This window comes from Megachile rotundata, chromosome 9 (genome assembly GCF_050947335.1).
Source record: "Megachile rotundata isolate GNS110a chromosome 9, iyMegRotu1, whole genome shotgun sequence".
Lineage (NCBI taxonomy): Eukaryota > Metazoa > Arthropoda > Insecta > Hymenoptera > Megachilidae > Megachile > Megachile rotundata.
In genome coordinates this window covers 14,168,253-14,290,148 of record NC_134991.1, presented here as the reverse complement: position 1 = coordinate 14,290,148, position 121,896 = coordinate 14,168,253, and the positions used below count along the sequence as shown (strand labels likewise).

Genomic DNA, 121,896 nt, shown 5'->3' with positions numbered 1-121,896 from the left:
AAATAAACAGAAACTTCTAGTAACAAAAGAAATAATATTAATTGAGCGAGCGAGCGCATATAAGGAAAATTTAAAAATGAATATTTCGGCACTTTGGCGACGTAGTATGGTTCCCGAGGCATTTAGAAACAAATTTCTATTAGGGTTTGATGCGTTTTGATGCCTAATAAAGGCAGAAAATCAATTTTTGTCGGATTCGGTCCAAAACGGTACAGGTGGCGCCATCTAGCGACGAGCGGCGGAACTATTAAAACTAAAATTTTGATTTTCTCGAAAACTAGGCACTTTTCCGAAATTCTGAGATATACAAATTTTTCCTTGTCGCCGACGGAATCGAACGAATCTAATTATAGCCTGCTAGGACTATTGTTAAAGAAAATAGAAAAATAGCCCATTTCATGGACTAAGAAATTGCCGTCCATCTAGCGGTGAAAGTTGGAACTACAAAAATATAAAAATGCGATTTTCTCGAAAATTAGCGAACTTTGAGTACTTCTGAGGCTCAGAAAGTGTTATGTGATCGCATTAGAAGCAAAATAATGCAATAAAAGCTTCCTAAACGCTTTAATAAAGAAAATTTAAAAAATGCCATTTTATGGAGAAAATTTGTGGCGCCATCTAGCGGCGAAACTGCGAACTAAACCGAAAAAACGTATGTCCGAACACGCGTTAAGGGGTCAAATAAAAATTGATTTTCTGGGCTTAATAGGCAAAAAAATGTATAACTTATTGAACAAAAATTGCTTTGAAATGTCTAAAGAAGCATACTGCGTCGTCAAAGTTGCGAAATATTACTTTTTATATTTTTCCTTAACGCGTGTTCGGACATACGTTTTTTCAGTTTAGTTCGCAGTTTCGCCGCTAGATGGCGCCACAAATTTTCCCCATAAAATGACATTTTTTTTATTTTCTTTATTAAAGCCTTTAGAAAGCTTTTATTGCATTATTTTGCTTCTAATGCGATCACATAACACTTTCTGAGCCTCAGAAGTACTCAAAGTTCGCTAATTTTCGAGAAAATCGCATTTTTATATTTTTGTAGTTCCAACTTTCACCGCTAGATGGACGCCAATTTTTTAGTCCATGAAATGGGCTATTTTTCTATTTTCTTTAATAATGATCCTAGCAGGCTATAATTAGATTCGTTCGATTCCGTAGGCGACAAGGAACAATTAGTATATCTCAGAATTTCGGAAAAGTTCTTAGTTTTCGAGAAAATGGAAATTTTAGTTTTTCGTAGTTCCGCCGCTCGTCGCTAGATGGCGCCACCTGTACTGTTTTGGACCGAATCCGACAAAAATTGATTTTCTGCCTTTATTAGGCATCAAAACGCATCAAACCCTAATAGAAATTTGTTTCTAAATGCCTTAGGAACCATACTACGTCGCCAAAGTGCCGAAATATTGCACTTTGCATGCGCAGTAGAATTGACACAGGTGACTCATGTACGTATCGGACACAATGCTGACACAAAATAATTAATTACTCGTTATCCGAACATTATTTATGAACTTTTCTGATCGAACCATGTAAATAATGCATTGCTGACCATCCTTCAATCATAAAACTTCTACATTGTTAGGTTAGGCGCAGAGCGCCTCAATCAAACAGACCTAGTAGTCTTATTTTTACTTAAGTATAATAATCTTCAGTTATCATTAAAAAGGAATAAAATTGTCTTTATTAAACATTAAACATGCAAATATTACAATAATTCTGTTTGGACAACCCAAATAGATTTTCTTTTCTGTAATATATTATTTTATAATGAAATTTAATCATGTACTTTCCATTTGTAAACGGTTTCGTTCAATACTGTTTGATACTGATGAGAAATTCTTGGTTAACGTGAATTTCACATAGACTTTGATAAAAATCTAGATAAAGAATAAAGAATACAATTATTTGACAGTCAAAATGATTGATGATTTGTTAATTTGTATATATTATTTACCCATTATTCTTTGTCTGCTTCGAGTTGGTAATGATAACGACGTAGAGCAGCTAAGCGTAATCTTTCAGTCTCTAAAGCCTGTTCCAGTTCTAATACGCGAACTTGAGCCTCCATTTCTAGCCGTTTAGCTTGATGAAGACTCAATCCAGAAATATCTAAATCATCTATGAAATATTAAAAATATAATGTAGTTAATTTTTGTCTCACTCAAAATTTATTATTGAATCCAATTATTTCTTCATTAAAACGACAGTCATAGTTACCATTTTCTTCAACAAGTTGACTACAATTTTTAGCAGTTGCAACAACACTTCCTGTTGCTTGCGTCACGTCCCTCGATGCTTCAGAAAGTGCAGCTAAATTAGTGCTATTCCTGTTTGCTTTTACTCTGCTCGCGACTACCAGCTGCGCTGTGGTCGCAGCAATTCCCTGTGATGCTACCATTAATTGTTCAAATTTACCATTTCCGGAAACAACTTTATCTGCTGCTTCCCTATAAGCATAAACGAGTATTTATTCCATAACAGCGAAACATGTTTATGTTTCCACTCGTTAATAAAAATATTGACTAAAACATTGACCACTGATATTATATTCGCCATAAATGTTTAAAACTACTGTCTCGACAAGTAGCCTACTTACAATAGAAGATTAGCACCCATCGCAACCGCCTTTGCTGCTGATATCAGCCCTTCGGACCATTGATGATTACGTTTATAGAATTCAGTAGCAGTAGCTGTACCCTACAATTTAATATGTATTACGTTTATATTTAACAAATAATAACTAATAAGAATAATAACAATAATCAAAGATATAAGTTACCTTTCCTTGATCAACAATTTCTGCTTGTAGTAGGCGCGATTTTTTGACCAACTTTCTGATACATTTCATTAATTCTGTACATGAATCTAAAATCTTCTCATTTACTTCTAATTTCAGTCCTGAATCCGCCGCACGAGATTTTTCTAACATATCCTAATGAATTGTATGAAAACATTAAATACACAGAAAAGTATTGTACGTCAATTATCAGAATATAATATAAAAGATAATCACCCGTATTCTATTAGCAGCTTCCTCTATTGCTTTATCCATACTTAACAGTTCTTGTTCCACCAAATTCCCTATAACTTCAACATTACCCTGGGCATTGGACAATGTTGCGGCAAGTTCGCATATTTTTTTAAATTGTTGCTTCACTTCGTTGATTTGACCCACGGTCGTAGGCGACTTTTCTTTCACATGGTTAAACATCGTTAACGATTGTGTTCCTAACTGTTTGCACTCGTCAGTCAATTCTACGATACAGTAAAATTATAAATAGTACAGATATTGGTTTTATCCCTTTTAATAATCCTTGACTCTTTAAATTATAGTCACAACTTACTATCGCCCAATGCAATATCGATAGAGGTATTCGATGTAGACCTTGCATGGATTACATAGAGACCTAACATGTATGCAACCTGTATTGCACTTGTGATAAGCGCTTTTCCTTTTGTTGTATCGCATACGAAGCCAGTGTACGCTACATCCAAAGCATCCAGCGATTTCAACGTTGGTTCCTCCAGTCTTTCCAGATACTGAGGTGTACAAGCTAAATCTGACATTGCTGGATTATCAATGGCTTGCAACGAATACTGCATGATATATCCCGCTTCGCTAATACAGTTTACTGAAACAGACGTTTCATTTCATTCTTCATGTCAATGCGACTAATTGTGCTATTTTCAAATCTATATTCTGAAGGTCGTGCATTATCCTTATTAAATAAGCGGACGCATGTCATCTCATATTATATTGTCAATTTAATTGGAACACTTACGCAACAATTCATGCAATACGGTGTCAGCATGAGTATTCATTTCATTGCGACATCGCTCGGTTTCAACTTCTAATTTTTCAATTTTCAAATCCAATTCTTCCTTCTGTGCTAATAAGTCATGCAGATCTCCTTCCAATGCTGTTTTCTCGGATGTTATAAAGTCATTTTTAGCAACCAACGCCTGAAGCATTACATAGTTACCAGAACAAAATAGCAGCAAATAGTACAAATATATCAGAAAAGAAAAGAAATATTAACCAAGTTTTCAGTTTTCACGTCGTTGAGTTGCCGTTTGATATCATCCAAATCTTGCTGAGCCTCAACAGCTTTCTTCGCTTCCTGCTGGGTTATAGCTTGGCCTTGCAACAACTCGTCAAGACGACGTTCAGCTTCCACCGTTCGTCGTTCAGATTGTTCATGAGACATTTTTAATAATCCAAGTTGTTTGTCAACTTCGGCTTTCTGTTATACAAAACGAATTTCAATTGTCGAGTATTTCTAATTTATATATTTAGAATCTTAGGTCGACCCCACCTTTCTAATTAAACTGATATGCTCTTCTCTCAATTTCGCGTAGACATCTTTCAATTTGTGGAACTTTTCCTCCAAGATCTTATATTTTTCTAATAACAAAAATCAAATGGTAGTAATTCATTTCTTAACAAATAGTATCTAATAGAAATAATAACAGGCGCTAACCATCGCTTTCATGGACCTTCACCATCATTTCCGCTTTTTGTTTAACTGAATCCTGATTGATTTGCTTCTCTTGTTCAATTTCATGACACTGCAGGAAATAAGTTTATGTTAATAATATTTCCAATCAATCTCTTTACAGATTTTTTTTTAAGCAGGACTTTCAAATCATTCTCACTTTAGAAAGTAAATCTGATTCAAGTTGCGCGACACGACTGTGAAGCTCCTCCACAATTTGTTGATGATCAGTTAGAACACGATGTAATTCTTGCCTCTGACGATTGTTCTCTTGTTGTAAATGATCGATAAGACTTTCCCTGAAACACAGATGATTATATTATTACAAATTCCTCCTTGGAATCACTTTTATACTCACCTTTCCGCGATTGCGTCAGGTGAAATCGAGCCATTTCGCGTGGAATCAAGTTGATCGCCCGGCAATGAACTTGTATCAGAAGTGTCGATTAAACTATCGACTACGGTTTCAGAATCTTGGAAAGATTCTTCTGGCGGTAATACCACTATCGGCGTAACGTAAGTTCGTAGTTCGGATTGTATCAAAAAATTTGGTGGATTCTGAAACACAAATTTAATTTTGATCTGAGTTTGTGTACAATGACTCGCATATTCTTCAGTTTTCAAAGAAAATTAATTATCAGATTTAAGTATGTGAATGAATACTTACCTCAGGTAACGCAGGTATGGTTATAAGATGCTTAAAATACTGTCTCTGTTTAACGGTATTATAGAATTTCTTCAGTTCTTGAAACTGTTTCGAAAATCTATCGCGGTGACCGGCTAAAGTGTCCGCCGGAAGAGCACTATGGAGTTTGAAGAGAATTTTTACACAATAATCATACAGCTGTGATGCATCTAGAACGCACGGGATTAACGGAGCCAGTCGACACTGTCCACTGACAGTCATAGAGTTGGAAGGTGTGTTCTTCAAAGAAGCGGTAACTGAAACGTTTCAAGATCAGTTAACAGAATTATACATCTACAAACAGATTCCAAAATGAATGACAACTGTAGGAAGAACCGCTTGCCTTTAATTTTAGAAGACCTAAATATCTTCAAACTCTAATTTCCAAATTTTTGATTAAATAGCAATTCATTCCGTACCTACCTACACGTTGCAATACCAAAATATCGTCCATGTAATCGAACATCTCGACCGACATTTGGAAACTGAAAAAAGCAATGATAAATTCTTATAAGAATAGGACATCTTTAAAGTATCAAATTCTAAAGAAGTTAATTTAATTACGCAGAGTAGGGCACACCCCGCTTCAATGACCTTAACACACGTTATAAAGATCAGTGCTCTGAATAGTTTCTTGTATGCACACTCACAGTTGTGGTCTTATACGCATACATACAAAGTAACAGGGTGATTACGTGCAATTTAATGGCCCTCAAATTTAAATACAGTAGATTCAGTTATATTGCCATTAATGAGTAAGATTGGATAAAAAGTTCTGTGCTTTGATTATGGCTTTTGAGAGTTTATGTGGACCTCCATATGCTATATAATTCGTGGCAATAGTAGTTAGTTTGAAACTTCTATCCTAGTTTCATTGCATTGCAATGACTCAGTGTTGAAGGTGAACGGTTGAAGGTAGAAATTCTTAACATATTCTGCAGAACAATGTACATAATATATCTTTCTGATTTGCAACTAAGGCCAGTTGAAAATAATTAAATTCACCATTGCAGTGTTATTCTAAATGTAAAGTAAACTTCACATGGCATATTTGATACATATGATTCTATACAATCATAAACAAACTCGCTTCGTACCATCTATCGATTATTTCAAGCGGCAGAAATATATGTATACATATCCTATGTTAAGATCATTGAAGTCGCTATAATCAGTCAACTCCCAAGTCAGGTAATTAACCAGGCCTAACTTACTAAACATTGATATCGTTTTCGCCGATGGATTTCAATTCCTCCGGCGTTACTTGAAGATTCCCCGGTATCCGTGGATTTCGCTGATGAAAATCTAATTTGGTGATCAGTAGCTTTATGTACAATTGAATCAGTTGACCGTAACCGTCTCGAAGGTGCAGCCATAATTTCCTAAGGTCCTCCAATTTGCCGCGATAGCGTTGAGAATCTGGAATTACCTTCGGGTGACCCTCTCGCAAAATTTTATGCAGAACGTGACAAAATTTCCATGCTACGATTTGATTCTCTTGAAGAGGCTGCCTCAACATGTACATCCAAAAGATCATTCCACTCTTCTCCTGATATGTTCCTATAATCGCACCTATATTTCTGTAAGGTTCATACATAACACTTTGCAGAATTCAATTCACGGATTGTGAATAACCGGAACGTTTTGAATTCTGAGGTAAAAGGATACTCCGCACATGTTTCTCTTTCACCGGTGTCTCCGTAGGGTTCACAGCTTTCCCGATACTGATACTCTAGAAAAATAAGCAGTCATACAATTGTAATTCTATTCTACTTCTTTTTTACGTTACACAACAATGAGCAATAAAGACTAGAAAGTGTGACATAGTTTCTTGGAAAGCAACCGACGATTTACAATCGAGAAAGGCGAAAAAAATAGAAACGTATCAAGAAAACTGATTCATTTACCAGCTGGTGGAGTTGTTTATCGGTGAGTGGAACGACACTCATTATGATAAAGTCGTGCAACAGCTGCAGTGGAAATCGAAACAAGTATAAATAGAAATCCTAGCGGTCAGTACGTGTGAAAAATCATCCTCGTTCGCAAATTCATCAATTTCCCTGAGATGTGTTAAACGAACGTGGCCGGCATCGTTGCTGCTGTGTTGTTCCGCATCGCCTGAAATGTTGACCGGTGAAATCGTTTTGCGAAAAAAATGAAACGTTTCGGTTTTCAAGTTTCACTTGAAAAATTTCATTTGTACATTTCTAGTTATTAAGTTCGCAAATTTATAAATTCAATAAATTTACAAATTCAATATTCAAATTCCAACATTTACAAATCTCTGAATTCCTACTTTTTAAATGGACAAATTTTGAAAAATCAAAATACTCTAATTTCCAAATTTTCAACTTTTAAGTTTTCAAATTTTCAAGTATTCAAACACCTACATGTCCAAATTCCCAAACCACTAAATTTCAAAATTTTTAATTCCCAAATTCCCCAAATTCCTAGGAGTCCCTAGATTTCCCAGAGTCCCCAGATCCCCTAGATTCTCCATATTCTCTAGATTACCCAAATTCCCTAGATCCCCCGATTCCCTCGATTTCTCAAATTCCCTAAATTCCCCAGATTCCCTAGATCCCCCAAATTCCCCCAAATCACCAAATCCCCTAGATTCTCTAGATTCCCCAAATTCCCTAGATTTCCAAATTCCTCAGATTCCCCCAAACCACCAGATTCCCTAGATTCCCCAAATTCCCCCAAATCACCAAGTCCCCTAAATTCCCTAGATTCTCTAGATTTTCAAATTTTTAATTCCCTAAATTTCCAAAAGCCTAATTTTCCATATCCCAAAATAACTAAATTTCCAAATACCAAAAATTCCCCAAGCTTCCAAATATAAAAATTTCCGAAAATTTTTAAATCTAAAAAATTGAATCGCAGTGCATCTGCACCTCAAAGTGCATGCACCGTGCACAGCAATGCCTGTTGAGTTCTTCAGGGGGTACTTCATGTGCATATCACTGTTATATTCCAATCTAGCTTTGTTTCTCTGCACTTCGTTATACGCACTTCTTACACTACTACAGATACAATAAACGTGTTACAATGTACACGAAACACGAATGTGAATTTGTAAAGCTCAATACAGTCTGAGAGTTAAAGGGGTAACAACAACAACTGGAGACTTCCGCGGTAAAAATCGAGAAATTTATTTTGGAAAAAATGAAAGAATTAATGCATATAACAAATGTGCAATCTCGGAAGTCCAAATGATGGGTCTTTTATGTTCATTAACCCTCCCAAGTGGTGTCAGCGCACCAGGACGGTTAACGATGCCTGTGCCAGAAAGAGTGCCGCTATACGGTTACGTTCATTCAGAAAGTATTCCACTGGTTGCACTCGCGTATGGATGAATAGGCAAGATGTAGTTCATTATAGTATGAGTCAAAGACCTGTATATATCCAGCTACAACGAAAACAAAGATAACTACTAAAATAGAAAGACACCACGAGTCTGGAATCCGGTATTTTACACAATCGACTCAGATATTAACAATCAATTATCGATAACTTGTTTTACAACTTTGATAAGGCGCGAAAATTAAATAAAAAAATTATCTGCGAAAAGATAAGAGTTCAGTATTTTAAGAAGATAATAATAGTTTGGATAAGAATTTTAAAGAAAACGATATAAGTTCTGTTGATCAATGAATTATCAGAGCTGAAGTATTGTTATCGAATGTTTTTATCAATTTGACAACACAATTAAATTTTGAGTTGAAAGCACATATTAGCATTTATATCATTAAGTAAATTTTTTTTCGGTTTATTTCTTCGCAGTATTTGTGTACTTAATGATAGACGAAATTATTTATAATTACGAACTAATTAATTATTTTTCATTTCTAAACTTATTTTTATTAAAAAATAATAAGCAATAAATGATAAATAGTTATGGAATAATTTATAATAAAATATAACACGGTTATGAAAATAGAACAAAATAAAAAGCGTTTATCTTACATTTGTAATGTAAATGAAATTAATAACATATAAATAATATTAAACTGCGCATGAAAATTTATAATCGTTTTAATTACTCTTATGATTATATTCATTCGAAAGTATCGAATAATAAAGTAAAAATTAAAATGTGTAAACATTACCTAAATGTTCACGATAAAGAAAATTACATTCACTTCGAACAAATTATCATTTTCTTTTACAAACGATCCCTATAAGAATCAGTGCATGCGATCAGATACACATACGCACTTACACGTAAAAGAAACAAGGTTTCCTGTTAGGTGATGTCAGATTTTCTTAGAAGCACGAATACTATGAATAATTTTCACTTTAAACGGGAATGATACGATTAAAGGCCATCGGTAAATGGAAATTCGATAAACTTTCAACATTATGCAGCACTGTCAACAATTCAACGTATCAAAAATGTTCAATACAATAATAAACACATTTCCTAACCTGTACAAGGTATCTGAACGATGTATTAGGTCAAAACGAGGTCAAGGATCGCATTTTCATCGTACACGTTTAAGCATAATAGTTCAAAATGTGTTTATAATCGTTGTGTACTTTTACGAGTACTTGTATACTTCGAGTACCGAGAAAGAATATAACCTTACGATCGTCTAGGAGATATCTAGACGTTCAAAGAGTTATTCCGTGGGTGGAACGCATAGTTGAATATTAAAATTTGTATTACATACCTGAAGTTCTTCCAACTGTTTACACAAGAAAACCAGATTAACGCATTGTTCGTTAAAAAATACGCGATCGCGTTAAATTCATTCCTCCGTCAATACACGAATTGTTTCAGAAGATTACGTAGCATAGATCCGGCTATCGTTGACGGAAACTTTATAAATGCGCACTACTGTTCCTTTTTAAATATTCACACGTTTGACTTGATAGAAAGTGCGGCAAATGACAGATGGATTATTTCGGAGGGATCGGCTTTTAATTAAAAAACGATATTAAAAACTATTCCGATACGTATAACTGTACGAATTCGACGATACGATATCAGATACGTCAAGTAAACGTCGAAGATAATGATAAGGAAATCGAGTAACGACAGATAAGCGTTGTTAATACACAAATCAAAATTTCGTACCAAATACGAAATAAATACGTGCTTCCTGTCCGCGCGTGCAACGGAATACAGCGAAACGCTTGGAATATAGCGATAGAAGTAGCGTATACATTCAGTATCAAACCGCTATTTCGAGCGCTCTTCCAATGGCGTAGCCGACTTATGAAACTTGCTGGCGCGTAAACTTGCTTTTAAAGAGACACGAACTTTTAACATTCTCACATTTGTTCTCATATGTGAACATCATTGCTTTTATTGTTTTATTTTACTTTCTCTAGCAAATCTTCAAATAACCAAAATCCTAAGTTTCCAAATCCACAAATTTTTAAATTCCCAAATTTAAATATTGTTACATTTTCAAATTCTTAAAATTCCTAAATTTCTAAATACTCAAATCCCAAAGAAATGTTCAATCTTCCAAATTTTCAAATTCCGAGATCTCTCAACTACTGTAATTATCATCTCATTATTCCTGCATTACTTATCTTCTTCCGGTATAACGCCCCTAATCTTTCTGAGTTTTTAATAAAATAATTTGCTCATTCTGAATAAAGAAACCATAAATAAATTTATATTTACTTTGAACAGAATTGAATAATAATTGTTTAAAACTCCATATATTGCTTAAAGAAATTTCTATAAATAATTCAAAATCTTGTGATCGTAATTCAACTTCTCGCGAAAAATCAAAATTTATCGAACAAATAAATTACTGAATTAAATTTAAATTTACATAGAAAATGTAATGGTGGATTCAATAAATATTATTTATGTCACTGTATATATTATTAATGACAATAATTTAATTAATCAAAATAAATGTATTTCATTGCTATAAATTTTCACACTAAAAAATAATTTGAAACAAAACAAAAGTTTTGGAAATACATTTGAAAATAAATGAGACAAATCATGTGCACGTATATATTTCAATTAAAAAGGTATATCATATTTATGTACAGATAGAAAGTAAACCACACATTTTTAAAGCTTGACAGTAACAATTAATAAATTGTAATTTATCGCATTTCTTTGCAAACCAAATTATACCTATTGTTACAATAAAACAGCACGCTAAGTGCAGTGTCATTTGAATGTAAAAATTAACGTGTATCGTATATCTGCCCTACTTCGCATTTATTCGGGAACAAATAGTTGAAATGTTTTAATTTTTACATCCACTTGACATTGTATTAATATGCATCTTAATCTTCGCTATGTTGTAATTGCGATAAGTACAAAATTAATTTATATTAACTAAACAAATTTGATCTTTTATTTCCCTTTATAAAATATCATTTAGGTTGATATATAATTGTTCGTCAACTATCACTTCCATAAATATGCCGAAATACACTACTTTGATAGCATACTTTTTACGTTTAATCAGATCCTTTTATACTAAACAAATTGAAAAATATTAAACTTATTATAAAACTAAAAAATATACATGTGGATGAGTTTTGTTTAAATTGAAGTTTACATAATACAGGTAGTATTAATATTTTCTATATTTTTGATTGGTATTACCACTATTGGCTACGAATATAAAATTTAATAAATTTTCTTTCCCTTTTTAAAACAAAAATGATAAAAATTCATTTTGATAAATATCTTGATAAAGACATCTTTGTAATGTAGGATACCAGATATAACAATACCAACCACACAATTAAGTAATTACGATTATTTGGTTAAATAGGCCTTAGGATAAAATTGATTTATATGTATTATATATTCATAATTTCATACATTGATACATTCATATACATGGTGTCGCCTTGGGTAGTCAAGAGTAAATCATATCTTTGACAAATGACTTTGATTCATATGTTAGTAACTATGATTTAGTATTAAATTAAATCAAATTTGAAAGATCAGTGCACAATACATACAATATACAATGTGAACAAATACAAAACATCGAATACAACTGCCTATCCTTTACCGCTTGATCAGTATCCAATATGTAATTAATTTTTCATTCTTACTTTTAATGTATTGAAATAGAAATTCAATGATTTTAAATATAAATTAATGGAAGTTAAATGTAGTGCTGAGTTAATAACGTAACTTCTATTTCCTTTTACTACATATGTAAAAATAAAATTGATTATATATATATATATGTATGTATATATTAAAAGACTGAACTATTTTTATGGATCTAATAAAATCAGCTAATGTTATTAAGTTGCAGAAGAATTAAATATACAAAAGATACAACAAACATTATTTAAAAATAATAAAATTACATCACTGACAATCTGTAAATTAAAACTTTATTAGATTTCATGATTTAAGCAATATATAACATTTTACCTTATAATATTCCTATTCAGTACGTGTATATGTCTTTTTTAAATAATAAATACACCAATAATCACTTGTTACCTTGCAATGCGGCATGCGCAGAAAATATACAAAGTAACTGATTCAGAATAAAATGAAGAGCAGGAGTAGAAAGATTAATTTAAATTGGAGAAGGATGAAGCGGTGGACAGGCAACCCCCAGCCCCTAGCAGCACCCACCACCTTGCGTGTTTCCTTGACCACCAGTACCTGCTAAACCACCAGGACTTGTAGGTGAATGTTGTGGTCCAATCTTGATACCATTTGCCTAAAAATATTTTAGTTTGTTTATTAATAATTGCTTTTAAAAGAGGTATAACATCATAATTCTTTCTTAATTCATGTAACTTTCATTTTACCTCATTGTTTATATCAAATACACCTTCTTGAATTTTTTCATAAATTACTTTTGCTGTATTGATAAATGCTTCCTCTACATTGGCTGCTGTTTTTGCACTGGTTTCCATAAAAACTAGCCCATGTTCCCTCGCAAAAGTTTCACCTTCTTCTCTTTTCACTTCCCTTCTATTATCCAAATCACTTTTATTACCAATTAACATGATCACCATATTAGAATTTGAATGCTGTCTCGCATCTTCTAACCAAGTTGTCAAATGATTGAACGTTTCCCTACGTGTGATATCATATACTAATAGAGCTCCTGCTGCTCCACGATAATATGATCTTGTTATAGAACGGAATGCCTCTTGACCTGCCTATGAATTTAATATAATTATGGTTATTGTTTTAAATATTTTATTGTTTAGTGTTTATAATCCAAAAATAAATAATTACAGTATCCCAAATTTGAAGCTTGATTTGTTTTCCATCAATTGTAATCATACGAGCACCAAACTCTACCCCTATAGTTAAATCATGAACAGGCTGGAATCTTTTATCCGTAAATTGGAGAAGAAGACAAGATTTCCCAACCCCTATTTTAACAGATAATTATTTTTGCAATAGTTAATAATTACTATGCAATTACATTAGAGTCAAACATGTTTACAAATAACAAATAATTTACATTTAAATAATACTTAATTCTGAATTATACAATAAAAAAATGTTACATGCTATTTCTAAAGAAATCGTAGCTTGATGTTAAACAAAATCTTCTAAAATATGTTGCACTAACATGTACTGTCAAATAAAAAAAGAAGGATATTGCAATAATATTTGTATAAAAGATTCACAATAGCATGCCTAATAACTCAATTCATATTTATATTGTGCTCATTCTATAAAAAATAACAAACAAAGAAATTTACAAACTTGCTGTAAAATCTGTCTTTAACGTAAATAAACGAAGACGACATCCTCCGAATTGATAAAAATATGATATAAAGAAAGGTGTACATAATTGAAACATTCGGAAATATTAAAAAGACAATAAAAAACGCCACTGAAATATGTGCGCATTATAGTCTTCAGAATAACATTAAGATTTACGAATCAAAAATATTATCATGCAAAAGAACGAAAACAATGGGTTCTGTCACGGTCGACGTAGTGTAGAATGTAAGAATCATCTATTCACTTTTTAAGGAACATCACGTAATTACCTGTATCCCCAATGATGATGTACTTAAACAGGTATGCGTACGACATTTTCAAAATCACGTAGAGAACAAAGGTACCTACAAGAGTTGCGAATATATTAGAAAACAGAACTTCACTTTTTTGACTTTCTTATCTCTTCTGCTTCAGCATGACGTCACTAAATCGCTTCGGTAGCTTTCGGGATTTCTCGTACTATTCGTAAGAAGTTCGGATTTCCGATATCGCGCTGCCGTCGCTTCAGTCATCGACGTATTTCGTAAGGGTTGGCTGCGTTCCAAAACCATGGCATTTTCAACTTGTATTAAATCATATATAAATTATAAATAAACTTATAATAATGTACTTAATTACCTAATTGTCAATAAACATTTAACTTTATTGCGTCATTATTATCCTAAAATCATCTTACAGCTCTCAGTTGCAGCAATATGCTAAAGTTACTAACAGATACTACCAAGTTTTACAGATAGTTTTTTTTAGAAATTCATGATTTAACGATTGCGAAGGTAATGAAGGAATATTAATATTACAAAATCTATTATTTGATAAATTATAGGAAATTAAAGTATATTGTATTTCACGAGAGAATGGTAATGTCGGATGACGAATTTTCGTTCATTCTGCGCACATCTGTTTTGAATGGCTCTTCGCACTCTTGTAATCACGGGTAATGCGCAAGCGTATTAATGACATTCATGACGCTGAATATGTATACCTTGTGATCTTTTATTTAGGATACTTTCATACATTACCACTTTCTTCTCATGAGGTTATAAATACACAATAGGAATAGAACATATTCACGATAGAATGAAGCCATAACAAGAGGAATGAAGGGATAAGCTGATATATAACTGAAACTTCAATTTGAAAACACTTTATTCATATATCTTTAGATCCATTGTCTCAGCTAGTTTCATATTTTTGATCACCGTGTATATGGCCACGAAATAATAAGCAGGCATGTAGACTGACAGTACACCAGTAACAAAAAGCTTTCTAGAGATGCGCGAATTATTTTGCTTCTATTGCTCTACTCATATGCATTGCAATTATATGCAGAAGATTGCTTTTTCCCTACTGACAAACAACAATATTTGCAGTTAAGCAAAATAAAGGAAACAAACAATAAAAATGACATAATATGTACAATATTATCAGTCGATAAAGCTATTGACCAATGAAATATTTATTCAAAAAGTTGATTGTCCAATGAGGAAATAGCAATGAGTTTGGTGGTAAGTAAAAGTAGTAAACAGTACGGTACGAATCGAGCTATCGTCGACGTCGAAACTGTCAAACATGGCGAGAATGTCGATCTTGAGTGGTGGTCAAAAATGTGAATAGAAGGTTCGCGTTGCGGCGAGATTCGTGAATCTCAGGTATTCTCGTCGTCGGCAGAGGCCGGCGAGAGATGCGATCGGGTGTTAGACTGTCAGGCCGAAAGTGAATGTGCCGAGTGAACGGCCCCGGCAATTTTGCGGCCGGGATTAATCTAAGGGCATGCCAATTCAGGAACTATGGGTGCTCAACAGACTAAGGAAAGAATTGTTCCTGCCGGCTCTACTGCGCGACAGACTCGCAAACAGCCAAGGAACCTCAAGGAGTCTCGTCTTGTTGGTTCCAATATATTTACAGAACACAGCGGTAATTTCCTTCTCTTATTTTCCTACTCTTTCCCTTTTTATCTTCTATTTCTTTCTTACTTCCGCCCCTTTTTTCAATCCTCTCCCTCGCACTTTCCTTCCCTCTCTTGCAATTCCTTTCTTGCAATCATATACGATTTGTTTTTCCTGAAGCAGATTTCAAATATAAATGTTTATGAAAAAAAAGAATTACAAGGAATGACATGCACAAAATACTAAATTAAAAGCAATACTTTGGTTATATAATTAGAGCATTTATGTACATGCATGTATGTGTGTTTATAGTACTTCTTTATTAAACTAATGAATGGTAATTAACTTTCAGTTATAACATTGTTAATGAAATAAATCAGTTATACAACTATTGCAAAATTGCCAGATTAAAGATATTGGCTTAAAATATTTAATCGGTTAATGACACAGAATATGAATCAGTTTTTATATCTTATAAATAATTTGTATGATTAATATAATATTAACATTACCTGTTACTAGTTAAAACAAAATAAGTAAAGATTGGAAAAAATATTAATCATAAAATATTGAAATACTGGCATTAACTTTTTTATATGAATTTGTAGTCATATATATGCAGTAGTATTATGATATTGTGCAGAAGCTCTCTTACAAAGCAGACCGCTACCTCACATTCCGGCATTACCAGATGGCGATCCTCCTAGTGGCTCTGCTATCCAACCAATTTCACAACAAGTGAATATTCAACAACATGCTGGTGTTTCATCTACAGGGCTTTTGGAAGCTGCAAACAGGTTAATTTTCATTGTATTTATATCATTCACAATTTTTCTGTTTATATGTTTATAAGAAAGAGAATGATATGTGACAAACCTAATTTGTTTAAAGCTTAGTTATTGATAAACCCACAGTTCTGAGTTATTAATATTATTCTTAAACTCAAACATAAATTATAAAACATTGTCAATATTTTGTAATTTATTATGTAAAATCTTACAATGAAAAGTGCAGGAATAGATTTCAAATGCAAACAATTCATTCAACCTGCAATTTAAAATATTTAAATGCATGTAGGTGGACAAGTAAAGAAAACTTATTAGCACAGGAGGAAGATGATCCACAACTATTTGTGGCTCTATATGATTTTCAAGCAGGTGGAGAAAACCAACTTAGTCTTAAAAAGGGTAACTGCTTTTACATAATGACATATATGAGACTTCTATGTCTATATAGACATAGAATTATGAAATATATTGTAAATAATTTGAATGTAGGAGAGCAAGTTCGTATTCTAAGTTATAATAAAAGTGGAGAATGGTGTGAAGCTCATTCAAGTACTGGTCAAGTGGGGTGGGTTCCTTCAAATTATGTCACCCCTGTAAATTCTTTGGAAAAACATTCTTGGTATCATGGAAGGATATCCAGAAATGCTGCTGAATATCTCCTAAGTTCTGGTATAAATGGTAGCTTTCTGGTTCGTGAATCAGAAAGCAGTCCAGGTCAACGCAGTATTTCTTTGAGATATGAGGGTAGAGTCTATCATTATAGGATTAATGAGGATAGTGAAGGAAAGGTATAGTATACCTGTACATATGTTAATGGTAATATAATAAAGTGTAATTATATAATTAAAAATATTTAATATTTTAGATGTTTGTCACAACAGAAAGCAAATTTAATACTCTGGCAGAATTGGTACATCATCATTCTATGCTTGCTGATGGTTTAATCACACAGCTACTTTATCCTGCACCAAAGCATAACAAACCAACTGTTTTTCCACTTAGTCCAGGTATGTAATAGACTTATATAGTATTCAATGAACTTTAAAGTTATGATCATATTTTATGCTAACATGATAATGTGTTGCAGAACCAGATGAATGGGAGATTAATAGGACAGATATAGTTATGAGGCATAAGTTAGGTGGAGGACAATATGGGGATGTCTATGAAGCAGTATGGAAAAGATATAACATGACTGTGGCTGTAAAAACATTAAAAGTCAGTTCTTTTTCTAAATATGAATGAAAGTCGTTAATTATTTTATATTGTAAAAATTATATATTTTATAGGAAGACACAATGGCCCTAAAGGACTTTTTGGAGGAAGCTGCAATCATGAAGGAGATGAAGCATAGGAATTTAGTTCAGCTACTGGGTGTATGTACTCGAGAACCACCTTTCTACATCATTACAGAGTTTATGAGCAAAGGAAATCTGCTAGACTATTTACGGAACGAGAGTAAACATCAAATCAATGCTGTCGTTTTGATGCACATGGCCACACAGATTGCTAGTGGAATGAGTTATTTGGAGAGTAGAAATTTTATACACAGGTACGAATTCTAAAAGTTAAAAAAGTTGAAGTATGTAAAATGTACGTTAATATCGCGACTTTCAAAACAGAGATCTAGCAGCTCGAAACTGCCTAGTGGGTGAAAACCATCTGGTAAAGGTCGCAGACTTTGGCTTGGCCCGGTTGATGAGAGATGATACGTATACGGCTCACGCTGGAGCAAAGTTTCCAATAAAATGGACTGCTCCAGAAGGATTAGCTTACAATAAATTCTCTACGAAGGTAATGTAACATTTATGCTATACTCTAGGTTATTGGATATCTTTTGATCTTTAAAATTTTCAGAGTCTCATGTACCTAGTGCAATAGACCTAGATCTCTACACTTTCAAATCCTTAGCTCCCTAGATCTACTTATCCCTAAATGAACTTAATTTTGTTACATTATATTCACAGTCTGATGTGTGGGCATTTGGAATTTTACTTTGGGAGATAGCAACCTATGGCATGTCCCCATACCCTGGTGTTGATTTGACGGATGTGTATCACATGTTGGAGAAAGGCTACCGAATGGAATGTCCACCTGGATGTCCACCGAAGGTATATGAACTGATGCGTCAATGCTGGCAGTGGGCTGCTGCTGACCGGCCTACCTTCAAAGAGATTCATCATTCTCTTGAAAATATGTTCCAAGAATCCAGTATTACCGAGGGTAAAATAAACATCCAGTGTTCTCATAATAAGCTATGCAGTCTTGTACAATGTAAACAATCATATAAAAATTTATTATTATAGAAGTTGAAAAACAACTGCAAGGTGGCGGCGATATCCCTTTACTTTCATATAAAAAATCTCAAACTGGTAGTACTGGAAACATACATGGGCTTGTTCTAGTCTCCGAGCCATTACCCTCTTCAGGTACACATGTAGGGAATTTGTAGAATATTATTATTAATTTATAGCTATAACTTTCACACACGAAGAAACATCGTCAACCGTCATTATTAAATTTAAATTTTGATAATGAAAATAATATTCCTTTGATCGATTTGCCGTAGAAACTACTAGCTCGGTAACAAAACTGAGTACGTTTACGGGTGGTCTATCGAGTAAAAATAACAGCAATATCGTCCAAATGAGGCGTTCTACGAATAAGAAAGGAAAACAAGCTCCGGCACCTCCAAAGAGAACGAGGTATGTCTTTCTACCGTCGGTGCAGCGAAACCTCGATTACCATATCTATTATATATATTTTTCTTTGATTATTAAATTGCCTTCCCGTAATCGAGGTTTCAAATTGTTCAAGCACCGATAAATATTGCTCATAGAGTAATATGATAACATAACAATTGGGTAACAGCCTGCTGTCGTCGTGCAGTTCGTTTCGCGATTCTGCCTACCAAGAGCAAGATACCCAAAATACTGAAACAAACACCATGACTCTCGACGATGCCACGGATCTAAATGGTATTGATAAGATTCTCGAAGGTATTTTCATTCTACATTAATCGAGCGTACTGATACGTGCACGTACTGCTTCAGTTTCCTTACCGTAAGCTCTGTATACGGCTTTTTATGCTCGATTCTTTCTGCATCTAAGCCTGTCTTCTTTCAGTTATTTGAAAGATTAAATAATTGTATAAATTCTAATGTAAATTTATTTTGATATTTTAAGTTCTTAATTTTCACGTTAATTTACGTTTATTAATTGAATGAATACATTTAAGATTCACAATGTACTAACGTAACAAAATTCATTGTTCTTCTTTCCTTTTCTTCAATTTAATGTCGTAGCGTATACGAACATCTAGTTTTAATTTTTCAAAATATGTTGTTTGTATTTCGTTATTTGAGCTTACGGAACTTGTTCGCTCTCAGCGAAGGGACTCTAAGCAGAAAGAGAATATGTACCGGTACGGTTTGTTGTTAAATGGGAACTCAGGTATTGCGCGAGATCTCGCGACGATGGCTCAAGGAACGATTGCTGCAGGAGGCTGCGAAGTCGAGGAGGATGGAGAGGGTTCTCAAGGTACGGCGGAACCAAATTTTATCCCTCAACCTTCGACGTCCCCGGAGCCTATACCTGGACTAGTAGCCTGTTCTCAGAAACAAATCAAACCACGACCTTATCCATCAAAGGAACCGTTACCACAGAAGGTACTTTTTATAGAACATTTACATATTTCAAGAGTGGAAATAAAAAACACTCATAAACTTTAACGTATTCTAGCTGGTACAAGTGGGAGCATTAGAAGTACAGAACGTAAAAAGAGCCATTAATCGTTATGGCACACTACCAAAAGGTGCTAGGATCGGAGCATACCTAGAATCTTTGCGTCAAAGTGGTATGCCATCGAATCAAGAATCTACAACGGTGGTTTCTTCCATTGCACCTAGTTCAGTAGAACAACATGAGACTTCTATGGACAATTCGCAACATAGATCTCTCTCTCCTCGTCAAAGCAATCTACGAAATCAACCGCAAATGACTCGCAGTAATTCCTCGAGCGGTGTTGTCAATACCTACCAACCTCCGAATTCCCCTCGTGGCCGAGTAGTTACTGTAAGAAAGAACAATCAGTCTGATGGTGTTGGTCTGAGAACATTTCGAGTTTCAAGTAACTCGAACTTCAGAACTGCAAGTCCATCAAGATCCGTTCAACCATCTTTAGCGGATCTAGAGTTTCCGCCCCCACCCGCAGATTTACCTCCTCCCCCTGACGAAACTTTCTCTGGTCAAGAACAAGCTGAACTTCCGCCTCCCGTTTCTTGTACCGAGCTATCTCAGATAAGAAATTCTCCTCTTTCTATAAGAAAAGCAAAGAGCACGGATTGGCGCACGAAAGAAGAAGATAATGAACAGGAAGACAGGAACGACGTTAGTAACATAGAGCCTTCCGTCAAAGAAGCTTGTTCGAGGTTTGGAGTTAATTTAAGGCGCAGAGAAACTCAAGATAATTCTTGTAGAAACTCTGATAATAAAAGAACGGGATTTAAATCCAGAATGGAGACAGTAGAGCCTGCTGCACCGCCAGAGGAAGCACCACCTCCCCCACCGCCACCTCCGCCGCCACTTTCTACGAATACACCCCCCGATAGCTTCGAACGTAAACCAGGCATGAAAGAAATGTTAGAATTAAAATTGATCAATGAAATTAAACAGAGCGCGGAAACAAAACATGGTACGACTACGAAAAAAACTGGAGCGACAAGCAATACTCCATCCGCACCTTTAGATCCAGCGTCGCAGCTACTCTCGGAACTTTGTGCTAGTTTTAATATGGAGTCTGGACAGAGGTACTTGAAGTTAATCAATTCTATTTTATATTATATTTTATTATTGACTTTTTATTAAGTTAATGAATTTTATATGTACATTTGTAGATTATATATTAATTATTAGATTTGAGTCTTTCTGTTAATATAATTTATTTTCTGATTCTACTTTGTAATGAGTTTGTGTGTATCATACGCTTTTCTGACTGCATTAGACACGCCCAAAACGAGTACGCTGTATCAACTTTAAAAACCAATGACGTAAATCAAGAACAACAACAGCAACAAAGTCATAACGCTCATAAGGATTCGTCGGTGTCCTCTCCAGTGACCGAGTCTCTCCTGTCCAGTGGAAATGTTGGATTCAAGCTGAAAAGAGTTGACAAGCGGAATAATCCGCAAAAAGAAGAAACATCCGATGGACAAATAATTGATTTTAAAGCGAGACTTCGAAAAGTTGAGAACGCAGAAAAAGAAAAATCCTTGGAAGAGAAAAGTACCGTCACTGAACAGTCTTCAGAATCAGAAGAGCAACAAGATGACAAACGTAGAAGCACTGGTAGTATCAGTAGTTTAAAGAAGCTTTGGGAGAACAAAGAATCTTGTGACAGTCAGCCTCATAGTCCAAAACTCAATGTCAGAGGAAGTGGTGGTAAACAAGAGATGATAGACCAGACAGAAGACTCACCGGAGGATCATAGTGGAGCTTCGACACGTAGTCAGAGGTGAATAATACCAATCTTCGTTCTATTTTGTTATATTCTATTCCAAAGTCCCAAAATTTACAATTTCCCGTTTCAAAATTATGAAGTCTTAGAATCCGTCTAAAGGTTAATACTTAAATTTTGTATCGTAAGAGATGTATACTGTAAAAGATGAATAATGATTACTAATTATAGATTCGTGTTTGTAGTTCCGGTAGCAAAAGTGACGCTAGACTATGGCCACCGCCCGAACCTGAAAAACCGGCAGTTCCAGCAAAGCCATTAAAACCACTATGTTCATCAACGAAGCACTTTGGTTCTTCGATTTACGCAACGCCAAACTGTACGAAATCTCAGCACGCTGAGGACGACCTAAACAAACAGAATACAGATTCAAAGACTGCGAAACAGGCAGTATTGGAGCTTTCGACGTTGATTGAGAGCAGCATATTAAACTTGAAAAGTAGTCCAACAATCGTAATGACAAGTTGGCTTCAGCTCTCTGACAAGGTAGGGCTACTACACGGAATGTGCACGAATCTCGCAGACAGTGGTATCGCACCACATGCGCGGTTTCAATTTCGCGAACTTCTTGCAAGATTAGAACTTCAGGCACGGCAGCTTCGTGCAGCCGGTATTCGGAACGTTGCAGAGAATACAAGGCTTCTCACTGATCTTCAAAACACGATAAAGGATGTTGTTAATGCTGTGCAAAGATAAACTAAAAAGATCATTTTCTTCATCTTTACCCTTGTTCTCGTCCTCATTTTCATCTGACAATTCATCAAACTCGTCTGTACACTCGGTCGAATATATTTTGAACTTCTTCGAACAACATTTTTAAATCCTTTGTTAGACTTATTCATTTTAATTTCTCTTTTGCGTACTGAACAACGTTATAGTTTTTCCCCTGTTGCATTTGGGATTCTTTTAGAATATTCGTCTTCGTAACGAATTTTTAATAATTCTGCTGCTATATTTTCTCTGAAGGTGACTCTGATGATAAATTTCGCTTATGGAGAATACGTGAAACCAAGAGTGTTTGAAAATTAGGCCTCAAACCGAGCACGGCCTCAATTAATATCGGTTTGATGGGAAAATAATAATGAAGTCTAAAAAGTAAGATACTAAATTAAAGGATAAAAATATATTTCGATTTCCATTGATATATTTCTTATCATAGACTGCGATTAGCTATTTTCGTTCGGATTTAGGGGATATCGTTATACTAAAAGTATTATTCTTTTGATATGGAGAAAAAAGACCATATAGCGCGTAATTCACTTATATTTTTTATCAATTGAGTTTTACAAAAAAAGAAGAAAAAAAGAACTATTAAGTCTCAAAAGCAAGATGAGTCTAGAAGTATGATAAGTAACTAAGGATTAAATATACTGGTTCCTTAAATTTTTTGAATGATAGTTTTAAACTGGGTAGAGAAGGGGACGAGTAATCGCAATTTATCAAAACAACAAATTCTATATATATACATGTATACATATACTGCAAATGATAGTTTTTGTACACTAAACGTTTGGTTTTTTAAATTAATTATCGTTAATTTTACGTCGATCCACTATGTATCCTGTATAAGTAAAGTTATACGTGAATTATACTCGTCCGCTATACGATAAATGTGGTGATTATAGTTGTCGAGATAAAATGTTTCGGTGTTCTTTCATCGAACCTTTTTGCGCCGTGCTTCGTAATATTGTACGCAGTCTTAGGCTAGAATATACATCATAAGTGCGAAACTTTTATGCGAATACGCCATTTTAATGCGTGAGAGAATGTAACAATTTTTGTATTTGTATAGAATAAGTCGAATAACAGGTATGCTTAATGGTACAGTAGAACTTTGATTGCAAAAATTAATACTCTAATTGATCGACTTTTCGATTAATCAAACTTAATTATCTTATTTATACCGCAACAATTTATTGTCTTCTTCATAATGTTCTCTTTTTAATATTTATCATCATTTGCTACTTGATACAGGAATTAACACTAAGGTACATACTTAAATTTTTCTTTTATTTTCCAAAATCATTATTTATAGAGTCCACTATAATTGGGTGATGTTTTTGGCACATTCTGTGTGCTAAAAGTCATGTGATTAGTCATGTGTTTGTATCTGATCAATCGAAAGTTTGATCATATATTTCAATAATCAAAAGCCAGATTTATACATGGTTTAAGAGTATCAAAGTTTTACTGTACTATTTATGTAAATCAGCGGGTGTAATTAATCAAATTCTGAAGCGTTTTGTTCAGTCCGTGAAATCACGCGGATGTTCTTCCACAAAACGCTAATAGAAGACACAGGACTCCGGATACTTCTTAATAAACAAAGAAAAAACGATAGAAATTATGGATCGTAAAATTATTATTAATGTGGTGAATTAGTAATTTATTTTGCTTTTTATTTATCAATACTGTATTATAGTACGATTGCATTTTAATTCGTCGATCATGAATGAGTTGAAGTCTACATTACGATTCAAAGAATGAACGAGAAATAAATAATCGAATTTAAATTGCATTTATCATTGTAAAGAATTTGTTTTTAGGTTATCATTTAATTTATTAAACCTTAATTGAATATAATGTTATAATTTTATTCTTTTAATTTGCAAATTTTTAATAACGATGCTAGTTTAAGAATATTACCTTTGCTTTTTTTTTAAGTAGTCTTCCGTGCAAAGTTTCCGGAGTTCTACATGATTTTTTTTTTCTTTTTTTATTCAATGACTTAAAACTTAGAAAATGTGCAACGAGAATGGAAATGTCACACAATTCATCAGTCAAGCAATTTTTCCTTGTAACACTGCCTATGTTATGGCTACTAGAATACATCGATCAACACACTAGTTACGCGAACCGGAATTTCTCTCTTTTCGGTCCGATCACCTAATTTCTTTTTGCATCGTTTGTACCTGTGATACACCGATCGACTTATCTTTTATCTTCAAAGAAAAAGAGAGGAAGAGAGAGAGAGAAATAGAACGGCTGGGAGGGAAACAAAGACATGAGCGATCGTACGAACGAATTTTCGCGAGAAGCACTAGATGTACAGATTTTTGACTGAAGTTTTAACGAATTCCTAGTTTAAGTCAAATATTCAACAACAAAATATTGTCTGTAAATACGTGATCATTTTCAAGGAATTATATATAACATTATAGTATCAATTTCTTTTATAACTTTTTAAGGGTTTTCTTAGCCTAATTATATGTATATCATTTTAACTACTTCAGATTCTTATTATAGTGAGTTCATACATTATAAAGACTGTTTTATCTAACTATAAATAGAGAATTCTTAATAATCTATAATTGCATGTTATATTTAAATATAAAATCTTGTTTTATTTTAGGTTTTATATCTATCTGTTAGGATGAAATAGAATACAGGTGAATGTATATAGAAAAATGTTATATACAATTCCTTCAAAAGTTTAGGTAATTATAGATAATATTTGCCGAACTTTATTAAGATAACTGCGAACTACAAATTGACAAATATTTCATTCAAAAACTTGTATATGTAGAACTTCTCATAATTTTATTAATCAGTGAGTGTTTCAGTTGATGAACCGTTAAAGGATATAAAATCGATGTTTTATACGATATGTATCATAGTAACATTTATGTCTAAGTATTTATATCTATATTTATTTTTAGTTTTTTCTCGTGTAAAGTTACTCCTAAATGATCGACCAACGTACTGATTCACTAATACGAAAATTTTAATATCGCTTTATACATTGATATAAGACCGACGATAGAAATAAAAAGGAATATTGAATCAAAAAGATTTTGTGAATATTTTATAAAACAAATTTATTATTCTATATTTTAATTTACGTTTTCTAATACTTCTTGTACCCGGAAACAGTCGCTTACAATCTTCCACTTATCTCCCATTGCTGCTATCAAGAAACTCTGGTTAAATGGCTTTGATGTTTTATCATCGTATTTTACTTGTCCACCAACTTTAACCAGAAATGTCAGTTGATCAGTCATGTCAGGACCTAAAAACATACATATTAAAAGATTATGTGACTAAGGTAAATTGTATTAATTTTGACACTACCATAATCATTACCACACCTAGATTTAGTTAAAAATTTGGAAGAATTACATGTTTGATATCATGGTCAATTATGATTTATTTACCTGTTATTGGTTGAGCATCTAATGTATAAACATTATGGACAGAAACTGGTAAATCTGTCCAAAATTTCTGTATATTATCTTTGCCTTCAATGCCATTACCATTCCATATTAAAGTTGCAGTATCCAAGTATAATCTCGATATAAGCTACAAGTAGTTAACAATTATCAAAAATTTTTAAGTACTGACTTTTGTTGATTAATTAATTATTATATTACTTACATATCTTCGTTTATCTACACTTTCATAATAAAGTTTTGTAAATTCTTCAGCTGTACGACAAGCTTGATCAATTTTTGTTTTTAAGTCCTGTAAATATAAAGTCATATAATACATTACACTGTAAAATTTTAGTTATGGAAGAACAAAATATTTTTTTAAAGTACCTGTTCCATCTTTTGTAATCATCCATTAAAGACCAACTTCTAGAAAATTTACCGTTTTTGTTGTTTCAAACTAATGATATATTTATGATGCAATACAAATAGAAAATATAAATATAACCTCTATAACGTAAGTAAATTACTTCACGCAAATTTTTTCCTATCAGTATATTATTTAAAATAGGCAGATTTAATTAAAAACAAATATTTTTATATCTTCAAAATACAATAAAGGAAACATTGCACCTTTTATTGAAAGAAAGCACTATTGTTATTGTTATAATAGTGCATTTATATATTATTGTCCTTTTGAACGCGGGAGAAGATGAAAAATACTCAATACAATTTTTTACTATCCTATTTATGTAATATAGGTGTTGCTATAACCTATGCAATAGTACACAAGTGATTCTAAAATGAAAATCATTATTATTTTAGGTTCTAGATCTTCATGACAATGTAATAAAAATAAATAAAAGTTTCATAAGTATTTAAAAAAAATCAAAACTGCAGTAGTACTATATTTCAATGTTTATATACAATGTTTTGCGAATTATATCTGCATTGAGACAATAAGATTCCATAAAACAAATGTGATAGCTATTAAAAAGTTCAATATTTTTTTTAATAAAACATGTATTATTTATTTACATTTCATAAAATACGAGTACAAATAAAATTAAATTTTTGAGGTTCGTAGTTTTACTAGTTACTTCGTGATTGTACTGTTGTAATTTCTAGTTTGTTAATAAAAGTACTAGGTTACAATTTGTATTTTTAAAAATTATATATAAAACAAGAAATATCAAATAATTAATAAATTTCTTAAAAAATGCTACACTTTGAAGATACTACAGTTTCTTATTTTGTTCCATGGATCTAGAAATATAGGGACAAAGAATGTCTTTGACGGGGAAGTCCATTGCAAGCGAAATCAATGCCTAGGTTTAATTGGTTGTTATTTAGTGCAACATCAAATTTAAAACTTCACATTTCTGAATATGAAATTTTTAAATGACGAAAGTAGAAAATTTGAAGTGTCTGAATTTCTAAGTTTGAAAATTAAAAAAATGTACAATTGGTGTTTTAGTTTCATAAATGGTGGTACAACATGCGCAGAGACATAACCAATCAGTTTTTAGCATAATCTGTTAGGGTCCTCTCATGTTGACTTTGCTTTTTCACTAGCAATCCAACCTTACACTCCATCCCTATATTTCTAGTTCCATGTTCTGCTCTGTTCCCAGAGCCTCTCGTGGCCTATGGATAAAAGCAATCTTGAGATCTCACCGTGTCGCGGGGTCACGTGACTCCGCGCTCAGACAGTTATTTTTTTAGGCATGATGGCGCCAAACAGCAGTATCCACATTAATGTAAATATAATATCGATTTGGTGCACCGCGCGAGGAAGAAAGCCTGTGGGTGTCCTTACGGAGGCTATTTGAGGGCGTCGAGCAAGCTCGACAGGAGCCCTCGGCCTACGAAGTGAGTAAAATCAAGGTGGTCGCGGTTGCGACTCGAATTGCTAATGAGGACATCTTGGTTAGGCTGCCGTGACAGAGGCGTACTCGGACTACTGCCATCTCGGAGCTACCGATCGAAGAATAATTCGATCCTTCACGATCAGACGTACCGGCTATTATTCGTCACGTGCATCATCGCGCGCGAAATCACCCTCTCCGTCGATAGATCAATAATAAGGCATTTACTGCCTTCCGACCATCTCTATCTTTTTCTCTCTCTTTCGTTCGTCTTCTCTCTTGTGCGCGCGTGCGTGTTCATGTCCGCGTGTGCGTGTCGAACTTGTGCTCGCGTGTTCGTATCCGTATCGTGTGCGTTTACATTCACGTCCGTGCATACCCGTGCGTTCACGTCGCGTGTGCGTATTTACTTACGATCGTGTGCATGTGTGCTCGAATTCGGCTGCGTGTGCGTACCGATGTGTATACGTGTGCGTCGAGATCCGTGTGCGAGTCGAGCCTGTCGCCATCTGTATTGTCAATGTTGTCGGCCAGCAGGAGCACCACCAGCCCAATGGACCCGTGAGCATTTTCGACTCTCCGCCCGATCTTCTTCTAGACGTCTATTCTCGACCGCGAGCCTCGACTTCCTCGTGTCGAGTCATCGAAAGTCTTACGGCGATTCTTCACGGTCGAGCCTCGGCGCCGCTCGAGCGTCGCCGCGGAGTAACTCCGTCGCAATGTTTACATGCCACCCGCCACGGCGACCAGTTTCTCGAGGATCCTTGTGCTTTTGCAACTACTCAGGGCCCTATTGCGTTACGGGAAAACGATTTCGTTTCGATTATAACTCTTCCTGCTGGACTGCCCCATTTATAACCTCTCCGCGGCGGCCATCGAGGATCAACGGCCGCAGACCCCCTGCAATACAATCGGTCTATACCATCAGTCCTTTTGTCCGATTTTTCTGCTCTCAAACGTGTTTGCGTCGTTTACCATTCTTATATGAACTTGTTAGTGTGAGCTAGTTAGTAGAATTGTGAATTTGTGTTACCAAATACTTCTTACACTCGAGTGCTACTTTTGGAAGTTCAGTTCGTGGAGGGATGCTTTGTGCCTTGCGCTTGTGATCTCTGTGTAATACTAGTTGCTTACGTTTATTTTATGGTTTCTTTCCTGTTATAGTACTTGCTATTAATCTTACAAGTATTGTTATAGCGTGCATCACGTGATATGTGACTGAATAGTTGCATCCACCTGTTTTTTTTTTCACACGTTTAATGTTATACATTGCCATTATGTTTACATATATTTTCTATTGATTAGAATGATTTCTTCTTACTGTTTCTTTGATAAACAACCATTATTCTTCATTTGTCTGATATAACGCGTAATTTATTGAATTTATACATTGTTTTATTCTCAATTTGGTTCCGTGTATACCAAATATTGTATAATAGCATGAAAGCTTTATTTTGTGTAACATTTTTATTAAAATAATATAATATTGGTACAAATCTTTCTTTGTTTATAATGAACTATCAGTTTTGCACCAGGGATCATTTATAGTGCCAAGATGAAGTTAATACTTGTTGAAACATACTTTTTAATTGAATTTCCTTGTTTTTATTTGAAATTAGATAGTACCTTAACTGTATTTTTTCTGTTACAGCTCCGAGAGGAATCCACTTTCTAGATAATAAATACATGGACGACTATGTAGTGAGTAATTGAATACAAATTTTTTTTTATTTCTTTTAAAATTGTTTATATAATTTAAACAATAAAATTTTACAGGGTGTGCGCGGCTCACCTGCACGTGCCACGTACCGCTAGCTCATTTGGTATAGTAGAATGGCACAGCGAGGCAAACGAATAAATAGAAACGACAATGATTTGGCGTCTTGCCCAGGCGCAATCAAAAGGCGCAAATGTAGGCTGGGTCCAGCGACGGGTACGACGTCGCTGGCAGCTACCATGGGCCCCTCAGAAGAGGAGGAGACGATGGCGTCGTCCAGTCAAGGAGGGGCATCCTGGACCCCCAGACCTCTTAGTGACATCAAAATCTCTAGTATATACAATCGCTCCTCTGCTGAGGCTCCCGCAGAATTATTTCGTAAGGATTTGATCAGCGCAATGAAATTACCTGACAGTGAACCATTAAGTCCCAATGAATATTGGGTCATTACTGATCAATGGAAGCAAGAATGGGAGAGAGGTGTTCAAGTACCTGTCAACCCAGACTCCCTTCCTGAACCAACAGTCACTATCACTCAAGCAACACCTGTAAAGCAGCACAGTGAATTCAAACTGTAAGTTACATTCAGATATTTTATTTGTAATTTAATTCAATCAGAATTTGTTTCAATATTTAAAAGAATGTTGAATGAGTCTCAAATAACTTTTTGTGTTCATAGACTTATTGCAGTATGAACTATAAATTGTAAAATTATATTAGCAGTAATTGTTATACAAGTCTGACATACTTTGAGATTGTACAAAAGTTACTATCATTTGATTAATTTGTAAAATTGTTTTAGTAATTTCCTTTGGTAACAATATTTTTATAGACCTAAAAAATTCGTAAGGATATCTCGTGATGATTATTTCAACCCTGAAGATCATCATTTAAGCACAACACCTGCACGAGCAGAAAAAGCTTGTGCTTATGATCTTGATGATACTGATATTGCGTGGTTGGATGTATTAAATGGCGAACGTGCACAGGTATATTTATTTTGTATTTTTATTGTTTATTATCATAAGACGAGATTAAAAATCGATCTGTTAGTAACCACGGCACGTTGTTATTAAAGTTAATATAATTACGATTATTAACTTAAAGTATAAAAATAAATGTTTCTTCGTAATTAAAAAAATATCCAACTTTGTAATTTTAGGCTGGTCAGTTACCTATCACAGAATCACAATTAGAACGCGTGATAGAAGAATTGGAAGTTCGTTGTTGGGAAAGAATACAAACCATTGTAAAGAATGAAGAGGGTCTTGGTATTGAATATGACGAGAACGTAATCTGTGATGTTTGTAGATCTGTAAGTGTTTTTCCAGTAAATTTATAAATAGAATTATTAACTTTGAAATACATTAAAAATTAGAACGTTTATTTTCTTTAAAGTAAATTCTTTCATTTTAATATATAAACAAATTTTGTTGTTAGCCTGACTCTGAGGAAGGAAATGAAATGGTATTTTGTGACTGCTGCAACATATGTGTACATCAAGCATGTTATGGAATTACTTCGATACCGGATGGTTCATGGTTATGCAGAACTTGTTCTCTAAGTCAACGACCAGATTGTGTTCTTTGTCCTAATAAAGGTGGTGCTATGAAATGTACTCGTAGTGGCCAAAAGTGGGCTCATGTTTCTTGTGCTTTATGGATCCCAGAAGTCAGCATTGGCTGTGTTGAAAGAATGGAACCTATTACTAAGATATCCAGTATTCCGGTACATACATTACATTTAATTTATAATCATCGAAAAAAAAAACTAATTTATAAATTAAAGTTCATGTAACAAATTTTTCATTACAGCAAAGTCGATGGGCTCTAATATGTGTACTATGTCGAGAAAGGGTCGGTGCTTGTATCCAATGCAGCATAAAGACGTGTAAGACAGCTTATCACGTGACGTGTGCCTTCAAATATGGTTTGGAGATGAAGGCAATTATTGAGGATGAAATGGCTGACGACGGAGTAAAGTTAAGGGTATTTATCAAATGAATTATTACTTTAATCGTTACAGGAAAAAGATAAATTATTTCTTAACATGCGTATGAAAAATAGCAGAATGCATTCACTAAACCAAAGGAATGAAATAACACTGAATTATGATTGAAAGAAAAAATAATTGGTATATTTATGAAATTTGTTTACAGTCCTACTGCCAGAAACATAGTAGAACAAACACAAAAGATAAAGTTCAAGGCACTGGAGGCAGTATAGGAAGTGGAGCTGACAAAGCAGGATCTGATTCTGAAGATGCAGAATCTAGGAGACGTAAGAGAAAGGATATGACTTCTGAAGAAAAAAATCAAGCACGTGCTGCAAAGTATGTTTATTCTTTATTATTTACTTTTATATAATTTTTGTTGTATTAAACGAAACGTTTCTTTTGTTATCAGATTACAAGAAATTGAAGCAGAATTCGACAAACATGTGAGTTTGAAGGATATTGCTTCACAGCAATTGGATGTAGATCCCGAAGGCATAGTTTACATATATAATTATTGGAAACTTAAAAGAAGAGTAAGTATTGTTTAGGAAAATAAAATTATTTGGTTATTTTTTATTAGTAAATTATATTTCTATTTATTTAATTTTATAGGCTGGCCATAACAAACCGCTGTTAGCACCACGTTGTGGAGAGTTGTCTGGTAGTGGCTCACGCAATCAAGGACAGGCAGCCGATCTTGAAAAGATGCGGACGTTCGTTCAACTTCGCCAAGACTTAGAAAGAGTCAGAAACTTGTGTTACATGGTTGGTAGAAGAGAAAAACTCTGTCGGTCTTTTCTCAGGCTACGAGAACAAACTTTCCACAAACAAGCTTTAGTAATGTCCGGACCACCTTTACCACCGGAAGCTGCCGCTGCCGTGATGGAAGCTAATCATGGACCTTCGATTTATGACCGCCTCTATTCTCATCCAGACTCAGAGGACCACACTCATGATTTCGACACTATCGTTGCCCGAATCGCTGGTATAGATTCTCCAACTAGTGACGAGAAGAAGACGCAACAACAACAGCAGCAACAACAACAACAGCAGCAGGACTTCAATGGTGCCTCTAGTAAAAAATTATATTTCAACGGCTCCGTCCGAAGAAAGAATCTGTACGGCAGTGATTTATCGTCTGTTAGTAGCAGTGAAACGGACGCAACGAAAGCGAAAACATCCGAGAAATCGAAGAATCTGAAGCTTGAGAGTGACTCGAGTACCGAAGAAGAAACCACCAGTGTTCCGTCGAAAAAGTTATCGCGTAGAAAAGCGAAAAAGACTGTTCGTTCAACAGATAAGTTACATTCGACGCTTAAAGAAAACAGTGAAAATGAAAAACTCGTGAATAGTAGATCACACACGCTTGAACATATGGAAAAAGAATTAGGAAGTGCTTCTGGCAGTGAAAGCGATGAACTGTTGACGTTAAACGCCGGAACGACCAAGCATCTCGCTGCTTCGGCAATTTATTCAGATACAGACTCGGATTCCCAAGAACACACCTCTCATTCAGCAGTGTTAATCACGAAAGCAGCTGTCAAGGAATTTTCCGCGGCAAATTTATCGAAAAATTCACAAAAAGGCTTCGGTAAAGACTCTAGGCATTCTGAATCCACGTACCACAATACGGGGACGAAAAATAAAGAGAATCAAACTAAAGTCAGTACTAAAAAGAAAGAATATATACCTTCTGCACTGATTGTACCGCAAAGGCAGGCAGCGAAGAAGGCTTCAGAAATCATGCAGCGCACACAACAGAGCAAAAAAGAAAACCCAGTGCCTGAGTCTAACCCAGAAGTGGTTAAGTCTCCTGTCGAGGAACTTTCAAAGTGCTCCTCTTCGAAGCAATCAAAAGACAAAAGTCCTCCTAAGAAACAAAGAGAAAACAAACCATCGAAGGAGATTAAAAATAACGATGTGTACGATTTCGATAAAGATTTCGGAGATGGAACGGAAATTTTAGCGTACGTGCCGCAAAGACAAGCTGCGAAGAAGGCTGCGGAGCACATAAAAAGCGGCATGGGCAATAAACCTACTCAACCAGTTGAGCCGGAAACGTTAGACGGTAGATCGAAAAAGGAATCCCCGGAGACTGGAAAGAAAAAAGAAGCTCGAAAGGACGATCCATCCTCCAGAAAGGAAGAACTTCCTGCGAGGAAAGAAGAAACATCGTCATCGTCGTCGTCATCCTCATCCTCTTCTTCGTCTTCATCGTCGTCATCCTCTTCTTCGTCGTCGTCCTCCTTATCCTCCAGAAAGGAAGAAGCTTCTAGAAAAGAAGAATTGTCCACGAAAAAGGACGAGTCTTCTTCGAGAAAGGAAGAGGTCCTCACAAAGGACAATCATCCTAGAAGACCCAGAAAACCGAGCGAACGAAAGTCGTCGGTACTTTCAAGTAACAGTGATAGTAGCAGCAGTAGCAATAGTTACAGTAGTTCCACGGAAAGCAGTAGTGACTCTGAGAACCCTGGACGTAGAAAACTTTCTGACGATTCGATAGATGGTTCCTCTTCCAGTACTTCATGCGAAAGTGATAGTGGTAATCGAACGAAGAGCAAAACGGCCGCGACAGCTGCAACAGCCATGGCGAATAAAAAGCAACAACAATCTAAAACATCGCCTGAACAACAGGAGGCCGAGAGGAAATCAGTTACAGGGCGGAAACTCAAGAAGCTGCCCGAGAAGAAGCTTAAAACTTCCGACGGGCGGCGGGGACCAGAGTTTCAGCCGCCTACTGAGAGAGAGGAACCTCGTAGAATCGCCAAGGAACAGCAACCGCAACAACAACAACCAACACCACCATCCCAGCAACAACAACAACAACCATGTCAGCAACAAGAAACAAGTACAAGTGTCAAAAAGCAAGATCAAAGAGATAGCAAGAAACAACCAGCCACCGGAACGGAGGTTGATGAGGATCTGCTCGTTGGGTCTGGAGATCATGATGGGGCAAGAAGTGTTTCTGGGTCCAGACCTGCCAAAAAGTCGGTTCAAGCCGGTAAGCAGCAGTCTGTGCCAAGAAAAGAAGAAAAGAAAGCTAAATCCGAAGGCAGAAAGCGAAAACAGAACGAGTCTGTTGCGAAAGATGAAAAGACCGGGAAAGAGGCGGTTAAAAAGCCGGAAAAGCGGATGAACGAGAAGCAGTCTGTCAAGGAGAGCGAAAAGAAGGACGAGGAGGAGGTTAAGAAGGATGAACCAGCGGTCGTAGAGCAAGGAAAGACCAGTGAACCGGAGAGTTGTTCGAAAACCGACGAGAAGAAAGTTAAGAAGTTTGGCGGCAAGGATGCGATCAATACTTTGGAAGAGGAAATGAAACAACGTAGAGCGGAGAGAGACAGCCCGAAGAAATCGTTGAGGGGTTTGGATAAACTTTTGGAAAAACGCGAGCACCACGATAAGATGTCGAGGAGTAAACATTCGGAGGTGAAGTTGGAAAAAACTGTTTGCGACGAAGAGAAGGAAATTAAAGAACCGATAGATGAAAGTAAGCACATGAAAGACAGTGTGAAGAACGAGGACCACAAGAATCACGTCAACGAGAATGAGGCTGCTGTCGAAAAGACGAAATCGGAAGAACAGTTGGAGGAGGAGCAAATAAAGAAGGATATCGTTGATGTGCCGCAGATCGAGAAACTTGCAGTCGGAAAGAAGAAAACGGAGAGAAATCTGGAGAACGCAATTGAACCACCCAATGTTGAGTTACAAAACATACCAGTTGAGGAGAACGTTCCTAAAGAGAACAACGAGGAAGAGAATGTTAAATCCGTTTCGGAGAGAGTTGACAATTTGGAGAAAGAACATCAAAAGAGGCGAAAATCGGCTAACCGATCGATCTTCTCGCCGCAGCATGGGAAAGATGCGAGTGTCTCGGAATTGTTTGATTTCGATCAAGATATGCTGACGGAGGAGATGGTGAACGAGGACGGATTTGGTATATCTAGGGACGTGGAAGAACGGGGCGTACCGTTGAGTTTCTCCTTCAACAACGAACTGTGGTTCAAGGAAGATTCGAAGGAAGATAGCGCTAGAGAAACGCTCCATCTCGTCGAGAAATTGCGTATGGAACTCTCGAAGAAATCAAATTCTAGTCAGTTTGAATTAGAGACAGTACCTGTAGACGGCGAAATCAAAAAAGAGGAACCACCGATAGAGAAGACGTTCGAGCAACAACAACCGCAGCAGCAGCAACAGCCACAATCGCAATTACAGCATCAACAAGTGCCGCAACTTCAACAACAGCCGCAACACGAGCAACCACAAGAAAAGGAGGTGAAAATCCTAGAGTCCATAGAGCCAGTTATGAACGTGAAGAATAACGTTGAAATTCCTGAAGAAGAAATCATCACTAACGAAGCACATCCCAGTAGCTGTAAAAATACAATAGAAGAGAAACGGAAAACGTGTTACTCGAGCGGTAACGATAGATACGCGGCCTACGAAGAGGATCGTGAGGCGAACAAAGTCAGTTTGGTGGAGCGGGCGAAGCTCGATCGAGCGGAGACCGACGAGAGGTGGGTTCCGCCGAGCATCAACAGTTTCGAACCCAGCGACGTGCAACACCTTAATGCTTTGATGGAAACTCAGAATCATCGATACGGCAACCACCAGTTTCCCAATGAAACCATTCAAGATCCCGAAACGATCGCACGCACTCATTTGAACGCGCCGAGTATACAGGAACAATATCTTTTACAGCAATCGCACTCCATGCTTCATGGTCAACAAGAACCTCATGAAAGAACGATGCTCAATCAACAGATACCCGAGGAGAACCCTATGGAAATGGTGAATAGACATCTAATCGGATTGCCAGCATCGGAGGACGATCAGGCCGCCGAGATGATGGACAGAGTACTCGAGAAAGAGGAAGACGTCGTCAGGCATCAAGAATACGATCACAATTCACCATACAATGACTTGAACGGTCGTCCAGATACCCGATGGGCAGAGAGTCAGGTGTTACCGTCTCGAAGGTCTACGTCTTCTTCGATCACCTCCGCTTCGTCCGCAGAGGATCATTCCATTCCACCGTACAAAAACGTAGCGGGCATTCCTTTTCCACCGTGCTCGATCGAAGCAACGTATTACGCGGACTCGAGCTACGGTACCGGCCCGGTAAGTCTCTTTCCGCCGCAGTCGTGCGCGGCGCCGTTACCGTATCCTTCACCCGGGCCAGCCCTTTTTCCACCGGCATTCGGCGCAGCTTTCCCAGCAGCACAGTCGTTGTTGCCGCACGTGAAACCACTGGAGGACTCGTTAAATCTACAGGCTTCACCATGTACTGCAGCGTTCACGTCTTCCTCGCACAACATGGCGCTCACCGCAGCCATGGTATCGCCTACCAAAATAGCCACACCGCCACCGCCACCACCTCCACCACCACCGCAAGTTACCGCCCCACCTGCCGAAACCATCGAGAGGACACAGCAACAATTGCAAACTCAGGTCACCGAATCACCTTCCTTGCCCATGAATTTCTTGAACACCGTAGCACCAGAGAGTCACGTCAGCGACACCGTCGTCGAGAATCTGCAGGAAGTTTTGCCGGACGGAAAGAGTCAGCACTCCGGGAAGAAATCACCTTCGAAGCCTACTAGGACCTCGGCCCGAGTTACGTCTCTGCAAGGGAAGTCTCCAGGGAAGTCCCCGAGACAGGAAGCTCAGAAGAGCGTTCCTGGGGCACGAGGACGCGGTAGAGGCGCTAAGAATTCATCGCAACACTCCGGTTACAGGGGACGCGGTCGAGGCCGAGGTAGGGGACGAGGTAGAAGCGGTCAAAACGCAGGACTGGTCTCTGGTGTTAGTATCAGCCAGCACGATGATTCCATTCAGAACAAACTAGTCGGCACGGTGTACGATTTCGACTCCGACGAGGATTCGACCAGCGAGGCGAACATCGCCGACCTGCGTACCATGAGGGAACGCAAGAAGTCGACGGACGCCGCGGCAGCGGGCATCGAGAGAAGGGACTCCGCTGTCCTGGCTTCCGGAGAGAGCATTCAATCGAGACTTTCCAGTCCTGGAGGTACCAGAAAGTACTTGGAGGACAGGAGACTCTCTTGTTCCCCTGGTCACGACGACTCCACCGTTGTCGAGAGTCAGTCAAACGTTGGACAGAGCTTCGATACCGTCCTACCGGTTATTCCTGGTCCCGTCGACATGAGAACTTACAATTCTACCCTCGACGCTTCAAGTTCTTCCACACTACATGGTCAGACGTACGAGAATCATTTCTTGGGATCTTTCGCTGGTGTTTCGGCGAGCGATCCTGCTCTTCCGGACATCGAGGAGGACCTCGAGAAGGAGTTAAGATCCGCGCTGATCGGTAAACAGAGTCAAGAAGACTGCTCGAAGCCGAACTTCGACGCGAGCATCGACGCGTCGTCTTCCGGCTTTGTGGACGCCAACAAGGTCTCTTTGACGGACTCGAGAAATCAACTGAAGGTGAAGATCAAAGGTCCGTTCCTCGATGCGAACTATGTTCCTGCCTCATCGGTACCACCGCTTGCTCAACAAGCACCCGTGATAATTGCTCCGGCTGCCACCAGTGCTTCCGTCGCTTCCGGAACCTCGAACCTCAGGCGAATGCGGAAGAAGGAGCTGCTTAGACAGTATTGCTCTCAGGACATGAATATGGACGAGCCAGGTTGCGGAAATCTTGCCACGTCCGCGCCGATCATCATGCCACCCATCAACCGTACGGTGATCACCATACCGAAAGCTGTCGCCTCGATGACTAGTATACCTACCAGAGAGGATTACAAGGCGGTCGTCGACGCGAACATGGAGAAGAAGAGAAGAAAAGAACGGCCTGCCGGCTTCTTAGACGCCAACGAGGAGGAGGGAGGCGTCGAAAGGAGACGAAGCAGCGCAGCGAACGGTGCTGGTTCCAGCGGTAACGCCGCGATCGGTAACACGGATCGCAGGAGAGGAAGGCAGAGTAGTGGCGGCAGGTCGACGACGACCACGACCACGACTACCACCTCGAACAGTGGTCCGCCGAAATTGAAAATAAAGATCGGCAATAGCATTATCGGTGGCCAGGAGAGCGGCCAGGACGACAGGACCAGAATCAGACCGCCGAAGAAACGGCTGAGCAGCATTCCTAGCAGTACACCGAGCATCGAGGAGTTGCGCAGAGAAAGTATGAAGTTTAGACGCATGATCATGGCTGGTTTCGACAACGACGAGAAACTTAGAGCAAAGAGTAAGAAGGATAAGAACGGTAAGAGAAAGAAACGTCAATCGAGCAGAAAGGAAGCCAGGGTGCGTATCCTCGAAGGTGGTGCTGCCCCACCAAAGCTGATCATCACGCTGGGCAAAGGCAACGACTCTCCCGACGACTTGCCGATCTTGCTCACGGACGAAGAAGAGGAAGAGGAAGAGGAACGACATCCGACTGACAGTAGAGTAGGTCCTCCGCCTCCGGAACCAGCCAAGGACGAGCCTGTCTATCCCGCAGTAGCTGCCAACATGGAAGAGAAACAGCCTACCGACCCCGACACCGGTGGCAGCGCGCCTAGGAACGTTCGTTCGGCCAAGGTCACGCCGATCAGGTTAAAATTGACGCGTTGCCAGGAGGGTTACGAGCTTAAGGGCTCGCCGATCCATGGCGAGGAGCCATTAACTACGGAGAAACCGCGAAGTTCCGAAGTTTCGAACGAAGAGACGAGAGATCCACCGATGAAAAGCCAGGAGGAAGAGTCCTCCAGGGAAGAGGAAGAGGAAGAAGAGGAGGAGAACAATAGTTCCGTGCAAAGAGACTCCTCCGCGTGTCCTGCCGCGACAAGTATACCACAAGGATGCCAAGTTAGGTGATAATTAATGATACTCGTGGAGTAACGGAGCAGAGGACACAACACGGTGCTCGTACGATGTTTACAGTCGATTGAGAAACGGACTCGATACACGCTTGTTTCCGGTTGCTAGCTGTGAAAGCACGTTGCCGTTATAAGGTGAAAAAACCGTTCCGCAATTTGTACAGCTCCAAAATGACCGAGGTACTGCCTTATTCTTAAAAAGACAATTTTATCATCTGTTGGATCTAGGAATGTGTGGGTCATCGAACGTGGAGGGTACCTGAGCTGTCGGGGTGGGTCGGAAGAAGTCAGACGAGATCGGACGAGGACCTAAAACATATGGATTCTTGGGTAGCAATCTCATTTTCAAATTTGGACTTGAAATTTTTGGGTTTGGACCTTTTCACATTTGGGACATAGAGACTTAGGAATTTTGTAAACTTAGGAAATTAAAGACTCGATAAAGTGCAAATTCGAGGACTTGGGAATTTAAAATTTTACAATTTAGAAATCTCTAAATTTATATATTTGAAAAATTGTTACTTTCAAAATGAATCGTAAGTATGAAGTATATGATACAACTTATAGAAGGGTATTTGAACAATATAAATATTTTGACTTTGTCTCTACCCGAGTCCGTATGTCGCATACTCTTCTGAACCCGTTTGACTTCACCAACTCGACTCGAACCCAAAATGTCGGATACCCGCACATTCCTAGTTAGTTCGTATCGTTGGCTTAGTGGACCAAACCGTGAACCAACACGTTTTAAAATATATCATGGTTTTAAACCAAACTGTTTTTTTAGTTTTTTCTTTATTTTGTTAATGAAAATTATCTATAATAAAACATTATTTTACTCGAATAACTTAGTAAGTATAGATTTTATAGAGTCATGCTCAATGAATAAATGAATTATAGATATAAATAAATAGTTCCCGCTAGACCTACGATACGCAAAAGTCATTTGATATAGAATTTTTTTTATGATTTCCCGCAAGATTTTACAAAGTTGTATATATAAAATAGAGAAAGATACTTGCGCTCTGTTGATAATATTTATAAATTATGTTTTTATTTTTTATTATTATTATCACGTTATATTATACATATATATATATTATATATACATACAAGTTCGTTATTCTTTATTCACCATTAATTAATGAATTTATTTTAATAAACTTCACCTTCTTACGGCAACAGAAACGCAAAACGAAAACGGTGATTTTGGCAAGAGAGGGAACAAGGTGGTAGCAACTTCTAAGATATACTCGTATCGGACTCGCTTCAAAGGACATTCTCCGACGTTAAAAGGAAGAAAGAACCTATGCTCCTCGAGAACATTCGGTTTTATTCTTAAAACGCTAAACAATACTCGAGAGACGAAAAAATGGGCGTGCCATTTCGCGGCGGCGACGAGATGTCTATGTTTTTTTTCCTTAAGGAAAAATCTGATCGAAGAAACACGGATCGGAGCCGTTCACGAAGATCACGAAACTCTCCGATATCTTATAAAATATTTAATTTAATTCTCGTTCGCAAATTTTTCGAACATCGATGTACGCGCGCACGTGTAACGTATTTAGCGTACAAAAGGATAAACGAGACAGGACAAGAATTCTCGCGATAACTTCGTGAACGGCCTCGCCATTAATTTCGCAGTAAGAACTAGTTAATTGTACATACTTGTAATTTACGATTGTATTTAGTTTAAGTCGAGGAGAGAGTTGTGTGCGTGAGTGTGTATGCCAGGCGAGAATAAGAGAAAGAGTTATTGTGCGAGAATGGGCGTGAAAGATTTTATAATCAGTGCGAAGCTTACGTGATGGCTGTGTTTTACCACGCGGTCCGATCTTCCAGGCAAATTAAATCCTGGGCCGCGCAGAAACGTTCAGTATCCCCCCAAAACCGTTGGATTGCTCGAGTCTCTCCCTCCCTCTTTCCCCTTTAAAACGAGGCCGTTGGTTGAATATTACGATAGAGAGATAGTATATAAACAAACAAAAAAAAAAAATAGTAGACGTTCGGGCGGAGAAATCCGAAAAAATGTAATTTATCGTATACGAGGACAATCCTGCTGCGCAGCAGCAGCTTCTTCGATGAAATTAGACGAATTAATCGTATAGTCTCTTTGTCGCAATAATTCGAATCTGTCCACGATTATGCAGTCGTCTTGTATCATGTTTTAACGGGAGATCTTGTTTAATAGTTACGTATTTAGATCGTCGTAGTATTATCAAAGCAAATTCGTAAAAACTATCAATACGCATTTTCTCATCGTTTTTATCCATTCATTTTGATATTATATATTATAAATATATATATATATGTATGAAGTATATTTTACACAAAGTACAATGTTAATAATTTATTCTTTAGTGTAAATAAGTTCTATACAGAATTGAGGTACGTTTTTATACGGTAGTATATAGTTTATAACACGATATAGTTCGTCGTTCGTTCGCTCCTTATTTTTTTGTTTTTACGTTTTTACTTTGATCGATATAAAGTAATCTCATCGAACGTTGACATGCGCGTGTCTTACAAGATGACTGCGTAACGTGGACACGAGAATGTCCTTTTGGATGTTCTTTGAAGAACTATACCGAGAAACATACACTGGCGAGCATTGTTGGCTTCTGTAGGAAAAGCGTCGATATCGAAGACGGTCACTCTTCACTTTTCGTTAATTTCCAAATTTTCAAATCTACTGCAGAAATTTGAGAATTTGAAACTTTTGATAATTGGGCTTTCAAAATTGAAGAATTCGAGAATTTAAAAATATTTGTATCAGAAAATTTAGAGATTTGGAAATTTTTAAATTCACGCGAATTTAAAAATTTGTCTATTTAACAATTGGAGAATTTGAAAATTTTGGATTTAGTAAATTAGTGAAATTTGAAAATTTATTTCTCCCAAAAGCGAAAATAGAGGTAGTGTGCTGCCTGTGTACCGTCCTTATCCGAAGGAAGCCTACGTTGCATCCAAGTGCATAATAAGCGTAAATATCGTTCGTGCTCGATTCAGAGTGTGCAGTGTGTTGAAAAAGAAAAAAAAGAATTTGTCCTCGTTGGACCCTCCGCCATGGCGCCAGTGACAGAGGAAGGATCTTCCTCCTTTTGGTGGAGATAACGTACTTGTTTCTGCTTCCTCCTTCGCTGTGTTGACGAAGGGAAACGTAATTTCTACGCTCGGAATCCGGGGTACGGAATTTCTCTGCGCGGACCGGTATATAAGTAACTTTGACCCTAGATCCAGTCAGATCAAATCATACTTTTTCCTTACATACTTACTATTTTGAACAACAGGAACTATTTGTTCAAGTTAACTTGGATTTGAGTATCGTATACTACATCCAAAAATAAACAATGTGGATGCGAGTTGATTTAGCCATAGTTTTCATGTATTTTTTTATATATCTATACCGTTTTTATGCGTACAAGAGAGTTCCTCTATTTAGAAGTACCGTATCCAACAAGCGAGAGATTCCTGAGCTAAATGATTGTTCTTTTTCTTTTTTTAAATCAGTATTTAACGTTTTAAATTATTGACGATCCATGTATATGTACATACGTGTACATATATGTACATCGATTTTAGAAAGATGAAATCTGTATGATGGAATTTAGAATTACAAAAACAGCATTCTAACTGTACTTGTTGTGAAATTAATTTGAATGTGACAGGTTTTTGTGACAATGTACGCAGTGAAACTCTAATAGCGTTTTTAATAAGATATAATTATTATAAATAACGGTGCAATACGCTAGAAATACATAGACTAATACTTGAGCGTCTAATCTGATAATAATTTAGAACACTGCAATCACTTAGAAGTACTTTTAGCTCAAGGATCTCTGCAATGTAACACACAATTTTTATTGTACGATTTATTATAAAGGATATAGGAATTACGTTTGTACGTGGATCATTGTATTTCTAAATATTGCTACACAGTAAAAATACAGGAAGTCGTCCACGTTTTTTATACAAGTACATTTTTGTTGTTTGTATAATTTTACAATTGATGCAGCTATAAATAAGTTCGTTTATGGAATTGTAAATAACAGAAAATAAGATTAACTTGAATTGTTTTAAAAATTGAAGATCGACTGGTTCTAGGATCAAATAGAAAAATGTTAATTGATTAGAGTCGTAAATTCTGAGAAGAGGAATAACATTGTACGCCCTGGAAGCCGGAGAGAACTTGTCGGCGATAAGCGGAGCCTATTGCGTTGTACAGAGGAAGGAGAGCCAAGCGGAATCGTTATAATTTCGACTCGTTTCTTACTTACGCTAAGCATAAAAAACCGATAACAATGAATTTCTCATAACTCGTTGTACGTATCCACGTTGCAGAATAAAAATAAAAAACAGGAAAGGAAATGTGGATGCTTACAACGATTCAGGACACATACGTGCATATATAAATATATAAATATATAAATAGTTTTATTATATTGCAAAGTGAAATAATACAATATTTAGCTACTGTATATAATGTAAAAGAAAAGCTGGTCTTGTAAGATACGGATTAAGGTGTTTTAATGTGCACATAGCCGCGTCATTGTCAATAATCATATTATTACGATTAATAATAATTACAGTTTTTTAAAAAAAATCGATGAAAATTGTTGAATTGCATCATGTTTAACCCTCGACCCTTTTATTGCAACGATGAAATATGTTTAATCGAGAATATTACATAAAATATCTTTATTAAATTTATTTTTCTTGTGTAATCTTGAATAACGTCGCAATTATTGATAACAGTTTTGTTAAAGAATTCAAATTTCGTGGTTTTTTGTATGTGGTGCCATTTACGCTAGATGGCAGTGCTAGCAATTTTCGATTTCGAGATAACGAGTCATGACACTGTGTTACTTGCTAATATAAGGTTATTGTGTCAAAATAGAAACAATCGTCTAGTTTAAATTATTTACGGAGTGTTTATTTAGTTAAAATTGATAACGAAATGAAACCCACACTTGTAGCTGATGAAATGTTTCCGGACGGCGCCGGATCTTACATTGAATTAGAGGAGGTAATTGTATTACCATGCTGAGGTTATGTTTATATTGACAGTTGAGTTCGTTTCATCTTATGTTTTAAATAATTTATAAACAAAAACTGTTTTAGGTCGGTGGCAGTCGCTTATTAGTCGATCTTACTGCAAGTGAAAAAGCAGTACATGCAGACTTTTTTAATGGTACTTAATTAATATTTATCTGCCATTTAATTATTGCTGATAATATAATGTTTATGAGTACTAATTAATTTTGTTTTTAGATTTTGATGATCTATATGATGACGATGACCTTGAATAAAAATGTGTGAACTATTAGATTATCAATAACTATCATGGCCATAAGTTACATTCAATTAAAACGTATTTCTTGTTACAAATTTGTAGTAAGTGATGATAATAGAACATATGAATCATATTAATGTCTATAAGTTGCCAGTATTAATCTATCATCTTTTATTTAAAATGATAAGATAACAGTAACAGAGTTGCAATTAATATTAATACGTATAATATATAGACCCATACAAATACTTATAAAAAGATTAAAGTTAAAATAATATTTAATATTGTAATTATGTACTTATAATATTTTATTATAATTGTGAACCTAAAACAAGCAAAAATTTTATCGAATGAGAAATAATTAAACATATAAAGGAAAAGAAATTGATATACACAATGCATTAACATTATTACAATTTATTATTTTTAGTTCGAAATTGAATCAGACGTGCGCCCGCATTCCAGAATACCATTTATCTTGGTACATTAGTTTGGGCGATATTAATTATAAACGTGCCATAAGAAAATGAGTACTGGTCATAATGTCTCGTACACATTAATATCGATATCATTGCAAAGATTATAATTTACAATACATAGATGCTAGTCATATAAACCTGTTAAGATGATGCACAATTAAAATAGCACCCCGGGTTTCAGTCGCGCCGCATAATCATGGATCCTGTCGATCGTCATGCATCGATAGTCCCCTTTTTTAAACGAGACGTTCTGAAGCTTTTTGAGTTTTATCCCTACGCGATTTGTTTCTTGCATTTTTTGTGTTTCTCCTTGGCCCCAATCGACATTTAATTCATTTTTTGACCATCCTCATTTCACATTAACAGACTTTTATCAACGGTGGTAATGAGGCTCCACTTTCACGAGATCCTCGATTACCGGTACTCGTCCGCATCTTGATTGCGTACGAGAATGATGTTCTTGAGAGCGATATCGATGACGACCATGTCGAGTACGCTGCTAACAGTGACGAGTATCCTATAATAAAAATGGTATTTAGCTCGATGAACATTAATGGTACATCTACAATAATTATCCTCTATCAAATTACTAAAAAATAATTATTTATATTAGGGCGCGTTTACACCAACCAGACGGATGTTCACTCTTGCAACTACAAATTAACACGTTTCAATTCACCGCACTAAACATTCGAACTCTTCGTTTAAACTTTATAAATTTTCACATGTATTTCGTAGTTCGATATGACTGAACAATTCACTCGATGTGCCGTTTACACTAAACGAACATGAACGAATGTTCTCGTTCAGTCTAAACGTACCCTTAGATAAACATATATGTACCCTGAGTCCAGCCCCGAGAAAATCGTTCGGAGTGCTAGTTAACTTCGAGATCACTATCGGCTTGGTCATCCTGATCACTTTCTTCCTCTTCGTCTTCTTCCTCGGAATAATACTGCGAGGGTGGCGATAGAACATCCTCTGAAAGTGAAGTGTGAGAAGATGAAGGAGGTCGAGAACCTTCCAACTTCGTGTCCAGGTCTTCCATTGAAGTACTTGGTCCAGGAATGGTCACTGGGATGAATTTTTCCAAATCACCAGATGCCAGCTCTAATATAAAATAATAAAAATTATGAGCTTGATAACTACCCAAAACTTCATTGAACACCTTGATATCTCGTTTTATAATTTATAAATAATACATACGTTCCACATATTTTTCCAAAGATTTTGGAACCATTAATTTAGCTTTTCGTAAATTTTCTTCAGTGCACTCGCCTTTTTCTAAACCTAATTAAAAATTATTATTTCTGATTAGTTAAATGTTATCAAAGGTTTATTAAAATATCAGACAAATTTTTTACCGAAAGCTAAACCCATTTGTTTTAAAACTTCAATATCGTCATGAATTTCGAACTTATCGTTAAAATTGAACAGGTACTCGGTTCTAAAACAGACACATTAGTATTATTTCCACTTAAAATTAAATATTAAGAACGATAAAATCATAGCTTGTTAATATTAAGTATCATACTTGTCATTCGAAATGCTGCAATCTATTACAGTCTTTTTGCTAGTATTCACAATCAGGAATGGCAGCTGTATGGCAGAATTTGGTTTTGGTGGGCCACGCAGACTCTCATTGGCACGATTACGTTCCACCAAGTTTTTAAAGGAGATATGCGAAAGGATCAATTGGTGCAATTGTTGCGTTTTCGCTTTGATTCTCTCGATCTTTTTCTTTTTATCTTTTTCAAGTGCCAAACATTCCTGAAGAGAATTAGTTGGCAAACCTAACCACCTAATTTCTTTTTTCTCTTTTGAAATGATATTCATCGCCATTAAAACGTTCAGAGCATCGTAAACACGTCTTCTAATGTTCTTTTGATCATATTGCTATAAGTAAAATATAATAAATCATACTATCAAGTCATGTTTTTGTTATGAAAGAATGAAAAGAAAAGTGTACCTGATCTGTTAAAGAATTTATATGAGCAGGATTAGTGAATTCTCCAACAAGTTCATCTGCAACTTCGTTGTACGACGTTGTTCCCTTCTTTTTAACTTTTTCACAAACTTTCATTGAAAAATGACGTAATCCTTTGCCTACTTTCTCTGTTTTTCTTCGTTTACTATAAAGAAATAAATTTATACATTTAATCATATAAGTTCTTTTTTATCTATAAAAAGTCGTATAATAAAAATAAGTTATTACTCTGGTACAAAATCGCCACCCTCAACATCCTGCCTTTTCCTGGAACCACTGTGATCCAATATTGGACTGATATATGTTTTTCCACTTGCATCCTTTACAAGTTGTTGATTACCAGATTGTTGCTGTTGCTGTTGCTGAGACACTATTGCCTGTTTTATATCGCTCTGAGAAAATAAAGTGAAGAAAAGAAACAATGTAATAATACTTCGTTTTCAACTTTAAAATATGAATAAAGAAAAAATATTTTCATACAAGTTTTACCATTTGTGCGGATGTCAACTGAATGGTCTTGGTCAATACAGGTTCACCAGCTTTTGTTGTTGCTAACTTTGTATTCTGTAATGGTATTGTAACCAATCCTAGAAAAATAAAAAAAATTTTTTTTTTGTTTACTTCTAATGGTTACATATAAACATATAATAGATGCATAAAAACTTATAACAAACATGGGTCTATTTATTTATTAAAGTACTTACTTTGGCCAGGAGTTGAAGGACTCTGCAAACTGATAGTTTTAAGAACTTGTGCGTTAGATGACAAAACCTAAAGGCAAAGATGTATTAGACTTATTGTTAAAGCATAGAATTATATCTATTTATGAATCAACTAGTTGTAGAAAGAATTAATGAAATGGCAGATCAAATTATTAAATTTTACCTGAGATTCTTGGCTCGGAGTCTTAAAGACCTTAAGGCCACCTGCATTTGTTGTACTGACAATACCACCCAATGCCTTATTGGCTGTACTTTGCACTACCTTTATTACTTGTGGGTGACCTAAAACATGTATAAGTTTTCTATTATTGTTAAGTTTGACATTAAAAAAAAAGCACAAAATACATTAGTTTCTTCCAAATTAGTTATAAAAAGATATGAATAACTGTTACAAATTAACATAAAATAATTCATTGGAATTTCATATCATGAAAGTTCTTTAGATTACTTTTACTATCAATTGACTAATGAAGTAAACATGGGCATTTGCACAACATCAAAAACTTATCAGTTTCCAGTGCATTAAACAAATTGATCCTATTGAATCTTTATAATTCAATTGAATTCAAATATTAATTTAAATAGGATCTCTGTATTCAAATAAAGCATAAGGAAGTGAGAGTGATCCATTCGGCTGAGCAATCAAGAGAAACAAGTAATATATACCTATTCCAAGGTAAATAGAGCTGCATAGTTTGAAAAGAAGTTAGATTGATTCATCCCATAATTGGAGGGAAAGTAAAAACTTATCATCTTAAAAGCAATACAAATATTTTCTAGAAAAACATGATATAAGACCATATATGAATATAAGAAAAGAAAAGAACTAACAGGAACTCATAATTGAAAGGAATCAGTCAGAAAATAACAGGAAAGTGAGCATGAATTAAGGAGAGAAATAACAATAGTGGAACCAAGCGATCTCCAATGGAAATGAAAGAAAATTGAGACTATCATCGAAGCGAGGCATGCTGATAATTGGCGCGCACTCGGCATACTCACCGTTCGCGTCATGTATGAGAAAGTTCATCGTTTTGTTTTGTTGCGTCATCCTCGAGGTTAGAATTCCGTCCCGGCGTCACCGACGATCACGACGATCGACCGAATGCCGAGTGAAAATAAAAAGATCATAGGTACACTCGCTAATCTTGGCTCGGTCTATCACCAAAATGGCGACTATGATATAGAACCATTTAAGATCAGAATTTGACGATACACGGATTAAAGAACGTTCTAATGCACGCGTGAAAGTAAAAGTCAGCTGTTTCTTTATCGTACCGAAACGAGCATTTTAAGGAAATACTTGTCTGCATGCAAAAATATCGCACGAAAATCTAGCTTCCGCGTGCACAGTACAGAATAGAGACGAGCTTGGCGGCACGACAAAGTTAAACAGCTGATTGGTTACTTTCCCAGTCACGTGGCTCCTCCTGTTCCACGTTTATGGGCACAGTATCTGCACGAAAAACCTGTCTCTAGTGATACAAAATGATGGATATTGTTATAGGGATTTTTCTTTGCAGTTGGTACAATTTGTTCTAACTTCAGCTAATAATCATACTCCACTTCCGCTCCTTCTGCGCATACTACCTCTGTTCCATTCTGCATACTTTGCAATTTATGGTAATGCACATGCGCTTCTATAATGATCGTGACGCCAAAGAATGTACCCAACAGAACAGGAATTTTATAGATTTCTAAAAGATGCTCAATGAGAGATAATTCCATTAACCCAAAATGTTCTTTTCGCCTATATTCATATATTGTACGAATGTATTAGAAAAATTGAGTACAACATTTCTTTCGTCTTATATATTTATCATACCAATACCGATTCTTGCTGTCCATTTACTTTTACACACCATGTATATAATCATGAACGTAGAAACATGCTATAGAGGAGCATCATGATTTTACTTAAAATTCCCTAGACTTTTTAGCTGCACGAATATAATTTGTTTTCAAGAATAAACGAATAAAGAGAAATATTGTATTATAAATAACTTTAATGAATAAAAGGTTCATTCGCCATTTTCTAATTTTATATATCTTTTCCTAAGGGATGTTCTCAAATAACGAGTTTATTTTCCACTAAGTTTAAAAAAAGATCATAAATTTAACACTAATTTGTTAAGCGGGAACTAAATAACTATTTTCTATATTCAATTACAATTTATTCGACATTAAAATCGTAATTATAGTGTTGTACTTTATGTAAAACAAATATTGTAGAACCCATTATACATTTTCGCGCCATAATTCAATATATGATATATTGGTTGCACAATATAACATGAAGGATATTCTTGATGTTTTTAGGCATTCAGAATAACATTAGACAAGACAATTTAAAAAATTTCAGTGTATGCATTTTATCAATTCAGTTCTTAAAGCAAGATCAATTAAATTCAAATACAAAGTAAAAGGAATAAAAATTACTTCATTCAAATTGTAGCGAATTACATTTTAATAAGCGAATTGAAATACGATTTTATTTTCAACGCAATCCAATTGGTTGAAAGAAAAGTTTCTAGATAGTTAAGACCAATAATGTTTTTGCAGATTCTGCGTTAGTCGTGAAAGAATTTTGATAAGAGACGTCACAGAATCGTACAATTAGTCAAAAGTTTTTAAAGATAAATAATTAATTGGTAGGGTTCATTAAAAAAAAACTATATCGCATTGCGTAGAATCGGTATCTGTTATTGACAGAAGTGTCATAATCGCATAAATTGTGTTTTTGATACGAAATACTGAATTGAAAAGTAGTTGCCTTATATGTGCGCTTTTAAAAGAATAGCATAGGATACTTCGAACCGAGGCTGAGGGTTCGTTCAGGGTCTGGCTGAATGGTAAGATTATTTTAAGGCTCCCGAGGTGATTGAAAGGCACAGGTTAAAAGTTTACTATCGTGTTCGACAAAGTCGCATTACCGCAAGTCGCAACTTGACCTCCTCTTACTTCTTTAAATCGTTCAATTTTTATTTTGTATTATTTATTTCCCCTATAAAAACGTATGAATCGTGTCGCTTTGTTGATTTCTTTTTTTTCCACCTGAATCTCTGTATCGTCATTATATCGTTGATCAACTTGATACACGACCTCCATTTTTGTTGCAACTATTTCATTCGGCATATTTTTCGCAGTATTGCTTGATTCATTTATTTTTTTCTTTTTTTACTATTTATCAATCTCTCGATTATAACTGTACGAGAAGTACAATTTTTAGGTTAAATTAAATTATGTACTTTCTAAGGGAAAAAGAATGAATGCAAATTAATGTATATATAAAATCATGTTTGATGATAGTAGGTCGTAGCCTGCAACAAATTTGACATTTACGTCTACAGATATAACCTGAAGGAACTTGTTAGCATCATCGACTGCAGACCTTTAATATATGAAAAATTTGAATATATTGAATAACGAATCTATTAAATATTTTAAAAATAGAAAGTTTTTAAAATAATGGCTTTTAATTGAGAATTTAGAGTATTTATCGTTACGAATTAAATCATTTATCATTTATAGATTTAGTATAACTTTTTAATTTATTTCATACTTTGTTATTACTTAACTTAATATCGCTAAATACATTTATAAACTATATTCAAGTAGATTTATTAGATTTTTGCGCATAAAATTTATGCAATAATGTACAGTTATATATAATGATATGTATATAGCTATTTGTGGAATTTCATTGTCCTATATAGTTCATGCGTTTGTAAACAACTTGAATCAGACAAGAAATATATCTAACGTATTTTTATTGTTTTTATATATTCTACAAGGTCTGTACATTGTGAAAAACATGCCTCTGTTCGGAAAGTCTCAAAAGAGTCCGGCGGAGGTGGTAAAAGCTCTTAAGGAAGCAGTAAATGCATTGGAGCGTGGTGATAAGAAGGTAGAAAAGGTATGTTGTGAAACCATATTTCGGTTTCTATGACGCAGTACATTGATTTTTAGGCTCAAGAGGATGTCAGTAAAAATTTGGTACATATAAAAAATATGCTGTATGGTACAGCAGAGACAGAGCCTCAAGCAGATATCGTTGTTGCCCAATTGGCGCAAGAATTGTATAATAGTAATTTGTTGCTTCTACTCGTGCAAAATCTTAGTCGCATAGATTTTGAGGTATGTTTAAAAATATTAATTTTAAATACTATCATAAATTATAAATTCTTTAACAGTTCTCTAATAGCAGTAGTACAACAATACAAGCAGGTACAAATACAGAATTACTAATATAAAATTGTTTAATTTATGGTGATCTATTTCAGCACTAATAAAATATGTTTTAAAATATGATTAATCATATGATCATTTGCTATTTGTCAATAGGGAAAGAAAGATGTCGCTCAAGTATTTAATAATATATTACGAAGACAAATCGGAACTAGATCTCCAACAGTAGAATATATATGTACCAAACCAGAAATATTATTTACTCTTATGTCTGGGTAAGTCTTATAATTGTTACATTCGTGTATTTTAAATTTTATGTTCATATTATTTCATTCTATTTATTTGTAACTATCATTTGTTACAAATATTGTTACCATCATTGTTAAAATGTTTGTAATTGAAAGTATATGCATCCTTAAATTTTTAATTCATGTATATAATTACAGGTATGAACACCAAGACATCGCTTTAAATTGTGGCACTATGTTAAGAGAATGTGCAAGATATGAGGCCTTGGCAAAAATAATGATTTACTCGGACGACTTTTACAATTTTTTCAGATATGTTGAAGTGTCAACATTCGACATAGCTTCCGACGCGTTTTCTACGTTCAAAGTAAGCGATGATAAGCGCATGATATATCGTACTTAAAGTAAACCATACTCTTGGTGCATTCGGTACGTTGGTTTTTAGGAATTACTTACCAGGCATAAAATACTGAGTGCTGAGTTTTTAGAAATTAATTACGATAAAGTTTTCTCTCATTATCAAAGGTTATTGAATTCTGAAAACTATGTTACGCGACGGCAGAGTTTGAAACTGCTAGGAGAACTTTTACTCGATAGACATAATTTTACCGTATGTATAACTATAAATACTTGTTTAAAAATAGACATCGATATATATGTCCACATATTTTTTGTGAGATATATTGATTTAATAATTTACAAATTTCAGGTAATGACACGATATATCTCGAATCCTGATAATCTAAAATTGATGATGAACATGCTCAAAGAAAAATCGCGTAATATACAGTTTGAGGCGTTTCATGTTTTTAAGGTATATTTTGTAATATAAAAATCTCTAAGATTTTTGAAAGTAGTAAAAGTAATTTGAACAAATGCTTGTAAGATTTTGAGAACCGTTTATCATTTTTAGGTATTCGTGGCAAATCCAAATAAACCAAAACCGATCTTAGATATATTATTGCGCAATCAGGAAAAATTAATTGAATTCCTAACGCGCTTCCATACTGATCGTTCCGAAGACGAACAGTTCAACGACGAGAAGGCGTACCTTATTAAGCAGATAAAAGAACTTAAATCTGTACATGAGAATTAAGTCCAAAATACAAGTTATTGCTACAGCTATCGTTAACTACTACTATTGAAGTCTATTCAGCTGCTGTTGCTACTGTTACACCATCACAGTCACTAATGTAGCCAATTACCATTATTTTCTTCCTCTCTTTCAGTCTTTACTCTCCCTTTCTTTCTCTTGTTATAGTTATCGTTGATCGATTCATAATGATTCGATTATTATTATTATTATTAATATTATTATTATTATTATTAATTATTATCGCTATTACTTTTATTTGCGAGTAGTTCTGTAAATAAAGTTTTCGTTTAATTATGTATTATTGTATATTTACATGAAGATGGTTGATATATTTCCACCTCATATCCATTAAAATGAATAGCATCAAAAGCAGAGAAAGTATTCCTTTTTAAAGTTGACGGTAATTTTTAAATACAATTATACTACCTTGTAGGTACTATTATATTTTACGTTACAAAATGATAAGAAATTTTGATGTTAATACCGTACTTTAGTTTAAAATTTATACCAGTACGAATACTTATGGAGACCTTGGATAATCAATATTAATATGTATACATACTGCCAATATTTTAGGATTCTCAATATTTATTGATGATACATAAATAATGATAATATAATATTGACAATATATATTGAAAATCCTGAAATGTTGACGGTATATATTGGTCATACGAGGTCTGAATTAATCATATTATTTTTCCAGTAAGAAGGAACGAAATTTCAATTGTAAACAGCGAGTGGTAGGGAGTGTCACGTGGTTTTCAACGACAGCAATATGATGGCGGTCAGCTTAGGCTAGTCAATAACGATCAGTATTGGTCGGAAATTTTGACATTAGCATCAATGTTACAACATTGTTTAGTGAAACGAGTCGAATTTTGTCTTGTAAACGTATACTGATTTGGTGTTTCAGTGCAATCGTCCGATAAAAAGATATGACTTTAGATGGAATTCATAAAAATTGAATCATATTTGTATCATGTAAATTTAATGGAGAACGAAATCACATGAGATTGTTCAGCTTTGTGATGATAGGTGATATCTTTGCCAGTCAAGAGTATGGAATAAAAGAAAATGTTCGTAAAAGACCCCTGTGGCATCGTGTGTATTATAGTTACGTACATCGCTGTCTTTTATGCAGATTATGTCGTCGTACGCTGGGTTATCTTGCATAGTTTACAAGACAGGTGCATTTAACAACTTTTTTGTATCTTATGATCATGTTTCTTCGTAGTTTTATATTTACTTTGTATAAAATTAATTATGCATAAATTTATAATCATAACAGTACAAAGCTGTGTATTTCAATTTCTAAATAGCTTTTACACACACCAATTTATTAAATACCTTTCAAGCTGGAAATCCATCAAGGAGCTAAATTAAGTAATGCTATGTTATATTACAGTATGTTGCATGTATAAGGAATTGTGGAATAATGTTGCGCTCACGATCAGTTAGTGGAAAGATATGAGATAGAGAACATAGCATACGATTTCTTCACAAACAATCTTTCTAGAACATTGCGTATAATACCTTTCTCTTTTAATACTGTATTAATTATCTATACTCACATACATGGCTTAGCGTAATTTTCTAGTAGCTCCTAGGATTAAGCACAGCATAATGGATTTTAACTTTTTAAGCTTCCTTGGTGGATCTTTGTCTTAATAGAATATTTCATTCTTAATCATTCACATTATTGCACTTTTACAGTGAGTAAAAACACCAAACTAAAAAAATAATATTTATATTATCTACATAGTAATTTGCAATTAACATCTTTTTATATATTATTATGTACAGTTTATGGGGTCCCTTTCATGTAGTGGCTTTCAATATTGTAGTATTATTATTGATAATGTCACATTTGAAGGCGGTCTGCAGTGATCCTGGTGTTGTGCCACTACCGCAAAGTCGAATGGATTTTTCTGATATTTATACAGATAATCCAGAAGCAAAACTTGAATGTGATGAGAGAGATAATTGGACTGTTTGTACTGGATGCGAAACCTATAGGCCACCTAAAGCACATCATTGTAGAATTTGTAAAAGATGTGTTAGGAGGATGGATCATCATTGTCCATGGTATGCTATAATTTATAAAAATATGAAAAATGTTTCCACTTTTGTAATTTCATCAAATTAAATGAAAGTGAGAATTATGTATTTATTATTGATGATATTATGATCATTTTTACTTATTTTGACCTTCTTTAAGTTTTAGACCTTGCAATTTATTTTAGTTTAATAAAACATATTTTGCAATGTAAATCTTGTTTTACATCTGAAAAACATTCATCATATTCTATCATGTATTCATTGATATTCTAAATATATTGTACATTTTACATGAAGTAATTTTTTTGCTCATCCATGTATAATGTATTTTTTATAATAACAAGTATATTTGTAATGCTGCTGAAAGGATAAACAACTGTGTTGGGGAAAGAAATCAAAAGTACTTTATTCAGTTTCTGGTGTATGTTGGAATATTGGCCGTTTATGCACTAGGTTTGGTGATAACATCATGGATTGTAGAATGTTCCAGATGCAGTAATGACATAGCTGTTAAACAAAGTCGAATGTATGTGTATTTCATGTACTTAAGTATTATATTTTATTAATTCCTGATTTAAATATTTGCATTCAAATTGTCGAATTTTCATATCTTTCTAAAAAGAATTATTTTACTACGAAAACAAAAGCTTTCTGCTTTGAAAAGAGATTAATCAAGAAGTTTTTTCTACAGCTTACACTGTGTTATATTGGTTTTGGAATCAGCACTATTTGGCATGTTTGTCATCGCAATACTGGTAGACCAATTTCAAGGTATCCTGGGAGAAGAAAACACAGTGGAACGCATGCAAAATAACCACCATTATAAAAGAAACAGTTCGCGTACTTTGATATTACTTTCTCAAGTTTTTGGTAAAAGCCATCCAATGCTGTGGATGCTACCTTGCCAAAATACTCCACGTTATACTTTTAGAAAAGATGCATACTTAATTGATCATGAAGTCTAAGTGCATAAATTATTATACACTATTATATTTTGAGAAGCAATTACTTCTTTTATCATAAAAGATTAAAATATTATTTTGTGGTGTAAGGTTTTGGAAAGCAGGAGATTTATACATGTAATAATTATTATTAAAAATATTAACACTAGAACAATCAATATTAAATGTACACTTACTTTGAAATTAAAAGTAAATTGGAAAAACAGAAAATGGTTTGATTGCTCTAGTGTTAAATTTTCTTATTTAAAACTAGACAATTTCCAGCATTTTATTGCTAATTTTTTTATAAAACCATATTTTTCTTAAAAATAACATTGTATAAAATTATTTAAGTACAAAAAGAAGAATGATGTAAGAAAAATTATCTTAAAGTGCAAATCGATATGTTATTACCATTCAATTTTATCTTTTTGTTATAATATACGATATTCTTATAACGCAAGATAAAAAATTAACACGTCGTTTGTTACTTGATAAATCATTCCATAAGATTAAGTACTCTCAGTTTAAATGTGCTTTTGAACTTAATGCTCATATAATTAAACCAAGTATTAGCAATTATATCGAATATAATATCGTACGAATATTTAATTAAATTTTAGTAATGCTTGTAAGAATGTGCATGTACTAACAAATTATTGAATATATCTTCCATAAAATTCCGTAATGTTCGAAACACTTGACAAATTTTAGTGTGTAGATTTGAATACTAGTCGTAAATAACTTTCAAAGATATTGAACAGGTTTATTTGTATTAAAATTATGTAAACGAAAGTTGTAGATATTATGTTGTTATTATGTTATATATGTATATTGTGTTAACTTTTTGCATTATTTATATGCCAAATTAATATATACAAAGGAGGTTTTTTATATTATAGGCAGGGAATAAAGTTCATGGAACTAAAATGTTTTATTTAAGATAATAAAAATAAAATAATTTAAGTTTTTTATTTTGTTTATAAAAAGATTATTGAAAATTAGTTACACTTTGTATAATGTTTAAAGACAAGCAGCCATTAAACCAGCAACATTTTCAAAATCAATTTTCTCTGTAATATTTTTAGTTTTAATATTCTCATCCTGATTGGCTATAAAAATTATAGATTTACCTTCTTCTTTCCATCCATATTTTTTTACCCAATGTTTCAGGGTGGTATCTGAAATAAATGTAATTATTACATTTTGTGTTTATACTGATTATTTTGTTAAGTTACAAATTCCATGTCAATTACCATCAACACCACCAAGAAGTTGTGCTAAAAGGCTTTTGTCTATTGTCTGGAAAGTGATTCCTACTACGTGACAAACAAATTTCCTTATAGAATCTTGAAATCCAACAATTCTATCACAAACATCAGACATAGCCCGAATTTTGTTCCACGAATGTTGAAAATCACACTGTTCTAAAATATCTCCTAAGTACATAATGTGGCTAATTGGTGTTTCCACCATCTGTAAAAGCACCATGCAGTTCATTCATTATTACTATCTTGTAAATAAACATAGTAAATATTTATTGTATTATAAAGAATGGATTAATAAATGAATAACTTACAATTCTCTCATTCAGGAGACATTTACACAAAACAAAATCAGTGTGTGGAAGATTAGTTAAAGCCTTCAACAATATCTGGCATGTAATATCCATGTTAAATCTATGTGGATTTAACTGGTATAATTTTAAAACTGCCAAGTTTGCCTCTAAATCATATGCATTTTCCCTTGATTGTATTTCCACATATTTTTCAAGTGTTGCTAAATGATCAGGATTATATCTGCACATAAATTTATTTTAATTAAATAACTTGTCAAAATTTGGTTATATACTTGACATATTAAAAGTAATATATACCTTTCAATACCTTTCAGCATACCAGCCACTGTTTGACGCATTGCTTCAGCCATTATGTTAAAAAAAGTGTGCTTTCTTTGATTATTTGTAAAGAATAAAGTGAATTACTTGTTTAGTTTACGAAAAACAATTCCTTTTAGGTTAGAAAATGCAAGAATTCCATTCACGTGGTGACAACTCTCGCAAGGCTACCAAATTTTAGAAAATACAATATCAATGCCAATCTCTGAAACCATTATTTTTTAGAGAAACAGACTTTAGTGACATCTATATTAGTGATGTTTGACACTGGACATGAACAGGATATGAAATGAAATCCGAAAAATTTTGTACCTTTCAGAACTTAATAAATTGCATGTTTAAATAAACGGTATTGGTAAACTTGTTAATTATTGTATATACAACGAAAGTTACAATCACACATGCATACAGTTCACTGTTTAAAAACTATTGAAACTCCATAACAGGTAACATTCCATCGATATTTCAAAAGTTATGAACTGGGACAGTTTGATAGTAATATATTAGGCGAAGTCACTTGGCGCCACTTCATAATGTTTTGATAGAAGAGCGGTTTACTCTACATAGTTTACTCTACACACTTCTGTTGTAGCACTAAATATAATAATTTCATTACATTTGTATAATATAGAATATACATTTTTCTCTTGTATTATCTGCAGTAAGTTTATTAACAGCTTCATTTTTTCAACCATATCATTCGAAGACTATTTCTATGGAATAATAACGGAAATATAAATGAAAAGCAACCATTTTTTTTTTACAGAGGTTTCACTTGCGCCGGCCATTTATAGATTTTTTTTAACAGAATATTGAAGTAATAATAATAAATATGAAAGGTAAAGGTGGAAAAACGAATCGTAATTAAGATAATAAACCATGAAACGAAGATGAAGGATTTTAAGTAATTCCCCCGAAATCAAAGGTAGCTTGACTCGTAAAAAAAGATTTGACCCGCAAAGTAATTCTTAATGCGGTTCCCGCGCCACTTCCCGCACATCCTCTAGTCATTGGGGATGCTCCCCTCTGCCGTGCTGACCGTTAACGAGCAATCAAATCGCCTACGCTCGCGCGCAAGGTATAAAAATTAGATATAGTAAGTTTCCTGTTTCCTGAAAAAATTTCAACCGTCCTAAAATTACTCGGATCATTTTCCGCTACGAAATCGACATCGAGTTCTTATCATTCTCAACCATAAAAGTTTCAGGTATAACTTTTTTCCACGACTTGTTCGTAAATTAATTACAAGCTCATTCCAGGAATTTCGTTTTGTTTTTTCAGATACGAGTTCCATTTGCCGGATCGAAAACTAGTTTGTGCGTATACTAGCTGCTTCGGGATTTGTATGAGTTAATGTCGATCATCCTGATGATCTATATTACAGAGTGTACCCAGAACGGATGTAGCGATAGATCGGTGTCACGTGAACCCTCCGGATATACTAGCTTCCTAGTCTTGCTCACCTACTTTATCGTGCTCTTCCATTTCGTCGGAAAGTGCAGAAATTTGATTTGTGAAAAGCAAGGAAAACGGGGAGTGAAATCCATTGCGTTATATTTTCATTTCTAATAAAAATATTTATAAACATTTCCATTGCAGGGGATATTATGAATTGATTATTTGCGAGGACCGAAATCGCTCAGGGTCAGTTATAGTGGACAAGATCTTTTACATTAGTAAGATTACACTCTTCAGATAATTAAGTTGACCTTTCTAATTAATTTTTATTATTCTTTTAGGGTAAATGCGTTTGGATAAGCGCATGGAAATTACACTATTGGATAATGTTGGATACAATCTTGTTATATAGCCGCGAACGGAGTTGCAGTAATGGAAGATTTTTTAAATTTGCAACATAGCGTTACATAGAGTATTTCATAGTTTCTAAGTTTGTAAATATTGTTATTTAGAAGTTTCTAAATTAAAATCTAGTTATCTCCATTTCAGAGGATGTTATTGGTCTAATATTATAATGTCAAGTTACTCAAGCCAATTGGCCTCAACTTTAACTCTAAGTGTAAGGCAAAATGAAGAGTTCATTTGGAAAATGATCATCAGCGGATAAGGAAAACAGTCAATACACATGCAAATGTATGGTGGACAATAAAGAGCACAGCTTCGTCGGGATAGCCGTCAACTTGATGATGATATACTGTTGCGATCTTGGTGACCCTCTTTCTCCTTGTTTTCCTCGTCCCCCGTTGCCTCCCGTGCTTACCGGCACGAGTGAGCGAGCGCGCGCGCGGAATAAACGCGTGACACCGATGTAAACGGCAAGGGTGGACCGGGGGAAAAAAAGGAAAAGGGGGATCCCCCGATTTCGTACCCCCGATATTTCAGCTAGTTCGCCGTCGAAAGCGAACTCCCGATTCCAGTTCTGAACGGGCCGGCTGAGCATTCGCATCGTGCATCGGGACAGGTCCAGATCATTGGAAGTTGACAGAAAAAGCAACAGGCGAAGAGAAACACGTTCTCCTCGTTGATGTAGATCGTGCGGAGTAATCGATGATCGTAACGTTACTGGAACCGTCAGGATCGAGAGATCACACATTGGCTCTTGATCGCTGAACACTAGTGTGACATCCCTCGACGATTCGACCCGGAAATGTCAACCGATGCGTGAAGGATCAAGGGTGTGCAGTGCAGTGCATACTTGATTTTTGAAAGGAAAAAGTTCGAAGCACGACATTTCCCGCGCTACGACACCGGAAACTCGCGGAGGACCATCGTGATCACGGAAGAGCGTTTGAACTAGGATAGTATCCCGAGATCGATAGTCGGTTACAATTAGGTTTGTATAATATTGTTTTGTCGCAAAAAATTAAGAACGAGACGAAGAATGATAACACGTGTCTGATAGTTTAACGCGCGATTTTTGAGCCGCGCCATTGACCGAGATACGAACGATCGTTGGAAAGGAAATCTGTAAAGAGAGAGTAAGGGAGAGTAATTAATGGTAAAGCGAAGAATTCAAGATCATAGCAATGTCGATTATGCGGAACAACGCATTCTCGGCTAATTAGAATATAGCTGTTTTTTATGAGCGTGGAAGAGGAAGAGGGAGTCAATAGATCGGCCGCGAAGGGGCCAGGGAAGGATGAGCCTTAGGGGAACGCGGACTCGGATATTCATTACACGGTACCCCAGCCGGACATTCGTATTTAACTATATCGCATCGATTTTACTTTTGCGTCTTAATTCTTCCTTATCGATTTTCACGCCTGGCGTTAATTGTCAATTTTGCCAGGACCCTTCAGTTCATCACATTGTCAGTTAAGTTTCAACGGTACTTTGAAGCTTTTATTACTAATTGATAAGAATAAACAAATGAAAGAATATTTCGTTGAAATTAAATCTAACTATTTTTCTTCAGCATTCTTCTAAATGCCATTGCTTCTTGAACACTCAAAATTTTATTATAAATTCTAAATCAGTTTTCTGTAGGACTAAGAATAATTTGTTAATTTGTTTGAAGTTGATTCTTGTCTCTGCAACATTGTACTTCTCTTTGTTACATTATTTGCAAACATAGTTCTTTTAAGTACAAACCCTGATGGGCAGATCAAGGGAATCATACTACTCTATGATTATTTATATTTTATACAAAATAAAGTTAGTTCAACATTATCTTTGGTACATGTGAAATTGGAATGTATGAATTATATGAAAGAAATTTCAACATTAACTCATTATTTTGTAAATTTTTCTATGTAATAGCATTATACCACATCTGATTTGTTGAACATAAATAACATTTGAAAAACTGGACCCAATAGTGCTGAAATATTGTATACCCAAGTTCTAACATTTCATCAAGAAATCTTCACCAATTTCAATATTTAAAACGCTGAATTATCACTAGTCATTATGAACAATGTTGAAGAAAAGTTGAATTTAACAGAGTGATTTCGTACTCTCATCAATAAATTGATATTAAAAATATTACTAAAAAGTTTACCACCTAGGTCGAAATAATCTCCCAATTTTCTTTTCAAGTTCGACAATTTAGTTCAGTGTTAGACTCCAGTTTCCAGTCAGCTGGTATCCTTGAATTTCAAGGTGTAATAGCTTTCCGCAGATTTTCCACGCGACGAAACGCGAATCGTGTCCGGTTCCGAAAAAAACTCGGTCGAACTCATTTTCCGTAAATCACCTCCTTCGGGAGAACCTTGAGAACAGAAGATTTTGCGACGCGTCCAAATTATCCTGGAGTAATTGAAAGAAAGAGAGATGTAACTGGTTCTAACATGTTTCATTGTCGACAGAAGCACTGTTATGTCTTCGCGGTAGTTCCGCGACAAGTGGAGGAACAGTCGAGAGAGGTCATCGAAGGGAACTTTTTCACGGCGAACTAGAGGAATTCAAAATGACGGAAGCGTCGAGGGAACCTGAACTAGCGGATCCAGAAAATTCGGACAAAACCGTGTTGAATCTGGCACCTTCGTCGAACAAAACGAAACCGCTACCAGAACGTGGTACATGGAGCACCAAGCTAGACTTCATTTTGAGCGTGGTAATTTTTTCGTTCTTTTCACACTCTTCACATTCTTTTGTTAACGATGCTAACTGATTATTATCCAAAGGTTGGTCTGGCGATCGGATTGGGAAACGTCTGGAGATTTCCATACCTATGTTACAAAAATGGTGGCGGTGCTTTTTTAATCCCGTATTTCTTGACTCTGGTATTAGCCGGAATTCCTATGTTTTTTATGGAGTTGGCTCTTGGACAAATGCTGACTGTTGGAGGCCTTGGTGTTTTTAAAATAGCACCACTTTTCAAAGGTATTGGGTACGCGGCTGCAGTTATGTCCTGTTGGATGAACGTTTACTACATCGTTATCCTTGCTTGGGCTATCTTCTACTTCTTCATGTCCATGCGTAGTGGTAAGTTGGAACATTGTAATGTTCCACTGCTATTTCAGCATTAGCGTAATTTTCTTCAGGAACTTCCCAACATTTCACCAACATTTTCATTAAGAATGTGATGCATTAAAACTGAATTTCATACTTTCCATACTTGGTGAAACGTTAGGAAAGTACATAGAAAATGAACCAAATAACTTTCTCTGTGTTCATAACCAGAATTGCCATGGGGTAGCTGCAACAATTATTGGAACACAAAGAACTGTGTAAACCCTTATGACAGAGACTCTCTAGTATGTTGGAATCAGGTAGTCAGACGTCGCAACATGGTCAAAATGTGCACCGTCAATGACGTCAACATGACGATCACAGAGCTTACTGATCCAGTGAAGGAATTCTGGGAGTAAGTCGAAACGTAAGAATACACTGAAGAACAATTTCGATACAAATCAAATATATCTTGCAGACGTCGAGCGCTTCAGATCAGCGAGGGTGTTGAGCACGTGGGTCACATCCGCTGGGAACTGGCTGGAACTCTTCTTTTAGTTTGGATCCTCTGCTACTTTTGCATTTGGAAAGGTGTCAAATGGACTGGGAAGGTTGTCTACTTCACCTCTTTGTTTCCTTATGTTCTACTGACGATCCTCCTGATTCGTGGCATCACTTTACCCGGGGCTATAGAAGGCATCAGATTCTACATCAGTCCTAATCTTTCCAAATTAAAGGAATCAGAGGTAGAAACATTGTAACATTCAATTCCCAAATTTGCAGATGTTCAAATATTCAAACTGAAAACTTCTAACTCATTACTAAATGTTTCAGGTGTGGATAGACGCAGTCACCCAAATTTTCTTCTCGTACGGATTGGGCTTAGGTACCCTGGTTGCCCTCGGCAGTTACAATAAGTTCACCAACAACGTTTACAAGGACGCTCTGATCGTTTGCTCGGTGAACTCTTCGACGAGTATGTTCGCCGGTTTCGTCATATTTTCCGTGGTGGGCTTTATGGCTCACGAGCAGCAGAAGCCTGTCGCGGAAGTTGCCGCTTCCGGTCCGGGATTAGCTTTCTTAGCTTACCCTTCAGCAGTTCTTCAGCTTCCTGGAGCACCTCTCTGGTCTTGTCTTTTCTTCTTCATGCTTCTTCTCATCGGTTTGGATTCACAGTTCTGTACCATGGAAGGTTTTATCACTGCCATGGTGAGTTTTTGACAAAGACATTTGTAATGAGGTATCTTTTTAACAAAGTTCTTTTGATTATCGACAAATTATTTTCAAGGTGGACGAATGGCCACAACTGCTTCGCCGACGTAAAGAACTCTTCATCGCGATCGTATGCGTGCTTTCCTATATTATAGGTTTATCTTGCATCTCTCAAGGCGGCATGTACGTCTTCCAGATCCTTGACTCGTACGCCGTTTCCGGTTTCTGTCTGCTTTTCCTCATTTTCTTCGAGTGCATCTCGATAAGCTGGGCATTCGGTGTCAACCGATTTTACGACGCTATCAAAGACATGATAGGATATTATCCTCTTATGTGGTGGAAACTGTGTTGGACCGTTACCACTCCAATGATTTGTGTGGTAAGTTAATGGTATCATTTTTTGCAACTTTCAATACAGTTTGAGAAAAATGTATGCTGACATTTAGTAGAGAGTTATATTAATTAAATTGTTGCTTACATTGTACCAGTACTATAATATCGTATATAATTTTAAATCTTTCAATTTACAATCAATCACTTTAACAGGGCGTCTTCATTTTCAACCTGGTACAATGGACACCAGTGAAATATTTGGACTATGAATATCCATGGTGGTCGCACGTGCTCGGCTGGATGACAGCCTTATCCTCAATGCTCTGCATACCAGGTTACATGCTTTATGCTTGGATGACAACACCTGGCGATAGGTCTACGGTAAATCCGAATTTTTATCATTGTTCTCGATTTCACGATCCATACAGAGCTTAACTATTTTTCTTTGCGTATTTATTTCCAGAAATTCAAGCTGTTAGTACGAATAGAAGACGATGTAACAAGTCTACGAATGAAAATGGGTCAGCCATCGGTCGAATTGACACCACTTTAACTGCCACGGGTTCATTTCGATCCTAACACGGATTTATCGTCCTAATCTTTTATTATTTCCTATCATTAATTTAACGAGGACAACGTTGTAATATCATTCGATGGTTGTCGCCTCTGTTTTTTGTTCTTTTTTTTTGTAAAATTACTTTTCTCGTTGATTCGAAACGAACCTTTCATTGTGTTCCTGTTTGCGAAAAAACAAAACGACGCGTATTATTTGAATGAACTATTAATTGCCTAGACTAGACCTAGACTCTAGGTGATAATTCATAGATTCGAACGGGAGCTCCCATCAAAGTAGAAGGCGGCTAAAAGTGTTCAGAAATCGCGCGTTTAGTGTTCTAGCTTAAGTGTATTTAATAATTTACAAGTGAGTACAAGTAATTATTGGCGTACGCGAATAGTTCACAAAATTGAGCTTGAAGATCGTTGTTTTATTGTTCTCGAGAATGATTCAGAACATCCTATTCGAAACGTTGAAACTATTCGTGTAAGTCTGACAAATTTAGCTGCTAACTTACTCTAGCAATTGCTAACTTACTAGCAAATATCGGGCGTGTACCATAAACAAAAAAAAAACTATTGCACTTCTTGAATTTAATTATTTAAGTACACGTATATTTACGCTGCCATAATTATTATATATTTTATCGTTCGATCGATCGATAAGCCGAAATGTTTTTTCTTTTTTATATGATTACAAAAATGTCTCGGTTTACGCGCGATTCTGCAGACGGTGTACAGTAGCGAGCACGTTAGTCTTCTTTAAGAAAAATGGCGATATAGCGGAAAGAAATCCCACTTGTGGTTTTTGGTTGATTTTCAAATTTAGAAATTTAGTAATTTCAGCTATTGAATTGAAAAATTGACAAATTTCTGGATATTTACGAATTTGTGAATTTGGAGAATTATTTAAAGGAAGTCTACATTGCACCCGAGTGTAGGTGCAAATAATACTGATAAGAAAAATTGTAGATTCGCGTAGATGAAATATGGTAGTAGATTGCATTACTAATAAAAAAATATTATTAATATCTACTGATCGATTTCGAAATCATTTTGGAATTAAAATCTATTGTATATTTAAATTATCAGGATTAGCTATTTTATTAGTATCTATGTAGTTATGTACACAGCGTTTCTTCTTGTAGACGAAATAACTTCGATGTGAGAAACGACGAAAAATAGGAACAAAGATTCTGTAATGTGAAATCTTTTTGGTAAATAAAGATAAGTACCAAAAATTATTTTGTTTGTTACTACTAACAAATAAAGCTTTTTCTTTTAATTATTTATGAATTCCAAATTTTCAATTTAATGTTGAATCAAATAATGGCCAATCAAAACTGGGCATTGGTTTATTTTGTACCCTCATCACAATGGCTTCCCCCCATCCTGAAGGATATCTGTTCCTATACATGTATTCCTAGGTGCATGATTTTTTAAAAACCAAGATGGCAGCGTGGTTGATCTGAAGGGTGTAACCATAAAAACTGAATCCTATTTACGTGTACAGTTTCCATATGAACAAAGGAGTGATGTTTTTTATGTGGATTTGAAAAGTAATGAAATTTTCAGTGGTGTAATTGTATACTTTTTTACTGGCGAAATTTCGTGGAAAAAAACTTGCTGTATTAATTACAGTAAATAAATAACATGATAGAAAAGAATGAAGAAAACACTGAAAATGATAACAATATTGTTAGGATAAGGGTTATAGCCGATAAAAGAACATTTTTAGAGAAACAATTTCTTCAGGTAATATTGTTTGTCATTTCATCTGTATCTTGTTTAGCACTTTAATATTTGTTAACATTTACTTTAAGGTTATGTCTATTGTACTGTTTTTATTAAAATCATAATTTTATTATAATAATCATCTGTGACTTTTTTGTATTCATTTATTGTGTGTAATTAATTTCAAGGTTCAAGAAGAAATTAAAATATGTTTTGCTCAACTGGCAGAGACATTATATGCTAGAGAAAAACAACTTTTGCGACAATCAGAAGCAATTTATAGGCAGCAGGTATCTTTGGCATTATCTAGCCAAGAAATTCTTCCTCCATCTGTAGCAGTATTAGATGAAAAAAATGCTCTTGAGGAGCAGATTAAACAGTTCGGAAGAATAGAACTTATAGGATCCAATTCAACAGCAATAACTAATTTAGAACCATATAAAATTCAGGAATACCAAGATATTAGCAAAGATCATGTCTGCTTTGATAAGTCTATCAAAAATACAGAAATCAGTCCTTCTGATACGAAAGCTGAATTTTCTTCTACAACCGAAAATAAAAATATGCAAAATACTTCTTGCGGATTGAGGACATCTAGTGTAACAAACATAATAGGAAATTCCAGCCAAATTTTTGATTTCCAAGATAAAAATTCTCAAGAAGATCTTAACTGTTCCTCGAAAATGGATATAGAGTTTCAAAAAAATGATTTCAACTTGCAAGTTCTTGATACGGATCAGCAAGAAAATGGAAAAAGTTATAAAAATTCAGGAAGAAATATTATGGAAGAACAACATAATTCTTATGGACACACAGAACAAGTTCAACAATGGTTGGATCAAATACTTCTAGAAACAGAAATAGAACCAACCATTCATGAAGTGGAAAAGTTACCTGAAATATCAGATACTTATATCTGCACAAAGCTTCCATTAGAAACATAAAAATTGTACCTAACTAAACAATTTACTCAACCCACCGTATGAGTTTGTATTCTGTATTTATTTTTAGTTTCTTCTATGCTAGAAAATACTTCTTTTTGGGGTCATTCATTCATTGTACTTGAATCATTCATTCTCATAGTATCTTTCTCTATTTCATTTATTTATTTGTACCTATGGTAATTAATTATGAACTGTTTCATAGCTAAAGACCACAAGTACTATTATGGATTAAGTATATCATTGGTACTTTTATTGGTACTAAGAATCTACTAACTGTTATAGCTTTTGAATTTGTAATTATAATTTTAATATTTTAAAACAAAAGTGTGACAGTTTAACTTAACTTTATTTATATCATATGCATAAATAATTATATTATCATTTAAAACGCATTATATGCTAAGGTCATATCGGTTATGTTACAATATTTTAATAATTATTTTTAATAATTGTATTCTTTTACTTACCAGTGAATAAAAATTGTTTTTATTTTAAATATTTTTTTCTTTTTTTATTCTTACGTTCTATCTTTACAGAAAATAAAATTAAAAAAAAAAAAAAAAAAAAAAAAACTAAACAGGCTATTAAAACTGGAAAAAATATAATAAATGTTATAATTGAACAGTAGTTATATGCATATCCCTTAACCTTTTATTACTTAATACACTTCATACTTCATGCAACATTTCGATCTTTTTTATGTACATCTACAAATTGCTATTTGTTTAGTAAATACCAACAAGTGCAATCTGAATCCAAGATATATTCAAAATCCATGTTAAACAAACATATGTGCGCATGTGTGTGGTTAAATTTATACCTAATTGTATTTCTAGTTTTATTAAAGGTTTAATTACTAACAAATTTATACAGTATTCAACTTATCTGTCGTATCATTTTTTTATATTTGTTTGTAGTAAATCATTGGGTAAATTAGTTTGATTATTGACAGTTAGTAGAAAAAATAATTGAGCACCTTTGTATAGTTTATTAGTTACTAAACAATTAAATAAGTACAGATAACCACCACCTTTTGTATGTACAGACGCCAGCGTAGTAGTGTCAATTGGGAGTTTATGTCCAGCATCAGGATTTTGTTTTCCAGGAACCGACTTGTTAGCAAAAAATCTGCGACTAGGATCAAATCTGGGTCATAAGGGAGAAAATGGGTTGTGAATATACCTCCCTTGGAACCTCAGAATTATAGATTTAATCCATCATTTTAACGATACTTGGTAGAAGACCCAGTCTTCGAAGAAAGAGGGTACAAAAGCGCTATCTTTGGTAAACGTTACGGGTATACAAAGCTGTGAGAGTACTTCTTCATACATTTGTAATGATTCTGGACAAGATGCTCCATTACCCTTTAAAAGAAAAGGTATTGTTAACTATAACTTTCAAAATTCAACTAGAATATTACAAAAAATAAATAAGTACACAGACAGAGCTAAAACTAAATTATTTTGTTCAATTAAAATATTTCTACACACATGAGTCATGTATTTTCCAGTAGGCTTTAAAACTTTCATTGAAGAATTTAAAATCAGTCTGATGAAGTCCCATGCATCACCATGTGGTGTAGTACTAATGGGTATGTCTGTAAGATCACCAAAGACATAATCGAACTGTCGACCTTCCTCAATCATATGTGCCAAAGTCTTTGCACAATCTCCAACAATAATCTATAAATTTTTTATTTTTTATTAAAAATTCCTGTCATTTCATATTACATTATTCAAAGCAAACTTTTCTTGGAACTTACCTCATAGTTTTCTCCCTTTCTTTTATCCAAACAATCTCCACATATGCTTCTCATATGTTGACTACAAGCTTTTATTACAATATCATCAATCTGAAAATAAAGTTACTCTTTTCAGTAAATAGTAGTACATATTTTTATGATATATATTATAATGTACTATTTGATGTTTTTAAATAAATAACTCAACGCACTTCTAACATGGTGACAAATTTCGGCTTTTCCTTCAACAATTCCCAAAGTAAACCACCATCTCCTCCTCCTAAAATAACTATCTCTTTTCCTGTATAACTCTCTTTTCCACGTTGCATTAAAGTTTCCGTATATATAAGGTCTGCTTCAGATATATCTAAAAATATGATTTATTTTTACAAGTTCTGTTCTTGTTTATTTTTGAAAGGTTTTAAGTCTATGTTCAATTAATTTAAAAAACATAACATTTTTTTATTCCTTACTTTGTAGTTCATCAAGAACCAACAGATTCCCTAGTGACTTTGAATGGACAATTTGCACTTTTTGGTAAGGAGAACGTGCCTCAAAGACCAATTTATCTATGTCATATTCAAGTAGTCTATCATCTTAAAAAGAAAAGAAGAACTTTATAATAATCTTAAAAAGTTTAAAGGTAAAATAACTGCATAAAGAAGCATTTAATAGACACATGCGATGCAAAGCGCAAATCTGTAAAAAAATAATTCATTTTTACATGTAAAATAAAAATAATAACAACGGTAGGATAAAAGACTCAGAAGTTTTATATGTATATCACTAAAACTATAATATTAATTATCTATTACTTCTTAGGTACTTGTTCCTAATATATATAAATTAGATACTCAAAATGGTATGTAAAATATAAGTATGAACATATAAGGATGGTAAATTCCACATAACTTTAAACATGTTTGATGTTATTTTTTGTAGTTGCTGTTTTTTCAGCAAATTATTGCATTCATATAGATACTGCAACAAAAGTTATAAAGCAAGTAAGAATAAATAAAGGTTTATTACTGAATAAGGAAATGAAAATGATGTCTCAAAATGGAAGTAAATATGCATGAATACCTAAATCAAAACTAAGATGACATATAATATGGATGTAAAAACTGTAAGGTAGTAGCATTGATAATTTTGCACGTGAAATACTGAAAATAATGTTACTGTGATGGCATAGAAAAATGTACAAGTAATCGAATGAGTAGACCAAAGCATTTTTCGTGTTTACGACGCATGATAAAATAAAAAAATTGTGCGGATATAGTGCTCCGCTTGTACCGTAAACAGAATAATAAATAAAAAACTCACCGGCGGTAGGAAAGTATCTCTCAAAAGGTCCGCCGCGTTTAATCGGTGTAAGCGTGTGCGATCGCGTAGAGGCTGCTGCCGCCTGCAACGCTGTCTCCAATTCTCTGGCCAACTAAAGGTGGCCATGACAAGCGAACCGACGAATAAAAAAAAAACAGAAACTATCTGGTTAAACCAATCGTAACAACTCTCCTTTCACGTATGAATCAAGAGTCATTTTGAAATCCCTTTGCCGAAAAACTAAAAAGAAAACCCGGGAAGAAGTAGACGCTGACCGGGAAAAAAAGTAACCAATCGGAGCTGTTGGTGTTTTTAGAGTGCAACGAAATCAATTCGCATGATGGTAAGGTGCTATAGATAAACTAAGTATGGAAACTAATTGGGGAAGTGGTTTCTACCTGATAGTGTCAGATAGAGGTCATATACGGTTCCTCGCCTTACTGGTGGCAGGCGCTTGCTGCGTTGGCTGTTCAGAGCCATCGCAACGTCCGCTTCCAGGTATCGCCACTGCTACAAGGTCCTCTTTGTTACGCGTGTTTCTTCCGCATATAGTAAAATTTCTACTTATTTCTATAATAGTAATCATCAAACGATGATCTTTTACAATATATTTATCTTGCAACTGTTTCAATATCAAAAATTGCTACGCGATGATACGAATTGTTTCGACAAATGCATCAGTGCATTTTTACACTTTTTTTCAATGGTATATTCAGTGTAACAATCCTTTCATAACATTAATTGTTATGTAACAAGATGTACCTTGTAATGACCCCATGTTTGAGAGATACAAAAGCTGACTTTGTTTCTGATAGCCATGAAAGGCAACTAAATATTGTGAAGTTTGCAACTAGATATTGCAAAATGATTGTTATACTTTACATAAAGGACTTTACCTCAAAATCCAGAAGTGCCTCCTCATCATCTCTCTTGTAATATTCAATGTTAAGGGTGATCAGTCCTTCGGTATAGCCTCGAATAGTGATTAGACTACCTCTGGGGCCCGTATAGAGAATCAAGAGACTTCCATCAATACTTGATTCAGTTAATGGCTTTAAACCATTAAAATGTTCTCCAAGGACATTGGCAATTGCTAATTTTAGACTTGAACGTTTCTCTACGTCTACTATGACGTTTGGTGGAACTGTGAAGTCAAGAAGCACTGTGTGGGCAACCATTGTTGTAAATCTAAAATAAATTTTATGATTTATTACACTATATTTTTAATATATTTTTGTAATTTAATATTAAATAAAAGTTGAATATTAATACCTGTTTATTAGTATAAAATTATAATAAGATTAAGGAACCCTTATTTTCGCAATTCCTATACAAATCCTTGGTTAGCATAAAGATAAATTAGATTTATAGAAAATTTCGTATCTAATTGGTGCCTAGGAAATAAAAAAAGAAATATTAAGGTTATGTTATAACACACTGCACATGCAAGGGTAAATAGGTTACATCGACTTAAACCAATAGTTCAATTTAAACAATCAAGTAATTAATCTCGTAAAGAATTACGTAAATGAATCTTCACTTCCATGTAAAGATAACTTTGAAATTATTTGATTTGAATTAAAATATTAAAACTTTGTACTGTATAGATTTCTCTTATTACAAAATAATATTAATGAAATTATGTATCTATCTCCGAATAATACTTTTATGAAAAAAATGTGCTTCTAACATAAATAAATATTATGTTGAAATTATGTATAAAATGAATTTATATAAATCAAAAATCAAAAAATTATTTAATATTGATTGTTTAATTAACCCGACAGTAGTAACATTTATAATAAACAAATAGTAATGTAATAAAATATTTGTAATTTTATTTATATTAAAAAATGAAAGAATAATACTTGTTAAACAATTTATCACTCACTATAATACTGTAAATATTAATGAGTATTGTTAACACATATTAACGAGATTGGTTAATACTGTAAATGAAGACAGAAATTATACTCACAAATTAGAATATATAATTCTTGATTACAAGAATCTATAGTTTGTAAGATAAAAATGCATCCGTGGCACAGGTCGTTGTGTTACAATGTGTGCGTATCAGTACTACCAATTGTGCGTATAGAAAAATACCTAGATGATTTTAAATTGAAAAAAAAGTTCTTTCCACAATGCGATACGCATTACATTGAATTAAAATAATTACTAAAATTATTGATTTCATAAATTATACAAGTAATTCAACTATTTCAGAAAATGTATGGATTTATTCAACTATATTACAAAATAGCTTATCATAGTTTAAAATTGGTATTTTAATCACTAGCATTGTCACCCTGATTGTTATCTTCTCTTTCGCTTTCTGAACCACTTCCGGAATTCGATTCTTCGTCCGAATCTTTAAGAACTTTTCCTTTAATGTTCTTTTTCGGTCTTAAGGTTTCAAAATCTGAACCTTCCTCGTCTGACGAATATATATTTGACGCTAAAAAGTATAAAGAATATAAATATTTACTTCAGGAAATTTGCCTGATTTATATATAAAACTTACCTTTGACAGGAATATTTATTCCTTTCTTATATTTATTCTTAATCGCTGCGAGAGAAATTGCACCTTCATCATCGGAGCCATCATCATGGTAAGCATCACCACCATATCCACTCACGGATCTTCCAGTTGTTCCTCTACCTGCAGTACTCTTTTTTGTTTTACTTTGTACTCTCATTGCCATTCGTAGTTTCTCTTCTTCTTTCTACAAATAATTATAGGAATTTTTAATTCAATGATTGATTGTTAATCTAATACTGTATACACATATTTTTCATGATAATTTATGTAAATGAATATAACGTACTTTAATCATTTCATATCTATTTTGATCTGGATTAGTTCCTACTTGAGACAAAACCTTTATACCAGAAGTTTTTTGTGATCTATCTGCCAGAGACATAGTCATCTTTCTATGAGTGAAAGATTCTGTAGAATGTGGACGGAATGTCAATTTAGTTCTGAATACTGCTTGACCTTGGAGACCAGTTCCTTGACGAATATAAAGATGATTGTGATCGCCTTGAAGTGGCTGTTTATACACGTCAAAAATTTCGGAACCCAGGTGTAAAGACATACTACCGTCGGACCACTTTACAAATCTGGCATTACTTTCCTTAACAACTTTACCCTCGTCATCAAAAGTTTCTTTCCATCTAAGAGTATTTTCAACTTTTAATTTTAATCTAGCTCGTCCTTCTTCATCCAAAGTCTCTTCCTCATCAATTTCATCTTCATATGTTTCTGTATCAAATGGTCGTGTTTCTACAGAAAGAAAATTTGGAAGCTTAACAAAGTGTATTTCACGACCTAAATCTGTTGTGATTTTTGGAATCTCTACATCAATTCTTGTTTCTGGTGGAGGTTCAGGTTCTTCTTCCTTTTCTTTATCCACATCCTAAACAAATTCAAGAACAAATTTAACAATTATAGTCACTTTACTTATCAATAATGTTTTAATGACAATATTTAATACACACATCTTCAATAACTGCTTGACTAGGACCCTCACCACCACTGTCAGATCTATCTGGGCTTCTGCTTTTGCTCCTACTTCTACTTCTGCTTTTACTTCGACTTCGGCTTCTGCTTTTACTTTTGCTTCTACTTCTACTTCTACTTCTACTTTTACTTAGACTTTTTTCTCTCTTCCTTTCTTCTTTGTCTTTTTCATCATCTGTACTTATGTCGCTAGCATCTCCAAAAAGAGCATCTGCTGTTGGAGCTAAAGCTTCTTTTTCTGGTGGTTCACTTTCTGAATCTGAATCTATTAGTGGTTTTGCTTTTTTTACACTATCTTCTGGCTCAGAAGCAGAACCACTATTATCTTCTTTTTGAGCTGGACTTCCTTCTACATCGCTATCATTTGACTTTACACTATCTGCAATATAATGATACTGATAACTTTATTTTAAGTACAAACACTAATAGCATTTTTTGTTCACATACCACCCCTTGTTTTTACAGACTTCTCTGATTCATTATCATCCTTATTTTCTTCAGAGTTGTCTGGTTTCTGTTCAGAATCAACATCTTTGGGTCCTAAATAATCTGGAGAATTTACCATTCTAAAAAAAATTGACAGTTAATAAAAGAAATTATTTTTTATTGATTTGTAAATTACATGAAACGATTTCAGCAATTAAGATTATTTTTGTAACAATCATGAAGAACTGAATGTATGTCATATTTATTATACAAAATAATGATTCTTTGAAACTACTTAGAGAACTAAACCATCAGTATAATAATTTTCATTTACAAGTACTTTAACTATAAATTTACTAACTCTTTCGATTTTAGTCTTTCTGGTGTTGTGTTGTTTAATACATTAGAGCAAGTCCGTCTCGCTCTAACCTCCCAAAAATCAAAGAAAAGCAAATGTACTGTAAGGAACTGTACAACCGGGTGCAAATCTGGCTTCCCTGGGGAAAATGGCGACGGAGGGGAACCGGTCCCCACCATCGCTATTCTGACAATCATTATATCTAGCAGGCATTCATAAGAAGATAAATAATACAATTTTCACGAAAACGGACCCACAGGTTATATTACAAACAGCATGAAATCAATATTAATAAATATGTAATAAATATATAGCATAATCAATGAAATCAATATATTTGTTCAAAAATGGAACAAATGGCACCATCTTTCCGACAAGTAGAGTACACTTTTGAAACTGTAGTTTAATTCCCGTCGATAATATAGGGATTGACATAATGATAGAAAATTTTCTTTCAAATATAGTGACACTAATTCCCTGTAAAGACATTTCTTTGACTTTGTAGCACAATAAAGCAAAAATGTTTTATTTGACTAAAGAACGAAATTTTTTATTTCTGTAGTTTCACACCTGACCGCTAGATGACTCTAGTGTTACTTTTCCCGACGGTATGTGGGAAAATATGAATTTTAAAAGTACGCGCCAAAATAAGGCATGTAAAATGTTTTCAACTTTTTAAATTAATTGCTTTACAGTAACCAAGTGACTTTTATATCTTTTTTAAAAAGATATGTAAAATATATAAAATATATGAAATATATAAAATATATAAAATATTGTCACAAGATATGCATGCATCTTGTATTGACACGTATTTAAACGTCAAAGCCACGGTTATTTCGCGTTCATCAGAAAAAAGGTGTCATCGAACTATGACGAATTTCTCATTAGCACTATCGATTCATATGTCAAAACACATACACCGATTACAATAAAAAGAAACAGCAGCAAACATGCTAATAATTAACAGGATAGGTGTTACTTTTGTTCAAGTGTTACAAGAACTATTGGCTCGCAATTAATTTCCGATAAAGATAACAATTTATCATCGTAAAGCATTGAAAACCGTACAAGATTGGTTAAGCTGAACTTTGTTCAGCCGGCCACTTGCACGTTTTATTAATTATGAATTATTATTTCAATCTTCCAGATTCCTTCTTCGAATATGCAAAACGCTGCGTAAGTTGGCAACGTGGAATTTAATAGATATCCGTTAATATAATAATAACAGGGGTCACTGTGACATGGACGAAACTTTTTTTTCCCTCAAGAATCGTTTTATTTCATCGTTTATTACCAGCGCGTTAATCGTTCAACCATACATATATTTTCACGTAAGATGTGTAAGATGCGGAAAGCATGAAAAAATTATTGTAGAAACAAAAATGAACGCGTTATATTTCTTCGTCCCCAAATAATTTTAAACTAATAGTGACAAATAGTGTCGTCAATAAATTTAGCAAGATCTCAGTCAAATTTTCAGTCAATATTTTGATGGTTAGATTAGGTTAGGTCTGGTACCGAGATAATTCCCCGCTCGATAATTTCTCGCCCAATAATTCCACGCTAGATAATTCTCCTCAGGGGGGGGGGGGGGGGTAGGAAAGAGGTTGGGGGGATAGGAGGGGGTTACTTTTAATTAAAATTTTAATTCTAACTAAAGTACAATTTTTATTTTTCTGATACACTTAATATTTGTAAATTTTTCTTATGATAATTTACTATTCACCTACGCATATTCTTGTAATGCACGATACATATAATAGGCGATATTACAGCAAACGAGGCACGCTCGAAATAGATACACATAATTCTCTAATAAAGCAATAAATCTGGAGGGAAGATAATTGCTTTGACCCGTTGAAAGCAACACATTTATTAACAACCCGATTATGAGAGCAATGTTTCCCAATGTGTATCAAGTGCGACCCAATTCACACGTGCCTCACCGATGGACGTTTGTTTTGCATACAACGTAATTGTCTTACAAAAGAAGAACCATTTCGTGTAAGACGTCTAGAGCTTACCACGCTTTACACGATACGGCAACAATTCGGCTCTATTAGGCCAATAAAGTGTATCAAAGAAGAGGAATGCGCTCCGCGTCAATCGTAACGCCGGTTAGTCTGCTTGAGGATCATGCGGGGTGCGGGTGGATAACTCGTTTACGTTGGACCTGTACAATTTTATGTAATGGAGACTTTGCGATGAGATTAGGAGACAAGTATATTGGAGACAAGTATGTTGGCCATAGGTTTTCACTTGTAACTTTTGGATTTTTAAACATTAAACTTTTAAACCCATACATTTTCTGAACGTCTCCCGTATGCAATGATAGCAATAAGTAATATATTATGACATTAATATAGACATTATAGGATTGGCAACATCGTAGCTGAAGAAAGAAAATGTTGAACATCAAATTAACAATATATAATTTGTCGGTCATCGAATATGTCCACATGCAAGAGCTTCTGTTCCTTCATTGAAAAAGTCACAACGAGTTCCTCAATTAGGATGCCAATACCGAGGTGTTAACCTAGAGGTGTTCATCATCATACAAGTGAAAAAAGAAAGTGAAACATTGAACTAAGATTTGAAATTTATCGGACGATGCAGAGAAGATGGACCAGAGGAATAACTTTCTCGCTCAGCACGAGCGTAGGATTAGCAGGTTAGATTAAGGATGTAACGTTTGTTGTAGGCGCATAGATCACGATGATGACCCGTAACGAGTACGTGTCGAGCGACAGGGCGATCATATGGGTACAGGGTACACCAAACAGGAGTGATCCGAGTGAGCGAGTGACTGAGTGAGTCGGAGGTCGGAGGAGTATATTGGCCATTTCCGCAGGAAGCCCTAGGTAACCTGTAACCGCCATTGAGGTTGGAACTAACGTGCCACAGATCGCTGTCGTTTCATAACAAGCTGTTCTGAATTCGCCTGCTCATAATCTCGACGTGTTAATTGATTTGGTCGAAATCTTTGCTGCCCTCGCTTAGGAGAAAGCTGCGGCACCTGAACTTTTATGCCGGCCTTTATGCTGAATCAACTTTCGTCTTTTTGATAGATATCTTCTTTGCATTCTTAGGACAAACTGTACCTGGTGTGCTGCTGTGATTTCAAATCTCTAATACTTCAAATCTTAAAATTTTTTAATTTTTAAGTCTTCAATTTGTTAGACATGTGATTTCAAATCTCTAATACTTCAAATCTTCAAATTTTTTCATTTTTAAGTCTTCAATTTGTTAGACATGTGATTTCAAATCTCTAATACTTCTCAATCTTCAATTTTTTTAATTTTTAAGTCTTCAATTTGTTAAACTTTTTTTAGTACAAAAATTAATAATTTCTTACATTAAACCTCTATAATAATTTCTCTTGATCCTCTCTCTTAATTCCATAACCTCCTGTATGCATACCCCAATGCATCTATAATAATATAAAATAATAATAAATTGAAGAATGTATTTTTCTTAAACATAATATACATCAACTTGTGCTATTTCTTTCTGTTAGATGACATGCCATGACGTACCTAAGGAAAGAATTCCAGCAACTTCTGGAACTGCTGAAGAATGGGGAACAAAATGGACGCAGTGTCACGTAATGGGTATACTATTCGCGCCGGCTAAAATGGATCTAATAAATAAAATTAAAGGGTACAAATATTTATCAGATGTGCTATAAGTTGCTCATGCATACATGTTCACAAGATGTACAAATTATCAAATTTAGAGTAAATATAAATATTCACAAAATGCAGTATCTGAGTGGATATAAATATGTAGAAAAATTTTGAAATAAATTAGTGTAAACAGTACAATTTATACTTTTTAATAAACTTTAAGTTGTCCTCATAAATTGTTTCATGTTTCATAATATGCAGCTGTAAGTTCAATACCTTCAAAATACACAAATTGAGAGTTTCCTTAAGAATTTAAAAAATACAACCCTTGAAGTAACACGTGGAAGACTTTCAGCCGAAAAGGTAATATTACTTGCAAGACTTTTAACCTTATACTTAATACTGTTTTACGAATATTACTAGAAAATTTATTACCGAGTTATTGCAAGTTTTAAAAATCGAATGTTACATTAGTAAAAGGAAGTGCATGATTCGTGTAATATTTTGTTTGGGTGGGTCTTAGGAGCTCGCTCGGTCTAATTGTAAATCCCGGTCTGAATGTAAAGACCCATGCGATCGAATAGATATGCGTTGGCGTCGAAGAATGGATTTCTCTCGGGTCATCGAAAAGAAAGAACCGATGCGTGGCTCCATGGCTGACAATGGTAACACAAATAATACAGAGCGACTCTTGTCGTCCGCAGATTTAATCTGACGAAATGAATCATCGTTTTGAGTTGAACACGGTTGGCTAAGGAATAGCACGAAACAAACAATTAGGAGAGAATGGCGCGACGGTGTGGTCGACTTTATTATTACAAAACGAAATGCACCACTGCGATGATTATTGTTTGTATCTTGAGAGTATTGTAATACTTGCGTGGGTGGAGAAATTTTTGGGAAAAGTTTGTTGTTTGGGAAATTGATATATGTGGGAGAGTTGAAGAAGTGGAAACGTTGAGTAGTAAGGAAAAATTATAGATTTGAAAGTAGAAGGATTTGAAGATTTGTGGATGTGGAAATTTAGGTTTTTAGAAAAGGTATTTGAGAACGTGGAAATTGGGAAAGTTGGAAATTTAAATTTGTAGAAAATTTGGAAACATTGAAATTGGGAACCCTAGAAATTTAAAATAGAAAATAAAAAATTTGAAAACGTGGAAAGTTGAGAATTTAAGAATTGAAAATTTGGGACTATACAAATTTTAAAACGTGTAAAAATTCAAAGCTTAAGTAATTAGAAAATGTGAAAAAATTTGTAGAAAATTAGAAAATTTGGAAACCTTGAAATTGGGAACCCTAGAAATTTAAAATAAAAAATAAAAAATTTGAAAGCGTGGAAAGTTGAGAATTTAAGAATTGAAAATTTGGGGCTATAAAAATTTTAAAACGTGTAAAAATTCAAAGCTTAATAAATGTGAAAAACAATACAGAAGAATTTTATTCGTGTTCCTTTGTTAAAAAGTCGAAATTCCAGTTTAGGGTGTCCCCTCAACATAAGGTGTTATAGGGGTGTCAAAATGAAGCGTGTGTACAGAAATTTTTAGAGAGTATGCATTCTTTTTTCCGGTCAGAAACGTCAATATAGATATTAGTATTCGTTTGAAGCTCCGCTTCAAATTTGCTTTGTTCCATCCGACCTAATGCGAGAGAAGAGGGTAGTTGACTTAACGAAGTGATCTTCAGCCAATGTATAATTCAAATTCAACCCAGTATTGTTGTACATAATGTTCACTTGTACGAGCATGATGAAGACACAAATTTAATAAATTAAATAAAAAAAAAAATTTGAAATACCTTTTTTTTGCAATTTGTCTTTTATTGTATTAATCTTCAGATTCATAGTCTTGTCATTTAGAAACTGACCTATGTTAGTTGATATAATAGACGTGCATTTATGGTAGGATTTATAATAGGAAGTTTGAATGCATATGCACTAGCAGAGGACGTGGTGTTGATGAAAGGAAAATAGGCTTTTTGTTCACAAATAGAGGTTAATAATTTTAGAGTGTGTTAGGTTGTTATTCAATGTTTGAATGAGATGGACATTTCTTGATAGAAAAAAAGATTTGTGTTTGAGAATTATTTCTTAATAAAAATTTGGTTCACCCCAAGTTCCCAAATTTGCCAGATTCCAAATTCTCCAAATACCAAATTCCTCAAATTCCAAATTCTTCAAATTCCAAATTCCACAAATTCCAAATTTCTCAAATTCCAACTTCCCCAAATTCCAACACTCCTAAATTCTCAAATTCCCCAAATTCCAACACTCCCAGTTTTCCAATTTCTCCAAATTCCAAATTCCCCAAATTCCAACACTCCTAAATTCCCAAATTCCCCAAATTCCAACACTCTCAAATTTCCAAATTTCCCAAATTCCAAATTCCTCAAATTCCCAAATTCCCCAAATTCCAACACTTCTAAATTCCCAAATTCCCCAAATTTCAACACTCTCAAATTTCCAAATTTCCCAAATTCCAAATTCCCCAAATTCCAACACTCCTAAATTCCCAAATTCCCCAAATTCCAACACTCTCAAATTTCCAAATTCCCCAAATTCCAACACTCCCAATTTTCCAAATTCTCCAAATTCCAAATTCCCAAATTCCCAAAATTCCACCTTGTAAATTTCCAAATTCCAAAATTCCACCTTGTAAATTTCCAAATTCCCAAAATTCCACCTTGTAAATTCCCAAATTCCCAAAATTCCACCTTGCAGATTCCAAACTCCCAAAATTCCACCTTCCAACTTCCACCCCTCCCATCTCCAAAATCCCCAATTCCCAAATTCCTACATCTCCCCCTCCGCAACTCCACAAGCACCCAAAATTCCCACTTCCCCTCCCCCAAAAAAAGCCACTAAAAATCCTCCATCGAAGTCCCCATATCATCTCCGTCTACCTGAAAGACAGCGTCAGCCAGTTGAAACGGCACGTGCGAATGCATGAATGAAAGTTTACGAGGATAGTAAGAACAGGTCAATCTGCCAATTGACCAGTTGGTTGGACCCGCACGAAGGTTCAGATCGTTCCTGCCTGTCTTCAGACATCCACAAGTACGATATACACGCTTTCGTGCGGAGTATACGTAGTATACCAGCAGCACCGGAGGGAATTGGTCAAGCAGAGTGCAACAGATAAGGGTGCCCATGGTGGGGGATAGTTGACTCTCTAGTGGCTATTCGGAGTCAGTTGCTCTTATGGTTGCCAGACATTAACAACAACCACGCCGGGCTGTTGCAGTGCGAGCCTCGTGACTCGAACGTCACAGGTGATTCGAAATATTTTCGAACTCGAATTCTTGCACCTGGTCATCCTCTCGTGATACACGTTGTTCGATCGAAAAGGTGCTATACTTGCTGTCGCACAGTGGATTCTATCGTTTACAATTAATAGTGAAACTGGAATTGATTGGACATTTGAGACTGGATGATACGAGTACCTTGATGATACCTGAAGAAGTTTTTAAAAGGAGTATCGAAGAAGTGTGTGATATTTGACAGAGTGCGCGAGTGACGGTGAAGAAACAGTAATTCAAAGTTTCTGTTGAGCTATCGATGTGGAAGAATGTGGAAGGTTTAAGTTCGCCGTTGAAACCGTGGAGGTTGTACGGATCGAGAGAACAATGACGATCGACGGATAAAAATATTGCGGCAGAAAATTCAGAGGAGGGTGATCGAGGGCTCGTTTCGGGGGGGTTGTGGATATTATGTTAGCAAAGGGATTATGCGTGATTTTGAAGGTGTTGGCGTTGGCGGGAAGCGTCTCGGCGTTTCTGCCGGAGGACCTCGAAGATCGAACTGTTCCTGCCAATCTTCAGGAAGAATGCGCCTCGAAATGTCCGGACCTCGATTTGAATCAGGTAAATTTATTTTTTAGAAAATTCTTTATTCTAACATTTCTTATATTTATTGGGTGAAATGGCATTTAGAAAGTTTTCTTGGAGTTTCATTGGGAGATCTTGATTTTAAGGAACTCTGTTAGATTCTGAACTTTATTGCTGACATTTCTTATTATAAATTATACTGTACTTTGTGCTGTAAAGTATTTATTATCAACTTTGTGATATTTTAAAATGAGATTAAGTACATGGTATGACAATGTAAATAAACATTGAGTACCTAGTATAACAATGTAAATAAACATTGAGTACCTAGTATAACAATGCAAGTAAACATTAAGTACTTAACATAACAATGTAAATAAACATTGAGTACCTAATATAACAATGTAAGTAAACATTAAGTACTTAACATAACAATGTAAATAAACATTAAGTACCTAGTACTACAATGTAAATAAACATTAACTTAATATAAACATTACAATGTTCAGCAATAAAATTAAGAGCTCATGTCGCAATATTTTTACTTGATGAAATCAATTGCAAGTGGTTTTCAACTTTAACAAATGTTTACTTTTCAAAAATTCAGGAGGTTCTTTGTAAAACGAGAAAAAGAAGAAACCCGAGTGATAATTTATGTCAATTTCGTTACAGAGGTGACAGATTATTTATGTGAACCTGATATTCGTTTATCTCGACAAAAATTTTGACCAAATCACCGTGAGTAAATCAAAAAGAAGTAAGATACGATTTTGGTAGTATTTTATCATCTTTTTTAGAGATACGTGTAACATAATTATATACTCTTATTGTGAAAGTATTGATAGATAAAAGTTACGTATGAGACCATGATTTTAATGCTTGAATACTAGATGAATTATGGTGTAAACATTAGGATGATTTGATTCAAAGGTTCTTAAAAACATTCTAATAAAACGGAAGACATAGTTTATGTGTAACACGTAGTCTATAGTTTAGAAAATCAAATTAAATTTGACCCTTGTGATTGTAGTGATTTGACCCTTAAAATGTGAACATTATAAACTTCAATTTAAAAAGGTATTCAAGGTTACGATACTTAAACTTCTTTTCAACAGTAAAAATATATGGAAATTTTCAATCTAGAACTTTTATCTAGCGAGCAAAAATTTATCAAGACGAGTAGCAGAAAAAGTTCCAATAAAAAAAACATGGCGACCAGTATCGAATTATGAAAACTACGAGCCACTAAATCGGCCGTGAAATAGACACTGATTTTTCCACGCAGTATTTTCATCACGCGCGTCGAACTTGACTGTTTACAGCAATAAATAATTGCAATCGCCGAGAAATTTCTTTATCGCGGCGGTTCCTTGCAAAGAGGTCAACGCAAAACGTGGCAGAAATCGATGATCGTCTCCCGTCTTTTTCCGGGAGGTGTCTTCATTTCAATTTGGCGTATCGCACGTGGCTCATTTGTCAGCGTCGAATTTTTTCTACGAGCTAATCTGCGATTACGAGAAACGAGAAAAAATAAACGATCAGCGATTTATTGGAAGTAGCGAGAAGCGTTTTCGAAGCGAGGCGAGCGTGGCACAAAAATGGCTCCACACGAAGGACGTATCAATTTAAGTCCACTCTCCATCCCGACTATACCATTCATTAATTAACTTAACTACACGACGGCGCATCATCGCAGTCCATAAGCACGGTCTCGAGGATGAAAGACGAGTTGTAACGGATACAGGAGCTTCGTGTTACTTCGTTTTGCCTTTTTCTTGCTCGGAAAATCGATCTTACATCTTGTTATGAAGGTACGCGATGGTATTCGAACGGAAGGGTAGTTTTGAGCTCTCTGTTTTTAGTTTGTTCAAAACGAATATTTAATGAAACTCATAGAGAAACTAAGACTGTATATTTTAAACCGTTTGTTATGGAAAATAAAAAATATTTGTTTGTTGACAAATGACGAGAGTATTTTAATTTATCTTTCAGAACTAAAAGAGGAGATAATACAGTTGTTTATTAGCCTACATTTTACTGTGTATTTTCATAACAGTTTATAGAGTTATTTTTTACCTTCAACTATATTAATTTATTAATATAAATTGGGGCAAACTTTTGATAATGCATAAATGACATTAAAATATCACATCTCGCTGAAAGTAGCTTCAAGGTTCTTTATTATAGCTTCAATAACTGAGAATGCGCATGGTATTCCATTTTAATCTGTCCACATTATCTGCATTGTTTTATAAAAAATTATTCAAACTATATTTCTATTTTTTACTCTTTTTAAAATTCTATGTAAAAATGTATTAAATTCTTGGTTTACTTAAATGAAAAAATCACACATGTTTAAACTAATTGAATAAATTTATTTGTATTAAATAAACACTTGCACCACTTAATAAATGCAAATACATTTTCTCTGATTTACTCTTCTTAAAATTCTATGTAAAAATGTATTAAATTCTTGGTTTATTTAAAAGAAAAAATCACACATGTTTAAACTGATTGAATAAATTTATTTGTATTAAATAAATGCTTGCACCACTTAATAAATGCAAATACATTTTCTCTGTTTTACTCTTCTTAAAATTCTATGTAAAAATGTATTAAATTCTTGGTTTATTTAAATGAAAAAATCACACATGTTTAAACTGATTGAATAAATTTATTTGTATTAAATAAATGCTTGCACCACTTAATAAATGCAAATAAATTTTCTCTGACATTTTTTAATTATGTGAGAGCTCTGGTCAATCAAAATTTGCGTTAAAAATTATGATAAATATGATTTGCACGAGGGCGTAGCGTTTACAGCGAAACTTGTTGCACTCTCCTTTCGGTTTCCTTTTTCTCAGTACTCTCCGGCCGGTACAAAGATTGAATGAGAAGATTGAAAGGATGCATCAGGAGAGATGAACGGAACAAAAGGCGGTCTGGTGAAATGATTAAACCGATCCTTTCGTGAAGAGTTAAATTGATAATTGCTGCCAATTTTCGTTCACGCCAATTGCCGAAGACACATATTACGAGCTTCTTATCCAGTTCACACGAGACCACGGGAACCTTATCGTGTCCACAGAAATTCTTCAACCCGTCATCAAAGCGGAAAAATAATCCATTTATTTTAATTTTTAAATATAGCGGTTTATCAACTGTCCCCTGAAGTTTTAATTATCCACCAGTTAGATAAAAGAAATTATGGGTCTAGTAATCAATTTTCTGTCCCTTATCTTCTCTTCGTTTCTTACTGTCTTCTTTTTTTGGGCAAGTTCGAAGGGCAAGGGAAACAGTTAAGGACGATAAGATTCCAATGTTTTCGATGATACACAAAAAACTAGGATTCATAAAAATCTACGGACATTCGTGTTTACGATACAGTTGGCGTACAAACGGCGCCCGATTTGGTAAACACGAATAGTAACTGAGTCGTGTTATCTCGAGGTGATGCCTAGGATGACCCTAGTTGCATAATCACCACGATCAGTTCTCTAAACTTTGTTGCTGGTCCGTTACGCTTTGGATCTCTGTACATCGCCATGAACCTATTCGATAAATTGCTCAACATCCACACAATTATATTTCATACAGAAAAGAATCGACGCAAATATTAATGCAGACCGTGCTTTAAAATCAGGCGGGAAATTTAAAATTTTAGGGAGAAGCTTGTAGAGAAATTTATTTACAACTCTTCGTTATAGAAAATTGTAATTGTAGTATAGCATGTACTTCTTTATTGTAGTATATTATGCACATTCCAAATGTGAAGATAGAGGTGTATCAAAGTCGCAATATAGCATACATGTACTGTGATGTGTATGTGTGGTGATGACACGTGGTCATGCAATGTACGATGATATAACATATGACATATGTGTACATATGAGTGTGTATGATTTACATATGCGTATACATATGTGTATGTATAATTTACATATGTGTATACATATGAGTATGTAGAATTTATATATGTGTATACATATGAGTATGTGTAATTTACATATGTGTATACATATGAGTATGTAGAATTTACATATGTGTATACATATGAGTATGTAGAATTTACATATGTGTATGCATATGAGTATGTATGATTTACATACGTATACACATATGAGTATGTACAATTTAGATACATATACACATATGAGTATGTATGATTTACATATGTGTATACATATGAGTATATATGATTTATATATCTGTATACATATGAATATGTATGATTTACATATGTGTATACATATGAGTATGTACAATTTACATATGTATACACATATGAGTATGTACAATTTACATACATATGCACATATGAGCATGTACAATTTACATACATATACACATATGAGTATGTACAATTTACATACATATACACATATGAATATGTATAATTTACATACTCGACATGTACCATCCATAGCTACTTATATTAAATACCTCCTTAAATTAAAATATACATACAATTGCTTTTATCTCAATTCTGTTTAAATGAAAAAAGTACACAATTCGTTTTAATAAAAATCTTATTGTTCGTAGAATTAATTTACAAAACACGTACACACACGTGTTAAATTTTCATAGAATATGTATGACAATGAACGTCGGACTCGAAATTCCACGATTTCAACGTAGAATTTTTCCCTTTAATTGAAAAATAATTACATAAACGTCTCGTGTAATGGATCTCCGCCCACGCGTTAACCTACATACGATTTCGTTCTGCGTGGACGCAGAGCTGCAGCCATAACCGAACGATCGCGTGGTTTCATACCTGTAAGGATTCGAAATTAACCTGCAGAATTCCGAGTTGGATCACGACGAAACTACGTAGTATCTCCAGGATCGTTGGACGTGCAATATTATATGTGTAGCCGTATACAATGAACTTCCTGCCGGCCACATCCTCTCACCTACAGCCCAGCCTCGTGACTTGCTACGGGTTCACCTCGAGGTGCATCGATAATCGTGTGAAATTCGAAATCCCGTGCGAATCTGATGTGTCTTGATTTTGCGTCGTTCCGTACGTTAAACGTACGGACTCAAGGTTGAGTTAGGTATACGTAAGCAGAGATACTGCGAAGTTCGAGGTGCTTCATTATCGGGATGATCGTCAGATTTTTATTAGGAGAGAGCAAGTTTTGTCTGCGATAGAAATGTGGCTACTTGACGGTTTTGTATTTTGGAAAAATTGTGAATTTTATATCTGAGAAGTTGAGGAAGTTGAGGAGTAACAAGTTATTAATTTCTAGACTTGGAATTATTGTAATAGGACATTTACAAATTTTTAATTATTACGTTTATGAAGTTAGGAATTTTATAGGGTTGATTTTTTATGGTTTCAAACTCTTTCAAGGTTCTCAAATCTTCGACCTCTCAAATCTCTAAACTCTCAATTTCCAAATTCTTAAACCTCCAAACTATCAAGTCTATAAGGTATTAAATCTCCAAGCTCTCAAATCTCCAAACTCTCAAATTTCCAAACTCTCAAATCTCCAAACTCTCAAATTTCCAAACTCTCAAATCTCCAAACTCTCAAATCTCCAAACTCTCAAATTTCCAAGCTCTCAAATCTCCAAACTCTCAAATCTCCAAACTCTCAAATTTCCAAGCTCTCAAATCTCCAAACTCTTAAATTTCCAAACTCTCAAATCTCCAAACTCTCAAATCTCCAAACTCTCAAATTTCCAAACTCTCAAATCTCCAAACTCTCAAATCTCCAAACTCTCAAATTTCCAAGCTCTCAAATCTCCAAACTCTCAAATTTCCAAACTCTCAAATCTCCAAATCCTCAAATCCTCAAATCTCTAAATTTTCAATTCCCCAAAATCTTAACTCTTCAAATCCCCAAATCCCCAACTCCCCAAATCCTCAACTCTCCAAATCCCCAAATCCTCAAATCCGGAAATCCACAACTCCCCAAATCCCCAAATCCTCAGATCCCCAAAATCTCAACTCCCCAAATCCCCAAATCTTCAAACTCCACTTTTCGTCCCAAACTTCACCCAAAATATTCCCAAAAACAAAATTGTGAAGCAAGAAGTTGAAAACCTTCATACACGCGTATGTATTAGATTTTCGTATACGGGCGATGCCCCCATCCATTAAGATTTCGTGAATTCGAGGGAATTTCTCGTTCAAACATGCTTGATTTTCTCTCACGATCCATCATGTTAAGACAACCTTAATTGGTAGATTAATATTTCTGAAAGATGTACTTTAAACCTTCATAAAACCTTCATAAATCGTTGAAAATCGATTACGGAACATTTTGTGAACGCCATAAGATAGCCATATTTTTTGATCAAAATAACGGTGCACATAATTCGCCCGGTTTTAAACGGTTAACAAATCGTGGAAAGCAGAATTTTCGGTGCCTCTACATGACGTCATATCAATTAAAACGCATGCATGTTACAATGTATATGTGTACACATATGCATGTATATGGGCTACGTGTAGGCAACAACAGTTTGAAGATCGTAATGAGTGGCAGCTGATGGCGGTCGTTTTTAATTCGTGATCTTGAAGGTAATTAACGAAATTAAATGGCGACCGTGTTCGGCGAATCCACGTCGGCCATTAATTTCGAGATTATAAAACCTTCTGGAGATATAGTCGTATGAACTTTTATAACAAACTTTATTTTTTCAAGTCTTTATAACTTTTCAAGTTCTTTAAGTTCTTTATAACTTTTCACGTTCTTTAAGTTTTTTATAACTTTTCAAGTTCTTTAAGTTCTTTATAACTTTTCAAGTGTAATAACAAATATTTTTCGATTCATTTTAACAAATTAAATAATTGTTGACCTTTTACTGTGTCTTCATTTTAAATCATCTAATTGTTGAATAATTTACAGACTTTTTGAATAACAATTCGATAGACTTCTTTTTGATCTAACTGTGTAATTAAGTTAGATTGAAGTTCAAGTAAAATTAGTTACGCTACAATTATTGCCGGGCATGCAGCAAATCATATAACAGTATTTTAGCTATGTAATTACGTGTAATTAATTAATGAGTTGCCGCTAATGCATTAATATGATTCAGTACCCGGTAGAAGAATCTTCAATGAACTACATTCCAGTAATATACAATTTTCTTGACTGAAATTCATTTTCAAATTATATTAGATTTTTATTAGTTAAAATATCTGCATCCCAAGTTTGAGGATTCAGACATTTCTAAATCTGTAATTTCAAAAATTTGAAATATTGAAATTTAAGAATTTTGGGATGTGGAAACTTCAGAATTTAGCAATACTCTAACAAAATTTTGAGAGCAATTTTAATAGCAGAGGGATCGTCTCATATTATCTTAACTTTCATTGAATTTCAAAGCTCTGAAGACCTCAAATTATGTCAACTCTGAAGGTCTATCCTATGAAAATTTTGTTAAACCTGAAAATCCTTCAGATTTAATTTCCCGTTTCCAAAGCCTTTTCCGCTTATTCCAAGAAACCTAGAGAAAAGGGTGCACCGCTGAGATGTTTGCCAAAGAAAAACCTCAGAAGGTGGATGTTTTATCCGAGTGGACAGCGTCCGGTATACATTCAACACCGTGCGACGGTTTGTTCGAAACCGCACGAAAAAACTTGATACCCTTTTACCTTCAACTTGAAACACGTGGAAACGCTTCGAACGTGTCAAAGTCCTCACAATTATTAAGACGATCGTTTGTTTGTTCATGAGACTTCAGAGAAACTCTGTAATTAGTGGGTGGTTAAGGATTTTACGTAATGAGGTAGAATCTTTATTCAGAAGATTCACAACGTTTCTAGTCTGTTTTGTATAATAGCTTCCTGGGAATTTTGTAATTATAGCTTAATACGTGGGACTTTAAATAAATATTCCTTTAATGATGGAGGTACATGTACTTTGATTATTTAAAGATGGAGGAACATGTGTGTACTTCTTTAATGATTACTTAAAGATGGAGGAACATGTATGTACTTCTTTAATAATTATTTAAAGATGGAGGAACATGTATGTACCTCTTTGATATTTATTTGAAGATGGAGGAACATATATGTACTTCTTTGATGATTATTTAAAGATGGAAGAACATATATGTACCTCTTTGATATTTATTTGAAGATGGAGGAACATATATGTACTTCTTTGATGATTACTTAAAGATGGAGGAACATATATGTACCTCTTTGATAATTATTTAAAGATGGAGGAACATGTATGTACCTCTTTAATAATTATTTAAAGATGGAGAACCATATATGTACCTCTTTAATAATTATTTAAAGATGGAGAACCATATATGTACCTCTTTAATAATTATTTGAAGATGGAGGAACATATATGTACCTCTTTGTCTAGACATATCACATCAGAATAATATTTGACACTAAATTAAATAACGCACATCCCCAACTTGTTTCATGTTTCGGGGTGCAGTGTTACGAGCCGTTACTGGTTTCAAGGATAAAATTCACGATTCTGCTTAAGCCTTGAAAGCAAGCTTACGTAAAAAATCGCGTTGCGTGCATCGAATTGGAGGGAAAAGACCGGTCGTTAGGCCCAATCATCGGCGTTGAAGTCTCTCGGAAGCGAGGTGCAACAGTTGGCGAACTCTCTCAACCGTAACAAAGACGTTGAACATGACGGAAGGACGTGCGGAAGGACGAGCATGTACACATTAGACGATTACCTTAGATCAGACAAAGCGGCTCTTTACTGGCTGATTTCCGTTTTTGAAATGACTGGCGCCGATGCTTTTAACGAGAACGGAAGCCATTTTGAATGCGTTGGTGCTCTTTGTGGCACTTAGAAAGAAATACAAGTTGCAAGTTATTAAATACAATTATTACAATTATTATTAAATACAGTTATTACAATTATTACAATTATTATTAGATACAGTTATTACAATTATTACAATTATTATTAAATACAGTTATTACAATTATTACAATTATTATTAAATACAATTTTAATCACTTAATGTTAAATTATAACTAAAATTTCCTTCTCTCACAAAACTGTAAGTAAAACTTAAAAATTAATTCTTAGAATACTTGTTCTCACGAAGTTTCAAAACTATCTACACATCTTTCACTAATCACAGTATCAGAGAAATCAACTATTCACTGAATCTCCCATCAGCTTCTCCCATACAAAAGAAAACATTCCTCCAGTCCACATACTTCACATATCAACGCATTAGTTATCAAAGCTCCTTAAATGTTTCAACGATGCAACGAAGTGTTAAAATTAATAATCGAGGGGTCAAGAAAACAAACCGCAATCAAAAACGAGGAACACAAACAACGCTCCACAAAGCGTCTGCAGAGAAATTTCCGAAAGGAATATTGCCAGGAATATTCTAGCACGAAGAGTTCGCAATATGTCGCAGGGGTACGTGTTTCATATGGTAGTCTAGGCGTGTTTGATTAATCGGGTGCAAAGTTAAACGAGCGTCGTGTCAGCCGGCATAAGGAATGAATAACGAGATTGAACCAACGGAGAAAAGAACAGAGAAAAGGAAAAAAAATTCATCGTAAAATTGATACAACCACGGCATGAAGCGATAGCCGCGAAAACACTGCAACCGCCTCTGAGGCTTTCGTTATCGGAGAACTCGTCATTCGTCGCAGATTCTCTTAACTGGGAAAACACTGAACGTTTCCTTACGTAAAATCAACCTCCATTTTCTGTACATGATTTTTCACGTGGCGGAAGAACATTCTAATATTTAATTGTTAAGTTAGGTTGTGGGGAGTCGATTTTAGGTGACATTTGGGGTGCAAAATTATTCGGTTATTACTGTTAGGGAGAAGTTAAAATTCCAGTCAGTATTTTTACTATAAAAATAAATACTTTTAATGTAAAAGAAGTTGAAAGATTTTTTCGAAGATTGAAAAATTTTCAAATATGAGACTTGAGAGTTTAAGAGTTAAATATTTGAAAGTTTGTAATTTTTGAATATTTATTTTTGACAGAGTGCACTCGTATGAATGTTATTTTCAATATTAAATTCTCTAGCGTTTCTACCTCTACACCGCCATCTACGGATTGCACCCTCGTCACCTTCTAACACCATAGAAATTGCAATATTGAAGTACCTTGCCACAATCAAGAGGAGATAAAAAAATTGCTATTCGAATGCTGGTAACGGTCCGGTCTCGTTACGTGCAGGGGCCGCAGAAAATAAATTGAATCGCTTGCCAGCTTTAAAAGATAGTAAACTGTTTCATCCGGTTCAATTGACACCCCCGTACCTAGCCTGTCGCGAATGAATCGCCGAATAATCCTGACGCACGTTTTCGATACCGGTTACACTGTCTGCACCTGTACGTTAGGTTCTTCCGGTACGCAGGTGTACATCCGGCTTTTAATGAAAACGAAGATCGTTAAAAGTGCAGAGATAATACGAGAGAGAGAACGAAAGGCATAAGGGTTGCGAACAATTCGAAATGAGGGTGTGAAACCATGCGTTCCATGGGAATTTCGGGAGTTAACTAGTACTTGCAAACTGTTAATTACCATAACGATATGTTTATTCAAGAATGCTATTGTCATTCATGAATTTAAATCATCGTGCCGTTAGTCGAACGCGGAAATGTTTTGCATATTTCGGCGAGGGAAAATGTGTCACCTGTTATGTTTAATAGCAGTGCACTTTACGTTGCATTTATTGTAGATTCAATTTTATATGAATCGCAAGCTGAAATACAGTGTATATTACATTTCTAGTATTTCTAATTTTTGATTGACTTTTATGTAAAGTTTCTGTCATTTCTTTTTTAGAATCGAACGGACGACTTGAGTTCAGAAGTGGGATGCGGAGTACGATGCAAGATCGACCAGGTAAGAAGTCGCGTTTATGTCGTAGATTGTACTAAATCTGTAAACTAGATTTACATATTGAATTCACTCAACTACTCTTCATTATTCGAAGTAAAAAGAGGAGCAAAAAAACTTGATTACGTTTTATCGATTGTCCTCTAATTCAGCGACTAATGTACTTATCCATCTACTTAGTCCACAATTCTAACGTCGTTAGCAAATTTAAAGCAAGTCCGACGAGCAAGTATCGTTTATTAACATAGGCGAACGTCGGAGACGAAAATAAAGGGACGTCGGTCCCCAGGCACAATGAAAGTACTTCCGGTGCTGTCCCCGGGCTCCGGGGTGCCCGTCCACTGGCTCTCCGCTAAAGAGACGGTAAACGGCAAATAAAAACAAAGTCAGGTTCTCCGTCTCCGTTTCACCCCCGTATCCCTTTTACCATTCTATTCGTTGCGTACATATAGGTAGACGAATGGACGTATACACGTATTACGCGTGTACGAATGAAAGAATGGCTGGGCTCGTACGGCTTCGTGACTTTAAATTGGATCGCGTACAAGTGCGGCCTATGGCGGATGTCGCCAAATTGCCGTGTGACTCCGGATTCGCTCTCTCCGTTCTCTCCTCTCTTTCCGCGCCATTGCTCTGTCTCCTATTTGGCCCCGTTCCGGAAGTCTGGCCGAAAAACCGCAGGAAAAGCGCGGACATTTAACGAGCAATGTTTGCTTCCTGCTTTGAAACATCCTGCAAGGCTGGATGCACAATATTGCCTCGAAATAAGCAACTCAGTCGCTTATTTCAAAGGTGGTGCTATTCGTCTTGCTTTCGTTCTTTGAATCACTATGTGTTGGAGTGAGAAAACAATATACATGGTCTGTTCACTAAACAGATTATGTTAGAAACAGATTTAATGTTAGATTAAATGTTCGGTTCACGAAGAAAGTCGTCCCAGATTCGTAGCCTTGAAGTATTTCGGGAGCATCTGTCCAGGAGGCAAATTGGCGAGATTTCAAAGTCGGTAGGCGATCATTAGCACGTTCCCTTTCACAAAGATCCTTTGGAAAAAGAAAGGACCCCTAGTGTGGCCGGAAGGATATCCAGCAACGCGTGTCTCCAGGGTAGGAAGCGAGAACTGTAATTAACGCGACGAAAAGGACAAAAGGCCCTACGATACACTTAATTACTGTTCCCAAAAAAAGGGACGCGACTTTTTAAGCAGCACTGTAGTTTCCTGAATGATTTGAGCAGCATTACGGCTTTGATTGCTACCTTTGTTTTGTCGTTTATTATTTAGGCAAAATTGGTGGTTTATTACTTTTAATAACCACCTTTTTTTCATTTAAATAACGTATTTTAATAAATGAGATACTGCTACTTTAGTGATTATTTGTATAACGTCATGTTACTTTTAACATAGTCACGTGCTAACACGTGTATAAGATATATAAGATAATAAGAGTTACTTTATTGTCCGAGAGTTTAATAAGATTTAGAGTTTCGTTAAATTTTTAGAACTTCTGTGCTTATAATAATCTTACAGGCTCCTTAATAGTGCAAACATCAACCAGCCAAAATGACTCATTCAACTTTCACATTTCATGTTACAGAATTTTATTACCATGGTGTCCTCATATTCTGTTGAGCTATGACGTATTTTTAACATAGCTGTATTAGTTGATGCTTCGGTATTTACTTTATTTTCAATTTAAAAATATATATTTGGGTGGACCTTGTTAATTATAGGCGTCTTTATCGTAAGCTTTGAAACAAGTTCATAAGCCAAAGTTTATGTTAAATGTGAGATAGAAAAATGAACGCTAAATCTAGTGTTAGGAGAAAGTATTGCATGGTATTGATACAAAGGCTTCGTAATTGATACACCAGCATTTTCGTAATTCTTCCTGTCTAAGAAACTATTATTTATCGCATCACGCGAGTTTCGAAACATCCTCGTGACACAAAGTCGCGTGCAGTAAATCCACAAATACCATGCATAGGCGAATTGCGCTATAAGCGATTTCCTCCCTAGTTTCCCTATGTACTTGTAAATATTTCACTGTATTTCAAGTTTCTATCCATTGCAAATCAGATTTGCTGATGACTGTACATAACGCGGACGAGTAACGGTTAGCTTGCGGCCGACACTATTCGAGAGGAAGACGCTCTACTTTTTGCTAAACGCAACCCTAATTGCCCTCCTCCGTTAATCCCGGCGATTTTGCGGCTAAATTCTCGCTCGTGTTCACAATGTACCTATTTCAGAACGTTTATACTGCGAAGGAAATTAAAGACGTGACGTGTATTTACAAGAACGAATTTTTATTCGACAATTTCGAGAGTTGAAATTTATATGAGGTTCAGCTTTGACGCTGCTTCCGGTAATTTCATGGCTCGATAGCGACCAACCGATACTCGTGGAATTTCTTTTGTACTGATTATTTACGGAGCGGTCTGTAACGGATTCGAATGGGAACAGGAAGGTTTTATATGCATATCAAAATTAAGGAAAAATTTTGTGTGCGAAGTTGCATTTTGTGTAGTGATATTCACGTTTGTTTATTCCGTAAGGATCTTTTACTTGGTTTATTCATTTAGTTTAATTTAGTTTAATTTAGTTCAGTAATTTATTTTAGTAATTTAGTTTAGTTATTCACTTTTTCGTAATTACATTGTATTCACTATAAGAAACTACGTAAAAGTTAAACAAAATAGCCGGTGAAAATCCATGAAAATATCCGGTAGTCTATACGGAAGTAATATACAAACAAACCCAAGTGAGTACGAGAGAGAACATGTCTGTCTGGCGAAAGTACCCGAAATCCAGACATGTCCGTAAAGTGGAAGACCACCATCGAGGACATTCGTGACAAATGAAGGTACTCGACATTGGCTACCAGTCTACCAGAAGTTGTCTAGTCAGTTTGTGCAAATGAAACTTTCAAGACTACCCTCTTGTCTCTGTAAACAACCAAATAGACATCGATGGCCTGCTCTTACATTTTGTGACTGTGTATTTGCCACTGGGCAAATTACCGTGGGACCGATGAAGAAGACAGTAGCATTGATACAGAGTTTAGGTTCTTTGGATAATTTCTTGAAAAAAGAAATTTTTGTTATTAATTTTTTAATCCTATGATAGAACAAACATTTTAAAGTGCAGCCAAAATGGCTACATAAATTTCACCATAATTTGGAGGACGAAATAATTAATTACTAAGGGTGGATGATTTTAAGTAAGCTTAAAATTGATAGACTAACTTATGATGGAATATTTAAAGTGCAACCAAAATGGCTACCTAAATTTCACCATAATTTGGAAGATGAAATAATTAATTATTAAGGGTGGATGATTTTAAGTAAGCTTAAAATTGATAGACTAACTTATGATGGAATATTTAAAGTGCAACCAAAATGGCTACTTAAATTTCACCAAAATTTGGAGGACGAAATAATTAATTATTAAGGGTGGATGATTTTAAGTAAGCTTAAAATTGATAGACTAACTTATGACGGAATATTTAAAGCGCAACCAAAATGGCTACCTAAGTTTCACCAAAATTTGGAGGACGAAATAATTAATTACTAAGGGTGGATGACTTTAAGTAATCTTAAAATTGATAGACTAACTTATGATGAAAAATCTAAAGTGCAACCAAAATGGCTACCTAAATTTCACTATAATTTGGAATACAAACTAGCTAACAGCGAATGGTTTTAAATAAGCTTAAAATCGACAGACAAGAAACATACCAACGTCGTTTTAAGATAGATGTAAGCTCGTTAAACGGTCGTTTTTCGTTTCCGACGACCGAACAACGAACAACAATAATAGGGGTTGACAAAACTATCAGACGATGGAAAACGGCTGAAGCACAGTGGCTCGACGCTGCAGCCCGCTAATTTCTCACTTCCTCATTAAAACCTCAACACGCATTACGCCCCAGGCCTGGCCCTCGCTCTACTTGGCTCCCCGTAGATCGTAGATCTTTATACGGACGAGGATCTATCCGTTCTCTCCTCGTTTCGTTTAAACCCTTACTGATTACATTTCAACCGCATAAGATGCGTCGGCTGAGGACTACCATAAAAACGTTACCCATGTGAATGCTACAGAAATACAATATTAATATTCCATTTTCTATGTAATATTAGTTGTTTAAACGTTACTGAGGAATTTTCTTTTGGTATTATTGGAGAGGTTCTCCTATACTTTTCAAGAGTTACACATTTTATATATGTACTTAGGTACACCAAATTTTTTATATAATTACAAACTATTTTATATACTCTCAAGCTATTTTATATACTCACAAATTATTTTATATACTCACAGACTATTTTATATACTCACAAATTATTTTATATACTCACAGACTATTTTATATACTCAGACTATTTTACATACTCACAAACTATTTTATATATTCACAAACTATTTCACATACTCTCAAACTATTTTATATACTCACAGACTATTTTATATATTTGCAATATATTTTGTGAAGTCAATAAAAAGTAGCCTAATAAAAACGCCGCTTTAACCGGCCAATGAAATCGAATGGCACGGATAGAAGAATATAGCATTGAAGAAACACTGCGTTTCGTGCGAACTAATTGAAAAAGGGGATCTTGTTTGATAATGGCCGAAGCAATGAAATGTCACGGAGAAAATATGATTAATTGAGACGTTAAAAATTATCGTCGCCTCGGTTGTTAGAACGTGCATAGCATAGATAAGTGTGCCTGTCTGGATTCCTTTCTTTTGTATCTAATTCTTTTTTTATTTTCTCGTACCGATAACAGTGAGCCAATATCGTATTTTGAACTCGAGCTTTTTCCTCGTGGAAATTATTGCGTTTTCTGGGAAAATTTTTCTTGCTTTTGTTTGATAGCTTTTGGGTTATGATTTGTATACTAAAAGAAAGTTTGGGAGTTAGGGAATTAGGGAATTAGGGAATTAGGGAATTAGGGAATTGGGGAATTAGGGAATTGGGAAATTAGGGAATTGGGGAATTGGGAAATTAGGGAATTGGGGAATTAGGGAATTGGGAAATTAGGGAATTGGGAAATTAGGGAATTGGGAAATTAGGGAATTGGGAAATTAGGGAATTGAGGAATTAGGGAATTGGGAAATTAGGGAATTGGGGAATTAGGGAATTGGGAATTAGGGAATTGGGGAATTGGGGAATTGGGAAATTAGGGAATTGGGGAATTAGGGAATTGGGGAATTAGGGAATTGGGAAATTAGGGAATTGGGAAATTAGGGAATTGAGGAATTAGGGAATTGGGAAATTAGGGAGTCAGCGAATTAAAGGAATTAGGGAATTGGCAAATTAGGGAATTGAGGAACTAAGGAATATGGGAATTAGGGAATTGAGGAATTGGGGAATTAGAGAAATTGGGGATTTTGTAATTAGAATTTGGGAATTTAGGAATTTTACAATTTGGAAATTTGGAAATTTGAATATTTGAATATTTGAATATTTGAAAATTTGAAAATTTGAAAATTTGAATATTTGAATATTTGAAAATTTGAAAATTTGAAAATTTGAAAATTTGAAAATTTGAAAATTTGAAAATTTGAAAATTTGAAAATTTGAAAATTTAGGAATTAGAAGAATTTATAAATTTGTTATACATGCATTTATTATAAATGTACATACTTGATCCGTGAGTTGTATGTTCCCCACATTTATTCTGAAGCAAAGAAAGCCTAGTTGCACCCCAACAGAATAACGTCGAAACTGATTGTCGATGTCGCGCGTAATTACAATGCTTTAAACCACGATCGTAAAACTAGACTGCCACCAAATGTATATTAATAACTTATTTATCTAACACTGGAGGTTCCTTCTCGATTTTTGCGACGATCTGACCTATGTGATACCCTCGAATACCACCGTTCTCGTGCACTGACACTGCGTGTTGGCAAACTGTTGTTTACGTTTATTTAAAAAACTCAGAAACAGACATTATACTTAATGTTGTCTTTTAACTAGAATCGCTATACTTTTTAATCCTGCACTTGTCACGTATTGGGAGATCGGTTAACGATCCTTTGTACTCCAAAGACCCTTATGACTTACCATTTCATTTAATACAATTTATAATAAGTACTTTTTAACTTGATCCTCAAGATGTGACAAACATCACACATTAGAAATAATGAATTACCAATCTACAACAAATGATTTTCAATCCAAAGTTTATATTTTTGTAAACGATAAATATAGAGGTACAGTCCAAATGTTAATGTAACTTATCTAAACTGAACATTCATCATCAAATAAATTTGAGATTGACAAAAGCAGAAGAGAAACATTCGATGCAGGTGCACCATATTAATCCCGACGAATTAAGCTTTCCCCGGGTCGCTTATTATTCTAAAATGTCGAGAGGGGTATCATTCATGTGCGGCGCCTCTCGAACGCGGCCGAGTGTCGATCAGCTTGACAATTGGTAAATGGCTCTCTTGTATGTCGGTACACGATGTTGAAATTGTGATTTTACTAGTCGCAGCTGTCGACGGACAATGGATACACTTGCGAACATTCCTAACGAGATTCTCGTCCATCGTCAAGGACGATTAAATACCAATTACCGACTTGCTACAAGGCAAAGATAGAAATTGGAACAGGAAACGCGAGTGGAACAGATTGATCCACTACCATGCTGAAAGATGTATACGTACACTCCAAGAGTTAACCTACTCGATGAAGATCTGCTACAAACTCTCTTTGTGTCTTCCTGAAGTTCTTCAAGTGGACGATCGCTTCTGTGTATTTACGTTTGCTTCTGTTTCAAGATGTTCTTGAGGTCGCTGCCGGATTCTTTATTTACCTCGATGAACAAGCTCCGCAGGACTGTAAGCCCTGCAAACTGAATAACTATGGTAACTTATTTTAAATTCTGTAGTCATTTTTTTAGTTGACAAACAATATCTAAAAACAGATTACTTCCTTCTTTCAAAACTGAAATTAGCTATAAAAGGAACGTTTTATACTGTTACACAAGTCCAAGCAGCTGTGACAAGGGTGTCTGACGTTCGTTAATTGTTTCGTATTTTAAATTGTTCTTAACACCACAATCTTAAAAATTGATCTTTTAAAAATGTTAAAATAAAAAATTTCTAAGAATGTATTTGTGTAAGAAGAATGTCACGAAAAGAAAAGGAAAGATGTATCTTTCGTGGCTCGTTTCCTTCGTTCACGTCCACTGGGTTGTTGTCGCCGACAAATGCCCACATCCTCTCGTGCAGAAAGTTAATGCGTTAAACTTCGGTTCGCAAATCCATGCTCGGCACGAACACCGACCGACCGTCTTATGAACGTGGGCGTTACTTGAGGGCACGTGCCATGCCTTCTCCTTCTTCTTCGTCTTCTTGACCACGACTTCAACTTGTCTCGTGGACGTTCCAGTTGCTTCAATGCCAAAATAGTACTTGCGTGCTCGACATTCGGAAGAGATTAACCTTTCAGTTTCATTCTGGTAATTTTAGAAATATAGACAGATATTCTCTGCTTTATATTTACCGTTACTTGTTAAAATATTTTAAACTTACGTTGACAGATGCTGTGATAAATACACCAGGTATTATCATAATGTCAGAAAGATTATACGAGGTCTTCAGTTCAGTCAAAAAACTCGTATTGTAATATCAAGATCATTAAAACTGGACAAATAACATTACGTAAGAGGAAACTGTGTCTCGGTATCTGTTACTTATGCTAGATATATCTGCTTCGAGTTCAAACTAGAAAAACTGTAGTAGGTATTCGTTATCCTACTGTGAGGGAAAGATAAAGGAAACTTTGAAAAGTACTTTGTCCATTTGGGATACTTATCCCTTGGCACTTAAACCCACTTTCAAAATTCCAACCGTAAATTCAGTACAATCGAACCCACCGGTATTTTGATTACTTTCGTGCAGCACAACAAAATGGTTGAAACAGATCCTTTAGCAATCCCTTAAAAAGACAGATCCCTTAAAAAATTGCAAACACTAATAATAATGTAAATTTTATGTTACGTTCCTGAGTGAAAGACTTAATTGCAATGCTTATATTTTCTATAATAATTGCAGCAATAACGTGGTAAACAATTATGATAGAAATGAGGTGGTAAAAAAATATGGTAAATGAGAAAATGAAGCTTGTAAGGAGATCGAAGTTTTATTTTCTTTAATTCACACACGAATATAAAAAGTATAATGCTAGGGATTCGATTGAATCATAATCTCACGAACTCAGTTGCATAAAAAGCTTAAAAATATCGTGTAATCTCACACGAACGTTGTATCTGTTTCAGTGCACAAAGGGCTGTGGAGCGTGGCAACGAGCACTCGACACGAGCTGTCAAGCTGTCTGCGTTAGTATAATACTGGAACAATATTACTGCTTAAAACATTACATATTTCCTTCCGTTCATTACACGAGCCTGCAACATCGAATCGTATTGTTTACAGAATGGAACGCAAGAACTGCTGCCGCCCAAAGAACTGTATTGCGTTCTGGGTTGTCACGATGCGCTAAATCGTTACTTCCAACAGTTGAAAGGTAAGAATAGAATACTAGAGTACTAGTAGAATACTAGAACCATGTACTGATCACAGTCAACTATTCCCGCCACTAAAAATTTTCAAACTCTTTGGCGAATCGGTCAACGGCGTCCACCCTCAACGAGTCCTCCTCGTAATGGTCGAAGTTACTGGTGTCGTCCGGTGCTGAGCACTTCGGTATGAAAGTAGGTTGAATCTTCTGGTGATAAATCTGATTCCAATCCGTCGACTGAAACCATTTGTGCGTTTTGATGTCCATGGAACCACCCTTCAAGTTCCCGTATCGTCTAGACAGATCCACCTGCAGTATGTTCTTCAGAATGTCCTTCAGCTCCTCCCCGAAATGATGCGCGAATTTGTACTTTCCCGCGACGATCTTCTCGTAAATCTTCATGGGGTCCCTCGAATAAAATGGCGGGTAGCCAGCGTTCATCTCGTAGATCAGAACACCGAAGCTCCACCAGTCGACCGACTTCCCGTAACCCTTCGACAAGATCACCTCCGGTGCCAGGTACTCGGGAGTGCCACACAGTGTCCACGTTCTGCCGTCGATCATTTTACAGAAACCGAAATCCGTCACTCGGATGTAACCCGTGTTCTGTATCAGAATATTCTCCGGTTTTAAGTCTCTGTACACGAGACTGCAATGATGAAGATATTCCAAGGCCAGAGCCACCTGTGCAGCATAGAATCTCGCCAAACCTTCATCAAACTTTCCCATCCGTCTCAGATGCGTGAACATCTCACCGCCATTTATGAACGGCAACACCATGTACACGTACGAGTTGTCTTTAAAGAAGAACTCCATGTAAACGAGGAAAGGAAACTTCACGCACTGCAGTATCCTCTTCTCGTTGCGCGTGTGATCCACCTGTTTCATCTTGACGATCTTCGCCTTGTCTAAGACCTTCATCGCGTAGAAGGCGTTCGTCGGCCGGTATTTGACGAGGAGGACCCGGCCGAACGCACCGGTGCCGATCGTTCGGAACCGTTCGAAGTCCTTCATCGAAACGTTGTCGTTCTTCGTAACCTTCCATCGATCCAGGAACGCGGCTCTCAACTCGTCGAGGATCTTCTGGTACTCCGCGAACGCGCGCTGCCGTTCTACGTTCATACTTTCGGTTACAACGATTTGGAAATGTTCATCGTTCGATATGGATGTTCATTGCAGAAATGCGGTTATGAGGGGACTTGTGAAGTTAGTAGCTTAATCGATCTTTACTGAACTTCAATGTAATTAGGATATAGTGAGGATGTTTTAGAAGTAGCTGAAGAAATTGTATTAGATATACAGTATTTTATTACGTAGCAATGTTATCTGATATGAAGTAATACCACAAGGGGATCGAATATTATTTGAGCGAATATGTGGATCAAGTATAACGAAGTAGTATTTTAGATTACGTGGTTCTTTGATTAAGTTTGATGACCCTCAAACGGTCCACATTGTAGCATATGGTAATAGTAGATCGAACAGTTATTCTTTACCTATTTGACAAATTATAGCGATGAGACTTTACGTCTGATCAATCCCATGTAAGGACACAGACAGGTTGATGTTGGTCATCAGAAATATAATTTTGTTAATGATTCAGCGGAAATAGGCATCCCACCGGCACCAGCTTTGGTGGCGGACTCGCTGACTGCAACTTCTCTGAGACTCGAATGGAAGGGAATAGACATCGAAAGACGTGGAGGAGGCATCTCGTACCTGGTGCAATGGAGGTACGAAGAGCTGGCTGAAACTTGGCAATACTGCAGAAATCAGTCCTGGGGGAAAGATGACCAAATCTTGGTGGAAAACTTGCAGCCATACACGAAGTACAGGGTGAGTTGAAATTACCCTCAAACAGAATAAACTTGATATAGAATAAACTTGATATAGAATAAATTTGATGTAGAATAAACTTGATGCAGAATAAACTTGATGTAGAATAAACTTGATATAGAATAAACTTGATATAGAATAAATTTGATGTAGAATAAACTTGATGCAGAATAAACTTGATATGGAATAAACTTGATGTAGAATAAACTTGATGTAGAATAAACTTGATGTAGAATAAACTTGATATAGAATAAACTTGATATAGAATAAACTTGATATAGAATAAACTTGATGTAGAATAAACTTGATGCAGAATAAACTTGATGTAGAATAAACTTGATATAGAATAAACTTGATGTAGAATAAACTTGATGTAGAATAAACTTGACGTAGAATAAACTTGATATAGAATAAACTTGATATAGATTAAACTTGATATAGAATAAACTTGATGTAGAATAAACTTGATGTAGAATAAACTTGATGTAGAATAAACTTGATGTAGAATAAACTCGATCTAGAATAAACTTGATATAGAATAAACTTGACGTAGAATAAACTTGATGTAGAATAAACTTGATGTAGAATAAACTTGATATAGAATAAACTTGATATAGAATAAACTTGATGTACAATGGTCTTCCACCAAACTACTGATTTTACTTTTAGAGCGATATGACGAATACCTTTTGATGATTTCATAAAATGTGCACCCCTCGAAGCGTTAAAAACTTGTGAACATTCACAAGTGAATAACATGCTTCACTACGGTTTCTGATATAAAGTATTGTTTATACCTTGCAGTTTCGCGTAGCGTTGCTTCTAAAATCGTCGCAACACAATCCCGAGCCGATAGTCTCAGCTCCGAGCGTCGTGATACGAACGCTAGCAGACGGTTTACCAACCTCAGCACCGGTAATTGTAAGAGCGGCGGTGGTAGACAGCTGCCGTGTCTCTGTGTCTTGGGAACCAGGCCCATTTCCAAACGGGCCACTTTTGTCTTATGTCCTGCGTCTGCAAGGGGCTGACTACTCCCAGCTTAAGGTACACGCCACGCCAGAACTTCAATAATTCGAACAGTTCAATTTATCTTGACCACTCTGTCGATCATCCTTTCTATTGTGTTGCTGCCTATTAAACGACAGGTTTCGAGGTATATAAACTCTGACATGGTTCGATGACACAGTAACACGAAATGACATTTTGCAAAGTGCTACTTTGTGGTAATCGTGTCAGATTTTCTGTATTTCCAAATTTGTCGCTTGAGCTACTCGAGCTATGTGTACGATTCTAAGCTATCTTCACTAAAAGCGTTTTATCGTAGACGCAAATAGCACTTTCCTATTCTTTCTAACTGTTGTAGCAGACAGCACTGTGCGATATATCAACTGGTTCTACAAGATTCCTCACCTTTCCCGAGTAAGAATGCACTTTGATAGGTAAAATGCCAAAGAGCATGTCTAATGGAGAACGCATGCTTTCTGTCTAGCTGATAAAATTTTGCATAGTTGCTTACATGTGTAATTTATTTGATCACATACATATAATATATTAAATTTAAGATAATTTGTATGTTAAGTAAAATTGTAACCTATAGTCATTTCAATTAATATATTTGATGTGAAAGAAAATATGCAGTTTTTTCAGCTTAAACAAGTGGTCTATCAGATGAATTCATTCAATATTAAATATGATAGACTCTCGTTATATTACCGGTTGATGTTCCTCTACAAGTTCCAAAACTTTACTATATTTCCAACTGCAAAAATTCTCTAACAGTCTCATACTTGGCGATATAACGAGAGTCTACCGTACCGCACTTACATTGGCCTTAATTTCGAGTAGCGGCTCTAATAGCTTCCTCATTACTCTAAATAACTGTACTATCGCAAATCCATTAACTCTTTACGGTCCAAGTGTGCCTCCCAGACCCAAGACTAATTAAACAGAATCTGCAGATCAGAATTGACCGTAAAAAATTCTACCGAAAAAACCTAATACATTTAGATGTAAGACAACTGGACTGTAAAGGATTAACGCTAACATAATGATCCCGTTAACATCGGCTTGTTAACTTGTAAGAACCAGATCTTCCGCGACACACGTTTCTGGCATGGCGTTTCTATCCCTATTGGCATACTGATTTCCTAGCAAGGGATCGAAAGGGAGCACAAGTGACAGATCCTTTAACGTCGTTTACAATCGACAGGACATACCGGCATCAGAGAACACGGATCACTACATGTTTCAAAACCTCGAACCGAACAAAAATTATTCTATAAGCGTGACCATGAGGAACGGAGTGGGCGAGGGGCCTCCTGCGGTCATTTACATCACAACAACCCCGGAACCAGCTGGTATGTTATTCTAATCGAAAAGGTGGCTGAGGAGATGGCAGTCGGTTCTGATAATGGAAGTAGGCAATAGAAGTATCACTTGTTAAACAAATCACACTGTATTTTATTAGATAAAATCTTTTACTGACCCAAAGAATTGTATCCAAGCAAAGGACTTGAAAGAACTTGAAAGAAATTTAAAAAATTTGCTAAAGTTTGAGAAGGAACATATTACAAAATAAAGATGCTAACTATAATCTGCAAGTGTCGTTAACAAATATATATCTAAATTATGCCCATCTACAACTCTAATCTATACATCCACATTATATCACAAAGAAGAGTACTTAACAAAGAAGTTGTACAAGAAGAGTACTGCCATCTCAGCCAACAGTCAAAACAGCAAATTTAATCTCCCTCATTTCAGTGAAAGACACTCAACAACCAATACTGATTCTGGGAGGACAACACGTCGTGATGAAGCAGGATGCCGACATGCTCGACGACCCCAGCGTGGTTTACGAGAACACGAGCACCATTCGAGGCGTCGCGATTCACGTAGCCTCCGCGCAGCTCTTCGTCTCCGACTCCATGGGATACGTTTATAGAACTTCCATAACGAAACGCACGAAACCTACGGTCATTCTAAGCCCGAGTCAAGCGAACTTCAAACCCTTGAGCTTGTCGGTTGACTGGCTGAACCTTCATTTGTATATTCTGGGCGAGGTGAAGCACGCGACCACGGTTTGGCAGATAGCTAGATGCAATCTGGATGGAAGAGGTCTGACGGTGGCGGTCGCTGGTTTCTTGACGCGACCCACTCACATCGAGGTGGACCCGTACAATGGATACTTGTTCTGGGTCAACAGGGGCGGTTTGTACAGATTGGATCTGGCTGACATTAGCAACGGAGTGAAGCACGAGGTAGGTTTATAGGTGTGGCTGATAAGTGATTTCAATTAGGGTAAACTGCATTATGTTAGGGTAATTTTAGTAAGGTTAATTTGAGTAAGAATCTGGAGGAGCTAGAAGAAATTTAAATAGATGTAACGTGTCTATAAATTGAAAAATTAATTCATTTACTAAGTGACGAACAACGAATGTTTTTCAAGACTTCCTTTGCAAACGTAAGATTCTGAGAACCTATAAAATTTCGGAACATAACTCTCACATACACGTCTCATCTTTTAAGCATAAAGTTTTGGCTATCAGAGTATAAAAATCTAGCAACTACCTTCAGGTTCAGCCATATTTAATCCTTGAAGACGCTCACCTGGGAGCCTTCACCGTCGACCACACGAACTTCCGGCTGCTCGTGCCGCACCACATCCAGAACACCGTGATATCAGTTTCGCTGGACGGTCGCGAAGTCTTGGACCTCCGAGCGAATACTCAGCAACCAAAATTCAAGAACGTAGTATCCCTAGCAATGGCGAACGGTCTATTCTACTGGACCAACGGGGAGGAAGTACTGATAGAGGGATACCATTCAGGACAGAACAGATATTTTCACAATGCCTATCCCGATAGGTGAGAGGTCTCATTCATATGCTGGTGGAAGACCTTGCACAGATTGTTCAATAGAGGTGTTTCCAGGTCGAACGGTTCATTTGTCAGTGTCAATGTACTTATGGATGCGAGCCAGCCCGTTCCTGTTCCGGTGAATCCTCCTACGGGAGTTCAAGCTGTTCTTGGAGTGGAGAGGGCTAAGGTTTCCTGGCAAGCGCCTCATCTGTTGGGCGGCCAGGGCAAGGGTGCTTGGCAGAATTGGTCATACGAGCTGGAGATCAAGGACGAGTCCACGGGAGAGACGATCCATCAGAAAGATATCGCGGGGTCGTCGCATACTGTGCATAATCTTAGGGAGAAGTCGGAGTACTCGATCAAGGCGGCTGCTTATACGAGCGCGGGGAGAGGCCCGTGGTCCACGGAATTCAGAGGACAAACTTTAAGGTAACTCTTCATTTTCTTTAACGCTAAAACTACTAAATGATCACTCCACAAGCTTCTTGTTATAAGGTACACATTTTGTTAAAGTATATTTCTTGAAATCGGAATTGATTTTCATCAAAATAGAGAATACATGCGTGTACTAATCAGAATTGGTTTTCATCAAGATAAAGAATACTTGTGTGTACTAATCAGAATTGATTTTCATCAAGGTAAAGAACACATGTGTGTACTAATGTATGTTTCATTGTTAGATTATTTATTTTTTGACTGCATTTTTAATTTCAAATTAAGTACACACATGCTGGTAGGTTTAGCGTTAATGTTATTACCTATATACATCTAATATTTTCATATTTTATTGCACATTCAGAGACGGATCGCACGCGTCCATCTTGTGGTCCGCGAACGAAGGTCTCCTAAGAAGCGACGTAACCGGAGAGAACATCGACACCCTGATATACAAAGCAAGCTTGAAAGAAACAGAGACGGACTACCACATCGTCGACGTCACTTGGTACAAGGATGTTCTGTACATCGTGGGAAACAATTCGGTGTTGTATCGATACAACATCACCAGCCATCAGAAAATGAAGATGAACATTCACTCTGTCGGCAGCGTGGCCGTCGATTGGCTGTCGAAGAAATTATACTGGGCTAATCCAAAGCAGCAAATTGTAATTACAACATCGACTCATACTTTAAATATCCATTTTAATCATACTTTATATTTTTCACCATCCATACTTTATATTTTTCTAGATTACAAGAGCGGATTTAAATGGATCTCACCAGGAGCCCATGTCGATTCTAGCTATCGTGAAGGAATTGATGATCGACTCTTTGGAGGCGTATTTATATTGGTCCACAGGACACGCAGTCGAAGTGGCACGTTTGAACGGACAGGACAGGAGATACTATCATTCTGATGAGATATTCAACGGCAAGCAAGTGATGGGTCTAACGTTGGACACGGAAAATCGATACGTTTATTGGATTGTTCGGAGTTATGAGAGTGGATCGATTGTTTATCGTGCACCGACTTCTGAAAGGATTCCAATGAGCCACAAAATTGTGCCTGAAAAGGTTATTGTTACAAACTTTTTCTTTATAATGTATTAGTTCAGTGCAATATTACCTTATCACCATATCATCTAATTTTGATATTAGCTTGAGATCTGAGACGCCTATTTTTCATAGGACCAAACACTTAAATATGCAATGTTAAATAATGTTCCTCATGAATTTATTTTGTTTGTAGGTTTCAGCTCTGCAGCACCCCAACATGCAGGGCCCTCTATGCTACTTTTCAGAACACCTTCTCTGGCTCCAAGACGATCGAAACGCAGTGATAGGCGACTTGTCCGGTCAAAACACCGCAGTCATAAACGGTATCACTCTATCAGGTCTTCACATGGTAGCCGTTATGGACCCCGCTCTTCACCAGTACCCAAAAAACCTGACATCGGAGACCGTAGTGGTTCTCCCAAACGCGGTCAACTACAGTAGCATCAGAGTCGAAGGGATTTGGAGGAACTTCAACATATCCTGGGACCCTGTGGAGAACATCAACTACGGGACTGTGTTCTACGAAGTGAAATTCGCGGATTATATTAATACTAACTCGAATCCGGAGATCACGACGGAGACCTCGATGCCGTATAATAATTCGGAGCAGATCTTGCCGTATTCGGTTCTGGAAGTGACGGTGAAGGCGTTCACGTATTGGGAAACTGCACATCATACTAGGAAAATATTGAGATCGCCTCAAAGTGTGCCGACTCAGCCGACCAATCCTAGAGCGTTCATAGAGTTCCATAAGGAACCGCTGAGCGAAAACGTTGAAATATTTGCAATCTTTAGGTAAAAATTAGACTGGGTGATTTAAGTGAGTCATTTAAATATCTCGAAGATTAATATTTGTTTTTACAGATGGGACCAACCGGAGTTCACTAACGGTTTGATCACCGGCTACACGGTGCAATGCTGGTTCATAGAAAACCACTCAGAGATCCAAATCTGCGATCAATCTTTAATTCCAGTCTCCTTGCTGGAGCACACCGTACAAGATCTCCTCCCAAACACGACTTACTACTTCCAAGTCAGAGCACACACCGCAATCGGTGCGGGACCGTACACAGATGTCATTAACATCTCCACGATCTACGAAAACCCAGTGCCACAATTATTAGTAGCCACTTCGGACGCTGTTAGAGTGTCAGACCTGGATCAGGAGGTGAATTACACGATCACTCGGCACATTGCGATCGAGGTTGCGTACCTGGCGGCAGAGAGCAAAATTTATTGGATAAACGAGATGCGAGAGCTGGTAACGTCGGAGTTGAATGGAGCAAATGCTACAAAGATGTTGACGTTGAGCAACAGTGCTCTGAGTATAACTGTGGATTGGGTAGCGAGAAACTTGTACTGGTCGGAGTCAAACTATCGGGATAATAATGGTCGTATTATGAAGCTGGATTTGACCACGTGGCAAGTGGGCATTCTTAAATATGAGAACATCGTTGCGTCTGGGAGACGTATAGTGAATCTGGACGTTTTACCATCTACGGGGTAATTATTGCATTTTATTTTGTAGGAGTTAGTTGAAAATTATACTTGCAGATGAACAGAGTTACATGTCCATATGTTAGACTGCATCTTCAGTAGCATCAGAGCATGAAGTCACAGTAGCATCTATTTAGAAGAAATTATACTGCATCTTCTATATCCCTTGCTTGACAATTACAAATTGTTCTTACAGATCATTATACTGGATAGAACTAACGAAAAAAGACACCGGCGAGATCATCCAGTCAGACCTGAACGGTAAAGGCAGACGACCGTTCTTCAACCACCAAGACGACTGCTCGTGTCCATACCAACCCACCGTGATTTCCGTGATGACAATCGATAGCACCAACTTCCAGAAGCCCGTCATGTACTGGGTCTCCCTAGAAGGCCACCTGAACATCGCCGACATCGACGGCTGTGCCTGCAGTTCGATAGTAAGCGCGAGTTTCAACAAAGGGCTACCACCCACCTCGCTAACAGTCGACAAGATGAACATTTACTGGTCCAACATGGCGGAGGACCAGATTTACTTCGTGAACAAGAAGTACCCTGATGACGGAGAGATCAAGCACTTCTATTTGCCAACCGTGCGCAGCATCAAAGCCCTAGGGAAATCGCTGCAGTCCTATCCCGTTACCAACTGCCTGATACCTCATCAGGTGTCGTACAATGTCGAAGAAGTGAAGAAAGAAGCGAATAGCATCACCGTCAGGCTGCCTCGACCTGTTCCCCAATATGGGTGCGAGGAGTACAACTTGCCAACTACGCTGTACACCATATACGTGTCTCAGTGTTTGGAGAACGATCCCAACATGTGTGAAGATACTAACAGAACGAAGCTGCAGACCTATGAGACGAAGTACGAGATAAAGAACCTGAAGCCGTTCACGGAGTACAGGTTGAAGCTGGCCTTGAGCAACTACTACGCTGACTTAGAGTCGATGAGCTTAGAGTTCGGGTCCGGAGTGGTGCTCAGAACCGGAGCTGGAGCTCCCACTCCGCCGGAAAACGTGACCGTCGAAGCGCTAACGCCAACCTTGGCCATCGTATACTGGATGCCTCCCAGAATACTAAACGCTGCGACGGTCAGGTACGAGATTCACTGGAGACTGTTTCGACCGATCAATGGAGCACGACAGAAAGGGGAGCAGTTGATAAAGGGCAACGAACGCACGGCAGATGGTCGATTCTACAGCATGCTGGAGCCTTGGTTGCCAGATCAGGAGTATCACGTCTTCGTTCGTGCCTATCCTGCTCAATTCAATAATGTCTTCAATGATAGCGAAGTTCGGTCCGTCAAAATGTACCCGGAACCTAATAATCTGACGCTGAGCGGAGTCAATGTGAATAGTTTGAATGTAACGTGGGAGCCTACTGTTAATCTGACGATCAGGTATACTTTGGAGTACAAGGATGTCGCTATGGAGGACTGGCAAGTGGCGAACGACTCTAAAATGGATAAACACAAGGTTACATATTTTATCAAGAAGCTGCAACCACGGACTTTGTACAAGTTTAGGCTGCTTTTGAGGTATCCTAATTATACGAAGGACTTTGTGTGGCCGGCTGATGGGAGGTTCACTTTTCAAACGTTAGGTAAATTAATCAAGATTATAGTTGGTATTAAAGTTAGATTAAAGAGGCGAAACAGTGGGGCTGCATCTTAAGTTTGTAATTTCAGAAGAATCCCATTTTAGAGCAATCCTGTTTCTCATTAAATTTTCAGTCCTCAGATAATATCATTTCCCAGATTTTATAAGTCATTCCACTTTGTCCAGGTGATGTACCAAGTGCACCAGGAATGCCCACAGTAACAAAACTCCGTAGTTCCGTCTATCAATTAAATTGGGAACCCGCTCAAGCCCATGGCTCGCAAATCACTCTATACCGTGTAGAAGGAATGAAGATAAACGAGATCAACGAACAAATTGATTCCAGCGAGAATGCCAGCTGGAAGTTGTACTATAATGGAACGGATAATTACTGGATAATTACCGGAGACATGGACGACAAATACCGGTTTCGGGTTCAAGCAAGAAACGCGTACGGATTTGGTGCCTGGAGCAGATATAGTCCCATAATTGATTTGACGGAAACAACAGGAGGGATATTGGCGGCGCAACAACATCTTGGTTTGGTGCTGGGACTTAGTGTCCCTGTCATCACTATTATGCTCATCTGCTTTTGTTACTTTCTTTGCCGTAAGTTTATGACAGAACATATCTTCTTTTCAAGTAATTTTAGGAGGGTGTTAGACTCTCTGCAAAAATTGCAATACAAAACTCGTCAGATAAAAACCTTTTGCAATTCAGCGCTTTATCGACAACGCAAGGAAGACAAAAAGGCGGTTTTACCTCCGCTAGTGAGCGACGTAGAGCTGGCAACCTTACGCGAAATACCGAGAGGAAACTTCGTTCAATCCAACGCTCTCTACGCATCCACCTTGCAAACAGACTCTGACGACTCGACGCTTCCCAAAATCCGCAGAGAGCAAATAACACTAGCGAAATTTTTGGGCAGTGGAGCCTTTGGAGAAGTAAGTATTAACCAACATTAGTAACATTAAGCAAACATTTTAACACTAAAGAGATGAACCTCTATCTTAAAATTTTGCAGGTGTTTCAAGGTAACGCAAAAGATTTGGAGAGACCAGGTATCACGCCGGTTGCCATAAAGACTCTCCGAAAGGGAGCATCGGCGCAGGAGAAGACAGAGTTCCTCCAAGAAGCCAGACTCATGAGTCATTTTCGACATAAGCACGTGCTCAGACTTCTGGGAGTTTGTTTGGACACGGACCCACCATTGCTGGTGCTGGAACTGATGGAAGCTGGAGATTTATTAAGTTATTTGAGAGCCAGCCGATCGCTGCAGCCATCGGATCCACATGCTTTACGTTTGCAAGACTTGCTCGCCATGTGCGAGGACGTCGCACGGGGATGTCGTTATTTGGAGGAACTGCATTTTGTACATAGAGATCTCGCGTGCAGAAATTGTCTGGTGTCTGCCAGGGATAGGGAGAACCGGGTTGTCAAGATTGGTGACTTTGGACTTGCCAGAGATATATACAAGAACGATTATTATAGAAAGGTAGGTGTGATTTGTAATATGATCATATTTCATAATGTGATAATAATTCACAATATAACTAGAAGTAATTACACCTTGAAAGGTAAGTATTTAAAGGTAGGTAATTTGTAATATGATCATATCTCATAATATGATACCTAGTAGTAATTACATCTTGACTTGCAATATTGCAAATTTTCTAAACTCTAACACTTTTGAACGAATCAATATGTTCAATATATAAATAATTCCGTACAGGAAGGAGAAGGATTGCTCCCAGTTCGGTGGATGGCTCCAGAATCACTAGTGGACGGTGTATTCACCTCCCAAAGTGATGTCTGGGCATTCGGTGTCTTGATGTGGGAGATAACGTCGTTAGGACAGCAGCCATATCCTGCCAGAACGAATCTTGAAGTGTTGCACCACGTCCGTGCAGGTGGAAGATTGCCTAAACCCTTAAACTGTCCACCTGTCCTTCATCAACTGATGCTGCGTTGTTGGAGTGCGGCAGATGCTAGGCCCAGTTTTAAAGTTTGCCTGGAGAACATAGTTAGCCTTCGTAGTACTATAGAGGATGCACCATTAAGTCCGGTACACGCTGGCCATTACTTGGCTAGAAGAGGTAAGAGCTAATTTCAATGCATAATGCGAATCTATTGGCATGAAATTGTCAATGATACGTTGTACCTTTTATCGAGCACATCGCTTATCAGATCTGAAGACCGCTTGTACAGTAAATACATTTACTAATCAATGCAAGTTTAATAATTAATGCAAATATTCAACTCAACATTGAATAGCAAGTGTATGCTGTACAGTAATAATTAAATCATCCATCTGTATAAATTTAACAATTTGCTTGAATACATATTTATCATTGCATGGCTCATGCTTGCAGGCGTGTCTAACATGGCTTACTTTGCCGACGAGAATCAAAATCATAACTCAGGTAGGTTTACACGTCATGCTGCTTTCTCTATCAATGTTTCATCACAATTCGTGACAAGATTCTCCAACGAAATTGATGTCAATAATCGACTGATTTTCTCAGGAAACTCTTGGAAATCCAGCAGCTCCGAAGGCAGTCGAGACATGCAGCCGTTCCTTCAGAATTCTCATAATGCGACGCTCACATCGCAGTCCAGCGAGACACCGAAATATCTGGAGCTGTTGGCGGATAACGAAGACATTATTTTAAGGGAAAATTCGACGAACGGATACGAAGTGCCTCGGTCAATTCATATCTCTCATCAGAACCTGAATAATGCAATTAAACCTAGTACAAATGTAGATCTAAAGAACAATTTGCAGTCTGATCCTCCGCAGGAGCAAAAAGATTCGAGTGACGCTAAAGAAGTGGGAAAGAAATGCGATAAGAGGTCTTCTGTATCAAGTTTGAGTTTACCTGAGCGTAAAAGAGCATCGATCACGAGTATGACTGATAAATCGAATGCTTCAGACATTGCACAGTCGGGAACACCTACTGTTAAAGCAATCTTGAAGAGAGACTCTTTCACGTCGCTGACTGATCAGAGGAAGAATAAAAGAAACATGGCGGAACGACGAGGATCAGAGATAAGTTTAGAAGGTAGAAGTTCTAGTTCTTTAAGCTCGAGCATCAGTTTAGCTCCACCCACGCGACCCAGCTCATCTTTAATTAGTTCACAAAATGTTCTTCCACTGAAGAACAGTGTCATCGGTGGAGTTGGGGAAACTATGGTAAATGATGGAAATGTCACAAAAAACACATTACCAAAAATTCAAAGGACTCATTCAAATTTACAAAATGGTAAAGCTAACATACCTTTGGTGATAAATAGTGCATTATTAAATTTGTTAAGGCAAACGCCGGTTGTGGAAGATGGCAACAATATAGTCACGTACACAAATATTAATACAGACGCTGTCAGAGTGAATGGATCTTGAGATTGTTGTTAAAGATGAGGAGGATTAATGTCGTTAAAGCACAACTGTAATTTCAGTTATACCTGCACAATGAAACTGAAACCACGTGTGAAGTTCCATAGCTTTAAACTGCCATATTAATGTATGTACATATTTAATGTTTAACACGTACCATTAATTATAGGTTTACTGTGGCAGAAAGTTTTTAACTGTAACTGTATCAGTTTTAGGTATTAATCACTGACTTGTTGTAGCACCTAAGAAACGAGAATAGGTATAGAGTATTATAAAGTGATTGAAAATAAGATGCGATAGTTTTATACCTGTTATTGCAACTAATGTATTTATTTAATGACGTAAAAGTATGAATCAAATTTTCACTGTTCATTGTACAAATTTCATATTTGGTGATATCATAGGGTAAAGTATGGAAATTGATATTCATGTTATGTAAGGATTTGTTAAGTTTTATGTATAAATTTAGTGATTCTTATGAGAATAGTACAATTAAGAATAATACATTTTCGATTATATTAAATTGTATATGACTGAACTGATAGTGTTCTAAACTTGTATTTTAAAATTTTATCTATACATTGGACACTATCAATATTGAAGAGGACTGTAAATACTTTACTATCGAATAAATTTAATATTTTTTTAAATTTCATTCATCAAAAAGTATTAGAACGATATTATAAGTATCCAAATTTCAAGAATTAATTCACAAAATATACTGTAGCAATAAAATTTGGGTACTTTCTTATATTTTGATAATTTTGTATGACAAAATTGTTTAAACTATTTAGTTACGAATACAAAATAAATGCGTTTACACAATAAAATTATGTGACAAGTTTTCTAAAATATTTTATAGTCTTTCTATTTAAAGAAGCTCTCGTATGTGGTCTGAATATTATTAGTTCCTTAAAATAAATTTTAACTAAAAATGAATCAACTATTGTAAATACTCTTTAACATCACATTAGAAAAATATACACGGCAGAAGAAGTAATAATTGTATGAATTTTGTATATGTTATACATACACATTTATATTAACACACACATATATTACTTGGTATAAAATCACACAATTTATGAAATTTATTATTTAAGTTTGGGGTAAATAAAATTTTCAATGTAAATGAATAAATTGCAATGTAATTCAAACGATTTATTATAATGAATCTTTGTCACTAACATACACAAAATGTAAAACTTGTGTAATGACAAATTCTTTTACGAAGAATTAAAGATCTTTATTACAGTGAATATTGTACTGTCATAAATGCTCTATTTAAGAATAGCAATAAGTTTTGTTTTATTGTATAACTTAAGGAAAGTGACGCTAAGTTTACAATCATATTTAATAGACGATAATAATATACTGTTAATGAATTTAAAATTACTTAAAGATTTTTTGTTCAAATATTTTACAAATCCCTGAAATAAAGAATATAAGAAATTACTTCAACTGTAGAGGGTAATATATTCATAAAATATTACAAAACTGAGAATTGTGTTACCTATGCGGTAGTTGTAGTAGTAGTAGTAACAGTAGTTGTTGTATTTGTGGTACTTAAGGGAACATCGTCGTCTAAGGAATCATCTTTGCTGTGTTCATGTAACAAGACATATTCTCTAGAGCTGAATCCAAAACGTAATACATCTCTCTCCAGTAATTCGTGATATCTTCGAGGTTCTAATTTTACATTATTTACAAATGTACCATTCGCAGACTCTAAATCTATAAGGTAAGGGCGGATTCTTCTTCCTTCACCACCTCCTTCTCTTTGAAAAGATACTAAACGATACTGTAAAACCGCATGTTGTTTTGAACACGAAGGATGATCCAAAGGAATATCAGCAATCTTCCGATCTCTACCCATCAAATATGCCGATTGTCTGTGAACATACAATGTAGGTAATGCTTTTTCCCCTTTGAAGGGATATAATCTCCATCTACGTTTAGGTTTTCTTGCATCCGATGGTTCAGAATATTTAATGACTACTCCATTTACAGTATTTGCATCTTCTGTTAATTTTCCAGACAACTCAAAATTTGGTTTTTCCTTTTCTTGAGGCTTTGGTTTAGGTTCTGTTTTCACATTTGGTTTACCCCATTCTGGTGAAGGGTGTTCCTTTCTCATTTTTGATTCTTCAAACGTGTTTTTCCTTTCTCTATTATCATCGTATCTTCTGTGTTCAGCTGCATCCCTATTATACCTCCTTCCTTTTTCCTCATACTCTCTGTGCCTTGAACGAGGTTCTTCTCTTCTCAAGGGAGATCTTTCAAACCTTCTCCTGTCATTCTGTTTGTCATCGTCTCTCCTTGGATGATCATGTCGACTATTCCTATATTCCCTATCCCGTTCGCGTTGCGATCTATCACGATGCACATCATTATTTTCTCTTCTTACGTCTCTGCTAAATTTATGAACGTCCCTACCTTCTCTACTGTCTCTGTAATTTTTATTCTTGCTGCTTGATTCCTTTCTGTTTGATCGTCTGTCTTGGTTAGGGCTCTCGTCGCGTCTATGTTTACGTCTTCTCCGTGATTTTTCGTGACGACTATCGTCACTACTTTCAGAACTGCTGCTGGACATTGTTTACCTTTTCATCGATCAGATTTTTCTAATGGTACTTGTCAGTTACACTTTCAGCATCTTGATGCCAAGGACGTAAAAACAAGATAACCTATTATGACAACAAAACAGTTTGTTACATATAAATGCACAATAATAAAATTAATATGAAAATACAAGACATTGTTTGCTACATTCTTACCTTATTTAGTTATTACAAAAGCTCACAATTTTACAGTAAAAACTTTCGTTGCAATATTCAACACTTCACTCGATCGTATTCAACTCAACACGATGCGCCGCCATATGTACCAAATTTATCATAGGGAAATAATACCAGTTTCAATTTTTATCTTGATACAAATTTTTATTCAAAGCTTTAATAAGTATCGGATGATTTATTATAATGTCCTAAATTATATCACTGCAATATCAGATGTTATACTATATTCGTATTCCAAAATATATTTTCGGCACATCTGTACAGGGAATTATATACACTTAGGTTACAGGTACTGAACAATTTGAATTCATTTTCTTATAAGTAATTTTGGTATATTCTTTCCTTTCCCAATTTTTCCGTAAAATTGATAAAAATACCTGAAAAGACAATATTAGTAATGTACAGAAAATTTATTACAAATATATTCCATATTATTATAAGATTTGTAAATCTTCTAAATCTAGATAAGTGTGGAACTTGTAATATACTTACTTGATCCAAACATTTTCGTAAAAGAAACTGTGCAACAAAATTATAATTTGATTCGTAGCTATTAGCTCGATATCGTTTTCTAAAGTTCATTTTAATAAAAATGTTTAGAAAACGATATCGATTACCAGGTCACACCACGTGGAGGTTGCTACGATAGTGACCCACCCTAACTCCAAACCCCATCCACCCTCCAAATGCAACCTCATTTATCAGAAGGATAAATGAGTTCCCACTCTACATAGCTCATAGGCTCGCATATACAAGTTCTTTACCACAATCCAGCAAAGAACTTGTATCACACACAAACACACACATACATTAACTTAATACTAATCGCATGGGATCCTACATACGCACGCTTAACTAATTCTAAACGCCGCACGCGTACCTCTCATTCTAAGATTGCACTCAAATAATCTACGACGAATACAAAAAGCAAAGGGAAGAAAGTTAGAAGAACTTTCTATTAAAAGCAAAGAAAGTTAGAAGAACTTTCGCAAAGAAGCTAAGAAAGTTAGAAGAACTTTCTGTGAAAAAAGGGGACCATTATTTTTCGCCAAGTGAACCTTGCTTTCCATGGGTCAAAGGGTAGTCCATAGTGGCTTACGTGAACCACGACGGCAAAGATGAACCGAAGATACCTTTGGCAAGAACGAGTGATACACCCCAGTTGGCGGAGGGTTCCCATTTCCCCCAGCGCTCTCGCGTCTTACCACAGAGAGGATACCCAGACCGTGATGCCCCTTGGCAGAATGGCGGCGGGTCGGGGAGGCACATCAGAGTATGAGAGGTGCCAACCCCGATCCGCCCCGCCGGGCAAAGAATATCACTCGCGCTACACCGGCACTTGCAGCTCACCTCTACCGCGTGTTCACAGCGCTATCAACCCCCAATGATCCACTTGGGCGCAGAACGATTGGCAAAAAATAAGTGGGTATACTACAAGCTAACGCGTATAAAGATTGAGAATTGAGAAGATGAGTGCAAGTTGGAATGAGAGGCACTTACAGGGACCCACCCGCCCACCCACGAGCACATTTAACTTAAAACTAACGCACGCATAAAAATAACTTAAAATTAACGCACGCATCCCTCGATGTTTCCTCGATGATCCCTCGATGATCCCTCGATGATCCCTCGATGATCCCTCGATGATACCTATATGACCTATGTTTTTAATCTTCGCGTATTCGCCATTCACACATGCACTCATTCGCACTACAATGTATTACAATAGACGCAACTTTCAATACATATCCACATTAATACATTTCTCACATTTTCACTCACTCACTCACACATACTACAATACTTATAACAAAAGCCCTAAATGTGCCTTTTGTTCTAAAATTGAACACGTATAATTTAAAACTTTGTAAAGAAAAGAGATAAAGAAGAAAGTTAGAAGAACTTTCTTTTAAGCTTCGAGCAATTGAGAATAAAAATGATAAGGCTATTACTACAATCTAATATGTAACAAGTTAAAAAATTGTAAAGATGATTGCAAGTAAGAACAAAAGGCACTTACAATTTGCGCAAGCTTTTCGCCACGTGTCGTGACGAAAAACCTGCGCCCGAGCCCTCCCTTCCTCCCACAGCTCGGAATTAATGTAATCTAAATATGAAATTGAGAAGTTCTAATCGTAGCTCTTAGCTCGATATCGTTTTCTAAAGATAATTTCATAAAAAATATTCAGAAAATGACATCGATTACCAGGTCACACCACGAGGAGGTGGCTACGTTACAATAGTGACCCACCCTAACTCCAAATCCCTACCACCCTCCAAATGCAACTTCATTTATCAGAAGGATAAATGAGTTCTGACTCTACTAAGCTCATAGGCTCGCATATACAAGTTCTTTACCACAATTCAGCAAAGAACTTGTATCACACACACACACATACATTAACTTAATACTAATTGCACGGGATCCCGCACACGTACGCGAACTTATCCTAAACGCCGCACGGTACCTCTTATTCTAAGATTGCACTCAAATAATCTATGACGAATCCAAAAAGCAAAGGGAAGAAAGTTAGAAGAACTTTCTGACAAAAAGAAAAGAAAGTTAGAAGAACTTTCTGTCAAAAAAGGGGATCAGTATCTTTCGCCAAGCGAACCTTGCCTTCCATGGGTCAAAGGGTAGTCCATAGTGGCTTACGTGAACCACGAGACAGAGATGAACCGAAAATACTGGCAAGAACGAGTGACACATCCGCGGAGGGTCTCCCATTTCCCCGCCGCTTGCGTTTGAAGCAAGTCTGACCGCAGAGAGGAGACCCCTGCCGTGAGGCGGCAGATCGAGATGAGCCATCAATCGATCGGCCCCGCAGAGATGTGTCCCTGGCGCTACACCAGCACTTGCAGCTCACCTCTGCCGCGTGTTCACAGCGCTATGAACCCCCAATGATCCACTTGGGTTCGGAACGATTGGCAAAAAATAACTGAGATCACTATAAGCTAACGCGTACAAAGATTGAGAGTTGTGTAGATGAGTGCAAGTTAGAATAAGAGGCACTTACAGGGACCCACCCACCCGCCCACGAGCATACTTCACTTACAACTAACTCGCGCATA

At 35.8% G+C, this 121,896-nt stretch overlaps 17 protein-coding genes and 1 long non-coding RNA gene across 58 annotated transcripts; 9 read left to right on the top strand and 9 right to left on the bottom strand.

The window, feature by feature from the left end:
• Positions 1-1,652: 1,652 nt before the first annotated feature.
• On the bottom strand, positions 1,653-10,371 carry Hip1 (Huntingtin interacting protein 1). 2 transcript variants are annotated; one of them, XM_003703788.3, is made up of 19 exons: positions 9,858-10,371; positions 7,089-7,299; positions 6,850-6,913; positions 6,396-6,753; positions 5,605-5,666; positions 5,164-5,438; positions 4,855-5,054; positions 4,657-4,795; positions 4,482-4,569; positions 4,317-4,405; positions 4,041-4,244; positions 3,783-3,963; positions 3,345-3,632; positions 3,014-3,255; positions 2,780-2,932; positions 2,597-2,697; positions 2,218-2,447; positions 1,955-2,118; positions 1,653-1,877 (listed from the first exon to the last, which is right to left on the bottom strand). In XM_003703788.3, exons 2-18 carry the CDS (start codon positions 7,128-7,130, stop codon positions 1,958-1,960), a joined length of 2,877 nt encoding a protein of 958 aa, XP_003703836.1. In that variant the 5' UTR covers positions 7,131-7,299; positions 9,858-10,371; the 3' UTR covers positions 1,653-1,877; positions 1,955-1,957. The 2 variants fall into 2 exon arrangements, with proteins under 2 accessions (XP_003703836.1, XP_076391640.1); XM_076535525.1 differs by lacking the exon at positions 9,858-10,371 and adding an exon at positions 9,407-9,542.
• A 1,583-nt stretch (positions 10,372-11,954) lies between these two features.
• On the bottom strand, positions 11,955-14,340 carry Rab2 (RAS oncogene family member Rab2). The gene is made up of 4 exons (XM_012286433.2): positions 14,161-14,340; positions 13,391-13,530; positions 12,955-13,311; positions 11,955-12,863 (listed from the first exon to the last, which is right to left on the bottom strand). Exons 1-4 carry the CDS (start codon positions 14,204-14,206, stop codon positions 12,762-12,764), a joined length of 645 nt encoding a protein of 214 aa, XP_012141823.1. The 5' UTR covers positions 14,207-14,340; the 3' UTR covers positions 11,955-12,761.
• Positions 14,341-15,401: 1,061 nt separating this feature from the next.
• Abl (tyrosine-protein kinase Abl) lies at positions 15,402-22,901 on the top strand. 11 transcript variants are annotated; one of them, XM_012286442.2, is made up of 16 exons: positions 15,402-15,805; positions 16,421-16,574; positions 16,855-16,964; positions 17,055-17,353; positions 17,431-17,572; positions 17,653-17,783; positions 17,855-18,117; positions 18,188-18,359; positions 18,533-18,788; positions 18,872-18,994; positions 19,135-19,270; positions 19,437-19,564; positions 20,019-20,233; positions 20,307-21,373; positions 21,568-22,077; positions 22,252-22,531. In XM_012286442.2, exons 1-16 carry the CDS (start codon positions 15,679-15,681, stop codon positions 22,340-22,342), a joined length of 3,924 nt encoding a protein of 1,307 aa, XP_012141832.1. In that variant the 5' UTR covers positions 15,402-15,678; the 3' UTR covers positions 22,343-22,531. The 11 variants fall into 11 exon arrangements, with proteins under 11 accessions (XP_012141832.1, XP_012141824.1, XP_076391639.1 ...); XM_012286434.2 differs by having other exon boundaries at positions 15,403-15,805; positions 16,424-16,574; positions 22,266-22,901; XM_076535524.1 differs by having other exon boundaries at positions 15,403-15,805; positions 19,455-19,543; positions 20,067-20,233; positions 22,266-22,901.
• A 2,980-nt stretch (positions 22,902-25,881) lies between these two features.
• Positions 25,882-27,070, bottom strand: Nxt1 (NTF2-related export protein 1). The gene is made up of 4 exons (XM_003703790.3): positions 26,619-27,070; positions 26,455-26,541; positions 26,235-26,379; positions 25,882-26,089 (listed from the first exon to the last, which is right to left on the bottom strand). Exons 1-4 carry the CDS (start codon positions 26,625-26,627, stop codon positions 25,914-25,916), a joined length of 417 nt encoding a protein of 138 aa, XP_003703838.1. The 5' UTR covers positions 26,628-27,070; the 3' UTR covers positions 25,882-25,913.
• An 807-nt stretch (positions 27,071-27,877) lies between these two features.
• Positions 27,878-44,261, top strand: rno (PHD finger protein rhinoceros). 10 transcript variants are annotated; one of them, XR_013039326.1, is made up of 12 exons: positions 27,878-28,657; positions 29,748-29,797; positions 29,873-30,387; positions 30,646-30,802; positions 30,976-31,128; positions 31,254-31,541; positions 31,628-31,801; positions 31,972-32,144; positions 32,218-32,341; positions 32,421-39,766; positions 39,860-39,961; positions 40,817-44,261. XR_013039326.1 is itself a non-coding variant. In XM_076535521.1 (11 exons), the coding sequence occupies exons 4-11, from the start codon at positions 29,930-29,932 to the stop codon at positions 39,627-39,629; spliced, it is 8,736 nt and encodes a 2,911-aa protein (XP_076391636.1). In that variant the 5' UTR covers positions 27,878-28,100; positions 28,163-28,657; positions 29,748-29,797; positions 29,873-29,929; the 3' UTR covers positions 39,630-44,261. The 10 variants fall into 10 exon arrangements, 4 of the variants coding, with proteins under 4 accessions (XP_076391636.1, XP_012141838.2, XP_012141839.2 ...); XR_001096124.2 differs by lacking the exon at positions 39,860-39,961; XR_001096122.2 differs by having other exon boundaries at positions 39,860-44,261.
• Positions 44,262-44,461: 200 nt separating this feature from the next.
• On the top strand, positions 44,462-45,057 carry LOC100878966 (COP9 signalosome complex subunit 9). The gene is made up of 3 exons (XM_003703723.3): positions 44,462-44,657; positions 44,753-44,822; positions 44,903-45,057. Exons 1-3 carry the CDS (start codon positions 44,589-44,591, stop codon positions 44,938-44,940), a joined length of 177 nt encoding a protein of 58 aa, XP_003703771.1. The 5' UTR covers positions 44,462-44,588; the 3' UTR covers positions 44,941-45,057.
• Positions 45,058-45,325: 268 nt separating this feature from the next.
• Dp (transcription factor Dp) lies at positions 45,326-49,538 on the bottom strand. 3 transcript variants are annotated; one of them, XR_001096125.2, is made up of 11 exons: positions 49,115-49,538; positions 48,276-48,394; positions 48,095-48,161; positions 47,871-47,977; positions 47,619-47,782; positions 47,373-47,535; positions 46,938-47,299; positions 46,768-46,850; positions 46,610-46,693; positions 46,225-46,513; positions 45,326-45,920 (listed from the first exon to the last, which is right to left on the bottom strand). XR_001096125.2 is itself a non-coding variant. In XM_012286450.2 (11 exons), exons 1-10 carry the CDS (start codon positions 49,161-49,163, stop codon positions 46,281-46,283), a joined length of 1,431 nt encoding a protein of 476 aa, XP_012141840.1. In that variant the 5' UTR covers positions 49,164-49,537; the 3' UTR covers positions 45,326-45,920; positions 46,247-46,280. The 3 variants fall into 3 exon arrangements, 2 of the variants coding, with proteins under 2 accessions (XP_012141840.1, XP_003703772.1); XM_012286450.2 differs by having other exon boundaries at positions 46,247-46,513; positions 49,115-49,537; XM_003703724.3 differs by having other exon boundaries at positions 46,247-46,513; positions 47,880-47,977; positions 49,115-49,534.
• A 1,134-nt stretch (positions 49,539-50,672) lies between these two features.
• On the top strand, positions 50,673-53,680 carry Mo25 (calcium binding protein Mo25). Of its 4 annotated transcripts, none has more exons than XM_012286454.2 (8): positions 50,673-50,964; positions 51,907-52,019; positions 52,082-52,249; positions 52,457-52,575; positions 52,747-52,915; positions 52,994-53,158; positions 53,258-53,362; positions 53,462-53,680. In XM_012286454.2, exons 2-8 carry the CDS (start codon positions 51,927-51,929, stop codon positions 53,642-53,644), a joined length of 1,002 nt encoding a protein of 333 aa, XP_012141844.1. In that variant the 5' UTR covers positions 50,673-50,964; positions 51,907-51,926; the 3' UTR covers positions 53,645-53,680. The 4 variants fall into 4 exon arrangements, with proteins under 4 accessions (XP_012141844.1, XP_076391648.1, XP_012141843.1 ...); XM_076535533.1 differs by having other exon boundaries at positions 50,673-51,006; XM_012286453.2 differs by having other exon boundaries at positions 50,674-50,964; positions 51,907-52,028.
• A 335-nt stretch (positions 53,681-54,015) lies between these two features.
• On the top strand, positions 54,016-58,671 carry Dnz1 (DNZDHHC/NEW1 zinc finger protein 11). Of its 2 annotated transcripts, XM_076535534.1 has the most exons (5): positions 54,016-54,834; positions 55,053-55,359; positions 55,451-55,732; positions 56,073-56,231; positions 56,397-58,671. In XM_076535534.1, exons 3-5 carry the CDS (start codon positions 55,506-55,508, stop codon positions 56,668-56,670), a joined length of 660 nt encoding a protein of 219 aa, XP_076391649.1. In that variant the 5' UTR covers positions 54,016-54,834; positions 55,053-55,359; positions 55,451-55,505; the 3' UTR covers positions 56,671-58,671. The 2 variants fall into 2 exon arrangements, with proteins under 2 accessions (XP_076391649.1, XP_003703773.1); XM_003703725.3 differs by lacking the exon at positions 55,053-55,359.
• Positions 57,600-58,664, bottom strand: eIF3k (eukaryotic translation initiation factor 3 subunit K). The gene is made up of 4 exons (XM_003703726.3): positions 58,523-58,664; positions 58,226-58,445; positions 57,903-58,122; positions 57,600-57,827 (listed from the first exon to the last, which is right to left on the bottom strand). Exons 1-4 carry the CDS (start codon positions 58,573-58,575, stop codon positions 57,670-57,672), a joined length of 651 nt encoding a protein of 216 aa, XP_003703774.1. The 5' UTR covers positions 58,576-58,664; the 3' UTR covers positions 57,600-57,669.
• A 670-nt stretch (positions 58,672-59,341) lies between the features above and the next one.
• On the top strand, positions 59,342-66,157 carry Gat-a (GABA neurotransmitter transporter-1A). Of its 5 annotated transcripts, none has more exons than XM_076535528.1 (13): positions 59,342-59,750; positions 59,825-59,859; positions 59,928-60,187; positions 60,283-60,370; positions 60,491-61,334; positions 62,809-63,056; positions 63,127-63,427; positions 63,626-63,809; positions 63,873-64,140; positions 64,229-64,603; positions 64,683-64,985; positions 65,153-65,320; positions 65,403-66,157. In XM_076535528.1, the coding sequence occupies exons 6-13, from the start codon at positions 62,910-62,912 to the stop codon at positions 65,490-65,492; spliced, it is 1,836 nt and encodes a 611-aa protein (XP_076391643.1). In that variant the 5' UTR covers positions 59,342-59,750; positions 59,825-59,859; positions 59,928-60,187; positions 60,283-60,370; positions 60,491-61,334; positions 62,809-62,909; the 3' UTR covers positions 65,493-66,157. The 5 variants fall into 5 exon arrangements, with proteins under 5 accessions (XP_076391643.1, XP_076391644.1, XP_076391641.1 ...); XM_076535529.1 differs by having other exon boundaries at positions 60,283-60,413; positions 62,812-63,056; XM_076535526.1 differs by having other exon boundaries at positions 60,283-60,413.
• Positions 66,158-66,879: 722 nt separating this feature from the next.
• LOC100879525 (uncharacterized) lies at positions 66,880-68,672 on the top strand. Its single transcript, XM_012286462.2, has 2 exons — positions 66,880-67,249; positions 67,417-68,672. Exons 1-2 carry the CDS (start codon positions 67,148-67,150, stop codon positions 68,170-68,172), a joined length of 858 nt encoding a protein of 285 aa, XP_012141852.1. The 5' UTR covers positions 66,880-67,147; the 3' UTR covers positions 68,173-68,672.
• A 473-nt stretch (positions 68,673-69,145) lies between these two features.
• On the bottom strand, positions 69,146-73,343 carry Sms (spermine synthase). 3 transcript variants are annotated; one of them, XM_076535531.1, is made up of 9 exons: positions 73,215-73,343; positions 72,509-72,630; positions 72,133-72,424; positions 71,635-71,746; positions 70,387-70,509; positions 70,126-70,280; positions 69,935-70,024; positions 69,663-69,854; positions 69,146-69,536 (listed from the first exon to the last, which is right to left on the bottom strand). In XM_076535531.1, exons 3-9 carry the CDS (start codon positions 72,412-72,414, stop codon positions 69,390-69,392), a joined length of 1,101 nt encoding a protein of 366 aa, XP_076391646.1. In that variant the 5' UTR covers positions 72,415-72,424; positions 72,509-72,630; positions 73,215-73,343; the 3' UTR covers positions 69,146-69,389. The 3 variants fall into 3 exon arrangements, with proteins under 3 accessions (XP_076391646.1, XP_012141853.1, XP_012141854.1); XM_012286463.2 differs by lacking the exon at positions 71,635-71,746 and adding an exon at positions 71,237-71,348; XM_012286464.2 differs by lacking the exon at positions 71,635-71,746 and adding an exon at positions 71,237-71,348 and having other exon boundaries at positions 73,128-73,220.
• Positions 73,344-73,456: 113 nt separating this feature from the next.
• Atu (Another transcription unit) lies at positions 73,457-75,737 on the bottom strand. The gene is made up of 6 exons (XM_012286465.2): positions 75,547-75,737; positions 75,207-75,325; positions 74,738-75,138; positions 74,065-74,655; positions 73,761-73,962; positions 73,457-73,694 (listed from the first exon to the last, which is right to left on the bottom strand). The coding sequence occupies exons 1-6, from the start codon at positions 75,720-75,722 to the stop codon at positions 73,525-73,527; spliced, it is 1,659 nt and encodes a 552-aa protein (XP_012141855.2). The 5' UTR covers positions 75,723-75,737; the 3' UTR covers positions 73,457-73,524.
• Positions 75,738-77,199: 1,462 nt separating this feature from the next.
• On the top strand, positions 77,200-79,371 carry LOC143265194 (uncharacterized). The gene is made up of 2 exons (XR_013039427.1): positions 77,200-78,407; positions 79,064-79,371. It is a non-coding gene; the product is annotated as an uncharacterized LOC143265194 (long non-coding RNA).
• A 2,905-nt stretch (positions 79,372-82,276) lies between these two features.
• Positions 82,277-117,424, top strand: sev (receptor protein-tyrosine kinase sevenless). Of its 4 annotated transcripts, none has more exons than XM_076535863.1 (21): positions 82,277-83,030; positions 93,760-93,819; positions 102,109-102,168; positions 102,266-102,356; positions 103,954-104,186; positions 104,991-105,101; positions 106,396-106,543; positions 106,950-107,446; positions 107,763-108,052; positions 108,119-108,475; positions 108,846-109,149; positions 109,235-109,558; positions 109,734-110,335; positions 110,405-111,043; positions 111,234-112,639; positions 112,822-113,244; positions 113,356-113,579; positions 113,660-114,130; positions 114,368-114,731; positions 115,008-115,058; positions 115,161-117,424. In XM_076535863.1, the coding sequence occupies exons 1-21, from the start codon at positions 82,878-82,880 to the stop codon at positions 116,033-116,035; spliced, it is 7,683 nt and encodes a 2,560-aa protein (XP_076391978.1). In that variant the 5' UTR covers positions 82,277-82,877; the 3' UTR covers positions 116,036-117,424. The 4 variants fall into 4 exon arrangements, with proteins under 4 accessions (XP_076391978.1, XP_012141859.2, XP_012141861.2 ...); XM_012286469.2 differs by having other exon boundaries at positions 104,991-105,230; XM_012286471.2 differs by lacking the exon at positions 115,008-115,058 and having other exon boundaries at positions 82,280-83,030; positions 104,991-105,230.
• LOC100879852 (cAMP-dependent protein kinase catalytic subunit 1) lies at positions 102,352-103,558 on the bottom strand. The gene has a single exon (XM_003703731.3). It carries the CDS (start codon positions 103,470-103,472, stop codon positions 102,429-102,431), a length of 1,044 nt encoding a protein of 347 aa, XP_003703779.2. The 5' UTR covers positions 103,473-103,558; the 3' UTR covers positions 102,352-102,428.
• On the bottom strand, positions 108,816-118,961 carry LOC100877772 (uncharacterized). Of its 6 annotated transcripts, none has more exons than XR_013039425.1 (7): positions 118,804-118,961; positions 117,543-118,713; positions 116,187-116,271; positions 110,097-115,276; positions 109,611-110,028; positions 109,197-109,550; positions 108,816-109,107 (listed from the first exon to the last, which is right to left on the bottom strand). XR_013039425.1 is itself a non-coding variant. In XM_003703795.3 (3 exons), exon 2 carries the CDS (start codon positions 118,620-118,622, stop codon positions 117,543-117,545), a length of 1,080 nt encoding a protein of 359 aa, XP_003703843.1. In that variant the 5' UTR covers positions 118,623-118,713; positions 118,804-118,961; the 3' UTR covers positions 117,166-117,459. The 6 variants fall into 6 exon arrangements, 1 of the variants encoding a protein (XP_003703843.1); XR_001096126.2 differs by having other exon boundaries at positions 109,611-114,946; positions 115,028-115,276; XR_013039423.1 differs by having other exon boundaries at positions 109,611-115,276.
• Between the last annotated feature and the right edge of the window lie 2,935 nt (positions 118,962-121,896).

Excerpts from the sequence above, each read along its gene's own strand:
- LOC100877772 (XM_003703795.3), bottom strand. The coding sequence starts at position 118,622 with ATGTCCAGCAGCAGTTCTGAAAGTAGTGACGATAGTCGTCACGAAAAA.
- Rab2 (XM_012286433.2), bottom strand. The coding sequence starts at position 14,206 with ATGTCGTACGCATACCTGTTTAAGTACATCATCATTGGGGATACAG. Across the intron at positions 13,312-13,390 it reads AGCTTCAAATTTGGGATACT|GCAGGTCAAGAGGCATTCCG; the intron begins GTAATTATTTAT and ends TTAAATTCATAG. Across the intron at positions 12,864-12,954 it reads TATTTGATATAAACAATGAG|GCAAATGGTATCAAGATTGG; the intron begins GTAAAATGAAAG and ends AAATATTTTTAG.
- LOC100878966 (XM_003703723.3), top strand. The coding sequence starts at position 44,589 with ATGAAACCCACACTTGTAGCTGATGAAATGTTTCCGGACGGCGCCGGA. Across the intron at positions 44,658-44,752 it reads CTTACATTGAATTAGAGGAG|GTCGGTGGCAGTCGCTTATT; the intron begins GTAATTGTATTA and ends AAACTGTTTTAG. Across the intron at positions 44,823-44,902 it reads ACATGCAGACTTTTTTAATG|ATTTTGATGATCTATATGAT; the intron begins GTACTTAATTAA and ends TTTTGTTTTTAG.
- Atu (XM_012286465.2), bottom strand. The coding sequence starts at position 75,722 with ATGGTGGGGACCGGTTCCCCTCCGTCGCCATTTTCCCCAGGGAAGCCA. Across the intron at positions 75,326-75,546 it reads GAAAGACTAAAATCGAAAGA|AATGGTAAATTCTCCAGATT; the intron begins GTTAGTAAATTT and ends AATTTTTTTTAG. Across the intron at positions 75,139-75,206 it reads GTCTGTAAAAACAAGGGGTG|ATAGTGTAAAGTCAAATGAT; the intron begins GTATGTGAACAA and ends ATTATATTGCAG.
- eIF3k (XM_003703726.3), bottom strand. The coding sequence starts at position 58,575 with ATGGCTGAAGCAATGCGTCAAACAGTGGCTGGTATGCTGAAAGGTATT. Across the intron at positions 58,446-58,522 it reads ATGCTGAAAGGTATTGAAAG|ATATAATCCTGATCATTTAG; the intron begins GTATATATTACT and ends ATTTATGTGCAG. Across the intron at positions 58,123-58,225 it reads GTCTCCTGAATGAGAGAATT|ATGGTGGAAACACCAATTAG; the intron begins GTAAGTTATTCA and ends GTGCTTTTACAG.
- LOC100879852 (XM_003703731.3), bottom strand. The coding sequence starts at position 103,472 with ATGAACGTAGAACGGCAGCGCGCGTTCGCGGAGTACCAGAAGATCCTC.
- Dnz1 (XM_003703725.3), top strand. The coding sequence starts at position 54,722 with ATGTTCGTAAAAGACCCCTGTGGCATCGTGTGTATTATAGTTACGTAC. Across the intron at positions 54,835-55,450 it reads TTGCATAGTTTACAAGACAG|TTTATGGGGTCCCTTTCATG; the intron begins GTGCATTTAACA and ends TATTATGTACAG. Across the intron at positions 56,232-56,396 it reads GCTGTTAAACAAAGTCGAAT|CTTACACTGTGTTATATTGG; the intron begins GTATGTGTATTT and ends TTTTTTCTACAG.
- Mo25 (XM_012286453.2), top strand. The coding sequence starts at position 51,927 with ATGCCTCTGTTCGGAAAGTCTCAAAAGAGTCCGGCGGAGGTGGTAAAA. Across the intron at positions 52,916-52,993 it reads ACGCGTTTTCTACGTTCAAA|GAATTACTTACCAGGCATAA; the intron begins GTAAGCGATGAT and ends GTTGGTTTTTAG. Across the intron at positions 53,159-53,257 it reads TCGATAGACATAATTTTACC|GTAATGACACGATATATCTC; the intron begins GTATGTATAACT and ends TACAAATTTCAG.
- Dp (XM_012286450.2), bottom strand. The coding sequence starts at position 49,163 with ATGACGCAACAAAACAAAACGATGAACTTTCTCATACATGACGCGAAC. Across the intron at positions 46,851-46,937 it reads TGCAGCATTTCGAATGACAA|AACCGAGTACCTGTTCAATT; the intron begins GTATGATACTTA and ends TGTCTGTTTTAG. Across the intron at positions 46,694-46,767 it reads ACAAATGGGTTTAGCTTTCG|GTTTAGAAAAAGGCGAGTGC; the intron begins GTAAAAAATTTG and ends ATTTTTAATTAG.
- rno (XM_012286448.2), top strand. The coding sequence starts at position 29,930 with ATGGCACAGCGAGGCAAACGAATAAATAGAAACGACAATGATTTGGCG. Across the intron at positions 31,129-31,253 it reads TCTGTGATGTTTGTAGATCT|CCTGACTCTGAGGAAGGAAA; the intron begins GTAAGTGTTTTT and ends TTTTGTTGTTAG. Across the intron at positions 31,802-31,971 it reads ACGACGGAGTAAAGTTAAGG|TCCTACTGCCAGAAACATAG; the intron begins GTATTTATCAAA and ends ATTTGTTTACAG.
- Nxt1 (XM_003703790.3), bottom strand. Across the intron at positions 26,380-26,454 it reads GTGTAGATAAACGAAGATAT|CTTATATCGAGATTATACTT; the intron begins GTAAGTAATATA and ends AACTACTTGTAG. Across the intron at positions 26,090-26,234 it reads AGATGCTCAACCAATAACAG|GTCCTGACATGACTGATCAA; the intron begins GTAAATAAATCA and ends GTATGTTTTTAG.
- Hip1 (XM_003703788.3), bottom strand. The coding sequence starts at position 7,130 with ATGAGTGTCGTTCCACTCACCGATAAACAACTCCACCAGCTG. Across the intron at positions 5,439-5,604 it reads TTTGGTATTGCAACGTGTAG|TTACCGCTTCTTTGAAGAAC; the intron begins GTAGGTACGGAA and ends GAAACGTTTCAG. Across the intron at positions 2,448-2,596 it reads ATGGGTGCTAATCTTCTATT|GGAAGCAGCAGATAAAGTTG; the intron begins GTAAGTAGGCTA and ends TTATGCTTATAG.
- Sms (XM_076535531.1), bottom strand. The coding sequence starts at position 72,414 with ATGGTTGCCCACACAGTGCTTCTTGACTTCACAGTTCCACCAAACGTC. Across the intron at positions 69,855-69,934 it reads GAAAGGGAGAAAACTATGAG|ATTATTGTTGGAGATTGTGC; the intron begins GTAAGTTCCAAG and ends AAAAATTTATAG. Across the intron at positions 69,537-69,662 it reads CTGGAAAATACATGACTCAT|GGTAATGGAGCATCTTGTCC; the intron begins GTGTGTAGAAAT and ends TTTCTTTTAAAG.
- sev (XM_012286469.2), top strand. The coding sequence starts at position 82,878 with ATGTTAGCAAAGGGATTATGCGTGATTTTGAAGGTGTTGGCGTTGGCG. Across the intron at positions 102,169-102,265 it reads CGAGCTGTCAAGCTGTCTGC|AATGGAACGCAAGAACTGCT; the intron begins GTTAGTATAATA and ends TATTGTTTACAG. Across the intron at positions 114,732-115,007 it reads CCATTACTTGGCTAGAAGAG|GCGTGTCTAACATGGCTTAC; the intron begins GTAAGAGCTAAT and ends TCATGCTTGCAG.
- Abl (XM_003703721.3), top strand. The coding sequence starts at position 15,679 with ATGGGTGCTCAACAGACTAAGGAAAGAATTGTTCCTGCCGGCTCTACT. Across the intron at positions 17,354-17,430 it reads ATGAGGATAGTGAAGGAAAG|ATGTTTGTCACAACAGAAAG; the intron begins GTATAGTATACC and ends TTAATATTTTAG. Across the intron at positions 19,565-20,018 it reads TATTGATAAGATTCTCGAAG|GTATTGCGCGAGATCTCGCG; the intron begins GTATTTTCATTC and ends ATGGGAACTCAG.
- Gat-a (XM_076535528.1), top strand. The coding sequence starts at position 62,910 with ATGACGGAAGCGTCGAGGGAACCTGAACTAGCGGATCCAGAAAATTCG. Across the intron at positions 63,428-63,625 it reads CTTCATGTCCATGCGTAGTG|AATTGCCATGGGGTAGCTGC; the intron begins GTAAGTTGGAAC and ends GTTCATAACCAG. Across the intron at positions 64,986-65,152 it reads CCACTCCAATGATTTGTGTG|GGCGTCTTCATTTTCAACCT; the intron begins GTAAGTTAATGG and ends TCACTTTAACAG.
- LOC100879525 (XM_012286462.2), top strand. The coding sequence starts at position 67,148 with ATGATAGAAAAGAATGAAGAAAACACTGAAAATGATAACAATATTGTT. Across the intron at positions 67,250-67,416 it reads TAGAGAAACAATTTCTTCAG|GTTCAAGAAGAAATTAAAAT; the intron begins GTAATATTGTTT and ends ATTAATTTCAAG.